The sequence below is a fragment of the Pongo pygmaeus genome, chromosome 7 (genome assembly GCF_028885625.2).
Source record: "Pongo pygmaeus isolate AG05252 chromosome 7, NHGRI_mPonPyg2-v2.0_pri, whole genome shotgun sequence".
NCBI lineage: Eukaryota > Metazoa > Chordata > Mammalia > Primates > Hominidae > Pongo > Pongo pygmaeus.
Genome location: NC_072380.2, coordinates 106984463 through 107087331, shown reverse-complemented (window position 1 = coordinate 107087331; position 102869 = coordinate 106984463). Strand labels below are relative to the sequence as shown.

General features: G+C 41.8%; 1 protein-coding gene across 7 annotated transcripts; it reads right to left on the bottom strand.

Moving 5' to 3' along the window:
• Positions 1–11672: 11672 nt before the first annotated feature.
• On the bottom strand, positions 11673–79585 carry ESRP1 (epithelial splicing regulatory protein 1). Of its 7 annotated transcripts, none has more exons than XM_054498687.2 (16): positions 77573–79585; positions 76940–77068; positions 75605–75718; positions 72762–72876; positions 56776–56874; positions 56591–56645; positions 54386–54496; positions 54132–54264; positions 53995–54037; positions 50944–51245; positions 47460–47678; positions 44618–44816; positions 40743–40911; positions 26266–26416; positions 22101–22210; positions 11673–13211 (listed from the first exon to the last, which is right to left on the bottom strand). In XM_054498687.2, the coding sequence occupies exons 1-15, from the start codon at positions 77702–77704 to the stop codon at positions 22136–22138; spliced, it is 2046 nt and encodes a 681-aa protein (XP_054354662.2). In that variant the 5' UTR covers positions 77705–79585; the 3' UTR covers positions 11673–13211; positions 22101–22135. The 7 variants fall into 7 exon arrangements, with proteins under 7 accessions (XP_054354662.2, XP_054354663.2, XP_054354664.2 ...); XM_054498688.2 differs by having other exon boundaries at positions 44630–44816; XM_054498689.2 differs by lacking the exon at positions 22101–22210.
• Positions 79586–102869: the final 23284 nt, after the last annotated feature.

The following is a 102869-nucleotide window of genomic DNA, read 5'->3' as shown; positions in this document are numbered from 1 at the left end:
CCACAGCAATAGGAAATAATTTTAATTTGTTAAACTGTGTTTTAACTTTCATTATATCTAGCATTCTTCAACAAACACCGAGATCTTTTCCCCAACAGTACTCAGAAGTAAATTTAGTAAATGAAATATACCCATTTTAGATCGGGAGAAACAGGCACGAGAATTCACTGAAGTCATGGGGTAATTATGGACACCCCATTATTAGCAGGCAGCAAGATTCTCCTAATAGCACCTTTAAGTTAGGATATTTGGGGAGAAGCTATCATTTTTCAGTGATGTGCAGAAACGGTTCCAGGAACTTTTTTTTTTTTTTTTTTTTTTTTTGAGACAGAGTCTCGCTCTGTCGCCCAGGCTGGAATGCAATGACTCGATCTAGGTTCACTGCAACCTCCGCCTCCCAGGTTAAAGCGATTCTCGTGCCTCAGCCTTTCCAGTAGCTGGGACTACAGGCGCAAGCCACCACTTAATTTTCATATTTTTAGTAGAGATGGGATTTCACCTTGTTGGTTGGCCAGGCTAGTCTCCAACTCCTCGCCTCAAGTGATCCGCCCACCTTGGCCCCCCAAAGTGTTGGGTTTACAGGTGCTCACCACCACGCCCAGATAATTTTTTGTATTTTTAGTAGAGAAATGGAGGGGTGTGGTTTCACCATGTTGCCCAGGCTGGTCTTGAAATCCTGACCTCAAGTGATCCACCAGCCTCAGCCCCACAAAGTGCTGGGATTACAGGCATGAGCTACCACGCGGGGCCTCCAGGAACTCTTTTTATGTCTGGTTCCCTGTAAAGATGTTTTTTGCCTTAAAACAACACTTTACCAGGAGTTACAAACAGTGGACCAGAAAAGGCCTGGTGCCAGAGCCAAGAGAGCACAGAATATAAGCACCCTGAAAACCACAGGATATGGTGGGGTCCCTGGACATGAGCAACAGTACCTGAGTATCCTGCTTATCAGATCAGCTGACTGAAAGAGCTGCACCTCTTGGAAAACATACAGTGGCTATTGAGGTCTGCTGTTTTCTAAGTCTAGAGTCTTAATATCCTATAGTTCCTTCATGGTCACCTCAAGATGACTAACGGACTAAATTTTAAGTTTGCCTGACCTCTACAATAACAGGGGAAAGAAAAATGATAGAAAAAAAAAGCTTCTTAAAATAACAAATGGAAATATAAGATAAGATAGAGATAATTATTACCTAGTAGAAACATTCTTCTCTTGAACCCTAAAAACCCACATTAGGGCCAGGCACGGTGGCTCATGCCTGTAATCTCAACACTTTGGAAGGCTGAGGCAGGCGGATCACCTGAGGTCAGGAGTTCGAGCCCAGCCTGACCAACATGGAGAAACCCCATCTCTGCTAAAAATACAAAATTAGCCAGGCGTGGTGGCACATGCCTGTAATCCCAGCTACTCGGGAGGCTGAGGCAGGAGAATCGCTTGAACCTGGGAGGTGGAGGTTGCGGTGAGCCGAGATCATGCCATTGCATTCCAGCCTGGGCAACAAGAGCGAAACTCCATCACACAAAACAAACAAACAAACAAACAAACAAAAAACACATAAGGATAATGAGAGTGGAGCATCTTATTCTCAAACCAGTGTAATCTTACTGTGAGAAAAATAGGCTGTTTTTATTAAAAATCTATATTTCATTCAAAAAGAATAGAACCTGAACTACTCAAGATGTTGCCTTGCAGCAGGCATTACAGCTGAGTTTTCAGTAGGCCATTTCCTCGTTCCTAAGGCCAGCTGTTTCCAGATGGCTAGTGGACACATGGTCGTAAGATGATTTCAGACGATACTGATTGTTTTATGACTGCAAAACGATGGGCTGCTAGTTTCTTATCCAAGATGTGAAGGAGCATTTCATTACATTTTGCCTCACCCGGACCAATCCTAAAGAACCCAAATTTTCCCAAATTGTCTTTTACTTATGAGCTATTCAAAGAGCAGTGTGATTTTCTGCCTTCTCTAGAAGTTTGAGGACCTCTTCTCTATGCAATGGATATTTTAAGGACATAATGTGAAATGTTCTTTGTTTTAAAAAGTTAAGTCTTTAGCAAATGTAGTTTAGGAGGCTTTTATAGTAAACTGAGTAAGAAAATAAAGGCCTGGTATGAGGCAATGAAAATAAAAATGTTCAAAGAGAATGAATTCAAAAGATGCTGGAAATGAAATCTACAGGGCCTGATGACAAATTGGATGTGATAAATGATGAGTCAAACATGATTTCTGATATTTCCATCTTGAAATTAATCATGTGCTTTCTATGTGCCCAGGAAAAAGTGCTGCCAAGATATAAGAACAATATAAAACAAAAGGCCTTAAAACTTCTCTACTTGAAACCAAAAAAATACATGCAGTCTATTTTTAAAACATTCTTCTGAGGCTGGTCAAGGTGGCTCACACCTGTAATCCCAGCTTTTTGGGAGGCCAAGGCTGGCAGATTGCTTGAGCCCAGGAGTTCAAGACCAGCCTTGGCAACATGGTGAAGCCCCACCTCTACTAAAAAATACAAAAAATAGCTAGGCGTGGTGGCGTGCACCTGTAGTTCCAGCTACCTGGGAGGCTGAGGTGGGAGGATCACCTGAGCCAAAGAGGTTGAGGCTGCAGTGAGCTATGATCAAGCCACTGCACTCAAGCCTGGCTGAGAATGAGACCCTGACAAAAAAACAACAACAGCAAAAAAACAAAAAACAAGAAACATTATTCTGGCACATGCTTCACCTCATTAGTAGTAAAAGAACATAATTAGTTAGAAATCCTTGTGTCGGTTCAGCTTCTGTAAAAGATATGGAGTTGTGTTTCATCTTTATTATGTAATAAAGTATTAATTATCCGTTGATTAAAATCTTTTTTTTTTTTTGAGACGGAGTCTCACTCTGTCATCTAGGTTGGAGTGCAGTGGTTCGATCTCGGCTCACTGCAACCTCTGCCACGGGTTCAAGCAATTCTTCTGTCCCAGCCTCCCGAGTAGCTGGGACTACAGGCGCCTGTCACTATGCCCAGCTAAGTTTTTTCTATTTTTAGTAGAGATGGGGTTCACCACATTGGCCAGGCTTGTCTCGAAATCCTGACCTCAGGTGATCCGCCCGCCTTGGGCTCCCAAGTGGCTCATGCCTGTAATCCCGGTGGCTCATGCCTGTAATACCAGCATTTTGGGAGGCAGAGGCGGGTGGATCACCTGAGGTCAGGAGTTCAAGACCAGCCTAGCCAACATGGCAAAACCCCGTCCCCACTAAAAATAAAAAAATTAGCTGGACGTGGTGGCAGATGCTTGTAGTCCCAGCTACTCGGGAGGCTGAGGCAGGAGAATCGCTTGAACCCGGGAGGCGGAGGCTTCAGTGAGCCAAGATTGCACCACTGCACTCCAGCCTGGGTGACAGAGCGAGACTCTGTCTCAAAAAAAAAAGGCCAAGCACGGTGGCTCACACCTGTAATCCCAGAACTTTGGGAGGCCAAGGTGGGCAGATCACCTGAGGTCAGGAGTTCAAGACCAGCCTGGCCAACATGGTGTGACCCTGTCTCTACAAAAAAACACAAGAATTACCTGGGCGTGGTGTGAGTGCCTGTAGTCCCTGCTGCTCAGGAAACTGAGGCAGGAGAATCTCTTGAACCTGGGAGGCGGAGGTTACAGTGAGCCAAAATATGCCACTGCACTCCAGCCTGGGTAACAGAGTGAGACTCCATCTCAAAAAAAAAAAAAAACAAACAAAAAAAGCATTCTATTTAAATATTCTTGAATTGGATATATTAGATGTCTCAGGACATTTTCTTTATTTCTTTTTTTTTGAAATAGTGTCTCATTTTGTTGTCAAGGCCGGAGTGCACATGTGCAATCATGGCTCACTGTAGCCTTGACCTCCCAGGCTCAGGTGATCCTCCCACCTTAGCCTCCAAAGTAGCTGGGACTACAGACACACGCCACCATGCCCAGCTAATTTTTCTGTGTGTGTGTGTGTGTGTGTGTGTATTTTTCTGAATATATTCTGTGTGTGTATATATAAAATATACATATATACATATATAAAATATACATATATACATTATATATATATATTTTTTGTAGAGACGTGGTTTCACCATGTTGCCCAGGCTGGTCTTGAACTCTTGGGCTCAAGCAATCTGCCCTCCTTGGCCTCCCAAAATGCTGGAATTAGAGGCATGAGCCACTGCACCTGGTCAGGACGTTTTTTTGAAAAACAAATTTTCTTATAGTTAAAACTACTCTAGGTAGAGATTTTTGATCAACTTGGTCATATGAAGCAATACTCATAAAGCAAAACATCATTGGAACTAAGTGGTCTATTATCAAGTTTGTCCCAGGCAAAGCTTCTATGCTAGAAAACAGGTTGCTGACTTTGTACCAAGACTCTTGCCTCTCTTCTTTCAGATAGTAAGCCCTTTAAATATTTGTGAATTATATTAGGGTTTCCAGATAAAAAATTCAGGACGCTTTAGTATGAGCATGTCCCATGCAATATTTGGGACATGCTTATACCAAAAATGATTTGTTATTTTTCTGAAATTTCTATGTAATTGAATATCCTGGGTTTTGTTTTGGTTTGGTATTTTGTTTTTGCTAACTCAAACAACCCTATTTATAGGGATTGAGACTGCTACATTAGAAGACACCTGCTATTAATTGCACTTAGGCCTTCTTGGTACATGTAAATGGTGGATTAAATACTTTCTTATTTTGAAAAAGGGATGCAATTGGATAGCAGGTGGACTCTGAGTACCTCAATTCAGTTAATTCAGAAAAAAATCTATTCCTAAAGCCCTGACAGATGAAGTTGTTTCTGCTGTTTTTCCACCCTACAAAGAGCTTAGGCCAGACCTGGATGCTCAGGCCAGATCCAGCGCAGTCCTGGAGCTGTCCCTGAAGTACTCTTCAGCCAGACAGCCACTGCAGATCATTTACTAGGCATGTCCAGACTGATGCATCGAGGATGCATCACATTCCAAATTGTAGGTATCTTAAAAGCAAAGGAGCACAATGATTTTTGGGAAAAAAAAGTTTTCTACCAAATTTGTGACATCACTATAAAAATGTATGTATATAGAGGGGAACAACACACACTGGGGCCTTTCAGAGGGCGGAGCGTGGGAGGAGGGAGAGGATCAGGAAAAATAACCGATGGGTACTAAGATAAATACCTGGGTGATGAAATAATCTGTACAACAAACCCCCATGACACAAGTTTACCTGTGTTACAGACCTGCACTTGTACCCCTGAACTTAAAAGTTAAAAAAAAAAGTATGTGTAACATGGAAACTACTATGACATTTCTTTTTCTTTTTTTAAATACAGTATAAGGCTGGCCCAAGTGCCATGGTGTTCACAACTAATTGATCACAACCAGTTACAGATTTGTTTCTTCTGCATTCACACTGCTTCATTTGATCAGTCTAAAATAAATACAGTTAAAAAACATCAATTTTCCATCAATTATAATATGATTTAAAAACAGAACAAATTTTAAATCCTGTTAGAATCCTGGATGAGCACCTTGGCTGAGAATAGAAACCTGAAAAGCCAACAGCATGATGTGTCCAGTAGATGGCAGACGCAGCCAAAATCGTAACGTAGAGGTACATTTCATGCCAAACTGTCTTCTTTGTGCACTTCAGTGAAAAAGTGACTCTTTGAATTTATATTCCCATGTAAAAGCATACCATTAATAATTAGATTACCACTAACATTTTAAAAATTGACAAAATGGTGCTAAAGAAACATAATATTGGCCGGGTGTGGTGGCTCATGCCTGTAATCCCATCACTTTGGGAGGCTGAGGCAGGTGGATAACCTGAGGTCTGGAGTTCAAGCACAGCCTGGTCAAAATGGTAAAACCCCCTCTCCACTAAGAGTACAAAAAATTAGCCAGGCGTGGTGGTGGGCGCCTGCAATCCCAGCTACTCCGGAGGCTGAGGCAGAATTGCTTGAACCCGGGAGGCGGAGGTTGCAGTGAGCTGAGATCATGCTGTTGCACCCCAGCCTGGGTAACAAGAATGAAACTCCCTCTCAAAAAAAAAAAAAAAGAAAGAAAGAAAGACAGAAACATAGTATTTGCTATTTAGCAACATTTACATTTATAAAAATTCTTTTTTAAAAAAATATAGAATCGGCCAGGCGTGGTAAAAAACAAAAACAAAAACAAAAAAACATATAGAATCGGCCGGGCGCGGTGGCTCACGCCTGTAATCACAGCACTTTGGGAGGCTGGGGCGAATGGATCAGGAGGTCAGGAGTTCGAGACCAGCCTGGCCAACATAGTGAAACCCTGTCTCTACTAAAAATACAAAAATTAGCTGGGCTTGGTGTCACACGCCTGTAGTCCCAGCTACCTGGGAGGCTGAGGCAGGATAAATGGCTTGAACCTGGGAGGCAGAGGTTGCAGTGAGCCGAGATTGGGCTACTGCACTCCAGCCTGGGCAACAGAGTGAGACTCCTTTTAAAAATTAAAAAAAATAAAAATAAAAATAAAATATATATATATATATAAAATCACATTAGTTTCCACATGGAGGAGTAAATATAAATTTATTAATTCAGCAAATATTATATATATCTTAAGCACTGACTAGTCACTAGTGTGGAACAAGAAACACACTGCTATTAACAATATGGGAAGCTGGTTACAGGGAGATCTTACTGTGAGCCTATTTCATCAGGAAAGGTCTTCCTTAGGAAGATTTCTTTTTGTTTATTTGTTTGTTTTGAGACGGAGTCTTGCTCTGTTGCCCAGGCTGGAGTGCAGTGGCATGATCTTGGTTCACTGCAACCTCTGGCTCCCAGGTTCAAGAAATTCTCCTGCCTCAGCCTCCAGGGTAGCTGGGATTACAGGCGCTCACCACCATGCACAGCTAATTTTTCTATTTTTAGTAGAGACAGGGTTTCACTATTTGGCCAAGATGGTCTCGAACTCCTGAAGTCAAGTGATCCTCCTGCCTCGGCCTCCCAAAGTGCTGGGATTACAGGGATGAGCCACCGCGTCTGCCCAGGAAGATAAGATTTCTAAGTGGGCATCAGTTAAGAGAGAGATAGCAGAAAAAAATGTTTCAGGTAGAGGAAACAGACAAAGGTGTATCACTTCCACACAAACAATTGGAAAATGTATCACAGAATACAGAGCATGAGGGGAAAAAGTGCCTTGCAAGAAAGCAACAGAGTAAGGCTGGAATCAGCTTATGCAATGTCGTGCAGGATGTACGTGTATGGATTTTTCCCACAGCAAATGGGAAGCTATTAAAAGGTTTCAAGAGCACATGATCAGATCTGTGTTTTTAATTTTAAAAATTATTTAAAACATACTGCCAATAGACGGGAACAAAATTTGATGCATGGAGTTCAATATTAAGGCAAAAGATGGGTGAGATACTATTGTCTAGGATGATGAAGGAGAGGAGGTTAAGAATGATCTCCTGGGCTGGGCGCGATGGCTCACGCCTGTAATCCTAGCACTTTGGGAGGCCGAGAGGGGTGGATCACCTGAGGTAAGGAGTTCGAGACCAGCCTGGCCAACATGATGAAACCCCGTCTCTACTAAAAATACAAAAACCAGCCGAATGTGGTGGCAGGTGCCTGTAATCCCAGCTACTCAGGAGGCTGAGGCAGGAGAATCGCTTGAACCCGGGAGGCAGAGGTTGCAGTGAGCTGAGATAGCACCACTGCACTCCAGCCTGGGTGACAGAGCGAGACTCTGTCTCAAATAATAATAATAATAATAATAATAATAATAATAATAATAATAATAATAAAGAATGACCTCCTGGGCCGGGTGCAGTGGTTCATGCCTGTAATCCCAGCACTTTGGGAGGCCGAGGCGGGCGAATCACCTATGGTCAGGAGTTTGAGACCAGCCTGGCCAACATGGTGAAACCCCGTCTCTACTAAAAATACAAAAATTAGCCAGATGTGGTGGCATGCACCTGTAATCCTCGTTATTCCGGAGGCTGAGGCAGGAGAATCACTTGAACCTGGTAGGCAGAGGGTGCAGTGAGCCGAGATCGCTGCACTGTACTACAGCCTGGGCTACAGATGGAGACTCTGTCTCAAAAAAAAAAAAAAAAAATAAGAATGACCTCCTTAAGACCTGGCAGTATATGGTGCTGGTTAGTGAAGTAAAAAGAACCCAGAAAGCAGCAGGATTTTGGGTGTGGCAAGATAAGTTCCATTTTAAGCATGTTGGGTTTGAAATGCGTGGGACACATCCAGATGGAAATGTTCATTACAGTGCTGGGTAGAGGAGTCTATAGATCCACAGAGGAGTGTGGTAATAAATGAATGAATTTGCCCAGAGAGAATGAATAGATGAAGATGACTGAGGATAGAACCATGATTAACACCAATCATGTAGGAAAGAATGAATCACAAAGGAGACTGAGAACCAGAACAAGTTGAGTATTTACAGAACAAGTTGAGTATTTTTGTACACTACAAAAATGTGTTTGTAGTGTTGACTCTGCTAAGTTTCAAAAGGGTTTCAGTTATAAGACACTAGCTCAAATTCAAGTGTAAGACTAGCAGATTTATTATCCATATATCAGCATTCACTTTTAGAATAGCAACAATATAAAGCAACTGCCAAATTAATGGCAAGCTGGATATAAAGTAAAAAGGCAGACCAAAGGAGCACTAGAAGCCCTACTCTGATGCTGTAAACAAATGAGCTGTATTTATGCAATGTTAGGAAAAGAGCCAGAGTAGATGAAGGAGCACCTAGGAGAGTACTAACTACATTGACCAGTCTTCAAGTCTTACTTTCTCTTCCAGATCCCTTTTTTCAGTTTTTTTTTTGTTTTTTTTTTTGTTGTTGTTGTTGTTGTTTTTGAGATGGAGTCTCACTCTCGTTGCCCAGGCTGGAGTGCAGTGGCATGATCTCGGCTCACTGCAAACTCTGCCTCCCGGGTTTAAGTGATTCTCCTGCCTCAGCCTCCTGAGTAGCTGGGATTACAGGCGTGTGCCGCCACGCCTGGCTAATTTTTATATTTTTAGTAGAGACAGGGTTTCACCATGTTGGTCAGGCTGGTCTCAAACTGCTGACCTCAGGTGATCCGCCTGCCTCAGCCTCCCAAAGTGTTGGGATTACAGGCATGAGCCACTGCCTGTGTGGATGTTTGTCCCTTCCAGATGTCACATTGAAATGTGATTCCCAATGTTGGAGGTAGGGCCTGGTGGGCGGTGATTGGATCATGGGAGCAGATGCCTCCTGAATGATTTGGTACCATCCCCTTGGTGATAAGTGAGTTCTCAGTTCATTTGAGATCTGGTTAAGAGTCTGGGGCTGGGCAAGGTGGCTCATGTCTGTAATCCCAGCACTTTCAGAGGCTGAGGTGGGAAGATCGCTGGAACTCAGAAGTTCAAGACCAGCCTGAGAAACATGGCAAAACCCAATCTCTTAAAAAAAAAAAAAAAAAAAGGCTGGGCGTGGTGGCTCGTGCCTGTAATCCCAGCACTTTGGGAGGCTGAGGCGGGTGGATCACCTGAGGTTGGGAGTTTGAGACCAGCCTGACCAACATGGAGAAACCCCATCTCTACTAAAAATACAAAAAAAAAAAAAAAAAATTAGCCAGGCGTGGTGGCTTATGCCTGTAATTCCAGGTACTTGGGAGGCTGAGGCAGGAGAATCGCTTGAACCCAGGAGGCGGAGGTTGTGGTGAGCTGAGATCGTGCCATTGCACTCAAGCCTGGGCAACGAGTGATACTCCTTCTCTAAATAAATAAATAAATAAATAAATAAAGCTGGGATGGTGGCACGTGCCTGTAGTCTCCCAGCTACTTGGGATGCTGAGGTGGGAGAATCATCTCAGCCTGGGAAATTGAGGCTACAGTGAGCCATGATTGTGCCACTGCACTTTTGCCTGGGCAACAGTGCAACCCTTTCTAAAACAAACAAAACAAAAGGAATGCCACATAAAAGCTACCGTGGCAAAACTGGATGAGTCTGTAATGTTACCCAACATGCTGTTGGCATTGTTGTAAACAAGGGTAAGATTCTTGCCAATAGAATCAGTGTGTGTATTGAGCATATTAACCACTCTAAGAACTGAGATAGCCTCCCGAAATGCACGAAGGAAAATGATCAGAAAAGGAAGCCAAAGAGAAAGATACCTGGGTTCAGTTGAAGCACTAGCCCACTCCACCCAGAGCAGCACACTGTGTGAGAACCAATGGAAAAAAGCCTAGGCTCCTGGAACCTATGAATTCACGGCATTATAGTAACAGACGTAAAAAAGTGGGACCTCCACCGGGCGCGGTGGCTCACGCCTGTAATCCCAGCACTTTGGAAGGCCGAGGCGGGCGGATCACAAGGTCAGGAGTTTGAGACCAGCCTGGCTAACATGGTGAAACCCCATCTCTACTAAAAATACAAAAAATTAGCTGGGGCGTGGTGGCGGGTGCCTGTAGTCCCAGCTACTCGGAGGCTGAGGCAGGAGAATGGCATGAACCTGGGAGGCGAGCTTGCAGTGAGCCGAGACCACGCCACTGCACTCTAGCCTGGGCAACAGAGCAAGACTCCATCTCAAAAAAAAAAAAAAAAAATGTACATGGATGTTCATTCTGTCTACTTTTCCTCGAGAGCTGGAGAATGCAGGGAGAGGAAGTCTATACATACAAGAGGTGGAACTTTAAGGTTCTTCCACGTATCCCAGTCCTCTTTTCCCTCATTCTCCCATCCTTCCTCATCACCCTTACTCCACTTCCTTCTGCCAATTTTCTTTTCTGCATGAAGAGAGCAGCTGTACCAGGTGCTGTACCAAGATGAATAACACTAGCTTTGCTCAGGCAACTTTGATTCTATTTAAGGTAGGTAACAGCCTGAAAAACATTAAATGCCTACCAGAGATATTAGAGCAAGGAAAACTTGGGTGAGGACTCCAGCTTGTCTAGAGAACTTTACCACACGTGACGGCAAAGACCAAAAGTATTAATATAAAATGGCTTCATTCTTATAAGATGATGTTGGCAAGGACTAGGGCTGAAAGACTTTCCTGGGTTAACTAAGCTACACTCAATGAATGCTTATGAAGAACATTCTGGGTTAACAGAAATATAGACATTTGATGTAAATGTTACGAAGTAAAAAAAAAAAAAAAGTGCTAGACATTGAGGGAAATATAGGTACAGCATAATCCCTGCCCTTGGGGTTATAATCTAATTTCAGAACTGAAACACACTAACAACAGAGTTTGCATGTCAAGTGATACTGATAATATATGTTGCTATAAAATGTTAGAAATTTTTTTTTTTGAGATGGAGTCTTGCTCTATCACCCAGGCTAGAGCGCAGTGGCATGATCTCGGCTCACTGCAACCTCCGCCTCCCGGGTTCGAGCGATTCTCCTGCCTCAGCCTCCCAAGTAGCTCGGACTACAGGCGCCTACCACCGCACCCGGCTAATTTTTGTAGTTTTAGTAGAGATGGGGTTTCATCATCTTTGGCCAGGCTGGTCTCAAACTCCTGACCTCGTGATCCACCCGCCTCGGCCTCCCAAAGTGCTAGTATTACAGGCGTGAGCCACCATGCCAGGCCATCTTGAGTAGATTTATCACTGATAGCTTTTATACATAAGTTTAGAGAAAAACCCTACCACCATCTTAGGAAGAGATGTCTTATCTATGTACTTCCATCAGTACCACAATTCTTCTAATAACAAAAAAAAATCGCAAACATTGAGATTAAACAGGCAAGTTTTATTATCAAATGTTAACTCTACAAAAACTCAGTAGTATTGTAGTAAGCATTACTGCCTATCTTAAAGTCTTTCAGAGCTTTGGGCGGCTTTGGGCATCTTAAGGCATCAAGTATATAGAAATTTCTGTTCGATCTTAAGTGCCAGTTATCACCAATTTTCACACAAACCTTTTTTTCTTCCTATTGCAGTTAAAGGGCCATTGCCGGTAAGCTGAAGAAGGAAATGTTTGCTTCTCCCTTTAAGGTGTTAAAGTAATGCACAGAAAATAAAAATAGCAGCCACATAAATCTGCACGGCATTGCATTCAAGCAAAGGACAATATGAGTAACTTAAAGAAATATCCACATTCAATGCACTTAATGAAATCCTGTTTTTTTTGGAGTTACATGAGGCAGCAGTACTAGCTAGTGTCTAATATTGCACTTTTATAGCATAAACACAGCTAAACATAGTGTTAAACACCGACAGCATCAGTACCTGTTCTAACTGCATCAGTGTTTACCTCTCAGTCTAGCATGCTGACTATAGTCCTATGCTTTAAAAGGTTATAATTATTTGACAGTTAAGGCATTAGAGGAAAAAGGTTTAAGGCTATCATAATATATATATATAAGCATTCACTTCTGTTCAGTTAGTGTATTGTTTTCTAGAATACACTGTTCAAATTGTCTCACTTCTGGGATATTAAAAACTATGGAATTTCTCTTATTGAAGTCGAAACCATCAATAATGAAAAAAGTACAATATAAAATAATACATATGAAGCCACAATATTCAATTACAGTTCAAACTAGAAATTACTGACTACATGTAGCTGCTTCATTTTTCGTTTTGCATTTTGGCCCCTAATTCATTATTTACAACTGATACCTGCTGAGAAAAAGATCTAAACTTTTAAACTTTGTATGTTTTGTGGAGGGCGCACAATTTCTTCTAATTTATCTTCAGGTGTTTTAAAATTTATTTTAATTTGTTTTTAATTATAAGATATCATCATGGCCAAGAGACTGGGAAAATAACAGTTTTATTCTTTCTCCTAAGATTGTGATTTTATTATTCCAAGACCTTATGCTTGAATTACTTAGCAAGAAGGCATGATTATGCAGAAGACAGGGAAATGAAGAGAAAAGAGTGGGAATACACAAAAATGAAGCTTAACAGAGTTCATGGTGGAGATGGTAGACACTGGTGGAGTTTTTATCCAAGACTTAAAACTTAGGAAACACCTATGATGCCACTTTAACTGGAAGTAATGGAGACATCTGATTCCAAATTCACATTTTAAATGCCTATTTGCAATCAGCAAAGAGCCAGGTATGCTGCATGCTGCTTGCTGTAAGGATTTGGCTTCACTGGCTCAAATTTTTTCACTCCACCAAAAGATAAGGCACAGGCCCGTTTGTCCAATCAAGTTTGCTGAAAATACTGCAGCCTGAGTGTAGACAAACTTCCCCTGAATTTGCTAGAAGTTTTCTCATGTCTGGCGGTTTCAAGATCACCATATATCTTTCAAACACTGAAAAAAAAAAAAAAAAAGTGAATAAAAGGAAATGTTATAGTCTCTAAATGTCATTCTCAGCAGCCACAAAAATGATTTCAAATTCCACAAGGACTTTGTGGAAAAAAAGCTTTAAGATGGTCCAAGTTATTATTTCACACAGACATAGTTGGCATTTACATGGCAAGGGCTTTGGGAGTATAGCATTAGCCAAGGAAGTTTCCATGGTTTACACAGTAGTTGGCGTTCTGCACCACTCCTACCCTTTGTAGTATCACGTGTTTAGTTTAACATGTATGGTTCCCGACTCCCTGCTCGGCTCAGCTCCTTTCTGGAGAGACTATTTCATTCATTCCTTAGAGGTTCAATATCATTACCAAAATAAACAAAACCATTTAGACAAAATTTTAAAGTTAAATTCTAGTATAAGAAATTCCAAATAATTTCTAAGACACTTAATAAGAAGCAATAAGGGGCCGGGCATGGTGGCTCATGCCTGTAATCCCAGCACTCTGGGAGGCCGAGGCAGGCAGATCACATGAAGTCAGGAGTCTGAGACCAGCCTGGCCAACATGGTGAAATCCCATCTCTACTAAAAATCCAAAAATTAGCTGGGCGCGGTGGTGCATGCCTATATTCCCAGCTACTTGGGAGGCTGAGGCAGGAGAATTGCTTTAACCTGGTGGGTGGAGGTTACAGTGAGCCAAGGTCGTGCCATTGCACTCCAGCCTGGGCAACAGAAGACGACCCTGTCTCAAAAAAAAAAAAAAAAGAAAAAAAAGCAATAAGGCATGACATAACAGCAAACATATGGGCTCTATATGCCTGTGACTAGTTGATGATTAGCACCTTTATATGGATCATGGATACATTTATTTCATCCCCACATGCAACCTTTTAGATTACCTTGTTATCCCCATTTTAGAGAAGGAAAAACTGAAGCACAGAATGATTAAGTTAGTAATGGGCAGATGCAGGATTTAAACTAATACAGATTGGTTCCACTGTGCTATTTTACTTATATACCATACAACCTTAAAATAAGAACTTTTAGTAGGCATTATATATATTTTTGAAACAGGGTCTAGCTCCATCACCCAGGATGGAGTATGGAGTGATATGATCCAATCATAGCTCACTGCAGTTTTTTTTTTTTTTTTTTTTTTCAAAAAGAGATGGTGTCTTGCATTGTCACCCAGGCTGGAGTACAGTGGTGAGATCAGAGCTCGTTGCTGCCCCAAATTCCTGGGTTCAAGGTATCCTCCACCTCGGCCTCCTGAACAGCTGGGACCACAGGCACACCACTATATCCAGCTAATTTTCAAGTTGTTTGTAAAGAGAGATTCTCACCATCCTGACCAGTCTGGTCTCAAACTCCAGGCCTCGAGCAATCCTCCTGCGTTGACCTCTCAAAGTGCTGAGATTACAGGTGTGAGTCACAACACCTGGCCCTAGGCTAAATAAAAGATATATATATATGTATATATGTATATATATTTTAGAGATGGGGTCTCCCTATGTTGTTGTCCAGGCTAGTCTCAAACTCAGCCTCACGTGTTCCTCTTGCCTGGCATTCTAAAGTAGTGCTGAGATTACATGTGTGAGCCACCACACATGGCCGTTATGCATACTTTGACATGTAAATGAAAAACAGGAATGTTTTAGACTTCAGTCTTATTTCATATGGCCAGTATGAAATGTCTAATGGAGTTTTACTGCTTAACAATGAAACTGAAGACTCCTAACTGCTAGCAAAAAAAAAAAAAAAAAAAAAAAAAAGTCTCAGAAGGACATGAAGATTAATTTATTTCAAGATTAAATTTGCCTTAATAACACAGATTCTACAAATGGTACAAATCTAAAATCAGGTATTTAAAAAACACGGAAATACTGGTTAGGATGCATCTTTTAAATGTGGTTTCCAAAGTGACCACAATTTGGCACTCAGTTTAAAATACCACATGCTGAAAGGCTTCTCCTTTGATACTAAATTCAGATAAGAAAATCAATGACCCAACACTATTGATCAGTATCACAGTTTTACCACTGAGCCAAACAAGGGGCCCAGGCATGGCCAGTTAGAGCCCTGCATATGCCAGGTCGTTGTGGTTTTAGGATGGACGTAAGCCAGGCCAGTGAAGGCCAAGTGTTGCTAGGGGTATCTCAGAGAGTGAGCTTGGATGAGCAAACCCTTGGATCCAGCTATATCAGTCAACCCTGGGACTGTCAGTTATTAGGGTCAATGAGTACCACCTTCTTCATTCCTATCACATTTATACTAGGAAACAACATCTTTGTAGATGCTGAAAATTAAGCCTTCATATTCTGATAAAATGTGGAAATGCCAGGAAAAGTTAAAGTTAAACGTTTAGCCTTCTCGAACCGCTTTTTAATCCCAGTGGAGTTTGACTGTGTAACAATGAAACTGAGGCCAGGAGTGGTGGTTTATGCCTGTAATCCCAGCACTTTGGGAGGGTGAGGTGGGCAGATCATGAGGTCGACATGGAGACCATCCTGGCCAACATGGTGAAACCCTGTCTCTACTAAAAATAATAAATAAGCTGGGAGTAGTAGTGTGTGCCTGTAGTCCCAGCTACTCGGGAGGCTGAGGCAGGAGAATCGCTTGAACCCGGGAGGTGGAGGTTGCAGTGAGCCGAGATTGTGCCACTGTACTCCAGCCTGGCAATAGATCAAGACTCCGTCTCAAAAACAACAACAACAACAAAACAACAACAACAAAAAGAAACTGCAGACTCCTAACTGCTAGCAAAAAAAAAAAAAAAAAAAAAAAAAAAAAATCAATCTCAGAAGGAGATAATGTTTCCTCTTCCTGTTTAGCTATAGCAAACACTTAAAGATAGTTGAGAATTACAACTGCAGACATTTACAAATCTGATTTCCCTTTCAAATAAGGTCTGTGTTGAAACATGTTTTTATTTTGTAATACACTGTCATTAAAGTATTACATACAAGGAAGTCTTTAAAGATATCTGGATTTCACCACTGGTGCTATATGCTACAGAATGAACCTATAATCCCTTAAAAACCCTGCCATTCTGCAGCCAGGCATGGTGGAGAACACCTGTAATCTCAGCTACCAGGGAGGCTGAGGTGAAAGGCTCACTTGAAGGCTGGACGCGGTGTCCCACGCCTATAATCCCAGCACTTTGGGAGGCCGAGGCGGGCGGATCACGAGTTCAGGAGATTGAGACCATCCTGGCTAACACGGTGAAACCCCATCTCTACTAAAAATACAAAAAATTAGCCAGGCATGGTGGTGGGTGCCTGTAGCCCCAGCTACTCGGGAAACTATAAGTACTTCCTATGTGTTTTTACTGTTATTCTGGACTCAGATTATCTAAATGGAAAAAATAGGATCTTATAAAGTTTGTTCTTTTTAATCATCTTACACAAGAACTTGCAACATAAAGTTACAAAATGATCAAATACACAGTTTTTATATTTTCATGTAATTAACTGGTAACCCTCCAGACAGAGGTAAATACTGTGTTATTTTTGCATAAAATTTCTCAGTAGGAATTTCTCTTGTTATTTAGAAAGTTTATTTAATCTGAACTCTTTACAACAGATCCTATAGAAGGCCTAGAAAACACACTTATCAAAAAAGCAAAGCCCTGTTGCTCAAGGCTGACAGTCCAATAACAAAAAGGGGAAAGATAACACTGATCAAAGTACTGCATTCCAGCATAGGCGACAAAGTGAGATTCCATCTCAAAAAAACACAAAAAAAACCCTATGTCCCTATGATTATGATAATCACAACAGCAAAAGTTGTGTGTTAATATAAAACTTCAGTTTGTAAAACTTGTTTTCATTCATTAACTTGCTGTGTCGTCCAGGCTGGAGTGCAGTGGCATGATGACAGCTCACCACAACCTCGATCTCCTGGACTCAAGCCATCCTTCCACCTCAGCCTCCCGAGTAACTTGGACTACAGGCGTGCACGACAACACCTGGCTATCTTTTAATTTTTTGTGGAGACGAGGTCTCACGTTGCCCAGGCTACTCTTGAGCTTCTAGGCTCAAGCAATCTTCCATGCACAGGCATGAGCTACCATGTACAAGTCAAAATATCATTAATAGATTTAAATTTGGGGGCTGACATTGCCTTTGAGACCTAACAAATACGAAACTTGGAACTTGGCCAGGCACAGTGGCTCATGCCTGTATCCCAGCACTTTGGGAAGCTGTGGCAGGCAGACAGCTTGAACCCAGAAGTTCAAGACCAGACTGGGGCAACATAGTAAGACCTTGTCTCTATGGGGACAAACAAAAAAAGAAAGCAACTTGGAATGTAACAGTAACTGGAGAAAAACACCCTTTCTGGTGATCTGAGGAAGCATTTCTTCCAGCCAGACACCCAATCTCCTTCCCAGAAAGGCTTGTGGGCATCTTGAATGGCTAAATGAGGCGTATCTCCACTGATTCAGTGGGATAGTCAATGTGTGTTGGCTGGGTTGATGGGACAAGGCAAGAGAAGACAGAATAGTGTGACTTCTTTACCAGACCTTGCTGTGGGAGTTAGCTTTCTTTACCTGATCCTATAGCCAGCCATGAGATCATTCTCTCAATTTTTTTTTTTTTTTTTTTTTTTTTTGAGACGGAGTCTCGCTCTGTCGCCCAGGCTGGAGTGCAGTGGTGTGATCTCGGCTCACTGCAACCTCCACCTCCCAGGTTCAAGCAATTCCCCTGCCTCAGCCTCCCGAGTAGCTGGGATTATAGGCACACGCCACCACACCCAACTAATTTTTTTCTATTTTTAGTAAAGACAGGGTTTCGCCATGTTGGCCAGACTGGTCTCGAACTCCTGACCTCAGATGATCTACCTGCTTCAGCCTACCAAAGTGCTGGGATTACAGGCATGAGCAACCGCGCCCGGCCCTCTCTCACACACACACACCCATTTTTTTGAGTCGGAGTCTTGCTCTGTTGCCCAGGCTGGAGTGCAGTGGCGCGATCTCGGCTCACTGCAAGCTCCACCTCCCAGGTTCACCCCATTCTCCTGCCCCAGCCTCCCGAGTAGCTAGGACTACAGGCACCCGCCACCACGTCCCAGCTAATTTTTTGTATTTTTAGTAGAGACGGGGTTTCACCATGTTAGCCAGGATGGTCTCGATCTCCTGACCTCGTGATCTGCCCGCCTCGGCCTCCCAAAGTGCTGGGATTACAGGCGTGAGCCACTACGCCCGGCCCTCTTAACATATTTTTTAAAATACTGTTAGTTTCCTGTCACTGCTGTTACCATAAATTGGGTGGCATAAAATAAGAGGTATTCATTCTCTAACAATTCTGGAGGCCAGGAATGAGAAACTGTGTCGGTGGGGCTGCGCATCCTCTGGAGGCTCCAGGGAGCAGTCAGGTCCTTGCCTCTTCCAGCTGCTGGTGGCTGGGAACACTCCTGGGCTGTGTCAACAGCTCTCTCATCTCTGCCTCCCTCGTCACATTGCTGCCTCCTCTTCTGTATGTGTCTCTGTCTGATTTCCCTCTGCCTCTTTCTTACACGAGTGATTGTATCTAGGGACCACCCAGATAATTCATGATCTATTTTCTTCTCAAGAACCTCATTACAGCTTTTTCCATAGAAGGTAATAGTCACAGGTTCCAGGGATCAGGATGTGGACGTATCTTGGTGGCCACCATGCAGTCCACTGGAAGCACTTTGCCATGCTACTGTTTAGTTAACAGAAAAGCGTCCTCAGAGTGAAGGCAGAAGGCCTGGATCTTTTTGTCAGCTTGATCATTAGCTGTATGACTTGCGTAAGTTGCCTAACCTCTCTGGGTTTCATTTCCTCCTCTGTCAAATGGGCCCATGATGCCTCCTTGCAGGCTTATGGTGGGTCTCAAATGAAACTGTGGATATAAGTACTTATAAGAACATGAGCAACTCGGTTATGATAATGAATTTGATATTGATAAGGAGGCAGTGAAAAAAATATATATAACAATACAAGGTTAAGGGGAAAGAAACAAGGTCCAAAATTACATGAGGGTATGAGAGGATGAAAGGAAGTATTTATTATGCTTGTTTCTGGGTGGTGAGATTATTAGTGACTTCTTTATACCTGTCTCTCTGTTCCAGATTCTTTGCAATGAGCACCCAATACTTTTATAATCCTATCTCCTAGAGTTGGTAAGATAATTAAATGAGATAAATTATGCCAAGTATTTCACACAGTAATCTATGCTTTTTTTGTTTGGAGACAGGGTCTTGCTCTTTGTCATCCAGGCTGGACTGCAGTGGTACAATCATGGCTCACTGCAGCCTTGACCTCCTGGACTCAACTGACCCTCCTACCTCAGCCTCCGGAGTAGCCAGAGGTAAATGCCACCACGCCTAGGTAATTTTTTTGTATTTTTTTTTTGTAGTGACAGGGTTTCACCATGTTGCCCAGGCTAGTCTCAAATTCCTAGGGCTTAAGTGATCTGCCCACCTTGGTCTCCCAAGGTGCTGTGATTACAGGCATGAGCCACTGCTGTTAGCCAGATCTGTATTTTTAAAAATTTGCAATATAAAGGCACATTAACCTGACTTTATTATGATGAAAAGATGCAGACATCTGGATTTGAACATAGCACCTGATCTGTTATTCTGTCATGACTCCAAATATATAAACATAGGGTAGAAAACTAGAGGTGGTGAGTAATGGTTCGTAGTCAGTTTAGGACATTTCTGTTGTAATGTCAAAAACTTCCATTTCTAGTCATTTCTTATTCAGTATACTCATTTAAAAATATAGACTATGTGTTAATCAAATTCATAAACATGGTGTTCAACAATGAACATGTGAAAAGAAAATATGGACCAAAATGGATATCAACAGGCTAGAACAATGTGTTCTCACCACTGAGACAAAGACTAGAGAACACCCATTACCACCGCAAAGGATTCGTATGTGACACTCCTTGGTAGGACCAAGATATACTGAAACCTCACCAAAAATGACAAATCTGAAAAAAATCTTCACTTCCAACTTAGAACTGGGGTTTCCACACTTCAGAGCAAAGGGCTAAGGTGCAAATTCTTATTTCTCAATGATGACAAAGTATTGGCAACATCATTTCCAGTTTAGAATCCACATGGTTAAAACCCACAGGGTCCTAAGCCATGAAAATGTTAATAGAATTGGAAAATGACATGCCAGCAGGCCAACTTCAGAAAACTCAACAATCAAAAATGATGAAAAACCAGTGTAAATTCCCAAACACATCCCTACAACTATATCTCCCAAGAAGCCTCAAAGAATGCCAGTATCCTTTAAGAAAAGATTGTGGATTAATGGGGACTGAGGAGAAAACATTAATCTAGAAGACTATTTTCAGAGAAAATTATCAGGGTTCCTTTTGTCTACATTTAGTTCTAGAAAAGGAAAAAGACATACAACAAAAACTTCCCAATGATTTTGGGTTAAAGCACATTTAAACATATGCCCAAATCTACTTAAACACATAATGCTAAGTGAAATAAATAAGCCAGTTACCGAAGGACAAATCAGTGTGCTTAGGAAGGACTACCTAGAATAGTCACATTCAGAGAGAAAAAGTAGAATGGCTGTTACCATAGGCTGGGGAGAAGGAGGAATGGAGAATTCTTGTTTCATGTATACAGAATGTTAGTTTGAGAAAATGAGAAAGTTCTGGAGCTGGACGGCGGTACCTGGTTGCACAATAATGTGAATGTACACTTAACGCTACTGGACACTTTAAAATTGTTAAGTTTTGTTGTGTATATTTTACAACAATCTTTTTAAAAGAGGAAACAGGCTGGGCACGGTGGCTCACGCCTATAATCCCAGCACTTTGGGAGGCTGAGGTGGGCAGATCACAGGGTCAGGAGTTCAAGACCAGCCTGGCCAACATAGTGAAACCCCGTCTCTGCTAAAAAAATACAAAAAAATAAGCCAGGCTTGGTGGCGGGTGCCTGTAATCCCAGCTACTCGGGAGGCTGAGGCAGGAGAATCACCTGAACCCGGGAGGCAGAGGTTGCAGTGAGCTGAGATTATGCCATTGCACTCCAGCCCGGGCAATAGTGTAAGACTCTGTCTCAAAAAAAATAAATAAATAAAACATAAAAGAGGAAACAGGAGAAAGTATACCCAATCCAAAAGAATCACTACATGACTCAGTGATTATACTCCTGGGCACACACCAAAGATAATTAAAAACAGATATTCAAATAATTATACATGAGTGCTCACATTAGCACCATTCACAATAGCCAGAAAGTGCAAACAATTAAATGTCCACCAGTGGATAAATAAAATGTCGTATGTCCATACAATGAAATATTATTCAGTCATAAAAACAAATGAAGCATTAACACATGCTACAAGGGTGAACCTAAAAAGACAAACACAGAAAAGGTCACATGTATGACTCCATTTTTATGAAATATCCAGAATAGACAAATCCATAGAGACAGAATGCAGATTAGTTGCCAGGAGCTATTGGGAGCAAAAACAGGGAGTGACAAAAATGTTTTAGAACTAAATTGAGGTAGTAGTTGCACGATTTTGTGAATATAGTAAAAACCACTGAGTTGTAAACGAGTTTAAAATGGTTAATTTTATGTTATGTAATTTTTACCTCAATTAAAAAAAAGAATACCCAACTTGTACTCCACATGAGAGACAGTAAATTAATGTCCAAAGGGAAAAGTTTTCCCTTGCCCCACAGTAACAAACAGCTCTCATCCATTAATGTTGCTTAGATTCTATGTACCTAGATGACAAACTTAATTCTAGTCTCCATTCCTTCCAGGATATCTGATATTTTACATTATACTAAAGAAAAAAAGGATTCTCTCAGTTGATTTCTAAATGCCTTCAGAGTCTTGATCTCTATTTGTTTGGCCCTTTATAATTTAACTTGCACATCATAAAGCCTTACCTTCTTTTCTGAGGATGTTCTAACTGCTGGGGCCCTTAAATACAAACCCATTCTTTGGGTAGAGTCCTGGCCTGGTCATTTGTGTGTATAAGTCCATCCTCGGTTGCATACTAAAATGCAAGTTAAAACAAACAAGATCAAAAGACGGACAAACTGTCACTATGGATAATATTTCAACTAAATAGATCTACCAACAAAAGTATAGGACATTTAGATAGGAGGAAACAAACACAGGTACAAGCCATATACATATCTACTAACCCAAATCTTTATTTCTTAACATGTTTAAATACCATAAAAGTCCCTTCTAGGATGGATATTAGATTGAAAATATGGATTACACAAACACACGAAACACCATACCACAAGAACTTAGGAGGCCAATTTCTTCAAATCTTGCCTAGTACTGTTTTCATGCTACTGCAAGTATGATTAAATATCAAATATTTGAGCACTAGTTATTTGCAAGGGATTGTACAATAAGCCCAATACCCAGTATCTCCAAACAATGCAGTGAATTTTAGATAGCGTTAGATGTATTTGTAATATCAGTCTAATTCTCTCAGCAGAGCAGCAAGTAGTGAGAGGTCCAAAGAAACAATAATCAGTACTTGAAGAGAAACAAAAACTAGCATCTATTGAAAATGTAAAAGGCATTGACGGTAAAGGGTAGTACAAAGAGCAAACGAAAATGTTAAAGGACTTATGTAAGGATACCTGAGAGTCCATTCAGTATGAAAACACATCATCTAAAATATACACACGTTTATGGACCAGAATGACATCCTCATTACCAAGTATTTTCATGGTAGTTTGTAAATCCTTGGTCTTTGTGGCTTTACCTCCACCCCAGATGAAGTATGGAAGACACAAAGAGTAGTTTTTTGTTTGTTTTGAGACAGAGTCTTGCTCTGTCACTCAGGCTGGAGTGCAATGTCACATTCTCAGCTCACTGCAACTTCCACCTCCTGGGTTCAAGCACTTCTCCTGCCTCAGCCTCCTGAGTAGCTGGGACTACAGGCGTGCACCACCATGCGTGGCTATTTTTTGTATTTTTAGTAGAGACAGGGTTTCACCATGTTGGCCACGCTGGTCTTGAACTCCTGGCCTCAGGTGATCCACCCACCTTGGCCTCCCAAACTGCTGGGATTACAGGTGTGAGCCACTGCGCCTGGCCTAGAGTAGTTTTATGTAAGAAATTTTGTTAAAGGTTGGGGGAAAATACATAAAAAAAATTATAAAGATAACTTATAAATTATATATGCCATTATTACATCAAGGTATGTATTTTTAAGAGACAGAATCAGAGACCATCAAATTTCTTCAGCTTCAGAACAGATAGAAAAGAAAAATAGGCCAGCTGCGGTGGCTCATGCCTGTAATCCTAGCACTTTGGGATGCTGATGCAGGCGGGTCACGAGGTCAGGAGTTCGAGACCAGCCTGGCCAGCATGGTGAAACCCCGTCTCTACCAAAAAAATACAAAATATTAGCCAGGCATGGTGGCACGCATGTAATCCCAGCTACTTGAGAGGCTGAGGCAGGAGAATTGCTTGAACCCAGAGGTGGAGGTTGCAGTGAGCCGAGATTGCACCACTGCACTCCAGCCTGGGTGACAGAGCGAGACTCCGTCTCAGAAAAAAAAAAAAAAAAGAGAAAAAGAAATTTTATTTACTCAACCAATTATTGCCTGGATATTTGCTTAGTTATGTAGTTATTATATAATTATATAAAATAACTAGAAGTAAAATTAAAACCTCCCATTAAGCCGACAACAGCCAATATATGCACTCTAGGTAAACAGATTACACTTAAGTGAACAGTTTTTAAAAAATGTCATCCACTGATTTTATCATCTTGGTTGCCAAATCTAAAGAAGATGGAACCCCACAGTGAATTTAACTGAGAACATGAAACAAGAAGGCATGGACTCGTCAAGACAGTAGAAAATACACGTTTTATGTAAGAATGATACAAACTTGGGTTAGGTGTAAAGATTTTTGAGTGCATGCATTATGACTGCCTCAAAGCTCAAATTACTGAAGAAGATATCAGAATAATTTGATAGTTGAATTAGATAACTGAAGTTCCTATGTAATCCTAACTCACTGTTCCAGTTCATAACTTCCAAGCACTTCAGAAATGAAGGCCAAATGCCTTGAGATGAAATAATATTGCACAATCGTTATGTTTCTGGTTATACTAGACAACTGTATTCCAACCTTGAATGGTTCTAAGAAGTTACTACAAAGAAAAACTGCTACAGACAGAAGTTATGTTATCTCAATTTTGAAGAATGTGAATCTTTTAGTCATAAACATAGAAATAATCCCTATTGCATGGTTGTGGTAAAATAAATACCCACAAATGCCAGCCATGACACTTTTTTTCTGAAACGGAGTCTCGCTCTGTCACCCAGGCTGGAGTGCAGTGGTGTGATCTTGGCTCACTATAACCTCAGCCTCCTGGGTTGAAGCGATTCTCCTACCTCAGCCTCCTGAGTAGCTGCGACTACAGGCGAATGCCACCACGCCTGGCTAGTTTCTGTATTTTTAGTACAGACAGGGTTTCATGTTGATCAGGCTGGTCTTGAACTCCTGACTGCAAGTGATCCATCCGCCTCGGTCTCCCGAAGTGCTGGGATTACAGGTGTGAGCCACCATGCCTGGCCGACACTCTTAATAATAAAGAGCAATTTTGCTTAATCTCATTACTAATTTATATGTAAGGCAACCTAATTCTATTCAATGTGAATGTAAAAGTTTGTTAGTCAAACAAATGAAAAAGAAATTCAGCTGAGTACTAAAACCTGAAACTTTCTTTGAACTTTCTTCACTTGGAAAACAATGGAAAAAATAAAATACACAAGTCAAAATGTTTTCTCCATAATAAGCAACCTTTTCAATAAGCTTTCAGTAAAATCTTCCTTTTATAAGCTAATGAATCAGATAGGAAGTTTAAAAAGTAACTTTTTAATCCCTTTCAAAGTCTTCCAAAGGCAGCAAAATTGCTTAGGGAGGAATGAGTATCTACTGACCTCCACCTTCCTTCAGCTTTTCACTATCAGCCATAGATTTTCTTTGTCAGAAAGTATCCTTTGTATGTTTAAAAGCCCGAGAAAATGACAGCCACTTGGTAGGTTTGGGCTGGTAGCATCACCCCTGAGATAATTTTAGCTGAGATCATAGTCCTCCATGACTCATAGATGCCAAGCTCGTAAACCCATTCTAATCATCAAATAGCCTCTACAGACACAACCCTTGTAATGCTGTACTGAAAATGCTCAAGGGCTATTTTAAAATGTGACTATTATTCAGAAAACAGCTTCTCAACTCCAAAGACTCAAGCAACGTTCAGATTCAGGAGGAAAGAGGACAATTTTTGCTATTAGTACAATAAAAAGACTGTAAGTTACTTATTTTTTAGAAATGGCAGGAAAGAAGGAATTCAAGACTTAGGTAATTAGGTGACTTGAGGAAAGAAATGTATCTGCTTAGATGGAATGGCAATGTTCACTGTTAAAGAACTCTTACTAAAAATCATCTGATTCTTTAGCATATGTGAGAAAAAAGCTGAGGGACACAGACTGGGGTAGAAAAAAACTGCCAAGAGCAAACATTAGCGTCACAAGAATAAATATGAAAGGCTCGCCAAACACCTGAGAGCTCATTCTAAGGTGTTACAGCCCAAAGACTCATGAGTGTCCTAGGAGTTAGGCAATTTTTTTTTTCAGGTTATCCAGAGGCCTCTGGCCATGTTTAAATACTCACCTTTAAACCCCATGTTTAAGTACTTATTGGTTTAATCAAGGATTTGACCCTTGACTTTGAATAAAACCCCTTAGCCAATCCTATTCTAGATGTAAACACTCATACTGCTGCATGTCCTAAAGAGCTTTCCCAAAGGAGCTCACTTTTCAAAAAATAACCAACAGATTAAGTTGGAAGACTTAAGACAGCATGGAAAAGCCTTAATATTTGACAAGGGGATGAGTCTGAAGTTGGTCCCCACAATGACTCCAGATCTATTTGTTTCCATAAGCAAATCCATTAGCATATATACACACACGAGTTTCATAGAATCTGTTTCTTTCCTGGCTGCATTCTTTAGGCAAATCAACTTAAGTAATAAGGGCACTGAGGATTATTCTCCTTCAAGCTACTGACCTGGTAACCTTGGAAGAAGTTAAGAATTTCCTTAACTCCAGTATTGTAGGCCAGGCCCTGCATTCTGACCACCGTGCCAGGCTGTGGAGGGACACCGCTAAGATTAGCAGCTGTAGGGAAGTAGCCAAGACTATTAGGCGAACCTGGGGGGCTAAAGGGAGAGAAAGCACAGTGAACCAATAGGAATAGACAATGTTGAATACTTACTATAAAAACATTAGTTACTTAAGGAAACAGAATTTCTCAAGGCAACCTTTCTTATACTTCTCAGAGCTGTCTTTCCTAAGACAGTTGAAAACACCACAGCAGTTCTGTCTCACATTTCCACGAAAGCCAAAGTTGAAAGGCAGTGAGATTAGTGCAGAATTACATACAGGGCTTCCTCACATCCCTGAGATTCTTAAGAGGAGAAGAAGGACAGAAGTAAGCCTCATGTCAACTCCACCACAAAGCACCACTTCCGAGGCCCAGCTCTCTGATGATTCACCGGCTAGCTACCAAGAACACTAAGGCATGAAGAGGCACGTACACAAAGAACTAATGGGAACCACAGCCACAGAGACCAAAAGTATCCAAAGTGATTGCACCAAAGAATAGACTGTTCTACCCATATACAGGAGCATGAGGAATAGCACAGCAGCACTATAGCGAATCAAAGTACTAGAGTGCCCATGGGTTATATTTTCTTGCCTTTTAAAAAATGGGGGTGGGGGAAGTTGGAAGAGATACATAAAAAATTAAATCAATCACCATTAACACAAGGGAGAAAATTGATGAGTGGGTCTTCTGGTATATCTGCAACCATCTTCTGGTGTTCCTCCAAGGAACACCAGCCAAGTAAACACCCAACTTTATGTGACAATTATTATGCAATTAGTTTCACCCTGTTGCCACCCAGTCTGTTTTCTACCTCAATTGGTGGCCATTATTAAAAATTTTTATTACACCATTCATTTTACATAATATATAGTTTAATATAATTAAAATTCATGATTGAAAATATATAGGGAATTTTTTAAAAGTCATCAGCCTAAAGAGTAATATAGACTTGCAACTTTGGATTATTAACCTTTATTCATCTTTCTGAGTTGGTAATTGTCCCATTTCAAAGATAATTAAACACATAATAGAAGGGACTAAAAGTCTTTGAGATTATCTATCATACATAATCCTAACAGATGGCTTAATAGGAATGGAGTCAGATGTGCCTCCAGTCCCAGACTCTGTCTCTAATTAGCACAGCAACCTTAAGTTACTTAATTCCTTCATTTGCTAACTGGGGGGTGATCAGCACTTTCCTAGTTTCACAGAACTGCTATTCAGCTTCAGTGACTTAACATATCAAATTACTTCATAAACCATAAAAATGCTGTAACATTACTTCATTCTTGCTATTTCCATCACCATCATATTTCATCATTTTAAAAATAATGGGAGCCTGAACTATTACTTTACATTAAGCTGCTCTTAACCTTTTATGTTGCTAAAGCAGTGGTCTTTAACTAATTTGCAAGTAAGAATCACCAGAGGAGTTTTTGTGTTTTTTTTTGTTTGTTTTTTAAACAACTCTCTATTATGAGATACTACCCCAACAAATTAAAAATTAGAAACTCAAGACAGCCAAACCCAGACATTGATATAAATATATTTTAAAGGCTACTATGTGGTCACAATGTGAGATTTCAAGTCAACTTATGGGCAACTGTGAGACTAGAGAAAGAAGAAATGCTAAACTTTTGGTCTGAGTAGGACATTAGCCACTATTCAGCCATACCTCTTCATTTTCGCAGAGGTGGAAACAGAAACTAAGAGTTAAATAATTTCTCAACAGGTCACATAAGTTACCTCTTGCCAAACTATAAGAACCACCCAAACTCTTGACTTCTGGTTCATTGCTTTCCCCCTGTACAACTAGCATTCACTCAAAGATGGTGTTTGCTCAGATAGATAGCAAGTCTAATACTCAAAGACCACCAGGACTTCTGCACATATTTCATTACTAGTTACTTAGACTTTTCCAGACTAGATATAAAAGGTCATTTTCACAGCATACAACTTACTTTCACAGCTTTACCCTGCCATATTTTATTCCATTTGCCTAAAGATCTTCTATAAATTAAGCTTGAGGTCTCTAGTACTCTCAAAATATAATCCAGATAAAACTAGCCAAAGTAAATGTTGCACAACTAGAAATTTAAGCTTATAAATGACAATTATATTCCAACTCTAAGGTACCATCTATTCTGATGAAGCTTAAACACAACACAATTTGGATTCTTACCCTTATTTTTCACAACTATGATTACCTGCTGTATACAAGGAATCGTAAGAAAAATTTAAAAAGTCCTATATCTACCTAACAGGGCATGAAAGTAAGAATTTTTCATCAACCTAAATTCTAGGCCGGGCGCAGTGGCTCATACCTGTGATCCCAGCACTCTGGGAGGCCAAGGCGGGCAGATCACTTGAGGCCAGGAGTTCGAGACCAGCCTAGCCAACATGGTGAAATCCCATCTCCACTAAAAATACAAAAAAAAAAAAAAAAAAAAATTAGCCAGGCATTGTAGCTCATGCCTGTAATCCTAGCACTTTGAGAGACGAAAGTGGGTGATCACTTGAGGCCAGGAATTTGAGACCAGCCTGGCCAACATAGTGAAATCCTGTCTTTAAAAACACACACATACACACACACACACACACACACGAAAATTAGGCCGGGAATGGTAGCTCATGCCTGTAATCCCAGCACTTTGGGAGGCCAAGGTAGGTGGATCATGAAGTCAAGAGATCGAGACCATCCTGGCTAACACGGTGAAACCCCGTCTCTACTAAAAAATACAAAAAAATTAGCCGAGCATGGTGGTGGGCTCCTGTAGTCCCAGCTACTCAGGAGGCTGAGGCAGGAAAATGGCGTGAACCTGGGAGACGGAGCTTGCAGCGAGCTGAGATCATGCCACTGCACTCCACCCTGGGCAACAGAGCGAGACTCTGTCAAAAAAAAAAAAAAAAAAAAAAAGCCAGGCATCATAGCACATGCCTGTGATTCCAGTTGCTTGGGAGGCTGAGGCACGAGAATCACTTGAACCCAGGAGGCAGAGGTTGCAGTGAGCCAAGATCAGCTGCACTCCAGCCTGGGCAACAAAGTGAGGCTCTGTCTCAAAACAAAAAAACCCTAAATTCTATAATTTTAAGGTCTCTTGTGGATTACTGAAATAAGAAGCAGCAAAAATAATTTACATTATAAAAATGACAAGATAAAGACAAATATGAACTTATATGTAGAAAAATAAAAAAGAATTTACTAAAAAACTACTAGATCTAGTAAGCCAGTTCAGCAAGGTTATATAAGAGCAATACACAAAATAAATCAACTGCATTTCTATACACTACAACAACCAAAAATAAAATAATTCCATTCACTATAGCATCAAAAATAATAGACTTAGAAAAACATTTAAAAGTGCAAGACTCGCACACTGAAAACTACAAAACATTGTTAAAAGAAAAAAGATCATCTAAATAAATGGAAAGGCAGCCCATGTTCATAAATATAATTTTTTTTTTTTTTTTTTTTTTTTTGGAGACTGAGTCTCGCTATCACCCAGGCTGGAGTGCAGTGGTTCAATCTCAGCTCACTACAACATCTGCCTCCCGGGTTCAAGCAATTCTCGTGCCTCAGCCTCCCAAGTACCTGGGATTACAAGCATGTGCCAACACATCTGGCTAATTTTTGTATTTTTAATAGAGACAGGGTTTCACCATGTTGGCCAGGCTGGTCTCAAGCTACTGGATTCAAGTGATCTGCCCACCTCGGCCTCCCAAAGTGTTGGGATTACAGGCGTGAGCCACCATGCCTGGGTAAGAATTAATATTGCTAAAATGGCCGTACCACCAAATTGATCTACAGGTGCAATGCAATAGCTATCAAAATTCCAGCTGTCTTTTGTACAGAGATTGACAAAACTGAACCTAAAATGTATATGGAAATAAAAAGGATCCAGAATAGTCAACAAAGAAAAAGTAGGATGACTTTTTCTTCACAAATTCAAAACGTACTACAAAGCTACAGCAATCACTACAGTATAATACTAGCATAAGGAGAGACATATAGACCCACAGAATATAATTGAGAGAACAGAAATAAACCTTTACACTTATTATCAATTGGTTTTGTTTTCATCTGTTGAGGCATTTTATTTGCATGTATTATATCCCCAAGAGCATGAATCCCAGGGTTTTCCCTCCTGTGTGTTTTCATCTTGCTTCTTCATGGTCTGTGATGCCAGCTGAAATTGTCAGTATAATGAAACCAAACTGATGACATGGAAGTGGATAATTCTGCCACTTTTCTAGATCTTTGAGTTGCACATGAAATCTGAGGATGATCACACTTGTTTAATTTGCCTGTGAGGTTCACAACTATTTCCCCAGCTCTGTGATCTCAATGACCTCAAATTCACCTTTGTAACCATGCTTCATCATCAGTCAGAAACTGGACAATAACACTGGGGCACTGCATTCTAAGAACCTGATATTTGCCTCTCGTTTTGACATTGTTGATGCTCTTAAGAGCAATGGTCAAGACATTCATGTGCACCATTTTGATGGCACAAAAACAGCTGGTCATAGGTTTTTGATAAGAGTTATTAGAACACAATTTGATGTGGAAAGAGGTGTTTTCAATAAATGGTGCTGGAACAATGGACTATCAACACGTAAAACGATGACTTTGTTTTTCTCTAAAGGGATGATTTTAGACCCCTACCTCACACCATACAAAAAATTAGCTCAAATCGAATTAAACCTAAATCTAAGAGCTAAAACTACAAAACACTTACAAAACATAGTAGTAAATCTTTGTGACCTTGGGTTAGACGTCACACCAAAAGTGTAAGGGAAAAAAGAATAAATTAACTATCAAAATTAAAAACTTTTACACTTTAAAGGACACTATCAAGAAAATGAAAAGACAATCTACAGAATCAGAGAAAATATTTGTAAATGATGTCTTATAAGATCTCATATTTAGAATATATGAAAAAAATTTACAAGTGAAAATAATCCAATTTTAAAATGTGCAAAGGATTTGAGTAGACATTTCTCCAAAGATGTGCAAATAGCTAAGAATCACATAAAAAGATTCTCAAAACCAATGCTCATTAAGGAAATGCAAATCAAAATCATAATGAGATAGCAAACCCACACCCAAGAAAATGGGTAAAATTAAAGACAGTAAGAATTGGAAAGCAATTACAGAAATTAGAACTTTTATATATTGTTAGTGGGAATGTCAAATGGTGAAGCCACTTTGGAAAACAGCTTGGTTGGCAGTTTCTTGAAAGCTAAATAGTTACTGTATTATCCAGGAATTCCACTTCTAGGTATATACCCTAGAAAACTGAGAACCTATGTCTACACAGAAACGCGAATGCATATGTTTCAAGTAGCATTATTCTTAATAGACAAAAAGTGTAAACAACTCTAAATAGCCATCAACTGATGAATGGATAAACCAAATGTGGTATGGCTCTACAATGGATTATTTCACCATAAAAGGGATGATATATGTTACAATATGAATAAAACTGAAATATTATCTGGAATAGGAAAATCTATAGAAATAGAAAATGGATTGATAGTTGTTTAGGGGTGGGGAGAGGGGTCAGTGAAGAGGTAGAGGACAGGCAAATGGGAGTTTCTAACTAATGGGCATAAGGTTTCTTTTTGGAGTGAAATAATATTCTAAAATTAGACTGTTACATGATTACCTCAAGATTAGATTGTAAAATTATTCTACAATTGTAAATTTTGGAACTCTGTAAATATACTAAAAATGACCGAACACCTAAAATAGGTAAATTTTATCAAATTATCTCAAAGCTGTAATAAAAATCATGTGTATTGGCTTTATGGCAGTAGTTTAGAGAAATGTAAGGATTAAGCATGAAATTTTCTAATCGCATGCCAAATGAGAATAAAAAGTTCTTAAAAAAGAGCTATGCCAATTAGTAACTCATCTGAAGTTATGTTCAATAATGTCACTCTTTTAGATTCTTACCTCCATTATACCTTTACATTTCAGATTCTCAAGTGCCAGTATTTATTAACATATCATATATACATTGTGTCAATAATGTAACTTGTACTCAAAAGATATAAAAGTTCAAAAATTGACAGGACCACAGAGGAACTGAAGGATTAGGGACAAATGACCAAGTCAATTTAACAGTGTATTCAAAGGTCCTACAGTTTTGGAGACTGTACCACATCAAATAAACTAACAAGGAGACTGTCCTTGAGCTGGATAAGCAACCTTAGGGTTGCCTGAACAAAGAGCTGAGGGGATGTGAGAGGAAATGAAGGGAAAGAAAGTAATATTAGAGGGGCTGTTCCAAAGGCTTGTATCCAGAAAACTGTCAGAGCATCACAGTTGCAAAGACATTAATTACTTAGGATCACAGCCAAGGCTCCTTCAGTAAGCTGCACCAAGATCATATTAGGAAATTACTGAATGAAATACATGAGTTAATATATTATAAAGTTGCTGAAGACTTCCTCCATTGAGGCACTTAATATCCTCTGTACATATATAGGTAACGTAGGCCAGCCCTGGTGGCTCATGCCTGTAATCCCAGCACTTTGGGAGGCCGAGGCAGGTGGATCACTTGAGGTCAGAAATTCGAGACCACTCTGGCCAACATGGTAAAACCCTGTCTCTACTAAAAATACAAAAATTAGCCAGGGTAGTGGGTGCCTCAGGAGACTGAGGCAAGAGAATTGCTTGAACCCAGGGGGCAGAGGTTGCAGTGAGCCAAGATTGCACCACTGCACTCCAGCCTGGGTGACAGAGGGAGACTCTGTCTCAAACAAAACAACATATATAGGTATTAAGTTTTTCCAAGCACAAAGTAAATAAAAATTCCATTTCTCTGATAAGTTATGATATCTTTTCCTTTAAAATTATGAATTTTACCATTCAATCTTCCTTTGCTTTGACTACCTGCTCCCAGCTCATTGTTTTGTTTTTGTTGGTTTTTTTTTTTTTTTGAGACTCTGTCTCCCTGTCACCCAGCCTGGAGTGCAGTGGCACAATCTGCAACCTCCATCTTTCATATTCATGCCATTCTCCTGCCTCAGCCTCCCAAATAGCTGGGATTATAGGCATCTGCCACCATGCCTAATTTTTTAATTTTTTCAGGATGGAGTTTTGCCACGTTGTCCAGGATGGTCTCGAACTCCTAACCTCAGGTGATTTGCTCTCCTCAGCCTCCCAAAGTGCTGGGATTACAAAGCCACCATGTCCAACCCTATTGTTTTGTTTTCTGAGACACGGTCTCACTGTCAACTAGAGTGCAGTGGCACAATCACAGTTCACTGCAGCCTCAAGCTCCCACACAGCCCATTGGTATGCCAATATCAATTTAATTGGCCAAGATTCTGTTATTGGACTATCCACAAATTTCTCCCTGCGCTATATTTTCCAGACCCTGACATATATTGTCTAGTTTTATAATATACAGTGTAGCCTAATAAATCATATAAAATTATATGTAAAACAAGATATGAACATACTGGATGCCAAGATGCCCACCACATCAACATACTCATAATATATACTATATTGATAACAAGACTTATAATACTCTTCCTCCATTTAATAATTATGAAGTCCAAACATTGGTAATACTAATTAATATTATCAGGTGATTTTCTAAAATAAAGGTAGTCAGAAGTATGAGAGTATTGATAATATTCACAATTTGAGGATTTGCCATATATAGATATATACAGCTTTTTTTTTTTTTTTTTTTTTTAAAGAGACAGGCTTGTGCTCTCTCCCAGGGCTGGAGAGCAGTGGCAGGATCACAGCTCATTGCAGCTTCAATCTCCAGGCTCAAGCAATCCTCCAGCCTCAGCCTCCCAGGTAGCTGGGACTACAAATGGGTGCCACCATCCCAACTTAAAAAATAATTTTTTGTATGCCCAGGATGGTCTCGAACTCCTGGGCTCAAGTGATCCTCCTACCTCGGACTCCTAAATTTCTGGAATTACAGGCGTGAGCCACCACACCTTACGGACTTGCCATAATTTCACTAAAAAAGAGAGGCCAAGGTATCACATGTATGGATAGAGAAATGGATTAAGTGGGAAGATTAGAGAATTACATTCTCCCCTCTGAATGAGTGACTACATATTGTTTCACATTTCTGAGAAACCCTGCAGAAAAATTAATTTCCACTGCTTTGTAAAATGACCACACAGAACAATTTTATCAATATTAACATCCCTAGTGTTACAAATACCACATATTTGGAAGTAACTGGAGACATACTGTTTCAATCCTTGCCAGTGTAAAACCTAGTCAGTTTTCATGTAGGAAACCTTTAAACTGACTTTAATTTTCATCTGAAATTAACAAGGTTAACTTTTCGAGATTCTTCATGGATTTAATAACTACAGCAGTCTATGGACTGATGACTACCTCTGGACCCTGGATTTCTGTTAGTGCTCCTAAAAGTCCATACAGGCTTCTCCAGGCCTGCACTTCTACCATTCAGAGAAGGCCTAAGGAACCAAACAAATAAATAGGAAAACACTTTGGCACAAACAAATAAATCTTCCAAGAATCTATCTCACCCAAATAGCTGGCAAATTTATGTGCTGTCAAAAAAGTTTGGTAACTAAACTTAAATTTACCCCAAGGCTGGGCGCAGTGGCTCACACCTGTAATCCCAGCACTTAGGGAGGCCAAGGCGGGTGGATCACCTGAGGTTGGGAGTTCGAGATTAGCTTGACCAACATGGACAAACTCCATCTCTACTAAAAATACAAAATTAGCTGGGCGTGGTGGCGCATGCCTGTAATCCCAGCTACTCAGGAGGCTGAGGCAGGAGAATCGCTTGAACCTGGGTGGCGGAGGTTGTGGTGAGCTGAGATCGTGCCATTAAAGTTTTTACATTAGCAAAGGGTCATTTCCTCCCTGAAAGCCATACTGAACTCTCGCTGACTGGTAGTAGAGAGTGAGTTGCCCACGGCAGTTGTTCTTCCTTACATCATTTAGAAACCTAATCCAAACTAAAAAACCTGATAATCGTAATCACGGCCACCCACAAAAATTACCTGACACTTCTCTCATATTATAATATTGCTTCATATGGCATCACTATTACTATTATTTCTAGCATCATTTCATTGGATGCTCAATTCTTGTTTGCATTTGTGATACTAAATATTTAACTTGTAAGAAAACTTTTAAATCAAGAATTCTTTTTTCTTGGTCCTATGAGAACACTTGCAACAACAAGCAAATTAGAAAGTAAACTGATTCCCACATGTTACCATTGGGATAAACTAGGCGAAGTGTACAAGGGATCTCCATGTATTATTTGTTACAACTGCATGTGAATCTCAATAAAAATTTCAATTAAAAAAGTAAACTGGAATAAGAAGAGCAAGTTCAAAACAGGAAATGTAAGCATCTCTCAGAGGCTTGGTATTCTTCTGGTTCAACTACAAAGAATTCCAGGATAGGACACAGTAACACAACAAACCAAAGATCGATGTGTTTAGTAACACATACATATTACTAAATATACATATTCATAGGCCAGGTACGGTGGCTTACGCCTGTAATCCCAGCACTTTGGGAGGCCGAGGAGGGCGGATCACTTGAGGTCTGGAGTTGCAGACCAGCCTGACCAACATGGAGAAACCCCGTCTCTACCAAAAATACAAAATTAGCTGGACTTGGTGGCACATGCCTGTAAACTCAGCTACTCGGGAGCCTGAGGCAGGAGAATCGCTTGAACCCAGGAGGCGGAGGCTGCGCTGAGCTGAGATTGTGCCACTGCACTCCAGCCTGGGCAATAAGAATGAAACTCTGTCTCAAAAAAAAGAAAGAAATATATATACAAATAAAATATATTGAATAATGAATATATATATATTGAATAATGTATATATTATATATATACACACATATATATTCATTCATTAGGTTATAACAAAAGCTGGTTTTAAAACAAATGGTTACCCCAAGAAAGACAATGGTTATTCCTCACCATAAAGCTTTTATACAAGCATGCACAGTTTACTTGTGACTACATCACTCATTAAAAAAAAGTGAAACTTCCTGTGCTTCCTTTGTTGGCGCAAAATGTTGTTGCTTGGCTGGGCATGGTGGCTCACACCTGTAATCCCAGCACATTGGGAGGCTGAAGTGGGAAGACTGCTTGAGCTCAGTACTTTGAGACCAACCTGGGCAACAAAGTGAGACCCCGTCTCCACAAAAAGTCAAAAAATTAGCCAAGGGAGGTGGTGCATGCCTGTAGTCTCAGCTACTTGGGAGACTGAGGCATGAGGATTGCTTGAGCCTGGGAGATCAAGGCTGCGGTGAGCCATGGTAGCGCCACTGCACTCTGCCCTGGGTGACAGAGCCAGACGACATCTCAAAAAACAAAGACAAAAAAGATGATGTTACTTGTAATTTATAGTGTCATACAAAAGGCAAGAGATGCATAGAAGGTATGTATGTCATTCAGTCTTTGAAGAATCAGCATGTCTCTCACCTATGCAACAGCTTTGATGCAAAGGAGAATATTCTTTTCTGAGAAAAATGAGAGGTCAGAAGAAAAAGTAGGGCTTGATGTAATGAAAGAGAAAAGATGTGAGGTAACTGATTTTGTATTGATAATCAGAGAGGACCCAAATGGAAAGTCCTTCTAATTATTTTTCTGCCCTAGGCTAAGGTATGAGTCACTGGATAACTGAAACCCTCTTCTGAGGGAGAGAAGGGGGTTAAAAGCCCAAAAAGAGAAAACAAAACCACATGAGGCATACATGCTTTCATTTCACCTGCTCTTCCAGATGCTGTTGTGACAACCTCATTTATTTTTATTTTTTGAGACTGAGTCTCGCTCTGTCACCCAGACTGGAGTGCAGTGGCGTGATCTCGGCTCACTGCAACCTTCACCTCCCGGGTTCAAGCGATTCTTCTGCCTTGGCCTCCCGAGTAGCTGGAACTATAGGTGCCCACCACCATGCCCTGCTAATTTTGGTATTAGTAGAGACGGGGTTTCACCATATTGGCCAGGCTGGTCTAGAACTCCCGACCTCATGGTCTGCCTGCCTCGGCCTCCCGAAGTGTTGGGATTACAGGGGTGAGCCACCACACCCAGCCCATTTATTTTTATTATTTATTTTTTGAGACGGAGTCTCACTGTGATGCCCAGGCTGGAGTGCAGTGGCACAATCTTGGCTCACTGCAGCCTCCGTCTCCTGGGTTCAAGCAACTCTCCTGCCTCAGCCTCCCTAGTAGCTGGGATTACAGATACTCACCACCACACCCAGCTAATTTTTGTATTTTTTAGTAGATGGAGTTTCACCATGTTGGCCAAGCTGGTCTCGAACTCCTAACCTCAAGCGATTTGCCCGTCTCAGCCTCGTAAAGTGCTGGGATTATAGGAGTGAGCCACTATGCCAAGCCAGTTTTTTTTTGTTGTTGTTTTTTGTTTTTTGTTTTTTTTTTTTTTGAGACAGAGTCTTGCTCTGTCACCCAGGCTGGAGTGCAGTGACACAATCTTGGCTCACTGCAAGCTCCTCCTCCTGGGTTCACGCCATTCTCCTGCCTCAGCCTCCCAAGTAGCTGGGACTACAGGCACCCGCCACCATGCCCAACTAATTTTTTGTATTTTTTAGTAGAGATGGAGTTTCACCATGTTAGCCAGGATGGTCTCGATCTCCTGACCTCCTGATCCGCCCACCTCGCCCTCCCAAAGTGCTGGGATTACAGGTGTGAGCCACAGTTTTTTATTTTTAGTAGAGATAGGGTCTCACTTTGAGACTCAGGCTGGTGTCTAACTACTGGCTTCCAGTGATCCTCCCACCTTAGCCTCCCAAAGTGCTGGGATTACAGGCATAACCCACCACTTGTGGCTTTTTTTTAATGGAGGAAATTTAAAAATAAAGAAAAACACAAGAGCTTCTGATTAATAGTATCTCTAGAATATGCTGTTTTAGATTTCCCACTTATCAGAGTGGAGGCCAAAACATACTTGAGCATTTACATAACAAAGTTTTTTAATAGCCTCAAATGCCCAATAGTTATGCCAGGTTAGAAATTAATGTTTTTCGCCGAGCGTGGTGGCTGACACCTGTAATCCCAGCACTTTGGGAGGCTGAGGCGGGCGGATCACCTGAGGTCAGGAGTTTGAGACCAGCCTGACCAACATGGAGAAACCCCTTCTCTACTAAAAATATAAAATTAGCCGGGCATGGTGGCTCATGCCTGTAATCCCAGCTACTCAGGAGGCTGAAGCAGGAGAATTGCTTGAACCCGGGAGGCGGAGGTTGTGTTGAGCCAAGATCGCGCCATTGCACTCCAGCCCGGGCAACAAGAGCGAAACTCCGACTCAAAAAAAATAAAAAAAAAGAAATTAATGTTTTTCTATCAAAATTATAAAACATCTTTGGCATATGCTTTTTAAATCATACCAGATTTACAGCATAAATAAGAGCATATAATTCCCATGTTTGAATGCTTTCATGTTGTTATGTAGGTAATTTCACTAAAAGTGGGGAAATATAAAATAAAATAACACACTCTAGGGGTTAATTTGGAAGTATTAGCTTATATATAATGCACCTGACCTTCGTTTTTAAAATTCCATTTCTGTAAAACTGTCCTACAGAAATACAAGCATGTCCCCTGTAACCCCAGCACTTTGGGACGCTGAGGCAGTGGATCACTTGAGCCCAGGAGTTTGAGACCAGCCTAGGCAAAATGGCAAAATCCCATCTCTAGTGAGGGAAAAAAAGTTTGAGAGAGAGAGATAAAATCAAGTGTTTAAAGATCAACTTGAGCTTTAAGAGAAAAATTAAAAGTACAGATATCTACAAATAAACTTATATTTTTACCCTTTGGACATTTTGAGGAATTTACAAGAATGAGGTAAATATACACAGAAGTAGTCACTGACACATTTTCAAGTTTTAAAAAAAGAAAGAAGGAACGATTAGACAGTACACATTAAGATGTCACATTATTTAGAAGCATACATGTGTATTACCAAACTGATAATAACGGTTACTTCCAGACTCGGAGGTGTATAAAATGGGAGTCTTTACTTTTACTCACCACACTCCTATACTCAGACTTAATAATGAGCACAATACAAATTTTAAAACTACTGGTAGAAAAAAAAATTGACCTACAGGCCCACATCCAAAATTACAGGAGCTATTAAGCCATCAATGTCAGTTCCTTCTGCCTTTGGGGCTTCAAGATTCATGGTCTCATTTCCAAGAAACTCCTTCCTGTACCGCTACTCAGGTGGCAAGTAGTGATGGAAGTGGATATTCTACAATTACACTATAGGAACAAGAACGCTGGCAGACATTCAGAGACACCAAGGATTCCATTCCTGACATTCTGATGACATAAGCAATTATCACAGGGTCCAGAGAGGGTGGCAGATTGGGGCTGGGCTACGTGTCTGGCACAGTATTCCATCATGAACTCATGCTTCTTTGCCTTTTCAAACCTTCAGAAGACAGCTAGCTGACAACTGTCATAGCCCTTTTCTTTTCTTCTCCAGTGGAATAAAAAATATTTTCAATAGCATTAATGTTTTAAAAACTTCTAACAAAATAAAAAACGTAATTAAAAGTGGCTACAAACTTGCCTGTTATTATGAGACCCCTAACTCTTACTCCCTAGTGGAAAACTCTATATTGGACAGGGAAGAAAAATACAATGCAACATAGCTGTAGGATCAGACAGGTTAGGTCCAAGACACTTATTATAAGCCTCATTTACATGCTCGTGCATGTACTCCAAATATTTCGTCTAAATAGCTTGGAAAGAAGCTAACATTCGGTCTCCCAACTCCCAGACTGACAACATTCTCTCCATTATATGCTAGTATGCTATGTCCGAAAAATTGAACACAACTAAAAAGACAGACTTAAAATATATAGACTCTAAGAAAACACTAAATAATCTAATTCTGGATTGGTTTATAGATTTGTTTAAAGATTTTGGAGGAAAAGAATATAAGCCCTGGAATATTTAAAGCAACAGTTTTTATTCACTGTGCCATAACATGAATTCATACTACTTCAAAATAGCATTGTTCCTGTTATGAATTTTCCTGTTTTATGATTCATTCATCTGATATTGCCATCCTATTGCAGTGATTACATCACTATTCACTTGGGGTCCTATGACAGGAGAGGTAAAAGAGGAAAGCTGTAGACACAGGTGACCTAAAAGATTATGCTGTCAGCATATGGTTAAAAACTATACTGCTTTTGCTTTGTCTTGAAACAACCTTCTTGGTCAGAGATATGACCAGAGGCTGTGGCCTGCCACGCTAACCTTCAACATGGCAGACAATATTCTTTTGTGAGCTCGGGCACTGGCTATCAAAGGAGTCCTTTGTTTCTGCCCCTCATTTCCACTTCTGTCAGAGCCTTACCTGGGATAGTATGCTGTGTAGTTCATGAAGAGCTGAGTGCCTGCTGGGTAGTACGCTGTGGAGGGCTGCAGTGCTCGTGGATTCAAAATCACAGAGGGCTGATAAATGGCAGCTTCTGTAGGAATAACTGCAGCAGGAGCTGGAAATGTGTAGGAGGGAGGAGACAGGCCTAGATATGCAAAGAGAGATTGAGACATATTTGTAACAGCTGACATGCACATGCTAGCACTAAAAACATAGAGTCACTGTTCCATCTACACATTTTAAAGAAAGAGACCACAGTTCTTTATCCTATCCCAAGCAATTTCCTTTTGATTATATAGTTAATACATAGAAGTATCTGAATTCCACCCTGTCAACCTAAAAAACAGTTCTTAGCCTGAAATTCGGAAACACCAACATGAAGTGGATTTTCATGTCTTCTCAATCATTTCACAATATGTAATTTTTTTCCCTCATGTTCCTGAGTGCCAGTTACTACAAACCAACTCTCAGAGGAAAGAAACGTGGAACTGACATTTAAGTTTCATACTAGAGGCTACTAAATATTTTAAATTTTAAGTTATGCTTCTACTCCCTCTTGCTGTCTACCCGTCGGTACAGCATCAAATGAGAAGTGTTATGATAAACCTCTCTTGGCCACTACCACATATTAGATCAAAGCACAGACTGTGCCAGAAGGACCTGACCTAAAAGAAACGAGCAGATCAACTCTGCATTATTCTCACCTAAAGGCAAGCCACATGATGGGCTTTGAAGCTAATTTATATTTTCAGACCTTTAAAAAGAAAAAAATCCAAGCTGGGAAATAGTCCCAAAGGAATTGATGCCTAAGTCTTCCTGGGAATCAACTAATAAAAAGCTGGCTCAGATTAAATCAAAAAATGGGCCCAAACTCCATTGTCTTCTGGTTATCCAACATCTTCTAGGTTTAGAAACAGAAGACCAGCTGCTGGTCACTAGCTTTCACTTGTGGAATGAACACAACTGTCCGGGCCATCTATACCCAATAGAAGAGTTAAGTTGAGATGCTGAATGAATATGGGGTCCCTGACTTTAAGCTTCATACCTAGAACCACCACATTTTGCAATCAGCAGAGGCCCAAGAAATAACTTTTTCCCATAAAAATCTCCAAGCTGACTTCAAATTGTCTTTTGTTCTTATGAGTTTCTACATTTCCATGGAGATGAATAAGACAGCAAGCTAAATATGGGCATATAGACAAAAGACCAACATATTGATCTCATATTTAACTTGAGTGCCTCTTTCATACTCATCAAAAACCATGCAAAAGAAAGACCAACAATACAAATTGAAGCACCTAAGTCTCACAGAAAGTTATACAGCCTGTGCTCATATTCTGATTTCTTGTATTTTTTTTAGTAGAGACAGGGTTTCGCCATGTTGGTCAGGCTGGTCTTGAACTCCTGACTTCGGGTGATCCGCCCGCCTCGGCCTCCCAAAGTGCTGGTATTACAGGCGTAAGCCACCACACCCGGTTCATATTCTGATTTCAAAACTATCAAGCAGTTCATTACAGGACAGTGCCTCACACCAATAAGACAAACACACATGGCTGGGTGTGGTGGCTCACGCCTGTAATCTCAGCACTTTGGGAGGCTGAGGCGGGCAGATCACAAGGGCAGGACATCCAGACCATCCTGGCCAACATGGTGAGACCCCATCTCTACTAAAATACAAAAAATTAGCCGGGCATGGTGGCACACGCCTGTAGTCCCAGCTACTCAGGAGGTTGAGGCAGGAGAATCGCTTCAACCCGGGAGTCAGAGGTTGCAGTGAGCCGAGATTGCGCCACTGCATGCCAGCCTGGCAGAAGAGCAAGACTCCATCTCAAAAAAAAAAAAAAAACAAAAAACCAAAAAAAAACCAAAAAAACCCCAAAAAACGCACATACACATAGTAGGTGTAAGTCTGTTCAGCTTCCAAACAAAGGTAGAAATTTTCGATAACCAAATAGATTGGACTGCGATGTTTTGGGCATTCCTTAAACAAAAGGATAGTTTTTTTTTTTCTTTTTTTTTGGAGACTGAGTCTCACTGTCGCCCACGCTGAAGTACAGTGGCGCAATCTCAGCTCACTGCAACCTCCGCCTCCCAAGATCAAGCGATTCTCCTGCCTCAGTAGCTGGTATTACAGACATGCGCTACCACTCCCGGCAATTTTTTGTATTTTTAGTAGAGACGGAGTTTCACCATGTTGGCCACTCCTGACCTTAGGTGATCCACCTGAATCAGCCTCCTAAAGTGCTGGGATTACAGGTGTAAGCCACCATGTCCAGCCTAGGATAGCTAATCTCATATATCTAAAGGAGTGTATATGCACTGACTACAAAAATGAAGTTAACCATAAAACGTTCCTTCTTAAGAAAGTTAACAAACTTTAAGAAGTTGTATAAAAGTTAAATGCAACATAAACTCGTTATGTTGCTCAAGCTGGTCTTGAGCCCCTGGCCTCCAGTGATCCTCCCACCTTGGCCTCCCAAAGTGCTGAGATTACAGGTGTGAGCCACTGTACCTGGCTGACACATGGATTTTAAATCTTTTTTACTTGGGGGCTTGTGAGGAAAAATGGGTAAAAATGAAAGTCTTCAGAGGAAAAATATGTAATGACCAGGAGCAGGGACAAGTGAAAGGATATTCCAAAAGCAGAATTTGGGTCACACGTGATGCTTTATCTTACAATGTTTGACAGATTATCACTAAACGATACCGTAAAAGCTACTGACATTACCAGTGGTTTATATACTGAAGACATACAACTGAGATTACTGTAAGATCTCTTAACCCAATTATAAATTTCCAAAACGTCATACTTATTCATGATCAACTCTAAGATATTCACCAACAGCAAGCAGCAGGTAAATGGAATATTAGCATTTAGAAATTCAAAAGATAAAAAGGATTAAGCCCCACTGAATGTTCTACAAATAATACTTTACCAAACAAGATTAATAGTATAGGTCCATCTTATTAGAAAGTAAGGTGCCCAAATCCCCCGCTTTATTGGAATCAAGCACATAATCCAGTTCACTTTCTTAGTTATCTTTGAACTGTACTGCAAATACTATATTCTTTAAACATACCCAACAGGCCTAAGAAGGTACATCTTAAAGGAGAAATCATGTAAAAAAGACTCAAATTTTAACATCAGATCCCCACATGTTCCTTATTCACTAACTAGAACTTCGTAGACTACAGGGCTTATTCCCCTCAAATAGGATTCCAGATGGCTTGCACCCAGGTGCCAATGAGCAAGAGCATGGCTTGAAATTAAGCACTGATCCTGTGATCCAATGGAAACTTTGGCTAATTAATCTATGTGGCTTTTTTTGTTTTTGTTTTTTGTTTTTGCTAACTTGCTCATTCCAGATATCCTGGAGAGCAATAGAAATGTCCAAAAATGTTCAAAAAATACTTGATGCTCAAAAAATTAAATGCAACATATGCATCAAACTGCCCTTCTTAAAGGTTAATATGTTTTAAAAAAGAAAAGAAAAAGAATCCAGCCATACTTTTATTTTGCCTTTAAATGCACACTAAAATTATCTATATAGCCAGGTTGCCTCCCAGAGTCAGTGCTTATCTGGAGCACACTAAGCTTCAGAAACCAAGTGCTTATCACTGGAAAAGCAGGAATATAATTTGAAAGGAGGTATTTGTAGCATCTCTAATTGTGGGTGTCCACAACCAAGGTCTTAAATGATTACCAGATACTACTGATTACAGATGGGAGAGCCTTATATAACCACCTCACCTGCCTCAGAAAGAACCAGGGGCACAGAAAGTTACGAAAGCAGCTTAAGCACCTACCAGCATATAGCGTAGAATAGCGCCAAGACCCAAGAAAAACTTACATGGTAACTTACATGGCGGTGGGGATAAGCCATTTCGATTTAAAGTGCCCCCCATTAACACAAAGTTCATCTCCTCAGCTGAACACTGAAAGACTTCAACATATCTGTCCTTCATGTTTTTTTTATGACACTTCTGTGCAGCCATAAATGCTCTGTCCGCAGACTTCATCTGGATAAAGGCATCTCCTGATGGGCGGCCCTGAGTGTGTGGGGGAAGAATAAAAACAAAAGGAGACTGTCTCCTTCAACAAGGAAATGGTTGCTTACAAAACATGCAAAGTGACAATTACCCATAATACAGATATTTTAGCCACAAAATCCAGGTGATGGTGTGATCTGCTGGAACCTGACTTGCATTTCATCACCTGATCACCAGAATGGCCAACAAAACCTTTAAGAAACAGTTTTGAGAGCTCATAGCTGAAAATGAGCCTTTTTCACTTCTGTTAATTAGTATCAGATTTACAAGGGTTTGAAAGGGTCTCCTTGTGACTGCTGTTTCAAAATAGAGGATCATATATTAGTTTTTTTCTCTTCTGAAAAATTCGATTAAATGTCATTCAATTGAGAAAAGCTAGTAACAGAACCAGCACTGGAGCTTTAGGTACCCTCCTACAGGACACTGAACCGGTATTCTTTTTTGGCTCTCAGTTCTAGTCCATCACTGACCCGCCATATCCCTTTCAATCTTCCCTCATCCCTGAGACCTAGGTTGGAATGTGGCTTGGGGGCAAGGAATTTGGGAGATGCAAGGCCCAGTGATGATTTGTGAGAGCTGTATGTATCATCAGCCTTGCTTGGGAGCCCTTCTCTCACTCCTTACAGCTCTACCTTGGTCAAACAGGTATTACCAATAGACATTTTCTATTAGTAATAGCTTGCTAAAATCCCCTATTTCAAACCAAGCCTGTAGATTTGTGTTCCACAGAGGTAGAACGCCTTAGTTTTATTGAGCATGAATGTTTTATGGGGGAGAAAAAGACATGATCAGCTTATAGGACTACTTTCTTATTTTATGGTTTTCTCAATAAGTGTCTTAAGGACTGTGAAATTATTACCATGCAAGTTACCATTAGAGTTACCATACCAGGGAAACTAGCAACAAACCCAGTCCAAGATGGAAACCTAACATCTTCAAGGCAGCTAAGAGTTTGTGCATCATCTAAGAACATTTTCCCAAGTGTAATCACAATAGGTCACATGAGTCAAAGAGAGACAAATACTGTTGTTAATCAAAGAGTAATGGCCTCTGGGTTATTAGAAGTGGTGACTCAATAAGAAACCAAATAATTCCCTGGTGATGCTTAAATGTGGGCAATTTTATTCAAAAGAACTCCTACCAGTGAAGCATGCTGAGAGGGTCAGATAACAAGTTGTATAATTTAATATTAATATTGACTGAAGATTTAGAATGAGCATGTGCTGATGCAGAAAACTGGTATAGAAGGCAAGGGCTCAGGATGGTTTCCGATTCCTTGTATCCAATGGTACAGGCTTTCCAGTGAGACAAGATTACAGTTATGAAAGTGACCAAATCTCCAAGTGAAAAGGTGAGAAATTAGCAATTTAGGGAAAAAAAAATTCAGTATTTTCAATATAAGCCTAACATTCAACCCTTAATCCTCAGAAAACATTTTCAAAAATTAATACAGCTTTGCATTTAATAAAGAGTTCCAGGCCGGGTGCGGCGGCTCACACCTGTAATCCCAGCACTTTGGGAGGCCAAGGCGGGTAGATCGCCTGAGGTCAGGAGTTTGAGACCAGCCTGGCCAACATGGTGAAATCCTGTCTCTACTAAAAATACCAAAATTAGCCGGGAATGGTGGTGGGCACCTGTAATCCCAGCTACTCGGGAAGCTGAGGCAGGAGAATTGCTTGAACTCAGGAGGCAGAGATTGCAGTGAGCTGAGATTGCTCCACTGCAATCCAGCCTGGATGACAGAGTGAGACTCTGTCTCAAAAAAAAAAAAAAAGTTCCAAAGTTTCAACTAGAACCACCTGGCTTATGGGTTTGTAGAATTGTATCCTGCTTATGACAGCACAAAATACTGTTAAATTTTCCAGCAAATATAATTTTCTTTAACCAAAAATTAGGTGACAATAAGCTAGGAAATACTTTATATTTGCATATGGAAGAATTCAGTTAGATTTTTATACAGGCTTCTCAGCAACTCATTCATTAATACATTTGAGAGCCTGTTATGATCCACACATACTGTTCTTTCTAGGTGGTGTGGATACAAGTCCTTATTGAGTTTGGTTCCTATTGAATGTAATTTGATGTCTAACATGTATATATTAAATACGAAATAAGCCATTTCTAAATAGCCTATGGATACAAAATATTCTGGAACAGATATGATTATTTGTTAAAATAAGCATCATCCATGATTGCTATAACACTACAGCAGAGTTACAGAGTTGAACAGCCAAAATAAGAAAAATTGTGTCAAGACTGATAATATATGTCATGCCTACTTGATGCTATTGATAATGTGATGGATATATGTGATGAAGGAATCAAAGCTGAATTTGAATTATTATACTAATGATAGCATTATTTTCAGTTCATTCTAAAGACCTCTTGTATTTACAGTTAAGTCTTTCCTTAAAGACTTAGTGTGTAACTGAGGATTATGTACTTTTTAATTAGATGTAAGTGAGACTAATTTTATTTATCAAAGACTAATTTCATCTAAATTTATCTCAGACTAATTTTATTTATCAAAGACTAATATCTAATATTAGATATTTCTAATAGATTATCTAATATCTAATATTAGATAGTTCTCGTATGTAGCGAGAAAAAGCGAATAAGTTTTCCACTAAGTATCTTTCTTACCTGGTGATTCAAAACCATGTGAACCCCATGAGTACGAATATCTGTGGCGAACTCCCCCAGGAAATCCAGGATGTCCTCAATTGTGGCTGCATAGGGAAGACCTCGAAGGCGTATACAGTCTCTAACATTTGTAGGGGGCACAAATTGCTGAGGTAGTACTGGAATAATGGGAGGGGTTGGAAGTGGAATGAGAGGGGCCGAGGAGAATCGATTCAGCACCTGTACTCAAAGCAAAACAGAAGTAATTTAGAGCCGTGCTACTCCCCTGCTTTCTGCAGATCAGCAATAGCATCACTGGGAAGCTCGTTAGAAATGCAGAATCCAGCTCACCCAGACCTAATAAATATGAATCTTCATCTGAACTAAATCTTCAAGTGATTCACAAGTACAGGCAAGTTTGAGAAGTAATGGAGAAAGGGATTCATGCATTCCAGCAGGGAAAGCATGATACTCATTTTTGTCAAATACACGGTGAGGCGTACACCACACACAACACAAAACACTTAAACACTTAGTGTCTACCTGTAACAATGTATCACTATCTGTGAGGGACTATTATCCCTAAAGCTGCCACTTTTATACAATTCTGAACATATCACTAAATGTGGACTTTTGTAGCAAAAGTAGAAATATATCATTTCACTAAGTACACAGTATTCCCCTCATTACCTTCATACTCCACCTCCAAACCCAAGAAATAGAGAATGACCCAGTAAAAGAATCACAGGCCAAACAATCACTTTAGATTATATTAAAATATAATGCTGAATAATAGCACAAGACAGAATGGGTGGATATAAAGAACTGCAAAGAATCATTTGTTCACCATAAAGATGAATAGTAGCTTAGTTTCCCTGTTAATTTGAGACAGTGGTAAGACAAAAGATCTTGAATATCTTCTAGATTCATGGAATTCAGCTATCCTGAAAATGGATGATGATAGGTTAGGCGAATTTTAGACAACAGACTGCCCTTAGGCAACACTCATATTACAAGGCTCTTGTCCACTTTTGTCTCAGAGCATGCCAACTAGTTCATAATACTAGAAGTCCTTAGGCAAATGCCATCTGTGGCATCTCCAGGTTTTCTGAACAACTTAATCACTCTAGCCTTTAACATTCCATAAATTGACAATATAGAAGAATCAATGAACCCTTCCCCAAAACATGCACTAATTTCCCCACTCACACCCTGCTCAGTTGCTATCTGAGTAAGAGGGGACAAAAATCAAACCACACCACCAGAGAAATGGCATGAAAAAGAGACAAGAAGACTTTAATAAGAAGTTATATAAACAGTCCAGACACAGCAAAAACATTAGAAGAACAAGAATAGAAAATTAGTGTAGTAATAGATAAACTCATGACAGGAAATGGTGAAGCATCTCATAATACCTGACAATTAAGAGGTGCTCAAATATTTATTGAATAAAATGACTAGTAATGAAGACAAGACAGTGGAAGAACCTGTGACTAGTTCAAAACTTATTAAATAAATCAAGAAGGATGGAGAAGTAGAGAAAATGCACACCCAAAAGCAACTCATAGTAGAATCATAGAGAGGCAGCCTACTCTATTTCCAAACCAACACAGAGTAGCCCAGACTCTGCAGTAGCTTATTCTAGGCCATGATTTCATAAGACAAACTCTCTTTCCAAATAAAGATCTGAAACCACATCGAGTTTTTTCTCCCAGTTTGGGAAGAATGTGTGTCATGTTTGAAAACTCAAGCACATTTTAGAGATTCAGCACTTATGACATTTTCAAAAAGGTATAAATTTTTTTTTTTTTTTTTTTTTTTGGTAGGGGGAGACAAAGTCTTGCTTGGTCACCCAGGCTAGAGTGCAGCGTGATATCGGTTCACTGCAACCTCCGTCTCCCGGGTTCAAGTGATTCTCCTGCCTCAGCCTCCTGAGTAGCTGGGACTAAAGGCACACACTGCCACGCCTGCCTAATTTTTTTTTTGTATTTTCAGCAGAGATGGGGTTTCACCTTGTTGCCCAAGCTGGTTTTGAACTCCTGAGCTCAGGCAATCCGCCCGCCTCGGACTCCCAAAGTGCTAGGATTACAGGCGTGAGCCACTGCGCCTGGCCAGATTTAAATTTTAAATTTTAAGAATGTAGCCAGTTTAGGGTTCAAGAGCACCAGTACAATGGAACACAAATATAATATAGAATTTCAACTATACTTATTTTAAGCACAAAAATAATTTTGGCATTCTAGTAGGTAAAAAGGTTCTTAACTTTGCATAATTATTTAAAATCACAACATATAATGGGATGCAGAAGCTACACAAAACTCTGATGAACTCACAGAAATAATTAAGTAAGTATCCTAAATACTTACAAAGCAGATCTGTGGAATCATATGAATCACTATTCTACTATGGGACACAAATAGAGCAAGTTGGAAAAGCTATGTAAAGAGCAAGTTGGAAAAGCAGTCTATACCATTTATGCTACAAAGGCAAACTGACCCCTGAAGACATGTTCAATTGGCAGCTGGTAAGTCAAGAACAGTTGAAAAGCTTGAGATTCTATAAATGGTTTAATGCCTAGATCTTAGTACATTTTGAGGAAGTGACTGCCTCATTTTGTGCCTCAAAAATGCTGAAAGTTGCCAGGCGTGGTGGCTCATGCCTGTAATTCCAGCACTTTGGGAGCCCGAGGTGGGCGATCACCTGAGGTCAGGAGTTCGAGAACAGCCTGGCCAACATGGCGAAACCCCATCTCCATTAAAAATTCAAAACTTAGCTGGGTGTGGTGGCAGGCAGCTGTAATCCCAGCTACTCAAGAGGCTGAGGCAGGACAATTGCTTCAACTGGGGTAGGCGGAGGTTGCAGTGAGCCGAGATTGTGCCACTGCACACCAGCCTGGATGACAGAGCAAGACCCCATCTCAAACACACACACACAAACACACACACACACACAAACACACACACACACAAACGCTGAAAGCTAGTAAAAACAGGGCAGAGCTCACCAGCAGGGTATGAAACCGATGAAGCCTTTTGGGAAATAACATTTGGCAACACATTAAAAACCTTAAAAGCTCACACTCTATATCCAATGCTACAGAAATCAAATTGATGACAGGTTTTTAAGCATTTTACATAGAAATTTCTTCTGGTAGAAAAAAATCAATCTAAGTGTACACTAGAGGAATTTCTAGATAAAGTATGCACTTCCATGAGATATTTAAAGATGAAACTTTTCAGACATAGGTAAGCTTTCAAGGTATAGTTTTAAAACAGAATACAAAAATCCAGCTATAGCAGTATCCCATTTCTGTAAAAATACATAGTATGTGTTGTGTGTGTGTACAGGCTATCTCTTGGTTATAGAATCAAGACTATTTTCATGCAGTTACACTTCCAGTATTTTACCAGTTTTATTTTAACATAATGAGCAATGTAGGACTATTTTCAGAGATAAAGAACAGAAATTAATGCAAAGGTACAACATACTCGTTTTTAAAACCAACCTGCTGAACTTCAGCTGCTGTGCTCCTGAAGAGTTCAATGTATCTTTTACCCAACAAGTCTTTATGCTTCCTCAATGCATTCTGTGCATATTCCTCACAAGCAAAGAGGACAAAAGCATCCCCTGTTGGCCTACCATCTGGGTAGGTGACAAAGAGGATGCCTTCCTTCCCCCCAGTAATAGGGCAATGCTGTCCAAAGAAGGCCACCACTTCTTCAGCTGTGGCCGTGAAAGGGAGCCCCCGCATGCGGACAATGACTTGATTTTCCTTGGAGAGAAACTGGGCTACCTCATTGGAAGTACCTAGGGAAAACAAATATTAGGAAGCAGGGAGAGAAATAGTTAAGACATCAACTTTACCGATTTTAAAGTGATAAAAGTCCTGCCAATGTCTTGAGTTCATAATGAAGACCCACACTCCTACTGAACGCAAAATAACATCCTAGAAATCAGAATTTTCTAAATTTGAAACTCCTCCCCTTTTTCATAAAACATCCTTCTTAATTTAGGAAGCTGGCAAGACAATTAAATCATGGGCCAATCACTAGTAAGTCATTGTGGTAGTTAAAGGCACAGGTCCTGGAGCCAGAATGCCTGGATCCAACCTTGGCTTTACTGCTTACTAGGGCATCTTAGTCAAGTTCAACTCCGTGCCTTACTTTTCTTGTCTGTAAGATTGCCTATGTCATAAATTATGAAAATTAAGTAGGGTAATAGATATAAAGCACTTTGGGTTAAAAAAAATCTTTTCCTGATTACTTTTTTGCTCCCAAGAAAACCATCTGCAAGTAACTCAATTACTTTTTTTTTTTTTAATTAAGAAAGGTTCAAACATTCTTGAGTAAAAAGAATAGTATAATGAATATATGGGGTACCTACTTTCAATATTGATCAACATTCTGCCCAACATAAAACATTTTGTACAGTGTTGTCATATAGCAAGTATTTAACTGCATATCTCTGAAAGTCATACACTAGTAACATTTTCCCTAACAGCAAATTCTTCTTTTTGCTTCTTTTTTTTTTTTTTGAGACACAGTTTCACTCTGTCTCCTAGGCTGGAGTGCAGTGGCACAGTCTCGGCTCACTGCAAACACTGCCGCAGAGATTCAAGTTGATTCTCCTGCCTCGGCCTCCCGGAGTAGCTGGGATTACACACACACACACACACACACACACATATCTCTCCTGACTAATTTGTGTATTATTAGTAGAGATGGGGTTTCGCCATATTGGCCAGGCTGGCCTCGAACTCTTGACCACAAGTGATCTGCCTGCCTTGGCCTTCCAAAGTGCTGGGATTAAAGGCATGAGCCACCAAGCCCAGCCCCTAATAGTAAATTCTTATCGCAGTGTCCATATACAATGAAATCCCAGAAACGATATAAACATTAATTGACTTTGCCATCTCCAAGTTGCAATGCATCTATCATGAAATGTCAGGATTTAGATAAAACCACAGCAACCCCAAATATATTTGACCCCAAACAATATCAAACATTGCTTGGGAACTCTGGAAATGCTCCTAAAGTCCTGAATTTTGAAGCCTTAGAGTTTATCTAAAGATGAACTGGAGCAAAAATATACCAGCAGATTGTGTTAACAGGATGCTGTTCCTGTAAGTTCTATAGCTGCAAAATTTTCACCCAGGCTCTGTAATGCAGGAATACAAATGTTCTTTTACACAGTGAAAGTCATCTTCATATAATTTGGCAATAGGTGTCAAATGGCTGTTGAAAAGGTCCAAAATTCTTTGATTCAGCTATCCTGCTTTTAGAGATTTATCCTAATGAGTGGCGCATACAGAGATTTTAAAATATTTACAACATATTAAAGTCAAAAGTTGGAAATGAGTTCTAAATGCTCAACAGGGATATTTTATTTATTACAGACAGAATCTCACTATGTTGCTCAGGCCATTCTCAAAATACACCAAGGCTCAAGCAATCCTCCCTGTCTCAGCCTCCCAAGTAGCTGGAATTACAGGCACAAGCCATGTGCCCAGCTCCAACAGGGATGTTTCAAAATATTATGGTACATATAATACTATGTAGCAATGAACATTTAAGAAAATTGAGTAATGTAGGATGTTCATAATACATTAAAAGGAAATTATAAAACAATATGAACGAGCAACAGAAACCTACAAAGTAGATATATGTATAGAAAAAAATCAGACAAAAAGCACAGTCAACATTTTATGCATGTTGCTTCCTTTAAAGTTATTAATCACTAAATAACTGGATAAAAACCACATCTGTTCCACCCTGTTTTTAACCATATTACTGTAAATACACATCCAAAAACACTATGAGACCCAAAACTACCATGTTTCTGGTGACTCATGTGTTAAGTTTAGAGAAAAATTAGAAGCACATGTGCAACAATCCCAGGTATTGCAGCGTAGCCGTTTGAAAGCAGTTTTCTGACTCTTTTCAAGAATATCATTTCCTGGCCAGGCACAGAGGCTCAGGCCTGTAATCCCAGCACTTTGGGAGGCTGAGGCATGAGGATCAATTTGAAGCCAGGGGTTCCACACCAGCTTGGACAACGTGGTGAAACCCCGTCTCTATTAAAAATACAAAAAATTAGCCAGGCATGGTGGCACACACCTGTAAACCCAGACACTAGGGAAGTGGAGGCACAAGAATTGCTTGAGCCTGGGAGGCAGAGGTTGCAATGAGCTATTGTGCCACTGCACTCCAGTCTGGGTGACAGAGCGAAACTCTGTCTCCAAAAAAACAAAACAAAACAAAAAAACCTAGCCTTTCCATATGCATACAACTTCATATCACCTTTTCACCTTCGTATAGTACTATTTTTAATGGCTATTTAACTATAGTAAGTTGGCTCAAGCCTTAGGACAAGTGTTATACATAAAGTTCACTGTTACTATTGGAAGCTTCTACCTCTGGGGAAGAAAATCTATTCCCATGTTCCATTAGAAAATAAAAACCATTCATGACCCTATTTATCTACTCTTGCTAAATTTAAGTATGCAAAATTTTTAGATTCTTATTAACTAAAGCCACATTATGTAAAAGGCACTTACCACCAGCAATTTTAAGAAAATCTTCACCTGTTGCTTTGTAAACCTGAGAAAAGACAGAGAAGTTAGCGTTTCTGAGCCTTCCGTCCTATGTTAATTCTCATTCACGATGTCCAGGGGTTCAGGTTTTGAGGACATACCTCAATATACCGGGTCCCCATGTGATGTTTGTGCCTCTGTAGTGCTAGGTCTCGGTGCTCCTCACTTACAAACCTAACCAGAGCTTCTCCGTTCCTTCGACCCTGAGCATTCAGACAAAGTGCTGCACCTCCCCTTTGAGAATAATAAAACAGACGGCAGGTAGAAAAAAAAAAATACAGTGAGGAAAAAAAAGATAGAAAATCCATTATCCCTTTGGGATTGTCAAGTAAAATAGATATTTAAGAAAACCAACTTGGCAATATTGAGTCCTTTGAAGAATCTTGCAATATCTTGATCTGAAGACTGCCATGGTAAACCTCGTGCCCTGACTACGGTGTTATCATCAATAAGTTCCATCTTGCTGCTGTGGATGAAGCAAAACTTCAGGTTGCATGATAAATGCTAGCAAGTCAGACACCTATTACCCCCTGCAAGACAACTGCCTAGTTACACAGGATGTATTATTTGGTGTTCAGACAGACTAGCAATACTACTTGATTTTCCTTATAACCTCAAAAAGTATGTGGGTACAACTCAAAGTACTGTTTAGGTGGTTCATTATAGAAAGATGGCTGCCTGTGCAGGCCCAACACAGCTAGGTCACTCAGCAAACCATCTATCTATCAAAGCTGAGGAAGGCCAGGCGTGGTGGCTTATGTCTGTAATCCCAGCACTTTGGGAGGCTGAGGTAGGTGGATCACCCGAGGTCAGGAGTTTGCGACCAGCCTGGCCAACATGGTAAAACCCCGTCTCTACTAAAATTACAAAAATTAGCCGGGCATGGTGGTGCATGCTTATAATCCCAGTTACTTGGGAGGCCGAGGCAGGAGAATCACTTGAACCTGGGAGGTGGAGGCTGCAGTGAGCTGAGATTGTGCCACTGCACTCCAGCCTGGGCAACAGAGCAAGACTCCATCTCAAAAAAAAAAAAAAAGCTGAGGAAATGTTTGCTTGGCACCCTCATGTCCTGAAAGTTCCTAGAACCCCAAAAGATAGGTTTGAATTCATTCTCAAATCTAGACAGTATACATGTGGGGTTTAAATCCAGTTTAGCAGCCGAATTTAGGATCAGAATAAAGCTGACAATTAACCCACACGAGGAATGTGTGTGCATGGTAGGAAGTCCGCTGTTAAAATATCTCCCAGATCAAACCAGGGAGCCATCCCAGAGAATGTCCATAGAAATGCCTGTGAGTCCCTATACCTTAATGACTCATTTGCAAATCACTTATTATATATTTTGACACCTTTTGATGTCTTATCCCTCCCACGTTCACATTTTCAGTTCTCCTAGGACATTTTCTTAATAAGTCACTTTCTCCACAACTAATCAGCCTCAAAGTCTCTATGGGCAAAGATGTCAGAAGTTTCTATTCACTTCAGAGACCAAGCACACACTCAATTCATTAGAGTGATTTACAAACAGGTCTACCTGCGATCACTAACAGACACCACTTCATACTTCTTCCCAGCTATTTCTTTGGCTTTAAAGTAGAAACCTATATAGCCAGGCACAGTGGCTCACACCTGTAATCCCAGCACTTTGGGATGTCAAGGTGGGTGGATCACATGAGGCCAGGAGTTTGAGACCAGCCTGGTCAACATGGCAAAACCCCATCTCTACTAAAAATACAAAACTTAGCCAGGTGTGATGGTACACATCTGCAATCCCAGCTACTGGGGAGGCTGAAGCACGAGAATCGCTTGAACCCGGGAGGCGGAGATTGCAGTGAGCAGAGATCACACCGTGATATTCCAGCCTGGGCAACAGAGCAAGTGCCTCAAAAATAAATAAATAAATAAATAAAGTACTTATAGAATGTACGTAAAATTTTATCTCAGTAAAAATTGTGAACTCTATTAAAGCCTACAATTTCTCCTTTGGAAATTTTCTAAGTGAAAGATTGGATAGTTTGGGGAGACCAAAATAAATATACTTAAGGTCAGGGTGACTAAAGATGCCAGTAAGTCATTACATTTTATTCCCAATATCAAGCTCAAAGTAATACAACCTTCTTCTACAGATGGCCTAACAGCAAGAAAGGATAGCTAAAAGGATTAGTAAAGTTTCTCAAATATAACAAGAATTAAGAGGCACAATATGAACAAAAACGAGTTAAAGGCCGGGCGAGGTGGCTTACGCCTGTAATCCCAGTACTTTGGGAGGCCGAGGCGGGCAGATCACGAGGTCAGGAGATTGAGACCATCCTGGCTAATATGGTGAAACCCCGTCTCTACTAAAACTACAAAAAAATTAGCTGGGCATGGTAGCGGGCGCCTGTAGTCCCAGCTATTCGGGAGGCTGAGGCAAGAGAATGGTGTGAACCCAGGAGGCAGAGCTTGCAGTGAGCTGAGATCGTGCCACTGCACTCCAGCCTGGGCAACAGAGCGAGACTCTGTCTCAAAAACAAACAAAAACAAGTTAAAAAGCTCAAATAAATAGTACTCAAGCACTTACCAAGTCCCACTTTCAAACTTGTAATTCACTCTCTCTGGATCTGAAAACCTGTGATCTAAAAATGAGAACATACAAGTCATCATTTTAGTGATTAGGGAGACAAAGTTGTAGGAGGAAATTTGAGTATAGGTAAGAGAAAAATAGTACGAATTCTGGGACTGCACTACTATAAAAGCAATACTTACTATAAGGCTCTGAAATCATTGCTAAAATTATACTCCCCATATCTTCAACTTGAGAGGCTCCATATCGAGAGACTGAACTATTCTTCTCAAAATTTAAATCTGTGAGATTAAATTAAGGAAACACTTTGGAAAGGTAAAATCAGGTTACTTCTAAATCAAAATTAAACCTATACCAAGCCAAGAGGAGGAAGATGGATCTAGCTGAGCTTCCTTTAGAAATCTCAGAATGGCTGCCTCCCATCAGTCAGTCATTCAACTTAGGCTCCAACTGCCCTTTTGGGTAAAAGAGCCAAATCAATCCAGTGCTGAGATATTACCAGGAATACAACTTTTATTTACCCAGTTGTAGCAAATGAATACTAAGCATTTTCATTTCGTTTTGAATCAAAGTACACAACAAAGTTAATTAGAATATTTCATCCTCTGAATCTTTACAGCACACACAAGGCAATGACCATGCCGACTTCATGATATAGCGACATTATCAACACTACAGGGTATTAAATGACTTTTTTTTTTTGGCCTAATGTTTGAAATGGACACCACAGATTATTGACGTGACATTACTTCCACAATGCCACTTTTGCTTAGAAATTCTATTATAGAACACTTTTGGAGCCCTGTAGGATAGTCCACCTTTGATGACAGCAGATGCTAGTTCTAGACAGCAAATTTTGGAAACAATTCAAGCACTCAGAGCCAACACAGGCCAATGTGCTTGTTTACCAAAAGTATACTCTTTGAAACACATAGCTCAAACTTGGTTTGAGGGTGAAACCAGGAATTCACATGAAGTTTTGCGAATCTCTAAAATAAGGATGTATTTCCATCAAATAGAGGCATACCTTGAAAATATGGTAGGCTTGGTTCTACACCACTGCATTAAAGTGAATATCACAATAAAGCAAGTCACAGAATTTATTGGGTTTCCCACTACATATAAAAGTTATGTTTTGACTGTACTGTATTAAGTATTCAATAGCATTATGTCTTTTAAAAAATGTACATGCCTTAATTCAAAAATACTTTGTTGCAGACGGGCACAGTGGCTCACACCTGTAATCCCAGCACTTTGGGATGCCGAGGCGGGAGGATCGCTTGAGACCAGGAGTTCGAGACCAAGCCTGGCCAATATGGTGAAACCCCATCTCTACTAAAAATACCAAAATTATCCAGGCATGGTGGTACATGCCTGTAATCCCAGCTACTCAGGAGGCTGAGGCAAGAGAATCGCTTGAACCCGGGAGGTAGAGGTTGTAGTGAGCTGAGAACACCCCACTGCACTCCAGCCTGGGCGAGAGGTAGACTCTGTCTCCAAAAATAAAAACCAACAGAACAACTTTGTTGCTAAAACATGTTAATCATCTGAGCCCTCAGTGAGTCAATCTTTTTGCTGGTGGAGGATTTTACCTAGATGTTGATGGCTACTCACGGATCAGGGTGATGGTTGCTAAACGTTGGGATGGCTGTGGCAATTTCTGAAAATAAGACAACAATGAAGTTTGCCACATCAATTACCTCTTCCTTTCATCAAAGATTCGGTAGCCTGTGATGCTGTTTGAGGGCACAGGTAGAGTTGACTTAGTGTAATTATTGGGTTTCTTTGGTTTTTTGTTTGTTTTTTTTTTTTTTTGAGACAGTCTCGCTCTGTCGCCCAGGCTGGAGTGCAGTGGCATGACCTCAGCTCACTGCTGAGCAGGTGGAATTACAGGCACGCGCCACCATACCCAGCTAATTTTTGTATTTTTATAGAGACGGGGTTTCACCATGTTGGCCAGGCTGGTCTCGAACTCCTGACCTCAGCTGATCCACCTGCCTCAGCATCCTAAAGTGCTGGGATTATAGGCGTGAGCCACTGCACTCGACCTCATTTTTGTATTTTTTAGTAGAGATGGGGTTTCACCATGTTGGCCAGGCTGGTCTTGAACTCCTGGCCTCAAATGATCTACCTATCTCGGCCTCCCAAAGTGCTGGGATTACAGCCATGAGTCGCCACCCCTGGCCAATTTAGCATAATTCTTCAGAACGCTAGGATTTTTAGAACGGTTAATGAGCATTAGCTTCAATTTAAAAGTCACCAGCTACATTAGACTATAACAAGAGAATCAGCTTTTGAAGCAAGGCATTGATTTATCCTCTCTAGCTGTTAGTCCAGGATGGCATCATCTTCTAAAAGAAAGCTGTTTCTAGTACATTGAAAATCTGCTGTTTAGTGTAGCTGCCTTCATTGGTTAGCTAAATCTTCTGGGTAACTCACTGCAACTTCTCCATAAGCACTTTCTGCTTCACTTTGAATTATGTCGTAGAGCTGACTTATTTCCTTGAATCTCATAAACCAGTCTCTGCTAGCTTTTCTTCTGCAGCTTCCTCACTTCTCTCAGCCTTCATAGAATTGAAGAGACTTAAGGCCTTGCTCTAGATTGCGCTTTGGCTTAAGGAAATGTTGTAGCTAGTTTGATCTATCCAAACCACTCACACTCTCTCCATATCATGGCAGTAAGTATATTCCATTCAAATTACGCTTTCCTCTCTTCTATAAATGACAAGTGGTACCCAGCCTTCTCATCTTTGCTCAGGTAACACCCTATAATGTTTTGCTTTCTTATCATTCATATATTCACTGGAATATTCAAGAAATTTTCCTTTACGCAACTTGACAAATCATTTGGTGCATAAGGCCTGGCTTTTGGCCTACCTTAGCTTTTGACATGCCTTCCTGACTAAGCTTAATCATGTCTAGCTTTTGATTTAAAGTGAGAGATATGAAACTCTTACTTTCACTTGAATGCTTAGATGCTATTGCAGGGTTAATTGGCTTAATTTCAATATTGTGTTTCAGGGAATAGGGAGTCCCAAGGAGAGGGAGAGAGATGGGGTAACCACCAGTTGGAGCAGCCGAACACACACAACACTGACCAATTAAGTTTGCCACCTAATATGGCCCTGCTTTATGGTGCCCCAAAACAATTACACCGGTAACAAAGATCACTGATTACAGATCGCCACAACAGAATAATGAAAACGTTTGAAAGGTGACAGAGAGACAAGTGAGCAAATGTTGTAGGAAAAATGGTGTCAATAGACTTGCTGAATGCAGAGTTGCTACAAATCTTCCATTTTCTTTTTTTTTAAACAAAACAAAACTGGCCAGACACGGTGGCTCACGCCTGTAATCCCAGCACTTTGGGAGGCCGAGGTGGGAGGATCATTTGAACCCAGGAATTCAAGACCAGCCTGAGATAGCGAGTCCCCATCTCTACAAAATAACAAATTGGCCTGTCATTGCATCTACTCAGGAAGCTGAGGTGGGAGGATTGCTTGAGCCTGGGAGGTTGAGAAGTACACCACTGCACTCCAGCCTGGGTGACAGAGCAAGATCCTGTCTCAAAAATAAAAAATAAAAAAAAGACAAAATACAACAACTGTGAAGCACAATAAAGTGAAGCACACTAAAACAAGGTGCACCTGTGTGAGCAGACCCTAATGTGCTCTGCAAAACCTAACATTGACTTTCTAGCCCTTTATAGCAAAAGGTTATTGACCTGTGACCTATTACAGAAGAATGGAGATTGCAAAAAGATGGCCAGATACAATGGATGCCACAGGAATGTTTGTCAATCAATCTCAAAAAAGAATATGGGGAAAATTTAGATTTGAAAGGAGTATAAAAGTATATTCCATTCAAATTAAGCTTTCCTCTCATCTATTAATGACAGGATTACCTAGCCTTCTCAACATTGCTCAGGTACCACCCTATAAGGAAAGCACTCTTATCTTAATCCCCTAACCAAATTAGGCCACAAATGACCCACCAAAACTGTTCTAGGCCACAATCATCAATTTAAGAGTTCATTAGATACTATTCCTATAATGTTATGCTATTTTCTTGACTGTCGTAACATTTCCTGGGTGTAGGCCCCCATCTTCCTCTGATCTCTTTCCACCTATCAACATCTCTATAGCTTCCAAGGATCTACTGACTTAAATGGTGGCATTTATTGGACACCATTTTGTGCCAACCACTCCCTATTTCTTCCAATTCTCATAATAACCCTGACAGATAAATTACAGCAAAACCAAACAGTTGTAGAAACTAAGATTTAGTGAGGCTGGGCATGGGGGCTCACGCCTGTAATCCCAGCACTTTGGGAGGCCGAGGTGGGTGGATCACTTGGAGGTCAGGAGTTCGAGATCAGCCTGGCCAACATGGTGAACTCCTGTCTCGACTAAAAATACAAAAATTAGCCGGATGTAGTGGCGGATGCCTATAATCCTAGCTACTCAGGAGGCTATGGCACAAAAATCGCTTGAACCCAGGAGGCAGAGGTTGCAGTGAACTGAGATCATGGCCGCTGCACTCCAGCCTGGGTGACAGAGCAAGACTCCATCTCAAACAAACCACTGGGACTGAGTGATGTTCAGTAGTTCACCCAGTCACCTGGCTGATGAGTAATGGAGGTGGGATTACATGACAGCTATGATTTGACTATTGAGCAATAGTGTGTGAGAAGTTTTATTAATTCATTGATAAAAGCCAAGTGAAGACGACAGAGATCAAAAGTAAAAATGTAAAGCATTCCTGCCTGGTTAAAAATAGACTTGTAGCTGAAGAATCATTTTAATGAATTCTACTTTTTAACTCAGAAAATGTTCTTGACATTTGGCTACCTTGGTGCCACATAACACGTCCCAACATGTCTCCCTTTGAGCCATCACACACCAGGATCAGCGTCACACACCAGGATCAGCGGCGCTAAGCTGTGTAACAACTTGTAAAAGTCACCCAACCTCCTGAATGCCCAAGCCATCTCCTTACACACACACACACACACACACACACACACACACAGCCTCAATAGGCCAGTTTCTTCAATCTATGATCCTTAGCATCACTGAAAACGAGTAACAGAGAGGAATGAGAAAAAAAGTTTTAGTAGCAATTCTTTCCCCTATCAATTTATAAGTATATATTGGATTACTTGCTGCACGTCTGATCTTGAGGAAAGGAAAGATGAATCTGTGCCTCCTGATTTATAGCTCCTCACATAACTTACTCATTCTGCCCTCAAGGCAGCCACAACAGTACAAACAGGCTTAGCCAGCTTTACAAATGAGAAATGCCTCAAGGAAATGAGGAAGGGTACAGGCAGAGGCAGTGGGAAAAAAACTCATCATTTCAGGCTGCAACTGAACAAGTAAAACTTTATATGCATGTTAGAGGAGTCTAGAGAGACTTGTCTATATATTAACAGGAGGGACACTTTCCTTATGACCACCACTGGTGAAACAGGCTTGAGGACTTAATCCACACTTACATTAGCTGAGGATATAATTCAGAGAGAAATTTTATGGTTTATCAATATTAGCTTATCTACTTTAAAAAGTTATCCTTCCCAACTACCTAAAAATGGTCACATCTGGTTTCAGAACATCCAATTTTTACTTGTAAATATCTTTTTAAACTAAGTTTTTAATAAGGTAATACATTAACTCAGACAAGTTTAAACTATTTTATAATTACTCCAATTTGAAGTGTCATCTGAAAGCCATTTTTCCTTGCCATAGAATCCTCAAGACATTAAATCCATTCCTTTTGTTTACTTTCATTTATTGTATAGTAACACAATTTCATGCTTCCAGGCTTATAATACCTATGCTAATGAACAAAGGAGTAGCTGATAAAACACAGCAAGAAAAAAAGAGAAAAGTTGATTAGTCTTCTATCTAAAAACTGAATTTTCTAAAATCATGTGATAGAGATGTTACTCTTAAAAGAGTTGCCTTTATGGGCCGGGCGCGGTGGCTCACGCCTGTAATCCCAGCACTTTCAGAGGCCGAGGTGGGCGGATCACAAGGTCAGGAGATCGAGACCATCCTGGCTAATATGGTGAAACCCCCGTCTCTACTAAAAAAAAATACAAAAAATTCGCTGGGCGTGGTGGCACGCGCCTGTAGTCCCAGCTACTCGGGAGGCTGAAACAGGAGAATGGCTTGAACCAGGAAAGCGGAGCTTGCAGTGAGTCGGAATCGCGCCACCGTACTCCAGCCTGGGCGACAGAGGATGACTCCGTCTCAAAAAAAAAAAGAGTTTTTTTTTTTTTTTTGAGACTAGGGTCCTGCTACGTTGCCTAGGCTGGAGTGCGGTAGCTATTCATAGGTGCGATCCCGCTACTGATCAGCACATGAGGCATGAGTTTTAACCTGCTGTTTCTGGGACAGTTCACCCCACCTTAGGCAACCCTCCACCCCACCTTAGGCAACCCTCCACTCCACCTTAGGCAACCCTCCACCCCACCTTAGGCAACCCTCCACTCCACTCCCGGAGGTCGCCATATTGATGATGAACTTACTGTGGATACTGGATGGGCATACCGCACTACAGCCCAGAACTCCTGGGATTCAAGCGACCCTCCCGCTTCAGCCTCCGGAGTAGCTGGCATTACAAGAGTGTGCCACCAAACCTAGCTGTTTGCTTAATTTATTTTTTCGAGACAGGGTCTCACTCTGTTGCCCAAGCTGGAGTGAAGTGGCGTGATCTTGGCTTACTGCAACCTCCACGTCCTGGGTTCAAATGATTGTCCAACCTCGACCTCCCAAGTAGCTGGGATTACAGACGAATGCCGCTATGCCTGGCTAATTTTTGTATTTTTTGTAGAGACAGGGTTTCACCAGATGGTCAGGCTGGTCTCAAACTCCTGGGCTCAAGTGATCTGCCAGCCTCAGCCTCCCAAAATGCTAGGATTACAGGCCTGAGACACCGTGCCCAGTTTGGTTGCATAATTTTAAATGTAAGTTCTACATATAACCCAATATATTTTAAAGTGAGCTTTGAAGGAAACAAAAAATGTCACCATAAGAAAATACAATGAGAAGTCAACACAACCAAAACTATTTAACACCAGCAATAAAATGCTGGGGGAAAAGAAATCTAAAACCTAGGTATGAGCTGAGAGGAGTGAAAAAAAAAAAAATAAATAAATAAATAAATAAATAAAAAAGAGACGCCAGGTATGGTGGCTCACCCCTGTAATCCCAGTACTTAGGGAGGCAGAGGCGGATGGGTCACTTGACACCAGGAGTTTGAGACCAGCCTGGCCAACATGGTGAAACTAAAAGTAAAATACAAAAATTAGCCAGGTGTGGTGATGCATATCTGTAATTCCAGCAGTTACTTGGGAGGCTGAGGTATAAGAATCCTTTGAACCCAGGAGGCAGAGGTCACAATGAGCTGAGATCGCACCACTGCACCCCAGCCTGGGTGAGATGCCATATCCAAAAAAAAAAAAAGAAAAAAAACCCTCACATACATACTTAAAACACATACTTAAAACCCTAGTTTTGTCTTCTCCCAACCAGCTTTCTCAGGTTGAATACAACCTTAGTTTTAAACCTTACTTCTCAGCTTTTTTTTTTTTTTTGAGGCAGGATCTTCAGGCTTGAATGCAGTGGTGTGATTATGGCTCACTATAGCTTTGACATCCTGGGCTCAAGTGATCCTCCCAACTCAGCCTCCCAAGTAGCATGGACCACAAGAGTGTGCTTCCACACCTAGCTAATTTTTAGATTTATTTTTGTAGAGACAGGGTCTTCCTGTGTTGCTTAGGCTGGTCCTGAACTTCTGGGCTCCAGTGATCCTCTTGCCTTAGCTTCCCAAAGTCGTGAGATTACAGGCATGAGCCACTGCACCCAGCCGGTTACTCTTAGAGGGTAAAAAATAAGATCCCTGCCTAACAAATATCACTTTTTGGAGATATTATTGTACTGAAGAGTCATGCAGAAGGATTTCCAACAAACCTAGTAAGTCAATTATACCCTAGAAGAAATAAGATGGAGGTAGGGTCTCATTCAACAAAGGAGATGAGAAACTTTACTTTGGAAAAAGACATTTATATGGGATAAACAAATTAGGAAAAGGAGACTCCTTGATAACAAGTCTTCCGAAGCTTTCTAAAACAAAAGGATTAACTTGGAATTTCCAAACTCCCATTTTAAAAGTAAAATATTTTATTTTTTTGAGATGGAGTCTCACTCTGTTGCCCAGGCTAGAGTGGCGCGATCTTGACTCACTGCAACCTCCGCTGCCCAGGTTCAAGCAATTCTCATGCCTCAGCCTCTGAGTAGCTGAGATTACAGGTACCCACCACCACACCCAGATAATTTTTGTATTTTTAGTAGAGACGGGGTTCCGCCATGTTGGCCAGGCTGTTCTCAAACTCCTGACCTCACGTTATCCACCTGCCTCCGCCTCCCAAAGTGCTGGGATTACAGGCGTGAGCCACTGTACCAGGCCAAAATATTTTATAACTAAAACAAACCACACATAATTAACATTAGTCTGAGGGCTGGCAAGGAATATGCAGTATTTCTAGTCACTTCACTCACTGCAGATGACAGGCCAGTGTCTGTGCCGATTTGGCTCATGTTATGCCAATGTGATGCCAGAGATAATTCCTTCCACCTCCAGCTAACAAGGTCAACTACTGGCCCAGCTTAACTGTATACTTGATTTATACATACATATATATATACATATATACATATATACACATATATACATATATATACATATATACACATATATACATATATACACATATCTACATATATATATATATACACATATAAATCCCTTTCATACACAGAAAAATACCAATGAGGATTCGGTGTTTGCCTTCACCTTTACAGCAGGGCAGGGAAGGTTTGTACAATTATAAAGCCCCAGCTCATTTCACTGTTAGAATAAACTCCTAACCTTCAAGTTTACCTGTACTAACATGTAGCTGATGCTTTGAAAGGTCTACATCTAGTCTCACATAAGGTTAAAAAAATTTATATGTGTAAAATGGTTTATATAAAGTTTTAAAACAATAAGGAAGTCCTTTTCAAAGTCCCTTGCCAGCTGTTTTTCCTGTTCTGAGACACCCAACAACCTGGTGGGGTCCACAGGATCAGTCAGCACTGCAGAGTGTGGGGCAGGCCAACAACCAGCTAAGTGGCAGCACACATTATCTCGTTAATCCTTATACAATAGTCTTACCCATTTTAAGATGGGTAATCTGAGGCTGAGGATTCAAATAAGTTGCCCCCAGTGTTCATGTTCTTAACTACTATCCTATTATCCCCAATTGTAACCTATAGGAAAAACAGGCTAATGTCACACACTGATAATAGAGCACACATATGTGCACACATACCCAAATCCTTTACACCCCCCAAGAAGTGATGAAACATACACACCCTACTAACCTTTGAATGGGTAGGCATGAGCAGTTTAGTGGTTTCTTTTTTTCCCTGATAATGGAAATTTGCCCTAGTGAAATGGCAATCATAATCACGTCAAACAGCACATACAAATGCAATACCCTATCATGGAATACATATTTTACAAAATTAACTTTACTGCTTTATGGTTTGATATGTGCCAAGGAAACACAGGATATTAACTTAAAAGGGAGATAACCTATTTAAGGTAGCCAACGTGCCTCAAATGATGGTATACATTCTAAAATATTTCACCTTGTATATTGTTGGATGCTAGAGCATCTAACTTAAAGAGAAAGCCTCTAAGCCTCAGTTTCCCTAGTGATAAAATGGGGATGAAAGCTCCCCACTGAGCCGTTCATGGCATACGTAGTAAGCAGTCAATTGATAGTTTTTTTCACCTGTCCTCCTTACCATACTTTCAGAAAAATAAGATCTTAATAAATGCTTGGCAAAGGGAAGTAAACACAATATTAGAAATCTTGATTAGTGAGAATAAGTAAGTTCCTGACAAACAGCTAACAAAAAGCAGGTTAAGAAATCAGGAAGTAATTCCATCCAACATTAGTGGGGAAAAAAATGGGTTTAAAAGAAAATGAATAAAAGAAGCCATTTACACAAATGTCCTTTCAGCAGGAGACAACTAGTATTAATTTCCGTAAGGGATCTAAGATAATTTCAAAAAAAAAAAAAAAAACCACAGAAGCCCCAGTCCCTATCATCTCACACCCTCACTTGATTAAGTAAAAAGCTTACAACATGCAATCCAGTTTACCTGCTAGATGAGGTCTTCTCAGCTAGCATCACATAATTCAAAAGCAGACAACAATGCAACTGGAATAACTCAAAGGCCTAACACCAACATCAGAAATGTGTTTAGGGCCAGGTGCAGTGGCTCATGCCTGCAATCCCAGCACTTTGGGAAGCAGAGGAGGGCAGATCACCTGAGGTCAGGAGTTCCAGACCAGCCTTGCCAACATGGTGAAACCCCGTACCTACTAAAAATACAAAAATTCGCTGGGCATGGTGGCGCATGCCTGTAATCTCAGCTACTTGGGAGGCTGAGACAGGAGAATTGCTTGAACCCAGAAGGCGAAGGTTGCAGTGAACCAAGATTGCACACTGCACTCCAGCATGGGCAAGACAGAAACTCTGTCTCCAAAAAAAAAGGCGCTTTAGAACAAATACAAAGACAAAAGAGGGAATGAAGTGCCCAAAATAAGAACCAGAACTACACTCAATTCCTGGTCAGGTGTGGCAGCTGACACCTATACACCTATAAAACCAGAACTTTGAGAGGCTGAGGTGGGTGGATAACCTGAGGTCAGGAGTTCAAGACCAGCCTGTTTAATATGGTTAAATACTACTAAAAATACAAAAATGAGCTAGGTGAGGTGGAGGGCTCCTATAGTCCCAGCTACTTGGGAGGCTGAGGCAGGAAAATCACTTGAATCCGGGAGGTGGAAGTTGCAGTGAGCCAAGATTGCATCATTGCACTCCAGCCTGGGCAACAGAGTAAGACTCCATCTCAAAAAAAAGAAAAAAAATTCCTAAACCCTTTCTTCATCAAAATGGTCCTACTTTTTCATTTACATAGCACTTCACTTACAAAGCTTTCATTTTGGAATACTCAAGATTAAAGTTTGGCTCGGTAGACACAAGTAACTCCCAGGAAAGCAAAGCTGCTGTGTAGCAGGGTATACTCAGCTCAGACTTTGTGATTCTACAACTTGGGTTTTAGTGTCCTCTTCCATTAGAAATACACAACATTGGCTCGGTACAGTGGTGCATGCCTGTAGTCCCAACTACTTGAGCCTAGGGTGCAGGAGTTTGAGGCCACAGTGAGCCACGATAGCGTTACAGCACCAATGCACTCCAGCCTCATTGCTTTCCCTCACCATTCCCCCTGGAAAAAAGTCTGCCTTAAACACAAAAATTGCAGTGAGATATAAAAAATGACACTCTTCCCATATGATCCAGCAATCACACTCCTCGGTACTTACCAAAATAAATAAAAAAAAACTAGGTCAGGAGTGGTGGCTCACGCCTATAATCTCAGCACTTTGAGAGGCCAAGGCGGGTGGATCACGAGGTCAGGAGATCGAGACCATCCTGGCTAACATGGTGAAACTCCATCTCTACTAAAAATACAAAAAATTAGCCACAGGCGGGCACCTGTAGTCCCAGCTACTCAAGAGGCTGAGGCAGGAGAATGGCATGAACCTGGGAGTTGGTGCTTGCAGTTAGCCAAGATCGCGCCCCTGCACTCCAGCCTGGGCAATAGAGCAAGACTCTGTCTCAAAAAAAATAAAAATGATTAAAAAAACCTATGTCCACATGAAAACCTGCACGTGATGTTTATAACAGCACTATTCATATTTGCAAGAACTTGAGAGCAACCAAGATGTCCTTCGGTAGGCGAATAAACAAACCACGTTTGGATAAACAAACCATACATCCAAACAATGGAATTCAGTGCTAAAAAGGAACTATAAAGCCACAAAAACACATGGTGTAATCTTAAATGCATATTACTGGCTAAAAAGACAATCTGAAAAGGTTAAATACTACATGATTCCAACTATATGACCTCCTGGAAAAGGCAAGACTACAGAGACAGTAAAGATTGGTGGTTGTCAGGGGTTAAGGGAGAGAGAGGAATGATTGGCCAAAGTACAGAGGATTCTTAAGGCAATAAAACTATTCTATTAGGGATAAAAGACTTTAAGGTAGCAGGTAAAAAAAAACAAGCAAACAAAAAAATTCTATACTATGCTATTGCTACAATGTATTTTGATACAATGGTAGATAGATGTCATTATACATCTGTCAAAATCCATAGAATGTACGAGACCAAAAGTAAACACCAATGTAAACTATGAATTTTGGGTAATAATGACATGTCAATGTAGGCTCATCAGGTGTAACAAATGTACCACTCTGGTACAGCACTTTGACAGTGAGGCGGCATGGGGAGAGGAGGAGAGGAAGGGAAGGAGCAGGGAGAGGAAGAGGGAGAGAACAACAAGGGTTCTATAGGAAGAATATACTTTCTGCTCAATGGTGCAGCACGTTGACAGTGGGGGAGTGAGTGAGCGAGTGTGTGTATGTATGTGTGTAACAAGGGTTATATAGGAACACTCTATACTTTCTGCCCAATTTTGCTCTAAACCTAAAACTGGTTTAAAAAATAAAGTTGGGGCTGGGTGCAGTGGCTCACGCCTGTAATCCCAGCACTTTGGGAGGCCAAGATGGGTGGATAACTTGAGCTCAAGAGTTGGAGACCAGCCTGGCCAACATGGTGAAACCCCATCTCTACTAATAATACAAAAATTAGCCAGGCATAGCGGCGGGTGCCTGTAATCCCAGCTACCTGGGCGGCTGAGGCAGGAGAATCGCTTGAACCCAGGAGGCGAAGGTTGCAGTGAGCCGAGATCACGCCATTTCACTCCAGCCTGGGTAACAGAGGGAGGCTGTGTCTCAAAAAAAGAAATAATAATAATAAAAAGTTGAGATTACAGGTACAGCAGATGCACTTGTAATCCAAACTTCTCAGGAGGCTGAGGCAGTAGAATTGCTTGAGTTCAGGAGTCTGAGACCAGGCTGGGTAACATAGCATGACTACATCTCAAAAAAATAAAGCCTACTAATTAAAAAATAAATGAGGCCAGGATATGGTGGCAAACACCTATAATCCCTGCATTTTGGGAGGCCAAGACAGGAGGATGGTCTGAGGCCAGGAGTTTGAGAGCAGCCAGGGCAAAATATGAGGACCCATCTCCAAAAAATGAAAAATAATATTTTTTTTTAATCTCACTCTGTCACCCGGGCTGGAGTATAATGGTGTGATCTCGGCTCACTGCCTCTTGGGTTCACGTGATTCTCCTGCCTCAGCCTACTGAGTAGCTGGGATTATAGATGTGCGCCATCATGCCCGGCTAATTTTTCTATTTTTAGCAGAGACAGGGTTTCGCCATGTTGGCAAGGCTGATCTTGAACTCTTGAACTCAAGTGATCCACCCGCCTCGGCCTCCCAAAGTGCTGGGATTACAGGCATGAGCCACCGTGCCCAGCCAAAATTGGATTTTTATTAAAAATTTTAAATTTACTTGGATGTAAAGTTAATAAAGCATGTTTCCAAAACACTTAGAATATTGTGACATCACTGAGGGTCCAAACTGATATTTCTGTATCCTCATTTAAAACAACCAATCAAGGATACAAGTATTTCATGACAAAAAAAATTAAACACTTCAACCTGCACATTCTCTTATCTACTCTTCTCCAGGTGTTTACAGAAGCCCCTTTCCCTCCCCCACTGGTTTACCAGGTGAAACAGGTAATTCCTCAAGAGCAAATGACCTTCTGTCCACTTGGCAAAACCATCAAGAATGTTTAATGACTACAGATCTCCCAATTCAGCGTCACTTCCATATTGGCAAGGAAAATGTTTAATGCTCTGAAAGAACAAAACAATTCAATTCAGACACTGTAGAAATACTTTACATAGATGAGCACAAGTTGATATTCAGATTGGACATAATTGCTTTTAGCCTCAGAAATTGGTCTGGTAGCCTAGTGAGGGAAATAAGTATTCCTCTGAATAGCAGTCATAAAATAACTGACCACAGCAGCAATGCAGCACAAAAACCGTTGCTAAGAAAGCTTATTAGCATCTCTAACTTGTTAAATAAGACATGTACAAGTACGATATTAAATATTAAAACATTTAAAAATAAAATCCACTTTTTTTGAGACAGGGTCTTGCTCTGTTACCCAGGCTGGAGTGTAGTGGCACAATCACAGCTCACTGCAGCCTCAACTTCCTGGGCTCAAGCAATCCTTGCACCTCAGCTTCCTAAGTAGTTGGGACTACAGTCTTATGCAACCACGTCCAGCTGACTTTTTTATTTTTTGTTGACATGGGGTTTCTCTATATTGCCCTGGTGCAACAACTCTTAATATACTTCTTTTCCTACTGAAGTTATCTTTTTCGTTTTTTAAAATATTTTTATTTCATTTTACTTTTTGTAGAGATGGGTTCTCCCAATAATGCCCAGGCTGGTATCAGCACTCCTGGTCTCAACCCATCCTCCCTCCTCAGCCTCCCAAAGTGCTGGTATTACAGACATAAGCCACCATGTCCAGCCAGAAGTTGTCTTTTTCTAAATTAAGATAGCTTATTAGATTTTTCCTCCACTGTCTTCTAATTTTTCTGTAGGTACTCTGGTTCTCTATTTTGTAGAAGACCAACTATCTGCATTAAAAAGTTTAATATATACTTAAGAACTGAATTGCGTCCTCCACCTCCCCCAAAGTCCTATGTTGAAGCCCAACCCGCAATGTACTATCTGGAGAGAGGGTCTTTAGAAGTTAAGTTTAAATGAGGTCAAAGGGTGGAGGGGTCTAATTAGATACGGCAGTGATCTTGTAAGAAAATAACTCCTCCTGCTATCCCCCCAGAAAAGGTGGCTGGCTACCTGCAAGCCAGGAAGAGCCATCACCAGAACCTGACCATGCTGACACCCTGATCTTGGACAACCCAGCCTCCAGAACTATGAGAAAGTAAATTTCTGTTGTTTAAGCTCCCTGGTCTATGGTATTTGTTATGGAAGCTTGAGCTGTCTAATACAACATTCAAACCAACAGAACAACCAGTGAGAATTTTTCTGGTGTACCAACCTTTTTAACAAAATTCTTGTAAGAATTCTGTCACAATGAACTTATTCCACCCTCTTCCCAACACTACTGGTCATGCTAAGCCAAAATTCCAGCTAACTGACTCAATGAAGAAGGTAAATGAAAACGGATTTGACCTGTTTACAAGTAGTTATGAAATATATGCGAGCAAACTTCAATCAGGAAAAAAAATCCTGAAGTAACACAAAAACCAGGCTTTAGTTCCTGAAAATAAATGAGAAAGTTTGGGAATAAGCATCTACAACCCACAAGCTACTGAAGGTAACTTAGTTTTAACTTCATAATGACTCTCACAGTGGCTTTTGGGAAGCCACTCAAGGTAACAATTACTCAACTTTACATCTGATATATTAGCACATGCCTGCTTATTAGTTAGCATTTTAAAGACTTAATGAATGTAAGATGGGTCATTCATGATTATAGATTTGTAATTATAAAATTACTTTTACAATATATCATGCATCAAATATATTATTTTGGTAACTAAAGAATGTGGGGGAAAATCCAGACCCCATTTTATCATCTCCAAAGATGGCTTATTATAATCAGCATAATCTTGTATTTGAAAAATTCAGGGGAGGCTAAAAGCGGGACCAGTGAACAGCAGCTTGTAAAGGGGATATATCCACTAATTAAAAAAATTATTGACTTCATTCCAAAGAAGCCAAAATAAACCCTAAAATCACAGTAACCAAGAAAAAGTGGCCTTAGAATCTGCACTAAAGTCTTCATGTTCTTTCTCCAGCACACACACATTACATAAACTGAAACTGAACCATATTCTACATGTGATCACCCCACCAAAAAATCCATCTCCAAATCCATCCAACCATCTGATTAATTATAACCACTTTCAAAGATGTCTATAATTGTATTTTAGTTTCTCAGCAGAGTAAACAAATTTTGGATAGGCCAATTTCATCCATATGCTGACAATATTTAAAATGTTTGAAAGTTTCTTGAATTACCATTTTTTTCTGGAACTATCTTTTCAAATGACTCTTGAGTAATGATTTAAAGGATACACTCTGTCATTGCGGCAGTGTCCAGTTTGTCAATATCAGGTGAACCAGGGCAACACTTCTTGAATTCTTTTCGAAGATCAAAAAAGGAATAGAAGCATTCAGGTAATAGTACATTCTGAGGAAGGACAAGGTAGATAATGTTAACTAGGTGAATTCGGTTCAATGTTTCTCTCACAATTAGGAACCTAAAAATTGAATATAAGCATATTTTACAATGGAAAAAATTTAAAATTAATGTAAGAGTGGCTTTATTTTTAAAAGTTGGTCCTGTTTCTATATTAGATCCTATGTACAAGTCTCATGAAAAAAAATTCCTCTTGTTTTAAGGCAGTGGATTACAATGTTTGTGCTCTACTATGCATTCCATTCAAAACAGTTCTGAAGCTGTGATACATTTGTGCTGTTACACTTCATATTTTCTGGCTGTTAATACTACTCTTTTTCCCAGCCATAACCATTTTAGAACATCTGTATTTTCAGGCAGCACTAGCAGCCCTTTCAGTTTTCATACAGATGTGGGATTAGATTGTAAAACTGGGTAGTTCTAACTATTGGGTTCTAATAATGCATATTTTCAGTAATAAGTGAGATTAGAATAGTAAATTCCTGATTAACTGAAAAGGCTTATTTTTGTGCCAAATAATAGTCCCACATTAGTCTTCTTGAACAATATTGTAGCTGTACCTGTGAACTCAAATTAAACTTCAAACAAAAACAAACTCACAAATCCCAAAGGCAAAGGAGAAATGGTTACCTGCTGTTCTTAGCTATTATGACCACTACCGTGGCAACGAAGCAAAGCTCAACTGTCTGGACAAATATTACACTATTGTTTCTTTTCTTAACAAAATAACCCAGCATTGGATAACTTTTAAAGATAATACTTTTTAAAACTCAATTTAGATTTTTCTTAAAATTTTGAAATTGTATTAATTTGCTGGGAATTTTTACCCATTTTTACATTAGAACATCAAGGAAATTAAGACTTTTAAATGTTAAATGTTCATGCAAAATGTCTCCTCTCCAAGTTCCTTCTATTGGGTTTTATTAGATGTGACCTGTTCCTGCTGTATTTTGAAATCAGTATTGCTGCACCATGGTCACAGCTTTTAAAAAAGTTAACAACCAAAAGAACCATGAAACCTCCTATTACCTACAAAAATGCTCATTTAAAAGTTATCTGTAAGGACAATAACTCAAATGTTCAACAATAATCAGTTTAAATTGTTGTGTCCATTTAAAATACTGAGTATTTTATTTAGTGGTTATAACAATGTTGATGTTCTATTAAATGTAGGCTAAAAGGCTTGTGCAGTATGAATGCTCTTTGTAAATAATGCTTGTCTACAGAAACCTGAAAGAATATATTCAAATACGTTCGTGTTAGAGAAAAACATTTTAATATGTTGAGTGGCAGGATTATTTCATGTTTTGCCATTTACCCTTTTCTTTAATGAATATACAGAATTACTTTCACTATAACATTAATTGTTTTAGTTTCTGTATTTAATCAAAATCCTAATAGCAGTAGCTGAGGAAAAAGTCTTAATTTTTCTCCAGATGTTTTCCTACACCCAAAGCAGTCCACCTAAATAATGAAAACAGCTATTTTCCTCTGGCCCAACAGGGAAAAGATTAAGTCTTGTCCTTCTGTCATGTGAGTTTGGGGGTAAAAAAGTAATCCTTACATATCACTATTTCTGGTAAGGATGTAGCGTCTAATCTAGCATTTAATTTTTTAAAAAAATTCTTCCCCTTTTATCAAATAATTACTAAGACTCATACAAAAGGAGTGATTTTCTGAAGACATAACAACTTGAGTTACTCCTTCAAACTTTTTAAATTGTCATAATATATTAAACGAAATAAAATCTGCACTTACTTGCCTGGGTCGTCATTTGTCAGTCTACATCTTTCATTGCAAGCCTTGCCTCATACAGGTACCTAAATATATTCTACTTCCATCTTTTCAAGCTCAGTGCCTGCCTACCACAATAAAAAGCTACAGGTCAAACTAATTTAAGTTGTTAAGAGACAGTGTATTAACAATGATTGGCTACACTGGGTGGGTTGTCTCTGCTGTCCCTTTTCCCACAGCACCTCAGTATTTATCCCAGGAAGAGAAATCACATTTTACCTAATAAGACTGTATTTCTCTCATTCTGTAATCCTCTCTCTGTCAGAAAAATGAGCAACGGTAAAAGATGAGGCTGACCCTTTTGTTTTGATGCAAGAATGTTTTGAACATTTACTTAAAATCAGACAAAGTGAAGAGTGCTACGATTGTGGTTTCACTAGATATAAGGTTGTCTTAAGTAGCCTTTTTAATGAAATTATTAGAAATACAACTTTAAATGTTTAATTCTTTTTTCCTTCCTTTCTAGGATATAGCATTTTCAACACAAATGGGGATATTATGACATACTAAAGAATAGTTCTTTCCTCTCTTTGTAGTTATTTTAAATGTCAAAAATTCACACTCCGTATTGGCTTTGGAAAAGGGAAGAGTGTCATGCATCTTGAAAATTGGACGTAAACAAAGAGACTATTTTAAGTCACCAAAGAGTATCTTTGTATATACCTAACACCAAATTTACCATTTTAATAATTTTTAAGAGTATGGTTCAGTAAAACATTAAGTACATTAACATATTTTGCAACCATAACCACCATCCATTTCCAGAGCTTTTTCATCTTCCCAAACTGAAATTCTGTACTCATTAAATAGCTCCCTATATGCATCTTTTAAAGAACAGAGAAACCTGAATAAACCAAAAATTTTTAAAAACCTCCAGTCACCCCAAAGGTCCAACCATTTTTTTTCCAGAAGCCAGCACTCTTACCTTCTTGGAAGCCTCAGGATGCAGGATTTGCCTGACATGAAGCTGACCATCAGTACAGAGACAGAAGGAAGTCCCTACTCCAATATTCAGTTCATTGCTCACTGACTGGTTAAACTGCAAGAACAAGATACACCCAGGGATGCAACTGATGCACGATTTACAAACACTGCAAAGTAGCTCCCCTTGGTGATAGCCAGAGAAAACCGCAATAAGGGCCCTGATGGGGGACACCGGTGCTGGGGCAACCTTGGAAAGACAGAATCCTTTCCCACGAACCGTCTAGCTTCCTCGAGGTAGAGAAGCTTTCCAATCAACCCGCAGTTCGCGCCCAGGAGAAACTTGTCAATGCATTCTCCCTTCTGTTTTTACAAAAAAAATTCATTCAACACTTAAGTCAGATGTCTCATTTCATCAGCAGGTTGCCTTCAGATTACATCATTCCCTAGTGTTACTTTTTATATGTTTGGATGTGCCAGGCTTAAGAAAGATGCCAGGTTCTAATAAATACGGGTATTGGGTATACAGATCTAGAAAGTCTTGGATGAATACACCCCAGAAAAGATAGCTTTCTCCTATAACTCGAAGCTCGTGTGCTAGGGCAGAGGTCGTGAGAGCGCAGAGCATTCATCTGTGAACAGGTGTTTAGCGCCCCGCCCTACCCGATCCGGCACCCGTCAGCACCCCGGAACAGCCGGTTTTTAGGTCACCTCAGTCCTAATAAAGGGATTCCATCAGTTCCGCAGTGACCCAACGGGCAGCCTTGCACGTTCGGACCTGAAAAACCTCCCTGGCACTGGGACCAAGGCCACTAAAGAAATAATGACGGACCGAGCCTTTCGTCGGGAGTTCAGAAGCCTGAAACCAGGCGGCCACCTTCATTTTCCAACCCAAACCGTGCTACTTCTTGCACACCCGCCGGGCCCACCTGCACGTCTACGCCACAGCGCCCCCTGCCCGAAGGCTGTGGGCCCAAACCCCGCAAGGGAGCGGCGCGTCTGGGGTCTGGACCTGGAGATGGGGGCGCTAGGATTCAAACTCCGCACGTCAATCAATTGGCAAAATGGAGCTGACGCTCCGGCTCCAGTAACTACTTAGCAAGTAACTCGAAAACTAGTGAATGTCGGTCCCAAACCCTGGGAGGCTGGGAGGTGAAAAGCAGCAGCGACCCCCGCCCAAACGGTGCTCCCCGGCCCTCAGGCTGGGCTCCCACCCACGCGGCCGGGCGGGCGTCTCGCCACCCTGCTCCGGGAACATGCGTGGGCCGCCCTGAGAGGGCGTAGGGTGCGGTGGGGTTGGGCCCAGGCTGGGGTGGGCGGCGTGACCCGGGGTTGTCACCTGTCGGAGGGCTTGGTCCAGCTGCGACGCCGAGGACAGGCTTTCGACGTCTATTTTAGTTTCTTCTTTGCAGTCCTCCGTCAGTTCCAACTGATCCGGTCTAACTAGTACTTCGTGCAACTGTCCCACCTCCGAAGGTAGAGAAGCAGGGGTCAGTTTCCCCCAATTTCGGAGCCTCTTTCTGCACCCTCCTCCCTCGCTCCCCTGCTGGGCGGCCCGAGCCTCTCTTGGGGTCCGGACGCAGAATCAAAGCTCGCGACTCGCCATCGGTTCCGGTGCATTCCTGCCCCCCGCCCCACCCCCCACCCGATAGGTCGGAAAAGCCCTGGAAGTGGACCCCAGGGCCTCCGAGACCCCACCTCGTCTCGGCGGAGCGTCCCCCGACGGGCAAAGAACCCGGCTTGGTAGCGCCGGCCTCTCCACCTGAGCCAAGTTGCGGAGGACTGAAATGGCTCCAAGGCAGTTGGCCAATAAGTTTGGTTTTACTCTAGCTTACCTAGGCCTCGGGTCCAGACTCACAAGTGGGCAAACAAGAGCAATTATTTATCTACCTTCACCCCCCTCCCCGCCCAAACCTCTACCACAAACTTCTTGCCCCATTCCTTGCATTTAGACGAAAACGTGGAGAAATACCTTCTTGTTGGCCAGATCCACGACTTTCCAGAACAGCAGGATCAGCTCCTTCTCATCCGAGCCTAGCTTGGCCCCGGTGGCCCCAGCAGTGATCCCAAAAAGCACCACCAAGTAATCCGGAGAGGCAGTCATGACGATAGGTGGGGAGGGGGAGAAGGGGGGGGGTCGGGAGGCGGTAAGGTGGTGTGGAAGTGAGAACGAAAAAACCTGTGCTAAACCCTCTTCTAAGAGAAAAAGAAAGAGCGCCCACCCCCCTTCCTCGCTACTGCTAGCGCAAAAGGCGGTAACCAACCACCCAAGCCCACACCTGGTCGGTGCTCCACGCCCAGGGCAGGAAGGGGGGTGGGAAGGAGGGCGCAGGAGGCCTGCCCTTTTTGTATTCAGTTGCCCGGGCGTCTATGCAAAAAGCCTGGAGCAAGGCTGCACCCCCGGGAGGCACGCAATGGCTGAAAGCTTTTCTGTTTTGGGATGTGGCTCTACCTGCCCGCCCCTTCCCCCTCCCCCACGTGGTGCAGGTAAGAGACACCTGGCGGCGCCGGCCCATTGGCTCCTTCAAACCACGACGTGGCAGCAGTGGGGGAGGAGGCCGCTTGGGGAGGGGGAGGAAGAGGCGGGAGACAATGGCTGGATGAATGGATAGGCGAGGGCGAGGGAGGAGGAAGGGGAGACGCGAGGGGCGGGGAAGAGGCGGTTGCCACCCAGAGGGTAGACGAGGCCAGACGGGGAAAGGGCTCAGAGAGGTAAAGGGCGCGGAGTCGGTGGGGGGGAGGGGTTCCCACTGGAGGTAACTGAGAGGTGCAGGGGGGCTCGGAGAATACCGGCTGCGGGGAACGAAGCCGAAGGTTCTGAAGGGTCAAAGGAAAAGGCCAGGTGCAGGGAGGCGAAAGGAGGCCACAGGTGAGGCCCGGGGCGCGGAGCTGCCCAGGGCGCGGCGCCGGCGGAGGACGAACCGCTGAGGGAGGGACCTGCCAACCGCAGCCAGGAGGTGGCGGGGGCAACTGCAGATCCCCGGAAAAGCAGCTCCCGAGCCAACACACCTTTCAGTGCAAACAGCAGGAGAAATCCTGCGAGCCCCCACTTCTCCGGGCCGGAGCCCGGGTGCACGCTCATCCCAAACCCGCCGCGCTGCCCACCTTCCGGAGAGGAACCCCGCGCACGCCAGAGCCGGACGCCCAACCACCTAGTCACTCCCCGGGACGCAGTTACCAGGCGCAAAGCAGCTGGGGGACCCCGCAAGGAAACTCAGGCACAACGGAGCCCGCTTCTTTTTCTCTCAACTCTGAATGCTATGTCCGGTTTGGTCCTGGCTGCTAGTTCGAAGCTGGAACATCCTCCAGAGCTGGGGCCCATTTTCTTTTATTTGCCTTGGGCCCCAAATGAAAAGCATCCATCCGCATGCCTAATAAAAATTTTCTTAAATCGAGCCACGCAGGCTTTTTCCCAGGTTCTGCGCCCTGACCCCATTCCCTCTGCTCATGCTTTTGGCATTGGATTGGAGTGTGTTGACTTGACCAAGCTCCCAAACAACCTCCCTGCTCTACTTCAGCTTGGTCTGCCTAGAGGCTCGTGCCCCCACCAACACCCCCAGGCACCAGATCGGTGTCAGTATGTTGTTGGGTCTTGTTGGCATTTTAGAGAGAAAAGCGCTAGAGATGAAGTTTTCTCGGGTTTTACATCTCAAAGCGATTTGTTCTTGGGAACAGAATTCTGTCTGAAGTATTAATAATTCGGTTCTAGGTGTCCAGCCCCGTTCATATTCATGATGTGAAACGGGCAACCATGGACCTATCCCTGCAGAACCCACTCCGGGTACAAATCCGGTAACCTTTCAGGACGCGTGTCAAAGGAAGCTGGAGGCCTGGCTTTCCCAGTGGGGGTTCAGGCTCCCGGGAGTGGGGAAAGGAGCCCGAGGCCCGCGCCGTCTCGTTTCCTGGTAGGAGAAGGTGCAGGCGGAGGCGGGGCCTCCCGTGATGCAGGTGGCAGCTCGCGTCCCCGAGAGCGGGCGAAGGCCTGGGGTCTACACTCGCAGCGCTGCGACGGCGCTCGGGACCCTCCCTCGTCCGCTGCTTGAGTTCCAGAGGTGGGTGCTTCCCTGTCCTGAACTTCAGAGTGCGGAGTCATAAATGGGTTCCGGCTGGCTTACTGCAGTAGCCTGGCTCCTCCCCAGCCCCGGTAACTTCGAGCTATCCGTCCAGGCCCTCGGGCGTCGCGGGGGCAGGGACTGGGCGCGGAACGAGGCAGGGAGGGACCTGGAAAAACCACCCAGATTGCATTGCAGTGGGCGAGGCCGCCTGGAGGAGCCGGTTCCCCCTAACCACCTCCCCGTGGGGCTCTAGGTGCGCGGTTCCCAGGTGCTCAGCTCTGCTGGGCCCAGGAGGTGCCGCCTCACAGGGACGCGGAACCTGGTGCGTGGCCCCCGCCGGGTGGACCAGATAGCGCGAGGCGGTCCGGAGGCTCGTCGCCAAGCAGGTGACTGTTGCTGAAAAAGTGGTTGGAACACTTGGGGAAACCTGGCCCCGCCTGTTCTTTCTAGGTCTTTGGAGTTTGGATTAATCATTTGTGTAGCCCGTTTGGATAAACCGAATACTTTATTAAATCAGCGCGTTTACCAGGAATTCCGCAGTAGTATCCACATTAGAATCTTGAGTGTTGGAGTTGACCATATTCACACAGACTTGCCTTCTTCCTGTTTAGTTTATGCCTTGTGTTCCGTTATTGGAACGCTAAGCTTGTGGGAGTTGTTTACATCCTACTGCTCAAGGTCATCGCTAAGGTGTGATTTTTCACAAAAAGAATTTGCAACCTCCGGCATGAATGGCTTAAGGAAGTCTAATCCCGGTTTCTGATTTTTTTTTTTTTTAATTTAAAAGTTAATCTTTCTGGGCTGGAAGCAGTGGCTCACGCATGTAATCCCAGCACTTTGGGAGGCCGAGGCGGATCACGAGGTCAGGTGTTCGAGACCAGCCTGACCAACATGGTGAAACCCCGTCTCTACTAAAAACACAAAGATTAGCCGGGCGGGGTGGTGCGCACCTGTAATCCCAGCTACTCGGGAGGCTGAGGCAAGAGAATCGCTTGAGCCTGAGAGGCGGGGGTTGCAGTGAGCCGAGATCTGGCCATTGCACTCCAGCGTGGGTGACAGAGTGAGACTCCATCTCAAAAAAAAAGGGTTAATCTTTCCAACTAGATTTTCAAGGATGAGGATTTTGTTGTTGTTGTTGTTCTCACATGTATTCCCAGGGCTTAGAACACAGTCTGACATTTACTAGGCACTCAACAAATATTTGTTGAATGATTGTAATGAGTAACACCCATTTTTGCAGATCTTTGTCTTCTGAGCCTAGGGCATAGGTCATCACTGCAGAGGTGAGATTGTCAAAATGGGAGTCTACAGGTAATTTAAGACTCAAATGTTTAAAGAGTAGGTGCTAATTCTTCAACAAACTTACTTTTGTTAAATTAAAATTGTAAAATGTGGTGGAGGGGTTGGAATATAAGTAATTCAAGACAGTTCGGAATACAAAAATGTTTTACTGTCTATCACCACCATCTATAAATCTAATTCACTAAGGATAATCTGTGTAAGGTGGCTGGAAAGAACCTTGAGGAGAGAGGCTTATTTAAGTATTGGCTCAGGACCACACCTAAAACTCTCAAAACGCTGAGATTCTGTTGTTTTGTTTTGTTTTTAAGTGCCAGAGACCCAAGTTGAGGAACAGCCTATAAAATAACTGGCCTGTACTCTTACATACATTAAAGCCATCAAAGACAAAGACTGAAGAAGAACTTTTGCAGATTAAAGGACTTTAAGAGACATGATCCTGAACCAGAAAAAGTAAAAAATAAAAAAAAAAAGTCTGTAGATTAAATAATAATATTATATCCATGTTAATTTCCCGTTTGTTGTAATATTACTGTGGTTGGTAAGACACTCTCAACAAAGAGCATGTCTTTGTTGGTGGAAGTATCTACTGAAGTATTTAGGGGTAAAGAGGAATCATGTCTGTAATTCTCAAAAGGTTCAGACAAAATATATGTAAAGGGAATGATAAAGCAAATGCAATAAAATGTTAACATTGGGGAATCTGTATAAGGGAATTCTTAACTTTTCTGTAAGTCTAAAATTATTTCAAATTAAAAATAATTTTTTTAAGCCTCAGGACATTTTGCTGCCACTGCCTTGCTGGTGGTTGACAAGGCTCTGTGTCATGACTTTTTTTTCTGTTAATCTAACTACTTGTACTGTAAAATAAACCCATTTTCTTTGTTTCTTCCTTAGTGAATGAAAGAGGGTGAAAGAAAAGGTCACCATTTTCTGTATAGTAATCCTTTCATATACTTTAAGGTTGTTCTTAACTCACCTTTCCTAGACTAAATAACTACAAACTCTTTAAAGTTTTCATTGTGAATCTTACTTTCCTGCTCTTTAATTATCTTCATTACCCTCCTTTGACCCTTTTTCTCATCACTTTTAGAGAGCAGCTCTTGAACTGGACAGAATACAAATGTGTCTGCTGGGGCTTCACTGTTGACACAGTGGTACCTATATGTCATAATCTTTTTTTATTTTTTTTGAGATTCAATTATTTTTATTCCAAAGATATAAGTAAAAATGTGAGGCCGGGCATGGTGGCTCACACCTGTAATCCCAGCACTTTGGGAGGCCAAGGCGGGCAGATCACCTGAGGTCAAGAGTTCGAGACCAGCCTGGCCAACATGGTGAAACCTTGTCTCTACTAAAAATACAAAAAAATTTAGCTGGGCATGGTGGTGCATGCCTGTAGTCCCAGCTACTCAGGGAGGCTGAGGCAGGAGAATCACTTGAACCCAGGAAGCAGAGGTTACCGTGAGCCAAGATCGCGCCACTGCACTGCAGCCTGGGCGACAAACGGAGACTCCCATCTCCAAAAAAAAAAAAAAAAAAAAAAAAGGTAGGCCAGGTGTGGTGGCTCACGCCTATAATCCCAACACTTTGGGAGGCCGAGGCGGTTGGATCACGAGGTCAAGAGATCGAAACCATCCTGGCCAACATGGTGAAACCCCGTCTCTACTAAAAATACAAAAATTAGCTGGGCATGGTGGTGCGCACCTGTAGTCCCAGCTATTCGGGAGGCTGAGGCAGGAGAATTGCTTAAATTCGGGAGGCAGAGGTTGCAGCGAGCCAAGATGGCGCCACTGCACTCCAGCCTGGCGACAGGCGGAGACTCCATCTCAAAAAAAAAAAAAAAAAAGTGAACAGATATATTGACATAAGATTCATAAAACATATGGGTATATTAAAAACTAGAAACTCAGGTTGCCTTTGAGGATAAGAATTGAGGGCCTATGTGTCAAGAATATTTTGCACAGATAGGCCGTGCGCGGTGGCTCACGCCTATAATCCCAGCACTTTGGGACTCTGAGGCAGGCGGATCACGAGGTCAGATTGAGACCATCCTGGCTAACACAGTGAAACCCCGTCTCTACTAAAAATACAAAAAATTAGCCGGGCGTGGTGGTGGGCGCCTGTAGTCCCAGCTACTCTGGCGGCTGAGGCAGGAGAATGGCATGAACCTGGGAGGCGGAGCTTGCAGTGAGCGGAGATCGTGCCACTGCACTCCAGCCTGGGCAACAGAGCAAGACTCCGTCTCAAAAAAAAAAAAAAAAAAAAGAATACTTTGTATAGTTTATACTATTGTAGTATTTGAATTTTTTTCCTTGTACATGTATAACTTTAAAAAAATGAGAAATACCATATAAGTGCAACTATTTTTACTATAAATCTTTATTTCCATAAAATTATAATTTAAGTGTGTGGTCAATAGCTCCTATTATATAGCTATGATATATTTTGAATTTGTTTACCTGGTAACACTAGCTCATGTTTGTAAATCCTTTGGAACTCCCAAAATGATTTTACATACATCACCTGATTTGTAAGATTACATTAGCTTTTCTGGTTTTCTTGTCTTAATATGTGATTATCATATTGAACTGCAGTGTTTTTTTTCCCATCATGTCAACACACACAAAATAGGAAACCAGTAGTTGTAATTTTCTTCAGCAGTTCTTAATGGAATTTGTTTAATAGTTTAGTACTTTCCTTTCTTAAGTATTGGACCAAGCTGTAATGGAACTATAAGACTCATGCTTTCAGAACAGAGCCTTCTGTTACTCAAGTGTTTATCCTGATGGCCATATGACCACGCAAAGCTCCATCACGATATATGTCATAATCTTATTATTTGCAGTGCAGTTCCCCTTTTAAGACTACATAGCAGCACTACATTTACTGACTCAAGGTTCATTTGAGATCTCTAGATCTTTTTTCTTTTGAGACAGAGTTTCCTTCTTGTTGCCCAGGCTGGAGTGCAATGGCACAATCACGGCTCACCACAACCTCCACCTCCCGGATTCAAGCGATTCTCCTGCCTCAGCCCCCCAGTAGCTGGGATTACAGGCATGCGCCACCATGCCCCGCTAATTTTGTATTTTTAGTAGAGACGGAGTTTCTCCGTGTTGGTCAGGCTGGTCTTGAACTCCCAACCTCAGGTGATCTGCCTGCCTCAGCTTCCCAAAGTGCTGGGATTACAGGCGTGAGCCACCGCGCCCAGCCCTCTAAATCTTTGTTAGTGTTTTAATTGCACATACTTAGTTATTCTCTTGTACTTATAAGAAAATCTTCTAAGCTGGGCGTGGTGGCTCACGCCTGTAATCCTAGCACTTTGGGACGGTGAGGTGGGCAGATCACTTGAGTTCAGGAGTTGGAGACCAGCCTGGCCAACATGGTGAAACCCCATCTTTACTAAAAATACAAAAATTAGACGGGCATGGTTGCAGACACCTGTAATTCCAGCTACTCGGGAGGCTGAGGCATGAGATTCACTTGAACCTGGGAGGCAGAGGTTGCAGTGAGTTGAGATCGGGCCACTGCACTCCAGCCTGGGCAACAGAGCAAGACTCCATCTCAAAAAACAAAACAAAACAAAATCTTCTACAGTGAATCACAGTATGAAAATATTCTCAAATTATATAGCTGCAATGCTTGCACAAATCTTTTTATGTACTAAAAACCACTGAACTGTATACTTTAAAAGGGTGAATATTATGGTATGTGAATTATATTTCAATTTTTAAAAAGCAAATCAAAGTAGAGACCTGTGTTCTGAGGCTACCAAAAGCCACTGATATTCTTAGTTATTCATACTAAATGCATTTGTAAAAGACACCACATTTTATACTCCCTGGACAAGTCTAGCCTCCGAAGTGGAGAGGCAAGGAGAAGTGATGGTCAAGATAAATAAATAAATTATAATTATCCAATACTCTGTACATTACACATTTAAAGAAATTACTGGCCTGAACCTTTATTATAGCGATTATTACAGATCATGAGGAAAAGTATGGATTTAATAGTTGGATCTGCCATTTGCTACCTTGTGGCCTTAGGCATGTTCCTTAACCTCACAAGAACTCAGTTTTACTTGTAAAAATGGGGATGTTGATGATGTACACTTCATAGGTTTTAAGGAGAGAGATTTTTGCATAGAAAAGCTTCCCTAAGGAAAACAAACCCGAGAATCAGGAAGGTTACTACTGAAAAGGAATGTCCAAGTGAGGAGGGTTCTTTCAAGACAACCACAAAGGCTGATGATTCTCTGGCCTTAGCATAGACAAAAGACACCATTGAGGCATTTGAGCAAGACTTTACTGACTGCTATGTCATAGGGAAATACACAGAAAAATACAAATAGGGAAATGCGCCATTAATCTGCACAGCATGGCTTATAAGATCCCCCTGATCCTTGGGGATCACAAAACTGATCCCATTTAACTGGGCATCCAGGTAAAAAGAGATGCCACCAAGAGAATTCCTCCCTCCTTACTCCTGGCCTTTTGCCATCAAGGTATCAGTTACCCCTGTCCCCGAGCCCCTTGCACAGGAGTAAGTCCCTGCCTCTTCCAAAGCCCAGAGAGAGGAAAGCACAGCAGCATGCCTTATCTTTTAAGTCAAGGTGGGGTTGACAAGGGTGAATGTTTAAAGAAGGAAAGGAAGTTTTGTTTCTCTTCTTTCCTAAGGCCCTGTGCATCCCTGTAGCCTGCCTACTCACCCATCCATTTGGCTGATAAAGGGCCAATTTTATTATTCTGGCAAAATGTAACCTAAAAACCAGGAAATAGTTGTCACCCTGTTTTATGTCTGTTTGAAGTGTGTGAAATGGCCGGGTGTGGTGGCTCATGCCTGTAATCTCAGCACTTTGGGAGGCCGAGGCGGGCAGATCACCTGAGGTCAGTTCAAGACCAGCCTGGCCAACATGGTGAAACCCCGTCTCTACTAAAAATACAAAAATTAGCTGGGTGTGGTGCATGCCTGTAGTCCCAGCTACTCAGGAGGCTGAGGCAGGAGAATCACTTGAACCTGGGAGGCGGAGGTTGCAGTGAGTCAAAATTGCGCCATTGCACTGCAGCCTGGGCAACAGTGTGAAACTCCGTCTCAAAAAAAAAAAAAAACTTTTTAAAAAATTGAAAAGCCTACTTTAACCTTGTTGCTCTCCTTTTCAGATTGAATTGGAGTTATGGAGTAAAATATACACCCTTTAGCTCAAATCTCAATCTATCTATGAAGCTTCCCATGTAGACAAGTCCTCAGTGATTACCACCATAGATAGACTATATTACTTAAAATGCTACTCTGCATTATTTATTTCAAGCAGGCAATGACTTTCTTTTCTTAAAATTCTAGACTCCCTCAGGCTGGGCACGGTGGCTCACGCCTGTAATCCCAGCACCTTGGGAGGCTGAGGCGGGTGGATCACAAGGTCACCCTGTGATCCATCCTGGCTAGCACAGTGAAACCCTGTCTCTACTAAAAATACAAAAAATTAGCCGGGCGTGGTGGTGGGCGCCTGTGGTCCCAGCGACTCGGGAGGCTGAGGCAGGAGAATGGCGTGAACCCAGGAGGCAAAGCTTGCAGTGAGCCAAGATTGCGCCACTGCACTCCAGCCTGGGGGACAGAGCGAGACTCCGTCTCAAAAAAAAAAAAAAAAAAAAAAATTCTAGGCTCCCTCAATTAACAGTCATGTTTCTCATGGCCTATTTCATGCCCATTGTTAAATTCTTCTCTTTATGTATACAAGCAGTAGAACTTGCTCCTGCTTAGAACTTAGTGGAAAAGGGATTTGCCTGGGGTTTCCATCAATTCTGCTGTCCTTAGAGGAAAGAATAAACACTTCTGAAATCAAAAAACTGCTCCCAGTAATAGCACATCCCTTTCTTGTCCAAATGTGTATCCTTGCTTTAGCTAGTTGAGAAAGTATCATATTGTATCCAGAATTCATTTCTTCAAATAATATTTTGAATCAGATCAATATTCTAGAGGGCAATATAGAAAGTCTTTCGTACTGGCCTGGCACGGTGGCTCACACCTATAATCCCAGCATTTTGGGAGGCCAAGGTGGGCGGATCACGAGGTCAAGAGATTGAGACCATCCTGGCCAACATGGTGAAACCCCATCTCTACTAAAACTACAAAAATTAGCTGGGCGTGGTGGGGCATGCCTATAGTCCCAGCTACTCGGTAGGCTGAGGCAGGAGAATCGCTTGAACCAGGGAGGCAGAGGTTGCAGTGAGCCAAGGTCACACCACTGCACTCCAACCTAGCAACAGAGTGAAACTCCGTCTCAAAAAAAAAAAAAAAAACAAAGAGAAGAAAAAGAAAAAAGCCATTAGTACTGATTCTCTCTGAGGAGTAGGCCATAGAGTTGATGGGAGTGACAGCAGAAAGGAGAAGGAGATCTTTACATATCATAAACAATAAGATTGCTTTTATTTGTTAAGCAGACACTGTGTACCAAGCACCATTCTAAGCCCTTATCTCATTTAATTCTTATAGCCAAATGAGGTAGAGGTACTGTTTTTTGCCCCACTTACGACGGAGAAAATCAGAAGTTAAAAATAACTTGGTCAGCCTGGCCAACATAGTGAGACTCAGTCTCTACCAAAAATAGAAACACTTAGCAAGGCACGGTGATGCATGCCTGTAGTCCCAGCTGTTCAGGAGGTTGAGATAGGAGGATCACTTGAGCCCAGGAACTTGAGGCTGCAGTGAGCCATGACTGCACCTCTGCACTCCAGCCTGGGTGACAGGGTGAGTCCCCAATGCAAAAGAAAAGAAAAAAAAATGGCATAGATGCTACTAACAGAACTGGGATTCCTAGCTAGGCAGTCTGACTCCAGAGACTGTTTTAGCCAACATGCCATGCTGAATATGACCCCCTTATATATTTTGGAAAATCTTACTTATAAACAAAACTAAGACAGACTATGACAAAGTAAAACACTTCCCTATGAGATCTTGACTATAATACATGCACATGACGAATAACAAGCCACAAAAGTGAAAGCACAGTAAGTCTAATGTTGTAATAAGATCACATCTGAAATTCTAAAACCTGCATGTTATCCCCTCAGATTGTTTATAAGATAGCCATGAATTACGAAGAACACTGGAAACATATTAAGTGACAATCTACAATAACTATACATAGCACATTAGTTAGAATACGTATTAAATATGTCATCAAACCTTTTTCTATATATTTGGAAGAAACTAGTATTTTATTTCAACTCCTTCATTTCACAAGAGGCCGAAGAAGTTAAGTGACTTGCCCAACCAAGGTGACGCAGTGAATTAGTGGCAGGACTGTACTCAAAGCTCAGATCCCCTGGCTCCCACTTCAATGCTCTTTCCCTGTTGTGTCCATGGCTACCCAGACAGTGTGCTCCCTCTGGAATATGCTGTTTTCTACATGGGATGTGGAGATGTCAGTGTATCTGGTTTTGCTTAAAATTAGTTATCTTGGGCCAGGCGCAGTGGCTCACGCTTGTAATCCCAGCACTTTGGGAGGCCGAGGTGGGCGGATCACAAGGTCAGGGCGAGACCAACCCGGCCAATATGGTGAAACCCCATGGCTACTAAAAATACAAAAAAAAAAAAAAAAAATTAGCCAGGAGTGGTGGCACTCGCCTGTAGTCCCAGCTACTTGGGAGGCTGAGGCAGAAGAACCGCTTCAACCCGGGAGGCAGAGGTTGCAGTGAGCCGAGTATCGTACCACTGCACTCCAGCCTGAGTGGCAGAGCAAGACTCTGTCTCAAAAAAAAAAAAAAAAAAAAAGTAGTTATCTTGGGCCGGGTGCAGTGGCTCACACTTGTAATCCCAGAACTTTGGGAGGCTGAGGCAGGCAGACCACTTGAGGACAGGAGTTTGAGACCAGCCTGGTCAATATGGTGAAACCCTGTCTCAACTAAAAATACAAAAAAATTAGCTGGGTGTGGTGGCAGGTGCCTGTAATCCCAGCTCCTCGGGAGGCTGAGGCAGGAGAATCACTTCCACCCAGGAGGCAGAGATTGCAGTGAGCCGAGATCACACAATTGCAATCCAGCCTGGGCGACAAGAGCAAAAAACTCGTCTCAAAAAAAAAAAATAGTTATCTTGTTAAGGTTTGGGCAAGGAAAGGATATTCTTGGTTGACAGATCTTGTTCATTGCAGCTTAGGTGAAGGAAATGGGACTTGGATGGCCATTCTGATACTGACATACCTCTTCTTGACACCCCGAAGTACTACGATTTTGGAGCCTGGCACATGAGAATTCAGAGGAGTTTGGGGGAGAGGGACAGGAGGTGGAGAGTGGCATTTGGACAAGACTTTTTCTTTGAGATAGAGTCTCACTCCATCACCCAGGCTGGAGTGCAGTGGCGCGATCTCAGCTCACTGCAACATCTGCCTCCTGGGTTCAAGAAATTCTTATGCCTCAGCCTCCCGAGTAGCTGGAATTACAAACCTGGGCTAATTAGCATGCCCGGCTAATTTTTGTATTTTTAGTAGAAATGGGGTTTCGCCTTATTGACCAGGCTGGTCTCAAACTCCTGACCTCAAGTGATCTGCCCGCCTCCACCCCCCAAAGTGCTGGGATTACAGGTGTGAGCCACTGTGCCCAGCCGAGACATTCTTTAAAAAAAAAAAAATTCAAAGACGCCGGGTGAGGTGGCGCATGCCTATAATCCCAACACTTTGGGAGGCTGAGGCTGGAGGATCGCTTGAGCTCAAGGAGTGCAAGACCAGCCTGGGCAACATAGTGAGACAACATCTCTATAAAAAATACAAAAATTCACAGGGCTTTGTGGCACTCACCTGTGGTCCCAGCTACTCAGGAAGCTGAGGTGGGAGGATTGCCTGAGCCCAGGAGGCAGAGGTTGCAGTGAGGTGAGACTGCGCCACTGCACTCTAGCCTGGGTGGCAGAGCCAGACCCTGTCTCAAAAAAAAAGGCTGGGCACGGTGGCTCATGCCTGTAATCCCAGCACTTTGGGAGGCCGAGGCGGGTGGATCACAAGGTCAGGAGATCGAGACCATCCTGGCTAACATGGTGAAACCCCGTCTCTACTAAAAATACAAAAAAATTAGCCGGGCATGGTGGCGGGCGCCTGTAGTCCCAGCTACTCGGGAGGCTGAGGCAGGAGAATGGCGTGAACCCAGGAGGTGGAGCTTGCAGTGAGCTGAGATTGTGCCACTGCACTCCAGCCTGGGTGACAGAGCCAGACTCCATCTCAAAAAAAAAAAAAAAAAAAAGTTGAATCTCTTCCTCACACCACACAGAAAAATGAATTAAAAATAAATGTCCATTACAAACCAGGCTACTGATAAAATAAAAATGAAAAATAAATAACATGATGGACCAAAATGTAAGAGTTAAATCTATAAAATGGGAAAAATGGAGTACATCTTCATGATTTTCTATCAGGCAATGGCTTCTTAAATATGACTCCAGAAGAACAAGCAACAAAAGAAAAAAAGGATGAATTGAAATTCATCAAAATTAAAAGCTTTAGTACATCAAAGGACATGATCAGGAAAATGAAAAGACACCCCACAGAATGGGAGAAAATATTTGTAAATCATATATCCAATAAGTTTAAGACATTAACAGGCAGTTGGAAGGGAAGATTATTCTCTGCAAAGGCAGAATCGTCATTTTCTCTGAAAATACTTTTAGTCAGCCAAACACTATGAATTAACAATATTTAACAACAATTAAATATGGAGCAAATTTAGTAGGTAGCACAGCCCTTAACACCCTTACCTGTACTGCTTCCTTCCCTGCTTCTCCTAGCCAATCAAGAACTGCTGGCTGCTCAAGCCTACTGCCCTTCCTTCTCTGTGCTCAGCCACTGCCTTTGCAGAGAATAATCTTATAACCCTTATTGGATATATGATTTACAAATATTTTCTCCCATTCTGTGGGGTGTCTTTTCATTTTCCTGATCATGTCCTTTGATGTACTAAAGCTTTTAATTTTGATGAATTTCAATTCATCCTTTTTTTCTTTTGTTGCTTGTTCTTCTGAAGTCATATTTAAGAAGCCATTGCCTGATAGAAAATCATGAAGATGTACTCCATTTTTCCCACTTTATAGATTTAGCTCTTACATTTTGGTCCATCATTTTATTTATTTTTTATTTTTATTTTATCAATAGCCTGGTTTGTAATGGACATTTATTTTTAATTCATTTTTCTGTGTGGTGTGAGGAAGAGATTCAGTCTCTTTCCCCTGCACTTTTTCCTGTCTCCTTAGTGTAATCAAAAGCTACAAGTGAGGCTGGGTGTGGTGCCTAACGCCTGTAATCCCCGCACTTTGGGAGGCCGAGGCAGGCGGATCACTTGAGGTCAGGAGTTTGAGACCAGCCTGGCCAACATGGAGAAACCTCATCTCTACTAAAAATATGAAAATTAGCCGAGGTGGTGGCATGCGCCTGTACTGTCAGCTGCTTGGGAGGCTGAGGCAGGAGAATCACTTAAACCCGGGAGGCGGAGGTTGCAGAGAGCCGAGACTGTGCCCCTGTACTCCAACCTGGGCAACAGAGCGAGATCCATCTCAAAAAAAAAAAAAAAGCTACAAGTGAGACTGTGCCAATTGGAACAAAACAAGAAGTAAAAGTTTCATCTCTGATGGGCCCTGGCCAGCTCTGCTCCCCTGGGCCTTCTGCTTTAGAAGCCCATGGTGATCCTCATGTGCCATTCACCCGGCTACTTGGCCCTAATTTCACACAGTTCAAAGCCAGAAACCTGCTGTTTGCTCCTACCTTCCCAGAGTCCTTCCTTCTTTCATTAATTGAACAAACATTTGTTGAACACCTGCTTTTTGCCAGGGATTATGTGAGGCATGGGATATGGCAGCAAGTAAGTCAACTTTGCTGTCAATATATGTCATAGTAGTCATTGTTGAGTTGAGGCATTTCTATTTGGCTATTAGTAGCATCGGTTTAGAAAGAGCCTCAAAACCCTCTCTAGTGGACTTCTTGCGAGAACACTACCTTATATTTGAATAGAACTACTCAAGGATTTCACATGCAATATTCCATTTGATACTCAAATCTATTTTAAAAAAAGAAGGGAGGGCAGGTATTGTCTTCATTTTGCAGATGAGGCCAATGAGATTTAGATAGGTTAAATGATTCCTTCAAGTTCACACAGCTAGTAAACAGCGAAGCCTGCTTGGGAACCCAGCTGCGACTTCTAATTGGTTGCTTTTCCCGTTACCCCTTATGGAGACCAGAAGGTCCGACTTCTTAGGAGGCAGCTGCCTCTGTCTGTGTGTAAACAATAAGGCAGCAAAAGACTGTTGGGTTTGCTCTTTTTAAATTTTTAATAAAGCGTCACTGTCTTTATTATCAATTTAATAAACAAGCAACCATCAAGAAGCAAAGTAATGAACCCAGCAGATAGGGACATTGTGAAAATATGTTTCTGTGAGACTTGTAAGTGCACAGTTAGTGAGAACAGAAATCAAATTTTTAGCAAAAGATGTAGTTCCTGACTGGTGGGGGCCACCCAGAACTCTCTCCTGGAGATCCTTCTCATTTACCTCAGCTGTGAGCCTCTGTGTGAATGATTTCCAAATTCACTTCAACAGGTGTTGAATCAATGGCCTACAGAATGTCCCGTGCACTCAGAATATAAACAAGAATGAAGCTCACCTCAGGTTTCAGAGCTCCCAGGCTGCATTAGGAAAACAAATAATTAAAATACAATGTGTGCTGTTTAAGCACAGGAGTTTGAGATCAACCTGGGCAACATAGGGAGAAACTGTCTCTACAAAAAATAAGAAATTAGCCAGGTGTGGTAGAGAACGCCTGCGGGGGCTAACGTGGGAGGATGGCTTGAGCCCAGGAGAGGTCGGGAGAGGTCAAGACTGTAGTGAGCCATATTGGTGCCAGTGCACCCTAGCCTGGCTGAGAGAGCAAGAACCCATCTCAAAAACAAAACAAAACACCCCCCCCCCCAAAAAAAACCCACCACACACACAACAAAATAAAACCAATGTGGGCATGGTGGCTCAAGCTTGTAATCCTAGCACTTTGGGAAGCCAAGGTGGGTGGATCACTTGAGCCCTGGTATTTGAGACCAGCTTGGGCAACATGGTGAGACCCTGTCTTGACAAAAAACAAAAAATTAGCCAGGCCTGGTGGCGCATGCCTGTACTCCCAGATACTTGGGAGGCTGAAGCAGGAGGATCACTTGAGCCCATGAGGTTGAGGCTGCAGTGAGCCATGATCATGCCACTGCACCCCAGCCTGGGCAACAGAGTGAGACCCTGTCTCAAACAAAACAAAACACACAAACAAAAAACAACGAATACATCTCATAATGGGCAAGTGCTCTAACGATGTAGAAGTTTTTCTAAAAAATAAGGTGAGGAAGCACTTACATGTAGTAAACATTACTTTATAATTCTACATCTGAAATCGTAAATCTTTCCATCTCTAAGCTTTCCAGTTTCCTTAATGAAAATAAATAACATTTTTATTTAATATTTATGATGCAGTGGACATTATGCTAACTGCTTTACAGGTAGTGTATCTCATTTAATCTTCATAACAACCTTATTAATTTATTTTTTTTCATTTTACAGATCAGGAATCTGAGGCTCAGGGAGGTTAAATGACTTGTTCCAGGTCCCACCGCCAAGAAGTGGGAAGAGCCAACTTGGGCTCCTAAGTGCATCCTCTTAATTGTGACCCTGTATGGCCTGTTTTTCTCCTAATGCAATGTTCTCTGATCTTACCGAGACCTCCAAACCTTGGCCTCTGTTTTCTCCAGTCTCTCAGCCATTGCCTCTCCTTCCCTCTCTATCCTCCTACCATGCCAGACCACTCACAGGTACCCCCTGGTGTGTGGTGTGGCATCTCTTTACCTTTGCACACATGTTCCCACTACCTGGATGAGCCAATCACAGAGCCACCAAACTCATTTGCAAATCTGGCCAAGTGAAAGATGAAAATGAGCCATAGTAGTATACAGTATATTTGAAACATTGGCCGGGCGCAATGGCTCATGCCTGTAATCCCAGCACTTTGGGAGGCCGAGGCGGGTGGATCACCTGAGGTCAGGAGTTTGAGACCAGCCGGGCCAACATGGCGAAACCCTGTCTCTACTAAAAATACAAAAAAATTAGCCAGCTGTTGTGGCGGGTGCCTATAATCCGGCTACTCATGAGGCTGAGGCAGGAGAATCACTGGAACCCAGGGGTTGGAGGTTGCAGTGAGCCAAGATTGCGCCACTTCACTCCAGCCTAGGCAAAAGAGGGAAACTCCATCTAAAAGAAAAAGAAAAGAAACGTTAATGTCACTTCTATAACACTGAAAAAATTTAAGAGATTACGGAAGTGGAAAGCTTACGGTAGCATTTATAGGTGAAAAGATCTTATTCATAGAATGTAGGAACACATTCTAAGTGCAGTTGTAACATTCACATAATTTCATCCTGTATTGTAGGACAAAGATATACACAGTTAATACTTCAAGTTATTATTTCTATATATGGCATTCTTAGACTATAACAAAACAAAAATTTTAATGTGTTTCAATGCAATGTCTTTAAAAATAAATAAGCATATGTATGTATGTGTATGTGTGGCACATATATATGTATATATACATATAGTCTCTTAAAACCTAAATCATAAAGCGAATCTGGGTCACATCATCAGTTTTGTGAACAACAAAAATTAAAATATAAGATATAAATTAAATCCTGTTAAATCACTATCTAAAGGAAAATTTCTTTGCACTTAGATACTTGTAGTAATAAGTTTTGTTAAAGCATAATGAATTAAGTATCTTTCTAAATACTGTAAAAAGAAACAAAGTATCTCCTTATTTTACAACCCAGTTTTGCCATATCTTAAAATTTTGCCACATTGTATGTAAAATTAGGGACTTGAAAAATCAGTTTTGTTAATTTTTTTCTTAAGAGACATGCGGTCTCACTATGTTGCCCAGGCTGGTCTGGAAATCCTGGGCTCTGCCCGCCTAGGCCTCCCAAAATGCTGGGATTACAGGCATGAGCCACGGTACAAGGCCAGTTTTGTTAATTTTTAAAGAGCTGCATTGGTTTGCTTATCAATTCTATTTTTGGTTTTTATCTTATATAACCAATGAACAAATTAACAGCTGGCTTGGGGAAAAAATGAGAAATCACTAGCTTAGTAAAATAAAAGGAAAATTCCAATTAACAAAATCATGGACAGAGAAAAGCCAATATAACTCAAACATATTTTAATGACAAAATGTTATTTTAAGCTATAAGCTTATAAAATATGTTAAAGAAATGGAAGAGGATAACTGCTTATAATAGTGTAAGGATACTACACTCAAGGCAGCTGGAGAGAAACCATGAAGATACATACAATAGAGAGAGAAATAGTTACTTATGAAATGAGTAATAGAACAACAGCAACAACCCACCATTTTATCCACTATTTCTGGAAGTGGAAAGGGGAAGAAGGGCACGGTCACTCAGGCCTGTAATCCCAGCATTTTGGGAGGCCGAGATGGGAGGATCGCTAGAGGCCAGGAGTTCGAGACCAGCCTGGTCAACATAGTGAGACCCCCCCCCATCTCTATTTATTTTTAACAAATAAGAATATATTATCTTTTAATAAAAATATATATAAAAAGAAAAGAGGTAGAAGTCTTCTGGAGCAACATTTAGAAATGTCAAGATTTTGTTTTTGTGGCTGCCATTTGACACAGCAACTGTAATTTAGATATTTTTTACTAAAGAAGGTTTAAATATGAATTTTTTTTTTTGAGACAGTCTCGCTTTATAGCCCAGGCTGGAATGCAGTGGCACAATCTCGGTTCACTGCAACCTCTGCCTCCTGGGTTCAAGCAATTTTCTTGCCTCAGCCTCCCCAGTAGCTGGGATTACAGGCGCTTGCCACCAATGCCCAGCTAATTTTTGTGTTTTTTGTAGAGACGGGGTTTCACCATGTTGTCCAGGCTGGTAAAAAATACTCGAACTCCTGAGCTCAAAGTGATCTGCCCGCCTTGGCCTTCCAAAAGTGCTGGCATTTCAGGCGCCAGCCAACGCGCCTGGCCTGTTTTTAAGGAAACAGTCTGTCCTGGTTCTTTTTCTACCTCTCAAGCTGGGCCTTTTTAGTAGTGGCCGTTTCTGTGTCTCCTCCTCTGAATGCCCATCTCACTGCACCATCTTTCTCTTGCCCACTGTCTGGCTTCATTTGCTGACGACTTCCAAGTCCCTGGTCATCAGTACAGACCTGTCTTCCCAGTGCTAAGACCCTCTAGTTCAGAGGCTGGGCTTCAATCCTGATTCTACCAACCACTAGACAGGTGACCTTAGGTGACTTACTAAGCTTATCTATCAATTCTTCGTCAAATCTGAAAACCAAATTACCTCTGCCGGGCGCAGTGGCTCACGCCTGTAATCCCAACACCTTGGGATGCCAAGGTGGGGGGAAATCACTCGAGGCTAGGAGTTCGAGACTAGCCTGGCCAGCATGACAAAACCCGTCTCTACTAAAAATACAAAAATTAGCCGGGTGCGGGATTACAGGAATGAGCCACCATGCCCGGCAGTGAATTGAGTTTTAACCAGTATTCTGGATGATTCTGAAGCATGACTCTCAAGACTTCAGAAGTATACAGAACTAAATTAGAATCACCTGGAGAGTTTCTGCAATTTCCCCATGCCCAGCCGGCAGGCATACCTATTAAACCAAAATCTGGGGTGGAGCCCAGGCCCCAATGTTTTTCAGAGCACCCCAGGTGATTCCAATGTGCACCCAAGACAGAGAACCACCGCTTAGGCTCAAGCTAAGGTAATGTAATAGCTATTATTTATTTATTTTATTATTATTTTTTTTTGAGACAGAGTCTCGCTCTGTCGCCCAGGCTGGAGTGCAGTGGCACGATCTTGGCTCACTGCAAGCTCTGCCTCTCGAGTTCACGCCATTCTCCTGCCTCAGCCTCCCCACAGTTGGGGCTACAGGTGCACGCCACCACTCCTGGCTAATTTTTGTATTTTTAGTAGAGACAGGGTTTCACCATGTTAGCCAGGATGGTCTCGATCTCCTGACCTTGTGATTCGCCCGCCTCGGGCTCCCAAAGTGCTGGGATTAAAGGCGTGAGCCACCACGCCCGGCCTTAATAGCTATTATTTATAAAGCACTTAAAATGTGCCAAACACTGAACTTCCTTATTAGCATTTCCATATAGGACTTTGGCATTATTCTTCCCATTCTACACAAATCAATATTGAGGTTTAGCAATGTTTTGCATCTTGCCTGTAGGCACTGAGTTAGGAAAGCCAGGATTCAAATTCAAGATTTTCTGACTCAAAGTCTGGGCCACAGCTCACTCGCTGTCAGATAATACAGAGTCTTAGAGCTATCATTATGGTATGAGCAAGAATGGTCAGTGGCAATGTGAGCCCAGAGGCTTCAGAGGAGGTTTGCGGAAAAAGAAGCATTCAGCTCTCCTGGTAGAAGAGCTCAGGCTCAAAACTCAGGCAAACCTGCCCTTACTGCTGCCTCTGCCCAAGGCCCTCCTCTGTGACTTACCCTTCATGAGCCTCAGTTTCCTCAGATATAAAACGAAGATAACAATACTTACTTTGTGGAATTGCTGTGAAAAGTAAATGAGATAACACCCATGGAAATGTCTGGCATGTACTAAGCACACAATAAATGTTTGTATATCCCTAGCCAACAATAAATTCCAATCCCACTTTAGCCCAGCCTGTTAGGGCCTAAGGGTTGTGGTGGTGATTGCTGTGAGAATGAAACTTGGGAGTATTAACGTCTCTGTTCATCAGTGTTTTCTAGTAGTTGACTCTATTTCCATTTTCTAGTCCTAATTCAGTCCCTAGTAAGAGCCAATACTTCCTTCCCTCCCTGTTGCTGTTTGAGTCAGCCCCACCCAAGCCTTTGCTTAGATGCATGAAATGAATCACCTCCCTTTTCTAGTTTGACAGTCCTTCTGCCAAATCCCTCCTCCTCCTCTCCTGATTAGGTCAGATCTGTCTTCCTCACCTCACTAACCACCCCCTCTTGTGGTCCATCACCTACAGGTCTTGCCTACCCTTAAGGCCTAAGTGTAATTACAGGGTTGGCCTGCACAGTCTTGGGTTGATGGCAGATGTTGTGGTAATAACCTCCTGGATCATATGACCACTATGTCTACTGGATGGTTTTTGTTTGTTTGTTTGTTTGTTTGTTTTTGGAGACCCTGTCTCAAAAATAAACTCCCAGCCTCAAGGAAAGGGTCCAAATGAAGTGACTCTCTAACTTCTCATTCTCCACCTAGATTAACCAGCCTCTTTTTCAGCATCCTACCACTCCTGGCTAGAAAGGCTTGTTTCTCCAGACTCAGATAAAACTTAAAGGAACTTTAGAAAGGGATTTTTTTTTTTTTTTGAGAAGGGGGTCTCACTCTGTTGCCCAGACTGGAGTACAGTTGTGCAATCTCGGCTCACTACAACCTCTACCTCCCAGGTTCAAGTGATTCTTGTGCCTCAGCCTCCCAAATAGCTGGGATTACAGGCAAGCACCACCAGGCCTGCCTGGCTAATTTTTGTATTTTTAGTAGAGACAGGGTTCACCATGTTGGCCAGGCTGGTCTTGAACTCCCGGCCTCAAGCGATCCGCCCACTTCAGCCTCCCAAAGTGCTGGAATTACAGGTGTGAGCCACCATGCCAGCCTAGAGAGGGAATTTTGTACCCATGCCTTTCCTTTTGTACATGAGGAAGCAAATAGCTCTAGGTTAACTGGCAAGTTGCTGATGGAGTCCAGACTATAAGACAGGTTTTCTTACCTTCTACAAAGCCCTCTTGCATCAGGAAGCTGTTTCACGGTGGAGACAGCCCTGGACTAGAGTTGCAGTCTTGTATGGTGTTCATGGAACCTTAAAGCAAGATCTATTTTAGTCTTCAACTTACGAGTCTCTTTGGGCCTCAGTGACTTTCTTGATATATATATTTTTTAATTTTATTAGAGACTCAGTCTTGCTATGTTGTTCAGGCTGGTCTAGAATTCCTGGGCCCCAGTGATCCTCCCACCTCAGCCTCCCAAAATGATGGAATTACAGGCATAAGCCCCCATGCCCAGCCTATTTTTGTTAATATTTAGAAATTGTGTATTGGCCAGGCCCAGTGGCTCACACCTGTAATCCAAGCACTTTGGGAGGCCAAGGCGGGCAGATCCCTTCAGGTCAGGGGTTTGAGACCAGCCTGACCAAAATGGTGAAACCCCGTCTCTGCTAAAAATACAAAAATTAGCTGGGCATGGTGGTGGGCGCCTGTAATTCCAGCTATTCGGGAGACCGAGGCAGGAGAATAGCTTGAACCCAGGAGGCACAGGTTGCAGTGAGCCGAGATCACACCACTGCACTCCAGCCTGAGCAACAGAGCGAGACTCTGTCTCAAAAATAAACATATAAATAAATAAATAATTGCATATTGGCCTGAGTGTGGTAGTTCATGCCTGTGATCCCTGCACTTTGGGAGGCTGGGGTGGCTGGATTGCTTGAGCTCAGGTTTTCCAGACAAGCCTGGACAACATAGTAAGACCTCATTTCTTTTTTCTTTTTTTTTCTTTTGAGATGGAGTTTTGCTCGTTTCCCAGGCTAGAGTGCAATGGCATGATCTCGGCTCACTGTAACCTCTGCCTCCCAGGTTCAAGCGATTCTTCTGCCTCAGCCTCCTGAGTAGCTGGGATTACAGGCATGCGCCACCACGCCCAGCTAATTTTGTATTTTTAGTAGAGACGGGGTTTCTCCATGTTGGTCAGGGTGGTCTCAAACTCCCGACCTCAGGTGATTGGCCCGTCTCGGCCCCCTAAAGTGCTGAAATTACAGGCGTGAGCCACTGTGCCCAGCCAAGACCTCATTTCTTAAAAAATAAAATAAAACTGTCCGGTTGCAGTGGTTCATGCCTATAATCCCAACACTTTGGGAGGCCAAGGCAGGCAGATCATTTGAGGTCAGGAGTTTGAGACCAGCCTGGCCAACATATTGAGACTCTGTTTCTACTAAAAATTACAAAAATAGGCTGGGCACGGTGGCTCTCACCTGTAATCCCAGCACTTTGGAAGGCCAAGGTGGGTGGATCACCTGAGCTCAGGAGTTCAAGACTAGCCTGGCCAACATGGTGAAACCCTGTCTCTACTAAAAATACAAAAATTAGCCAGGCATGGTGGCATGTGCCTGTAGTCCCAGCTACTCAGGAGGCTGAGGCAGGAGAATTGCTTGAACCCAGGAAGTGGAGGTTGCAGTGAGCCGAGGTCACGCCAGTGCACTCCAGCCTGGGTGATAGAGCGAGACTCCATCTCAAAAAAACAAAAACAAACAAACAAACAAAAATTAGCCAGGGGTGGTGTGGTGGTGCGTGCCTGTAATCCTAGCTACTCAGGAGGCTGAGGCAGAAGAATCGCTTGAACCCAGGAGGCAGAGGTTGCTGTGAGCCAAGATTGAGGTACCGCACTCCAGCCTGGATGACAGAGTGAGACTCCATCTCTAAATAAATAAATAAATAAAATAGAATAAAATAAAAAGATTGTGTATTAATTAAAATGTGATCATAGTAGGAACATATAGAAAAAGAAGAAAAGGGGCTGGGCATTGTGGCTCATGCCTGTAATCCCAGCACTTTGGGAGGCTGAGGCAGCCAGATTTCTTGAGCTCAGGAGTAAGAGACCAGTCTGGGCAACATGGCGAAACGTCAGCTCTATTCAAAATACAAAAATTAGCTGGGCGTGGTGGTATGTGCCTGTAGTCCCAGCTACTCGGGAGGCCTAGGTGGAAGGATCCCTTGAGCCTGGGAGGTGGAGGTTGCAGTGAGCCATGATTTGCCACTGCACTAAGCCTGGGCAACAGAGTAAGACTCAATCTCAAAAATAAAAATAAAATTTTTTTAAAAAGAAGAAAAATCAAGAGAAAGGGACAGAAAAGAAGGTGGGAGAGAAGCAACCAAAAGTATGTGACAAGAAGAGAGAAGGAAAAGGGCAATAAAATCTGAGGTGTGGAATGCATTAAGCGTTGTGTATCAGCCTTGTTGGTCAAAGGCCACCCTTACCATCTGGTTCTGTTGCAGCCATAATCATGTGGAGAGCATCACCATACCCACCATTAATCCCAATTGCCCCACCCCACAGACCTAAGGCACCAGTACTCTTCACTCCTTTCCTTCCCCACCTTTTTGTTTTTGAGATGCAGTCTTGCTCTGTCACCCAGGCTGGAGTGCAGTGGCGTGATCTCAGCTCACTGCAACCTCCCTGGTTCAAGCGATTCTCCTGCCTCAACCTTCAGAGTAGCTGGGATTACAGGCATGCACCACCATGCCCAGCTAAATTTTGTATTTTTAGTAGAGATGGGGTTACACCATGTTGGCCAGGCTGGTCTCAAACTCCTGACCTCAAGTTATCCACCCGCCTCAGCCTCCCAAAATGCTGGGATTACAGGCATGAGCCACCAAGCCCAGCCTGCCTCTCTTTAATACTGTCCCCCATCAATAGCTAGTCCAAAAGAGTCAGGGAAAACTCATGGTGGTCTGTGTTGGAACTGTTGGCTCAGAAATATAAAAATGTTGCAAAGTTCAGTGTAGAATTTAGGTTCTACTGCCTGTCAAGGTAGGAGACACTCTTGAGATTTTATTTTGGGGAATGCGTTGCTTGGCTGATTTAATTAAACCTTCCAGGGTCAAATATAGATATACTCCATTTCTAACTCACTCAAAGCACAGTGAGTCAACCTGTGGACTGTTAGAGCAAGGCCAGATCTCTTTTCATTACCCTCTTGCATTAGTTTGTTTTCACACACATTGCTGATAAAGACATACCCAAGACTGGGAAGAATAAGAGGTTTAATTGGATTTACAGTTCCACATGGCTGGAGAGGTCTCAGAATCTTGGCAGGCGGTGAAAGGCACTTCTTACATGGCGGCAGCAAGAGAAAATGAGAAAGAAGCAAAAGCGGAAACCCTTGATAAACCCATCAGATCTCATGAGACTTATTCACTATCACAAGAATAGCACAGGAAAGACTGGCCGCCAGGATTCAATTACCTCCCCCTGGGTGCCTCTCACAACATGTGGGAATTGTGGGAGAAACAATTCAAGTTGAGATTTGTGTGGGGACACAGCCAAACCATATCGCCTTTGGAAAGTTTATAATGCACAGGCAAGAACCAGGAGCCAGAGATACAACCTGACTTATTCATTTTTTTAATAGAATTTTTTACTGAGATAATTACAGATTCATATGCAGTTGTAAGAAGTTATACAAAGAAATCCAGTGTACTTTGGGCTGGGCGCGGTGGCTCACGCCTATAATCCCAGCACTTTGGGAGGCCAAGGTGGGCGGATCACAAGGTCAGGAGATCGAGACCATCCTGGCTAACACAGTGAAACCCCATCTCTACTAAAAATACAAAAAATTAGCTGGGCATGGTGGCGGGCACCTGTAGTCCCAGCTACTCAGGAGGCTGAGGCAGGAGAATGGCGTGAACCTGGGAGGCGGAGCTTGCAGTGAGCCGAGATCGAGCCACTGCACTCCAGCCTGGGCAATAGAGCGAGACTCTGTCTCAAAAAAAAAGAAAAAAAAAAGAAATCCAGTGTACTTTTTATCCAGGTTTCCTCAGTGGTAACATTTTGCAAAACTGTCATACAGTATCATAGCAGCTATTAATATTGATATAATCCATTATTCAGGCTTCTCCAGTTTTATTTGTACTCATTTGCATGTATGTGTTTATTCAGATCTATGCACTTTTATCACAAGTGAAGGTCCACGTATCCATCAAGTCCAGATACTGAACAGTTACATCACTATAAAGATTCTTCATGCTGCCCTATCATAACCATACGAATCTCCCTCCTGCCCCACTTCCTCCCGCCATACCTAACACCTGGCAACCACGTTCAAGTTCTAAAATTTTGTCACTTTAAAAATTGTATATACATATAAT

What these genes read in the sequence shown, in the direction of transcription:
- ESRP1 (XM_054498687.2), bottom strand. Translation starts at nt 77,704, where the DNA reads ATGACTGCCTCTCCGGATTACTTGGTGGTGCTTTTTGGGATCACTGCT. An exon ending in TGGACCAAGCCCTCCGACAG is followed by an intron (nt 75,719 to 76,939) that starts GTGACAACCCCG and finishes TTGTTCTTGCAG; the next exon opens with TTTAACCAGTCAGTGAGCAA. An exon ending in AAGTTTGAAAGTGGGACTTG is followed by an intron (nt 54,497 to 56,590) that starts GTAAGTGCTTGA and finishes CTTCATCCACAG; the next exon opens with CAGCAAGATGGAACTTATTG.